The 144,179-nt window shown below is 38.3% G+C and overlaps 1 protein-coding gene across 1 annotated transcript; it reads left to right on the forward strand.

Annotated features, from left to right (window-relative positions):
• The first annotated feature begins 29,270 nt into the window (after positions 1-29,270).
• LOC306762214 (zinc finger matrin-type protein 4) lies at positions 29,271-89,329 on the forward strand. The gene is made up of 7 exons (XM_079248639.1): positions 29,271-29,613; positions 48,364-48,480; positions 53,432-53,524; positions 62,123-62,300; positions 66,198-66,455; positions 74,471-74,567; positions 88,387-89,329. The coding sequence occupies exons 2-7, from the start codon at positions 48,370-48,372 to the stop codon at positions 88,406-88,408; spliced, it is 759 nt and encodes a 252-aa protein (XP_079104765.1). The 5' UTR covers positions 29,271-29,613; positions 48,364-48,369; the 3' UTR covers positions 88,409-89,329.
• The last annotated feature ends 54,850 nt before the right edge of the window (positions 89,330-144,179 follow it).

Below are 144,179 nucleotides of genomic sequence, written 5' to 3' on the forward strand. Positions count from 1 at the left end.
ATAAAATTCAGTCAAGTCTTTAAAACATTCAGCATGGCTCAATGTACATAGGTAAAAAAAAAATCCTTCAGAAATGATCAGTTACACTAACAAGAAACACTGCTTCAAAGTATCTGCACATGGTACATGCCATGTCACCTGCTCTATAAAGATATTTGGACACTCACCATTGCGTTTACCTACTAACTAGAAGGCACAGTCTACATCATGACATAACCAGTTACCAGCTTTTGTTAAGTTTGCTGAATTTTTGCAGGGTAACTGTGAAAATGCTTCTGTAGCTCATCGTACCCAAAACTCATCAAAATGGAAATATATGTTAAACAACAAATGAGCATTTATTTAAAGCAATCACATAGAATAATTAGGGAATAAGATGCTTAAATTGAATTTGTGAGTTATGATTAAATTATTTCCAGTTAGCTATAATAATCTTTTGCAGATGTTGTGCACATATTTTAGCAGAAAGCTGGATTTACTTGTTCTTCTCATCCTATTTAATCTTGTTCCACATTTTTCAAGCAGTATTAACCTCTCTTAAGTCTGCTTTTGCCCTGCTGCTCTTTCAGATATCCACATCCATTCAGTCTCAAGTTGTTTTTCCTTCCATTTTGTTCTTTGTAGCTCATTGCTCTGATAACAAACAATAAAGTTAATGCTGTACTCACTCTCATCTTAACTGCAAACTGATCCTTTTTGTTTGACTGTGCCCTGCAAAATGTTATCTTAGTCAGTAAGATGAGAAAACACATACTTAGATTAGAAGTTCAAAAGTCAGGATGCTTGTCACGTCATACAGATTTCATTAGTAACTATTAACACCCTATGATACAGAGTTTATTACATAAAAACACTGCAAATATTTCTTTTTAAATTGTCAAAACTGTCAAAGATAATCTACATATTTAATGGTGATACAAGATTATTCAGAATGCACTGCAAAATCCCATTTCAAAACTATATTATGAAAAAATATTATCTTTTACTTTATGCAGGGCATCTTGCTTATATAGAACCCCCCCCCCAAAAAAAAAAAAAAAAAAAAAAAAAGATGATTTAAAGCACTTTCAATGACGGTCTTCAAAGCTACTGAAAGGGCTTATTTTTACATGGCAGAACAACTTCAAATATCTTTGTACAAATCTGCAATACAAAAAGTTTACAAATGTCCCTGACTGCTTTTTGTCCTTGGTGTCAATACAGTCTGCACTGGTTTGATCATCTGATTCTTCCACAGGCACATCACTTACCCCCAAATGAGGTCACATTGCTCCTTTCTGCATAAAATAATAACCCCACCAAGTACAACCATTGCAAGCCAGCTTTAAGCAATCACTCTTTGGAGTTTGAAGTGTTTATGGACAATAATAATGCTACATTTCAAAAGAGCAGCACATGTTTGGCATAGTGAAAGGCTTGGACAGGCTAAAGAAGTGTGCTTCAACAGAGTGTTACATCAGAAGAATTATGTTGTTTTATGTTGTGAGATGTGAGGGTTGTGTGGTCTGAATAACCAGCCATGTCAAAATATCAACAGTCAAGCCAAAGGAGGAGTTAATGGAAAGCAGGTTTTGGTCACAAATACATGTTAGAAGCACAGATTCTTCCTCAGGTGGCAGGAATTAATCAGTCAAAATACTCTAAGGGCAAAGTCAGAAAACCATCTTAGTAGTTCTTCAGAGGAGAAGAAATATTTTTTTTTTAAATGGAAAACTGTATGTCTCTAAAAAGCCATAAACTTTTAAATGTTTGTTTTAAATGAAGACTAGATCTGAAATGGATAAGAGGAACACAAAGGGTACAAATGTCAAATTAGCCAGCATTTAATGTGTTTCGAACAAGCAAAGCATGGCATGTCTCTATTTGAGAAAGGTATGACATCAGTGCTTGCATGTAGGATCATTGTAAGATTTAAATTTCATGAAAATGATGCCCTAAGAAAAATGATTTTAAAAAATTAATAAAAAAAAAACAGAAAGAAGGCTGAGTATAGACAGTCCACAGACAATGTTTGGCTTTGTGGCATCCAAATTATACAATATATCACATAAAGCTGAAGCAGAATATGTCAATATAGTATATAATCACATACCCCACCCCACACACACAAATACACACATTACATGTGCTGAAAGCAAATAAAATGAATACTCAGCATGTTCCTGCATTTTCTATGTAGATCCAGTAAAGGAAAACGCAGCTGAAAGCGGTTATGGCATTTTGATGAAGTCATTGTTGTGCAAATTTCTTAAAAGGCTTAAATGACTTAAATCAAAAGCACTGAACTCAGTTTGTTGGGAAAGAGTTGGGTTGTACTGCCTGTCAAGATGAAGAAAAGCTTCTCAAGTCATCAGAGCAACTTTAACATGTTTCAGTCTGCCACAATAAGTCATGGAAATCATCTTGCTGTGCTTTAACTACAAGCCCCATTTATGGGCCTGTTGGTGTAAAACATGTAAAACAGCAATGATTCATTTAATTTTTAGATACACGCACACACACACACACACACACACATATATATATATATATATATATATATATATATATATATATATATATATATATATATATATATATATATATATATATATATACGTGTGTGTGTATATTATTGGAGTTATACTCAAAATTAAAGCGAAAAAACACACTACAGATCCAACTTTGATGTAATGTCCTTTAAATAAGTCAAAATGAGGCTCAGTAGTGTGTGTGGCCTCCACGTGCCTGTATGACCTCCCTACAATGCACGGGCATGCTCCTGATGAGGCGGCAGATGTTCTCCTGGACAGTCTGAGAAGCAACTTGCCGTTGGTGGATGGAGCGAGACATGACGTCCCAGATGTGCTCAATTGGATTCAGGTCTGGGGAACAGGCGGGCCAGTCCATAGCATCAATGCCTTTATGTTGCAGGAACTCCTAACACACTCCAGCCACGTGAGGTCTTTTTGTCATTGTCTTGCATTAGGAGGAACCTAGGGCCAACCACACCAGCATATGGTCTCACAAGGGGTCTGAGGATCTCATCTCGGTACCTAATGGCAGTCAGGCTACCTCTGGCGAGCACATGGAGGGCTGTGCGGCCCTCCAAAGAAATGCCACCCCACACAGTTACTGAACCACTGCCAAAGCGGTCATGCTGGAGGATGTTGGAGGCAGAACATTCTCCACAGTGTCTCCAGATTCTGTCACGTCTGTCACATGTGCTCAGTGTGAACCTGCTTTCATCTGTGAAGAGCACAGGGCACCAGTGGTGAATTTGCCAATCTTGGTGTTCTCTGGCAAATGCCAAACGTCCTGCACAGTGTTGGGCTGTAAGCACACCCCCAACCTGTGGACACCGGGCCCTCATACCACCCTCATGGAGTCTGTTTCTGACTGTTGGTCAGACACATGCACATTTGTGGCCTGCTGGAACTCATTTTGCAGGGCTCTGGAGGTGCTCCACCTGTTCCTCCTTGCACAAAGGAGGTGGTAGCGGTCCTGCTGCTGGGTTGTTGCCCTCCCACGGCCTCCACCACCTCTCCTGATATACTGGCCTGTCTCCTGGTAGCGCCTTCATGCTCTGGACACTACGCTGGCAGACACAGCTTGCATTGATGTGCCATCCTGGATGAGCTGCACTACCTGAGCCACTTGTGTGGGTTGTAGACTCCATCTCACTACCACTAGAATGAAAGCACCTCCAACATTCAAAGGTGACCCAAACATCTGTCAAAAAGCATTGGAACTGAGAAGTGGTCTGTGGTCACCACCTGCAGAACCACTCCTTTATTGGGTGTGTCTTGCCAATTGCCTATAATTTCCCCCTGTTGTCTTTTCCATTTGCACAACAGCATGTGAAACTGATTGTCACACAGCGTTGCTTCCTAAGTGGACAGTTTCATTTCACAGAAGTGTGGTTGACTTGGAGTTGCATTGTGTTGTTTCAGTGTTCCCTTTATATTTTTTTTAGCAGTATATCTCTTGTATGTTTATAGTACCAGTCAGAAGTTTGGACAAGCTTTCCAATTTAATTGGATTTAATGGAAAAGGCTTTGTCAGCCTTGTATAAAGGCATAAAAACTGAACTGCCTTTAAGACATACAAATATCAAGGTACTTCTGATTTTTGTACCATTTGTTAGCAAGAGCCTAGATGTTGTTTTTTTTTTTTTTTTTTTTTATCTACATTTACAACCTGTTTCTACCAAAACAGATCTAGAAAACATGATGGACTCTAATAGTATAACTGTAATATAGATGCCCAGTAAGTGATGATCAATCTCAAATGCCACCTAATAAAAACAAGTCAGCACCTCCTCCGGACAAGGTTTTCCCAGTTGTACACCCTTAAGCTCTATCTGTACAACAGACAGTAAAAACATTACTTCCTCCTATACTTGAATTCTACATGGTAGCTTTAACCTTATCTTGCTTTTAAGTATTTTGATTTAACATATAATCTTTTTTTTTTTTTTTTTTTTACATTTTTTTACATTTTTTTTACATTATACAGTAAAGGAAGACGCTTTGGTCTTACATAGACTAGGTTATTTGTGTTTTTCTAAGGAATTTAAAGGGTGTTATTAGCCAAACTGATCATGAGATCAACATGATCAGAGAGCCTTTTTAAAAGCTGCACAACAAACAATATAATCCTTGGACTTGCATAATATATATGTGCTATATGCAGCTTCTGATTGACTTTTACATGGATTAGCCATAATTCCTCATGTGCACATTTTAAACTGATCCTATGAGAGAAAAAATGTCCAAAACCAGATTTAAATGCAGTGAGTTAGCATTTTATATCTTAAGCAGCAAAAAATACTTTAATCTTTGGGTCCTACATGCTTGCCTAAAGCTGCTTCCTCATTAGGACCTCTGCGTGCATTACTAAACAGTCAGAAGCACAAAAGGTTAAATACATATGTTCTAAAACTGTAAAATCGTTAACCTGGTATTATGTATTTATGAACCATTAGCAAGTCAGTGCTAGAGCTAGTAGAAGGCAGGCATGACCCAGGAAGAAGCAGACAGCACATTGGTAAAGACCTGATGTTTGGAATCCTTGTGTTAGGAGGCATTAGCTCCCTAAGTTTTGAGACACCTCTTGTGTTTATACTTACATTTACTAAACATTCTGTTTATGCTTATGCTTTCAGTAATGTCAATCATGCCTTTTCTGGGATAGCTTTTCTCCATGGGCAGGGCCTGCCTACAATCAGTGCACTGCAGATTGTGAATGGGCGGGTCGTGTTCTTTATTGAATAATAGATTGGAACTGATTAGTGGTATAAAGATAAACACTGAGAAGTGTATAAATGTTAAAATGAACCAGAGTGAATCATCAGCTCATGTGCTGGATTACTGAACATGCCAGGTTTTCAAAAGAATCGTGCTTTGTGAATAATTCTGTTGATTAATTATTTTCAGAAATCTGTGGTGATTGGATTATTGAACTGAGAGGGTGGTGCCTCATAACATATATATATGAGGTGCTGTCTAGTAGACTGGTTTGGTCTGCTCAGGGGAAACTTCATAGTTGTGAAGTGTTCAATGTAAAAATAAATGGATAATTGATTTTCTACCTCCCCATGGCTGAAAAACAATGGTTTTATTTTTCCTTTTTGATATATCATCGTGCCACACCTGGGTAACACAATATAGCTGAAGTAGAGCTGGTGGTACAAACACAGGCTTGGAAAGGGTACTTCAGTCAGGAAACAGAATCATTTTGAAGTAAAGGAAGTTTGCACAAAAAAACCCCCAGAAACATTAATACCCTAAATTGATACATCAACATGAAAATTTGAATGTCTGGCATTGTGCTGTTAGGTAAGGCAATGGTCTGGCGATGAATGGACAAAAAACTGGATCTTATGTAGACCAACTGAGTTGAACAGCAGCAGATGAGTTGAACCTCCCATTCACACCATCAACACCTCACCCAGCATTAAATTCAAACCACAAAGGGAGCAAGAGAAAGAGACATAATTAAATAAAAACCAAATAGAAATAAGATCACTGATACTTAGAACTTTACACATTATTTACTTTCTAGTCACTTCATGTAGATTTTTTTGTAGAATATTCTACTTATATTATTTATTTACCTTATTTTAATATGTTAATTTGAATATATTCAAGGTGTCTGTTCCAATGTCTGCATTTGTTCAGTGCCGAGTAATTTTGTTGCTCTATGTTATGACAATAAAAAGCTTTGAACTTAGTTGAATTTAGAAAGGAAATATATAAGACACTCACCAGTATGTGGGTGGTCACCCTTCATGTTCATGTCTTAAAGCACAGGCCTAGAAGCCTGACGATGCCATTTAATATTTTAACCTTTTCTGGGAATAATGGACAGAATTTTTTGATGTTGCTTCTGGGATTTGTTGCAGCCACTTTCCACATTTGTGATTCACAACCCAGAAATAACTTTGCACATCTTTTTATTTTTATACTAGTACTGTGATTTTGGATTGCCACATCTTTCACTACTGAATTCTTTTTTGGCTTATCAGCCACCACAATGTCTGACTGGTAAATGAAAGTTAGTGAGCACCAGTGTTTTGCAACTCCTTACCAAACACACTGAAAACATATTCCTCAATTATTATTGAGGCATTTATTTATTATTAAATAAGAGGTTGCAAACATTTTTGTTTAAATTCTTAAAATGTATATTTTCCTATAAATACTATATGAAATGTAAGTTGGTATTTTGCTGTTATAGGCCTGTCTAAAAACAAATGAGCGGTCGGTGCAGTCAGCGTGGGTGAGTGATGATGAACCTCTTGATAGTTTTGACCTTCAGTCATCTGCAAAAGCTTCCCTGGCTCCTTCATCACTCTCTACCCAACCTCTGTCTGTATCTGTCAACACCAGCTTATAAAGAAAGAAGGAGCCGTCACAGACGGACAGCGTTCACAAGCACTCATTTACACTCATTTACAGATGCAGACAGTAATAGCTTACAGACTGGAGCATTTAACTGCACTGACATAGCGGACAGTTTAGGTACAGATGAATGCCACCATTTTTCAAGTAGCACACTTGCTGATACACACTGACTGGCAGAAATGTGAGATTCCTGGGCTATGAATGTGTGCTTCAAATAAAAGAAAACCGTGCTGATCAGTTCGTGGTCCAGAACAAACACTGCTGCACACAACCTCATTCCTTCTTGTCCTGTATTGTCCATTAGTCCTTTTATTAGTCCTTTCCTGGAAGCACGCCCCTCCTCATCATCTAGCCCCTTCTATACAGATTAATGCCTTTGTCCAGTAAGCACTGACCGTTTCTGTTTACTCACTATGCAAAGCCTTGAATGAGCCGTTCTTGCTGGATGTGTCATTGGTGCAGCCAGGTGGGGGTAATTCCTGTACTGGAAACATGGCGTCAGATTTTGAACACGGCTAACGCTCACATCCTAAATATTCAATTTCTGTGGCTTGAGTTTGTTGAAATGTTACAAAGTGTTCTTTGTTGATTCTTTTCTTTCTCAGTTTACAGTTGAAGAACATCTATTCTTTTCTACAGTCATTGAGAAGATGCTTTTATCCAAAGCGACTTACATACACACTCATACCCCTGATAGGCACATCAGGGGGTAAGTTTGGGTTCAGTGTCTTGCCCAAGGACACTTTGACACATAGTCAGGGGAAGCCTGGAATGGATCACCCAACTTTCCAGTTGAAAGACAACTGGTTTTCCAGAGGTACAGCTGCCAATCTCATTACTGAACTGGTTTGTTGTCTGAAATGTTACAATGATGGAGAAAAAACTACTTAGAATAAAGTATGTGTTGCTGAAAAAACATTTGGTTGACAAACAAAAATGATGAAACAACAGATAATTGGTTCCCTGGCATTTGTACAAACATTTCCAGCTCTAGCCTCAAGCTTGGGTTTTTGGATGACTGACCATTCAAACTACGTTGTTTTATGTTGTTATCCTACTCTCTAGATTGCTTAAATAAATGATAAATGTGTACTGTGACAATAGGACTACTGCCTCGCTGGAGTCAGTCTTATGCATGCATACTTTAATCCCAGTTTACAGCAAATTATGATCGGTTTAGAAGCTGGATGGTTTTGTAGTACGGTCCAGCTATGACATGCATCGCCTTCTCTTCCCACCATCTCTCTGCCTCTACACTAGAGGGACAGGTCAACAAATCAACAGCTTCATTTGCCAAACAAAGCTCAAACTATACTTCACATACTCATCCACATACATAATGATATCTGCCTGCAGCATAAACACATGTAACCGCTAGCAACTTTACATCTGAAAAACATTTGGTTGTTGTGTTTATATTTCGCAGGTGCTAAAATGACACAGTCACTTACCTCAGAGACAGCAGCTTGGCAAATGCTTGATTTAATTTTTTGAAGGCTAAGAATAAACTTTTAGATCTTTCTCCACTGCTAAAACAAACACTGGCATGTTTTTACACCATTAAATAAAGGTCCCAGAATTAGTTTGATCAAACAGAAATTTCACTCCAGCAGGGGAGCTAACTCAGACTAGCGATGATCTTAAACACAAATATAGTGTAGTTCTGTTCACCACTTTTCTATTCAACAACTAGAATGAGACGGAAAAGATCTGCAGCGGGAGCAACAGCTGTCTGCATCCCTCAACGAAACAAAAATTCTTCCTAATCTGGCATATAGACTGTAAATATCTGTTTTCTTTAGTTTTTGGTTTTCTTCTTTTGTTTAGTTGTATTTTGTTTCTTTTGAGAATCTAAATACTCATTTAAGACTACATGTACAAGAATATTGTTCTTGTGTCTCTAAAAATGAGCTGGTTGAGAAACTAATGTATTGATTAAAGGAAAGAAAGTGGGTCATGTCTTTGTCAAAGTACCTACAGAGGAGCAGAATGTGCATATTAACCCAGAGACAGGGGCATAATGGCTATAATAATTCACTCTGTCTCTCCTGAGAAAGATGGCTTTATTGGCAAACTGTCAACAAACAATGGCTTTGGTAAAGATACCCTATCAGAAAAGGGTATTTTTTGCTCATGTACACGCCTGTGTCTGTGTGTTTCAACTGCTCATGGTCAATGATAAATAGCAATCAATTACGTTGTGTGGTGTTGTTTTTAGATAAAGGATTTTCCTTCAAGTAAAGATTAAAAACGCGAGGCAAACATGGGGTAGGGGTTGTAAAGCTTCAGTGAATAATCTGGTTTCTAAATAAGTAAACAGCTAAAGGATGAAGAGCCTGTCATTCCCCGAGAGTTTGGGCTGAAATCTTATCAAAGATGACCATGAATTGAGGATTAAGCCATAACCTTGAAGAATAGTCTGTGGCTCGTCACCAGTGTATGTGCATGTGTGTGAGAGTAACAGCAGGGCCTCTCAGAGCACTAATGACAGCTGATGATAGGCTGAAAAGACCAACTCTCTGACTGATGAAAGCTGCTGCGATGCAGAGTAAGGGGTCAGAGTATAGGAGGGTGGAACACAGCTCACAAAAGATAACAGTAATGACACAGATTGTTCAACATTTAACACTTACTCAGCCGGCTTGGTGAGAAGAAAAGTTGCAGTTGCACTTATTTGATTTTTGTCCTTGAAAACCTTATATATAAATAAGCTTCTTATAATAACAGAAAGTTTCCTGAAATGAGGAAATTTCAGCTTCATTGATTCTACAGTCATTTGGCAGACAACTTTACCCAAAGCAACTTACTTGTAAGAAGTGATCAATTTAGGATTTAATTTACTATCTATAATGTACATATCTTGTCATTGGGGGAAGCCGGGGTACTCAGAGACCCTACGCACATACACAAGGAGAGCATGCAAACTCCAAACCAGCAACCTTCTTGCTGTGAGGCTGCAGGGCTTAGCACCATACTACCATGCTGATGTGGGTGATATTTATGTATTTTCCATCATGTGTTTTGGGTTCCCGACCGAACTCTGACTTTGTACAACTGTTCAAATCCAAACTCAAAACACACCTGTTCAAACTAACATACTCTCTGTAATATTTCCCACTGTCTCTGATTATCACTGTTTTATGTATCTATTTTTATGTTTGTTTTTTATTGATCTACTCTTGTAAGGTGACCTTGACTGTCCAGAAAGGCGCCCACAAATAAAATGTATTATTATTTTATTCTGAACAGTTTTGGAGAAAGATGCAGTGCATTATAATGCAGCAAGGATTTTAGGTAGCTCTAAATCAAAATGAAGAAGCAGCGTTAGCCCCCGTGTACCTACAGTCCTGATGAAGCATACTTTCTGAGTATTAACTGTCATATAGTTAATTTAGTAAATCCTCTGATGTTTCAATCAGTTTTTATATTTTTCAGAGAAAAATTCCTTTTTTGGAGAAAACAAATAAAGATAGAGAAAATAGGGTATCACAATAATCTATATTTTAAGACCAGGTTTCTGTTGATCCATAGGTAAACACTATGTTGTATTTTGGTTTGAAATAGGACAGGCGCATGTTAGACATAGACAATAAATGCAGAAGCTGGAATCAGTTCTAAAACATGGAATATGGTGGAATTTATATGAAATCTATTTATTTATAGATATTTACATATAATATATGTATTTTATATATATATATGATTTATATATATTATTATGTATTAAATCTAAGAATCTCTTATAACCAGTATAAACAGCAAGACTTTTTTGCATGTACTAGTAGTAATTAAAAAAAAATATTGGAAAACTTAACCTCTAAGCAATGCTTGCAAACTGTACTTGCAATTTTTTTTTTTTTTTTTGTATTTATAGAAGTGAAAAGATAAGAGTATTACACAGGCTGCCTAATTTTGAAAGTTGAAACCCTGATACCAAATTGTCAGAAATTTTTTAGGCTGTTTTAATACATTTTTCTTTATCCAAACTTATATTGTAAAGAATTCAACCATAACCCTCTAGAAATGCAAACAGACTAAAATGTCAGAGTTCAAACTGTTGTTAAGGCTTAAGAGAGGCTAAGCACAGCAAAAATCATAATATTTGTTTGACTTTGTCTATTTGGTGCATAGTTTTAGTTTTTAGCTTGTAGAAATACTTATTTTAGGACTCAGATTAGCTGAATCTACAAGTAAAAACCCCAAAAATGCTTCAAATCGTGAAGCATCCTGCAGGGAATTTGGAGCAAGGCTGTAACCGATGATGGTTGACTTCATCAACAAAGAACTTCAAAGACAAGCTGAGACTCTACTGTATAGCCTCAGGCAGACTACTTAGAAATCTGGAGACAGCAATGAGGTGGTGTTATACATTCAATAGATAACATCATACATCAAACAAACTACTGTGCTCTTTGGCTGCGGCAGAAAGTGATCTGACTTAAGCCCACACAAGGTTTCACGTGGAAAACACACATGTGGAATGTTTCAACGCAAACAGTTTGATGTGTTTCCTTAAATGTAGATACTGACCTTGCATATTGGTTTTAAACTCATATTACAAGAGTATACTGTATGGCAAAGAAAGATTTGCCAGTTGATCCTCTTTACATTAAAGGGTCAAATGTACACCTGGTTCCTGCTCCAAGTAACATTCAGTTCCCTCCTGTCTTGATATTTATCCACCCATTCCTCTGCTAAAAAGTTGGTTAATGCATTAAAATGGTGTAGGAGATGAGGCTGAGAACCTTGGTAGTCATCTTCTTACTCAGTTAGACCAGATAGGAGGTGGATGTGATGTTATAAAAACGTGTTACAGAAGAGCTCAGAAATGTGCGCATTATAACTTTCAGATAGGAGTCGTTGGCTGGAGATGCATAGCTTGTAACCTCTAGCCAAACTTATCTCTCTGCAAACTCATTACCTAGTGACATAAAGACTAGACATTACTGTCCATACAGAGAACACTTTGTACAGTAGGTGACAGCATACAAATGCTCTGTTGATACAGTAAGTACAGACAGCAGACATAGCCTTTCTGTATTACAGAAGAAATGGCACCAGGGTGCCCACACACCATGCACATATCCTTCATCTTTCAGGCTAAGTGCAAAAGAAGCCTCTGTGGTGACATGCTGTAATTGCTGCTTATCTGTCCTGCACAAACACAAACAATTTGGTCATGTCCTCCACAGATAAACACAAAGAAAGAAAGAAAGAAAGAAAGGGAGCAAAGCACATGGGTAAAATGACGTTTTTATATTTACTGATAGGCATTCAATTAATTTGTGTTAATTGATCATTGGGTGAATTAATGATCAATTTTTCAATAATCATTAATATTTTTATATTAAAATTGAGTATTTATAGGCAAAATTAAGATGCATAAAAGTAGAAAAAAAAGGCATTTCCTCTTTTAGATCTTTAATACAAGATCATTTTCATGGTAGTTAAATGGGATTCATTCAATGGTTACACTGGAAAATACACACTCACATACAACTTCAACATCATTCTATAGATGAAGTAGTTTTATCGATTAAAAAAATAACTCCATCAACTAAATTTATAACAACCGATTAATCAATTGTCGATTGATTATGCCTATCCCAAATCTTTATACTACTGTACACCCAACCAGAGAACAGAGATAATGTGATACAGATATGGATCTGTGGTTAAAAAGTTATTACCAATCATTAGTCCATTTGCAAAAAGAGCAACTGACTGAAGCAGAAAACACAGGAATGAAAGCGGGTAAAAAGTGTAGAGAGGTGTGGAAGAAAAGAAGGGGGCAAAGGACCAAACAGAGGAGAAATGGGAGGGAGAAGGGCAACGTCTGAGTGTAGGAGACCTAGGAATGTTAATCCTCTTTGTATGTCTCCCAGCAATGATTAAACTTTTCTAATATCAGGCATGACAAGTAAAAACGGGTCAGAAATGGGTCAACTGCAGAAGACGAGAGAAAAAAAAAATCGGTACTAAAGCCAGTGGTTGTGATCACAGTAGTAAAGCTTAGAAATCACACTGTGCAAAGCCACAAATAAGCCGGGGTTACCACCCCGAAAGCATTCATGTACGGCAACAGATTCCGAGCCTGTTGTTTGTTACCAAACCCAAACTTCACTGGCCTGGTTGAGAATCAACAGGAAAGCGGATGTGCACATTTGCATTGAAACTGAAACCAAGCTTCACTTTATTAATCAGTTCAGAACAACAGCCAGCACCATGTGACAAATTAAATCTATCACGACTGCAGCTACTGTGTGAAAGTTGTCTGAGAAGCCGCTTGGCTGAGTGGCAGAGAGAGAACCACTTAGCAGCTATGCTAGGCTAACCAGAGGTGAGAGGTCAGCACCGAACCATGTGTATTTAACCCCTGCGCTTCCTGGAAAACTGTGCTCTCATGGGGAGGATGAAGCTGCACATTTTCCACAGCCAGGGAATCCCTAAAGCTCCAGGCACAGGGCATTCTGCACTCTCTTTTTTCCCCCCCTTTCTCAGACTCACTTTCTCCTCCTCTCACCACTTTCAGTGAGCTGCATCATTACAAGCAGATTTAAAGGCAGGAGAAATGAGGAGCAGCACGGGGAAAGTGAGGGGCTCTGGGAAGGTTAAGGGGCACATGTATGTGTCTGTTATGCGCTTGTGTCAGCAGGGAGAAAGATTGGAGAAGTATTTCCTCTCCTGTCAGAGGAAAGGCCCTCTCACAGGAGGGCTCAGACATCATAAATCCTCTGTGATTCTTTCCATGCCCCTCTCGCTAGGTCCTTTCTCCCTCTGAGCCCAGGTCCTGATCATAGTGTCGAAAACGGTCTGATTCATAATTTCCCCTGAGTGGCTCTGTGAATTAGCCTTTCACACAGCTTAGCAGGCCTCACTTTCACACGGTCCCTATTCATCAGTGTCTGCGGTTACACAATCTAAACTTGCAATAACCTCCATCCAAAGCTGCCCAGCACACATTGGAGTCACACTGGACAAAGTCCTCTAATACCTCATGAGGTTTGGACGTTACAGTTCATCTCAGTGGTTTATGTATCACCATGTTTAGTAATATGTACTAGAGCTATTTTATTAGAACTTTATGTGAAATAGACACCCACTTAGACTCTTTCACACGCTCTCACTCCACTCTCTATATATATATTCTTCCATCTAAAGGAGTGCAGCCCTAATCATTAACATTCTTAACATTGACTGGCAGTTTTATCGCTCCAGCCTCACAAAGCGGCTGCTCCCTTTGAAGTTGAGTGATGGTTGGCATCAGATGAGCAAAAATAGTTAAATCTTCTTGTCTGACAGAGAGACAGCCACTGTGTATCTGTTGAGTGTGTGACAGGCGGATTTACACCATCACCCCTGGACCAGTTCACTCATCAGGTCATTCACGTTCTTCAAATTCTTTGCAAGACAGGCAAAACCTGCTTCATCAAGCTTTCTTATGAGAGATAAAACATGCAGGAACTGTTCATATACAAAAAGAGGCTGTAAAAAAAAAAACAAACAGAGACACTAGATATTTAAAAAAAAGTTATTTTCAAGAATACGGTCATATTTATGCTGCACATGGCTGCCCTCTTCTGGGGGAATTCTAAACATCTAGGAAAGACACTGATAAATGTAGCTGCAAATGTTTTCCAATCATGATCTATTGTAAATGTTGGTCTGCATTTGTGTTGATGAAGTGTCATGGAGGAAGATGAGCACTCTCTCAGGGTCAGGCATGACACATAAGCAACATAAAACAACGTATGCTATCTCATGGACTGATACATAACTGACGGCAAGAACCAAGTACAGCAACACCAAAAAACACAACAGCTCATATTAATACACACCCAAGTAATTTACCTTTTCACTCTACTCCATGTAACAACGCATAGCTTGTGCCTAATGCTAATGAGGTATCCTTCTTGTACCTGTCTTGTTTCTAAACTTTAAGCCACTAAAAGGGGGTCCTTGTCTTAACCTTCTGCTTTGTCTAGTCCTTTCTCTTCTTTGCCTCCTTCACTAATGTGATGAAGATTTTCTTTTCTCAATTCACCATGGTACACATCCCAAAAGGCCATTGTGTTGATATCCAGCTGCTGACATGTGACATGGTGCTGTAAAGCAAAATAGAGCTTTATTTTGATGGCTCAGCTGTGGTTTTCTCAGCTTTAGGACAGCACAGGGGGTATGGTGACTCCAGGTATGTGGCTAATCATGTGAATGTGGTATCAAAACTAGTTAGATTTTTAAGATTAGAAACCTATATAGTGTTGCTTTACACAGTTAAAAAAGTTAAGTATAAGAAAACACAAATCTTCTACAAGCTAAACATGAAGACATGACCACATAATGTATCTATATGGCTTGTGCTTGTTATGCTTCCTTGTTGGGAAGCGTGGATGGCTGTCTGCAATCAGCGTCCTGAAAAGTCGTCATCACAGGGTGATGTATGGTTAAACAGGGTGGTAATTTGTGTACTGTATATCATACATCACAAGCATTACAGGTTTTCATAAAAGGTCAGATGCTTAGTGAAAATACTGTCAGACTGGGTCTGCTTGTTGTCTTACAATCCAGTCTCCTCCTCAAACCCATATTTGTCTTTTTCCCCTTTCAGGTGCCTACAGAAGTATAGAGGGTCCCATGTGTTTGTTCATCTGTCCCTTGACACACATTCCTTGAAACAAGCACTCTTCAAAACACTACTGGTTGCCATGGCAATGCAACTAGCCAGTAAAATAACTGAGAGGGACTAATGCCTAAAGATGAGTGTTGTGTTGAACGTGTAAAGGGGATGTGTGCATGTGAGTCTGTGTGTGTAAACTGCCCACAAAGGAGATATGCCTTAAAGTCATTACAGGTTTTGCAAACACACCAGTGTCTGAACCTGGAGTTGCGCTTATCACACTGTATGTAAACACATGCATGCTGTACATCTGCACACATTTTATTTGAATGCACCGCAAATGGTCAGTTAGAGAGTGTCAGTGCTCTGCAGATGTTCACTACTGACTGTTGAGGCTGAACCACATCTCCTCATTATGCTAATTGCATATTTCCTCGTGTTTGTTTACAGAATGTCTTCTTGCAGGCATGAAGTAAACCACATTCCCATCTTTGACTTTCAATCGTGTTTAGTCTAACACACACACACATGCAAACACAGGTAAAGCATGTTTAGTCTGGTTTATTATTTTCCCTTTAATTTCCTCTAAATGCCAAGCCACTTTAATTCAACTTCAAATAAAACTTTAAAAGTAGCTTTGACCATCTGTTTGACTGAAACATACAAAAGATCAGCATCACGTTATAATGAATATTTCAAACAATGACATCAGCATGCACACATAGCTTTTATTAGTGTTGCAGAGGCAGAAACTGCAGAGTGTGAACACAAAATTCTCCATATATTCTGGACACACATCTGTGTTTCTCAGGTCCTTTACTAAGGATGCTGAGCAATAATTATCATAGACGGAACCAGCAAAAAAATACCAATAAAGGTAATTCTACCTTTTACATTTACACACACACACACACACACACATAAACACAAATAGAATTAAACAAGAAAAAGTCATGAACAAATAAATGCATTAACAGAAAAGCATATTTTTACTTTCCTACAACCATTCAACCTCTCACCCAATGTTGCACAGGACAGTAATACATCTGATGTCTCATCTGTCATCTGTCCTTATGTCTCTGTTTTACTTGCATTGCTCTCTACAAATACATGAACATCCAAATGAATGCATTTCATATGCAATGCATATAACAGATCTGGAAAAAAAAAAAAACTCCAATCTTTAAAGAATTTAGATAATTTGCAACTTTTTTGGTAATTTAATTTGCCCTCCTTCTCAAAAACGCTTCATATTAGGTCTCTTAATCTCATCAGTTTTAGCTGAATTGAAATACAAAATGTAATAACTTTTTAATTTAATGATGCCAGTTTCTTCAAAGAATGGGGAGAACAATGAGATATTTACAGCTTCCCTGGGTAAAGTCAACAGTCAACAGACTACATTTCTTTCCACATAGGACATACAAATACAACAAAAAAATGTTTCAAAAGTAAATTAATCAGTTCCTACAAGGTACCCTAAAAACAAGCCATCAAACACACTATAGTGCACTTTACAGATACATTAGGCATAGTTGAAACACCCTCTGGACCAAGTTATTTGCTAGGCAGAACTACCCATTGCATCATCAAAAATTAATGACACCCAGGTCTGTCCAAATCATACATATATATGTTTGATGTATGACTGCATCCTTCATACCTTCTGGCCAAATAAAGACCACTGGGCAAGATCTGGTACAGTTAAAATGGCCCTCAAAAGCACAAAGACCACATCTGGAGCTTTCCAGGCTTGACGCAAGCCAGAGGGCAACCCACATGAGTCAGAGAAACAGCTAAATACCTGTATAATGGAGTCAAGAGCTCTTTTTAAATACAGTGCAGTGATGCTTAAGTTTGGAAGATTTAAGCTCCATTCATATTAGCCATAATTCAAATGTCTGTCTGCAGTTAATAAATTAATAGCATGCAAAAAAAAAACATTTTAACCCTGTTGTAGACATAAAGAGCAAATGTAGTCTTTTTAAGCTTAAAACACAAAATGCATTTCTGCATGGGTGGTCATTGTGTGATTGAATTAAACCTATAATTGTATTTTGCATGCATATACCTTGAGATCTTCTTGGCTGTAAGTGTTTAGGATTATTCTTCAAGCTTATTTGAGCAATTGAAACATGAGCAAGGTCTTTGTCAGTCTCAGCACCTCATAAATCTCACCCCCACCCTGTCTCAGGCTAATGGTACATGTCTTTGTCCCATAAGACAGCTTACTCCAAAATGTTCTCATTCCAAATGCCGCATCAGTAAGAAGCTCATTTTCATTAGCAGAACACAACAAACACTAAACAGCATACATGAGACATGTATGCACAGAAGAGTATGCCAATCCGCCCAGTCATGTGTGCATACAAGCCCATAATAGAAGGGATTTTTTTTTTTTTAAGTACAATAGGCAAAATCTGAAAAGTCTTTCAGTAGTCCCAGAATTCAACGAACCTCCAGAGTAGACAGTCAAATGAGATGTTCTGCCAAGTTACATAAAACACAGAGAGCATGGGCAGATGTGAAGCAACAGGACACCCAGGAGCTGCCAAAGAGAGAGCACTCATGTGCTGGTGTGGTCAGCAGTCTGCCTCATGATGAATATCCAAGTGTGATTAAACAAACAGCTTGTTATCAGCAGCTGTGATGGATGTACAGTGCAGTATGGCAAGAAGGCAGGCCTTTCCCCTGGAAACCTTACATCCACACTCACTCGAGACACATTACTGAGATATAACACATTCACAAAAATGGCATTGCTGATTTCTGCATCGTCTGACATTTTCCCCAGGAACTGCATGTCCACCTGAGAGACATAAATCAGCAGCAGTGGGCCAACTGAGCAAGGGCCAAACACACATCCAAGTGAACCACTTTGGCAAAGCTGTCAATCACGTCTTGGCAAAACACACCAGAAGTGGAAGAGAAAAAATGTAGGAAATGATGGAGATTGAATTAAGGGAATAACAGTTTCACACTCACACAAAGTTGCACATACACACAGTGAGGTTAGTGAAGGCCTCACAGGTAATTCTGTTTAATGACTTTTACAAGCAACCACTTCCATTTCTCTGTGGCTCTGTTTAAACACTTTCAGTGTACTATTAAATTGTATGTGTGGTCAGGCCAAACTGCCCATTTGGATAAGTTATAGAAACAAGGTAAGAAGTGTGCACAAGAGATTCCAGTATGCACTGAGGAACTGAGTGGTCCACAGAAGTAAAGAAGGACTGAATGTTTCTAATTAGAATACTTTCTAAAATATATCTGTTTTGTTGTTTGAGCACAGAAGTTTCTTTTTCACACATTCCCTTACAAACATATTCTCATTAGCTGTGCATTGAATCTTTGCATGAGAATGCACAAAGTTGCGATGTATTTCCAGTAACACCAGCTCAGTGCACCTTCACATTCATTCATCTTGTCAGTGAAAGCAAACAATGGATGATATGCATTCATTCAATCAAGGTTATCCAAAGAGAGTTACAGTTTGACGTTAGTTTGACTTCAAGAAAGTTTTACTCTTTAATGACATCATTTTGTGTGTGCGCCTATAAACCCATGACATCATTTTGTGTGTGCGCCTATAAACCCACCACTATTGTTTATCCACCCATTCATTTTCTTCCAGTTATACATGGTTGGGTTGCAGGGGAAACAGCCAAAACAGGAAAGACGAGACTTTCCCCTTTCCAAGCCACTTCTTTCCGCTTGTCTGGGAGGTTCCTGAGGAGCTCCCATGCTGGATTAGAAATGTAGTTGTTCCAGTGTGTCCAGACTGTTCCCCGGACCCTCCTCCCAGTGGGACTTGCCCAGAACACCTCATCGGAGATGAGGTACTTTGCTTTATATAGTTACACTCATTCTAAAGGTTTTTGTGATGTATGTTGTTTCTGCACGTGCTCTTATCATACGATGGTGACATAAGTGTTAGTAAACATTTGAAAAATAGCTTCAGCAAACACTTTAGTTGGAATCTGAAAAAGTTACAGATTAGTGAGCAATGAAAGACTCAAAATAAGTTGAAAATTGTTTAAGCTGGTATTCAAACAAATCTTTTTTGTTGTCTTTATCTCCTTGAAAATCAGTCCACATTGCAAGTTTTTCAAGCTTTATGCTCATATTAACTTTGTGCATGATGAAAACACAACTGATCAGATCACTTTGTCCGGCATCCATGTAAACATGTCAGCCTGAATCTCTGACCCAAGTTATTTCAATAGAATAAATATTTGTCCATGTAAACATAGTTATTTATTAAATAAATGAATTAATTAAAGACTAATGCACTGACCCAAGACATTTAGCTATAACATTAGGAATTATGCCTTCCACATCACAGCTGCCCTGCATAATTAGTGAATGTGTGCATTTATGATTTCTACACACCTGCTCAGTGTCTGTGGTGGGTACAAACTTCACATGGATGCATTATTAATCTGGAAAATCAAGTTCTGCAAAAAGGAAAGAAGAAATAAGACTTGTTTGGTCTCATTTAATGACTGAAGTGTACATTAAAACCTAATCACTGTGACCATCCGGTGACACATGGCATTAATGACTTTGACACCACATCTGAATTATAGGTTTGTGAGTTCCCAGCTGTGACAGCTGCTTTACATTGGAATGATGCAAATGCAAAAGAGTGCAGACTTGTATGTAGTTTTGTCATGACTGGTAGGCTACTGCGTGATTCTTCCTCTTAGCTCCAAAGCCATCTCGAGTTCCTTCAACAGCTACTAAATGCTGGACAAGTGATATGTTTTAATTATTGGTTTCCTTTCATCCCAAAAAATATTCACACAATGGTGAAAAACATCTTTGTGTCTCCTGGCTTCATTTCAATGTCTCCTTGTTGCCACAGTGACCCCAACCATATGTGCGCAATTATACAGACAGACTGTTTGCACATCTTTTTTAAAAGTATTAAATAACTGCACAGTTTCTATGTGCAAACTCGCACTCAGGTTTGACAGATCACGTTATGGGTGCTGAATTAATAACTTTACATTTTCTTCTTCCAGCACAGAATTTCTCCATATTGCACATTTATTCCAATAACCATGCTAATTGGATGGAGACACATTTTCCACCTTTGAAAGATGCAACCCTCAGTGCTCACGGTAAGAAAATCAGTTTGCACTTTTTGTTGCATGTGCAGTGAATTTGCACAAGTTTTGGTACACGCAAACCTTTTGTAAATCTGGACTTTAGTTTTTACATCTATTATAACAGCTTGTGTGAGGTTCATTTGAGAAATTGTGTTTGAGATATTGATTTATATCCACTTTTCAATATTCTCCAAGTTTTATGGATTTAGGCAATGTTAAACTTGATGATGATGATGACAGTGTCACACGGAGTCCTGGTTCCAGACAACTTCCCACTGCTATATTTTTTAGATGAGTGGTCTGGAAACCATAAGATCCAGCTGTGAATCCACTAACATTAAATTGTGAATAATGCTGAACCCTTTTAGAAAAAAGAAAAAAGTTACTGGGATTGAAATCTGTCTGGGTATGTCAGTTCAGTCAGAAATATGTTTTTGTCCCCTTCACAATAATCCAAAATCTACACCAGATGTAAATGGAGTCACCATTCTAAAAGGTATATTTACACCATTTTAAGGAAATAAAAAACATCCAAATTAATGTGGGATCAAAGTGATAAAAAAAAGGATTATTATGCAAACTTGTTTGGAAAAGTAGAGCATATGAGCACTGTATTCTCCTGATGCACCAATGATGTACGCTGAAGCCATTTCGGTTCATATGCTGCTGTTTTTGATTAAGACCGCAAGTAGGTCAGTTGATGGCTTTGTAAAAAGAATTTATTGACTTTTGCACTGTATTGTTCTGATCTTGATTACACAATACCCCCACCAATACTTACACTCAGCAATGTGAATGTGCAAACCGCATCCCATAGTGTCCTAGTTCTAGTTCCCATTTGACCTTATATGTAATCTCATCATCTGTTGAAGGGGGAAATGTTGAGTACAAGTCAAAGGCTAAATGAACATAAAAAACCCTAAAATGCACACACAGACAGCCATCCAGTCACCCACCAAAATGCAGGCATGTGGCTACAAAGAGACTGTCAACGTTTTTGTTATGTTCCAACCACAAGAGCATAAGTTCAGTTCTGCTAGCTGGAAAGCTAAGTCTCTTTTGTTAAGTACAAAAGAATGATGGCTTGTTGGACAGGGTTACTCCACTTTGCTTTCCTGCCTGGCGGTTGTTTGGGATTTCTGGGGATTTAGAATAAAACCACTGACGGATCATGTCATTGCCCTGAGCAGCATGGATACACAGAGAATAGATATTCTCAGAGCTTAGGTGCATTTTTTTTTTCAGAAAGCTTGCAAACAAAGACAAAATGCTAAACAAGTACAGTCAAAAACATTTATCGGCATACCTGTGTACAAAGTTTCACAGTTTTTGTAAATAAAGTCATGGGCATTTTTAGCTCCATCTCAAGGTAATATTGACGGTTGCAGGATTCCTCTTTAAACACCCCACTAAGATCTAGACTAGATCAGCAAAGGCAAAAAGAGAGATGCAGAGTGGAAGGCTGGGATGTGATGAGGTAGAAAATGGGTTTTGAGGGATTAGGATAACCACACCTCTCCATTAAAAGGCTGTAAAAGGATCTTAATCATGAGTCATACGGGCTGTTGGCCAGGGAGTCAGCATGGCTAAAAACATTAGTGACACACTGTAGGAATGTGATCAGGAACCAACATAAACAAGAAGACAAACCACAATGAACACAGATGGTGAATACACATGTGCTGTTTGGTATAATTAAAATCTTCTGGGTGCACACACTTCATGGCACAGGCAGATGCACAGTATGTCAACACAAGTGTTTAAATTCCAGGGAGACATCTGTAATGAGGACCGAGTCATTTGGATGCAATTATAGGCGACCAAGTGGAAAAGATGGAGTAAATCAACTCAAAGTGATTCCAGTAAAGAAAACTCGGTTCCAGCGTGTAAACTCAATTTGCTATAAATTTAATTAATGTTCATTTAAATGGAAGAACTCAGTCATAAAGCATGACTGAAGTTTTGATGTGATACTTGAGGTCTGTCCTCTGCATGCTTCACTGTTTATCTTTCCTCCAGTGGGATGGAGAACAACAGCAGACCTCTGGTGCCATCTTCTGCCTCTTCACTTATTCTACAACAGATGTAGCACTTAGAGTTTAATTGAAAAGAAACATCACTTCTGTACTACATATGATGTAGATATCACGTAGATTGCATTTTAAGATCAGCCATGATGATAATCGGCTAAAGTAGCTCCAATGACATTAATGCACTACCACATACCACATCTATGAAAAGTATGAAAAGTCCTTCTTGTCCCTCACAGTGAATCATCACGCGGGTAAATTGGCAAACGTTTTATGGCTGATGCCCTTCCTGACGCAACCCTCTGCACTTATCCGGGCACGGGACCGGCCCTCGGGGAGCAATCAGGTCTCCCTCAGAGCTGCAGCAGACAATGTCTCAAAGTACTTAGAGATATACAAGCTGATGAAATTAGGGAACTACTGTAAAACATCCATTCAAAGTTGCTTTCGAAAATTATGGTTTTCTAATAACTGTTGTCAGATAATTACAATAAGTCTGAGGTGATTTTTTTGCTCCTCATAAGCAGTAGGATTAGCAAGCCTAGCAGCAATATTCATCCATCCATCCATCCATCCATTCATCCATCCATCCATCCATCCATCCATCCATATATCCATCCATCCATCCATCCATATATACTTATTCCAATGTTGGCTCATGGGGCATCATTCTAACCATCATTCTATCAACCCATCCATCCGTGCATCCATTCATCCATCTATCCATCATCCATCTATCCATCCGTTATTCCATCCATCCATCCATCCATCCATCCATCCATCCATGCATCCATGCATCCATCCATTCATCCATCCATCTGTTTATCCATCCATCCATCCATCCATCCATCCATCCATCCATCCATCCATCCATCCGTTTATCCATTCATCCATCCATCCACTGTTTTGTCCGTACATCCATCCATCCATCTATCCTTCCGTCTGTCTATCCATCCATCCATTCATCAATCCACCCATCTGTCCATCCATCCTTGCTATCATTCTAACCATCATTCTATCAAACCATCCGTCTGTCCAACCATTCATCCATCTATCCATCATCCATCTATCCATCCGTTATTCCGTCCATCCATCCATCCATCCATCCATGCATACATCCATTCATCCATCCATCCATCCATCCATCCATCCATCCATGTATACTTATTCCAATGTTGGCTCATGGGGCATTGGCACCTATTCCAGCTGCTACCAGGCAAAAGGCAAAGTAAATCCTGGAAATGCTGCCAGTTTTAGAAATTATATTTGTATCTGATCTGAAATTGGCAGATGAATTCAATGTTAGAATATTACTTTGTTCATTTGTGGAATTGCTAAGGCTAAATTCAATGATTGTGGTAGTGACTAAAACACTTAGCGAGCCTTCCATTATCTTTTGTTACATCTGCAGCTGCCATAAACTCAGCAGCCTTTTAGCCTGTCTGCATCGGTTACCTGTTAATACAAATAAAGCAAAAGACCTTTAAAGTTTTACATGGGATGTCACATATGCATTCCTCTGCCTTATACTCTGACTCTGACTTTGTTTTGAGACCTTTTAAGTTGCTTAGGTTGGTTCCCTCAGTTATACTTTTGCATCTGCAGCTGAAAAAACTGTTGATCAGCCTCCCACCCTCAATCATACGTGGCCTCTCTATTGCTGTTTTTTCTTCGTCGTTAAAGAAATACTTGTTCATAGCTTTAAACTAAATTCATTTTTTGGGGTATTTAAAAGTTTTTAGTGAAACACTTTGTCATTTTCTTTTAGAGGCATACAATCTGTCTGTCTCAAAAACATTTTATTTTTATAATTATGTTGTGGTATGTGGGTTCATAATAGATTTGATTTCATTTGTAAAGTATTCCAACTGCACTGTGTTTATGTTTCCTCTAGATGGCAATAGCTACCAACAGCAGAGAGGTGGTTCCAATGAATTGAGAAGTAGATTTGCTACACAGAAGGATTCATTTATGAAGGGTGGAGGTCAATATCAGTCATTTCCAAAGCTGCATTTTATTGATTATATACCAATCACAGAATACATTATTAGTCACAATATGTGTCTGCTATCATAGGAGGAAATAGAAAAAAAGCAACTCACCACCACTGGTTGCTGTTTAAGAGGCAGTATTTGCATTATTATTGAAATTTGAGAATAAGACTGCAGTTTTTATTCAGTGGTTTGTTTGAAAGCACATTAATCAAATGACAAAAATCTGATAGGTGTTTTGGTTTCAGTGTTTGTGTACAAATACAGCTCCAGTCATCTGATGACAAGCACCACATTTGTAGAGTGAGGCTAATCTGTCTGTCACTTCACTATAAACCATTTTCACACTGCAGCTGAGCACACAAAATATCTCTCATCAGGTTACGCATTCATCATGATTATCAAATGAAAAGTTTAAATGTTACAGTCTGAGAAATAGATAGAAACGATTACTTCAGAGTGATAGCCTGCAATATAAATACTCAAATTGTAGTTAATAAAGTTAGAAGGCATAAATCACAAAGACTAATTTGCGGTGGTATTGACGCTGTAGGTATCAACTATGCTGCTGCTCTCAGTATTCTTTCCTCATCTGGTGTTCATGGTGGTGACAGGATCATCTCAATTTTGATTTAGCTCCGTCTGTGCAACCTCTGCGTCAGCTGTGCTCTATATATGGCTGATTGTAAGTGAACCGAGCTGTAATGGTAAGAGGTGCTGATGCTGCTGAAATTAAATCTCTCTCTGGATTTCCTCTCACCTGTTACCATTAAATGCTTTATTTGGCGCAAACATCACACCAATATTTTTCAACATCCCTGCAGATCTCTTAACGTACAAATGCAGCATTCAGGCAGTTTCATGGACATCTCCCTGTATTCATGTGTCCCTGACCTCTATTGAACAAACAGGCAGATCAGTTTTGTAAATACACTTGAGACCATGATTTTTTTGGAGCTAATTTTACTTATTTTCCCAACTATAACAGCCAATCTAGGCCGCTGGGCTTGCCATCGACTGCCAGAGCCAGCAGGCTGCCCCCAGACCTTGGAGTTGTTTCAAGCAGACTCGTTCTGTCTATCAGCAGCCAAAAAACCCAACAGATGCGCTACACTGAAGACAGAATCAGAGAATCAGGAGACTGATTTCAAATAATCTCCCCACAGACATGAGGACCTTCTTATTCACATCTAAATTTACACACTTGCTAGCAAGAGAGTTAGTAGATGAGTGGAAATAACATCTGGTGTATCACTTCAATCTCTAGTGATATACCCTTTTATGTATGTAAGTTTCACACGGGTAGACAAACCTGCATTTACAGATAATCCCAGTCTTGACACAGTCTTCCCACACACATGCAACATATTTAAGATGGGTTTTGAAAGCTGTTGCAGTATACTTTCTGTTGCATTAATAATTAAATGTAGCCTTAAGAGCTTTACTGGTTGACATTTGTAAGTCTTGGAGAGTTTTATGCTGTCTTGAGCCTGTCATAAAAATGTGTTTTTGTGCCTTACTATGGTTTTATTGACTACTTAAAGATGATCATATTTAGTGGTCAAACTGTTCCTTAACTGCATAAATTAATCAATGGATTAATTGTACATTTTTAAAGGATTTTATTTTGTATTTTGAATGGATGTCAATGTTCATTTGAGTAAAACAACGGGGTCGTCTACACAACAAGTCCAGGAAGAAATCTAGAGAGAGTGAGTGTGTCCATGACATATACCCCAGGGAGATCAGTTCAGACATGTGTACCTGAATAATGTCTCAGCAGACATGCAGGCAAAGAATGTGTGAATTTGTCCCTATCTACCAATGTGCTGTGCAAAGCTTGTGAAAAGCTCAGAGCGCGTGCCCTAAAAAAAGCTAATTTTGTTGCAGTGGATTTTTCTTTTGGATTCAGACTTTTTTTTAACCATTCTTCTCTTTCTCTGCTCTGCTGCTCTCTGATAGTGGGTTAGTTTGGGTTTTAAAATACAAAAACTCAGGAGTAAACATTGATCCTACAGGATAATGACAGACCTTGGTGTAATTTTCACTCCCTCTGTTTAACATTCTGTCTCTTCACAACAAACTCATGCTCACACTTTTGTTGCTTTACATTAAAGCATCTGACAGTCAAATGAGAGATCATTTTCCATCATGCACCCACACTCAACAGGTGATGGTTTAGAAAAAGAACCAAAAGTCCAGACTGTATCTGAAGACTGGAATTAAGCGTCTAATTAGCCTCGAAAAGAAATAAAAATATATATTTACATCTATAAATACATTTTTTTAAAAAAGGTCACTCAGAGTTAAACACACATGGACAGATCCTGCCCTCTTTCTCCAGACTAATACTGGCACTAAACGTCCTACGGCCTGCTTTGGCTGGTGGTTTGATAAATTGGCCCTTTCATCATGTCAATGTGCATTGTGTCAACGGGCTTATGCGTATTTGAATCTGTGAGTGCTTGCTTGTGTGTATGTGTGTGCGTGTCTGCCTGGGTACATTGTATGAGCTGTGAAGTGTTTGGCTTCCTCACTGAGGGCTGCTGTCACAGCCTCTGAAAGCATGTAATAGGCGCCTATTCTCCCGGAATGAATACACATCCATACACAAGCGAGAAAATATGGTATTTCAAAAAAGACGGGATAATCGAACAGAAAAACTATAACAAAAGACGCATGGCAATGTCATTCTTTTCAGCAAAGCTCTAAATTTTCTGCATGTGATTGCTTTAGGAACAGTCAGCAAGCCACAGAGAATTAATGCACTTTTTGATATATATGGAGTTGTTAATATAGACTGCTCAAACACTGGGTTTTTTTGCGAGATGGTCTGTGATTTACAGTTCTGTAATGTCGTCTTGGTTAAATTGGGATTTTAAATAAAATCCCAATGTTTTATATAGTGTGATTTGTTCACTCAGATCGCACTATAAAACGGTTTTGTCTGAAATATGGGCTCATTTGCAGCAATTACAAGATTATCCTATGAAGAGTCTGCTAGTTTTAACCCAAGCATTTCACTCCAGCAGATTAGTGTTTAGAACTGTATGAATGGCTATGTGAACTGCCTTCAACTATTATCACCTGCCTTTCAGCGCCTCAGTAAGTAGTCAGAGATGATAATGCAAATGAGATTATGAAGTGCATTTATATGAACTGACGTACAATTCTGGACAGTTTTGGAAAACTGTATTTTTCTCTCTTCCCACTAACACATCACCGTTTCCACTGTGTTGTGTTTGCAACTCTTTACTCGGCTAAGGTTTAACTGGTTACGTCTATGAATAGCAACTGAATGTGATCAGGTACTATTAACATTACATAACATAATTAGTCCAATGTTCAAAGAAAATACCATAGCCTAATTAGATGCTCTCTGGATGGTTACCAGAAATCCCTGGTAACCATCCAGGTAGGTCACAGTGGAAAAACTTGCATTATTTCTATTATCCACAAAGTCAAAATGAAAATGCCACATACTCTAGGTGTATCAGATTCTAAAGTGGTTTGGGGCATCCTTGCAAGGTTCTTACTATTCCATTTCCTTTGACTTTATAGAAGATGTCATTATTTTGCCAAGTATATATACCAATCAACCTAACATCAGGACAAGTATGAGAATAAAGTGAACAATATCAGGATAAAGTGAGAATGTTTATTTTGTTATAGTGCAAAAGCTCTGATGAGAAAGCCTTTCTTCTGGGGCCCACATGGATGTTACTTTGGCACATGCCATCTTCCTATCAATTCTCAGTTTGTCCAGTTTGAGCAAGTAGCTTGAAGGTTACACTGCACACCATGCCAAGTCAGCTGTAGAAATCAGTTGTTGGTGCAAAAAATACTATAATAGGCCAGTGAAACTTATTCCTGTTCTTTCTTTCTTTAAGTAACAGACAAACTGCTTGACTAATGAAACTTGTGAATACATTCATTCATAGATCAATGTATATGTAGTTTACCAAACAAACAAACAAAATAAACCTAACTGAAAATTCTCAGGTACAAGAGCCTGAATGAAAATTATGAAGAAATATCTAAAGAAAAACGCTGAAAGACCATGGAAAAGCCAAGGAAACATTGGCCAAGACCACTAAATAAAGTCTGGCTCATAAAGAGAGAGTGTGTGTGTGTATGTGTGTGTGTGTGTGTGTGTGTGTGTGTGTGTATGTGTGTGCGTGCGTGCGTGTGTGTATACATCTCAGCAACAGGTCTGACAGTAAACATGCATAGCAGATGTATCACAAGGAAATTGCAGCCCATTAAAAAGTGGGGCTCAGCGCAAACAGGTGAGTGGAAGAGAGCTGCACTTCCACTTTGCTCAGTAAACACGACATCAGTCAGTATCAAAAGACATTTGGGAACCTCATCCCTCTCTGTCCATTTTATGTAAGATGCAGGGTAATTCATTTGGTTGCGGAGACCCACTCACTCGACCAGTGCTCCCACTCACTGAACAAATCGAGCATTCAGTGAACACCGCCGCACACGGCGTGTATGCTCTGAGCGCTTTCTGTCCTTCATTCATCCCGCTGAAGGAAGGCGGCTGCTCACACTTCCATCCCCTTCCTCTGCGCCTCCATACTGGGATATCTGCGTGACTTTCTTTTCCCTGTGCCTTTTGGTTGGAGTTCAATGGATGGCATCAACAAGGCTAAGTCCTTCCTTTTACCACCTCCATAGTAACGGAGCAGAGAAGTCGCCGGAGGACACGCGCATCACGACGGAGAGCAGCGAGTTTTGGGAGGTTTTGTTCTTCTTGTTGTTTTGTTTTTTCTTATTTATTTATCAATTTTTCTCAGGAGGGGAAGACTCTCTTTAAAGAGGAGAAATAAGCAACATATCTGTTCGGAGCATCACAGACTCCCGTGGAGTTTGGCGGATTTTACGGAACAAGTGCGTTAAGGGATTAAAGACGGACAGCTGGCGGATGGTTGTCGGTTTCCTGGAGAGGAGTCAGTGCCTCTGTGCAAGGTGAGTGATAGACTCGGAACAGAGGTATACAACTCACACTGGAGTTTGTCTGAGAGATTAATTATTGATCTGTATTCACCTTGTTATTTGACTTTAAGACAGTCTATTTTCACGTGGGCTGGGTGAAGTATTGTAGCCGTGGAGTTCAAACTAAACCCCAGTGAAGCTTGTAAAACTTCAGACGTGGTTTAGAAGCACGTTTCTTATGTGTACAATACCCAGCTTCTGTTCTTTACTTTCATATAGTTCTATTAAAAGTAATGCCTCTTAAACATTTGCAATTTTAATAGAATTATTTCAGGAGAAAAGTTGCTGTTTATACCTAAAAGAATGAAAATGACATCAGTTGTTTTTGAGTGAATCTCCGTTCATCTTTACTTTATGAACTAAAAAGACATTTATTGCTCAACATGGCAGTAAATCAGACAAAACCTCTCCTCTTGAAAGTCTGCAAAAGAATAGTTACTGTTAGGTAAACGACTTAAATGGTTATTTAAATGTTGCATTAACTCAAATATTTATAAAACATTTCAGTTCTAGTTCACTTTTCACTGAAAACAGAGAGTTGGAATTCTGCTAGAAGACTTCCTTTACTGCAAACCAAAAGATTTGTCCACTGTCAATAATTACTTTATGTTAAGTGGTGGGGGGGGGGATGAAGAATGTGTCAAATCAAATGAATTGATGATAATTCTGCATCAACTTAATGATGTCTATCCAGCGTACTCAGAGCTCTCTTATTGCTGGTGTCTGTCACTCTGAGAATGACCAGTCAGCCTCCTGCATCTGTGGCAGGATGATGCCAGTTTATGGTATTTTTAAAGCAACGCCCCCCCCCCCCCTCCACCCATGCCTGCCTGTGAGACTGACCCACAGACACACTGTAATAAACTGTCAGCAATTCACACAGTTGAATTTATGAATGTCATCACAGACAGCCATCATTTTATTCAGTTTTAAAGAAGCTATAATTGTATTTCCACCCCAGACTGCACTCTGTGTTTTCTTACCACAAAAAATGCATCTTTTACACACATCTACTTTTCCACATGTGAAAGCATCCAAGAGCTTTCATGCTGCGTTTACATACAGTTATCGATCACAAGTCAGTACAAGGGATCATCAGCGCTGTAATCAATTCTGCACGTGCTGACTTTTACTGTACGTCAGTTCACTGCAGCAGACAGTCCAGCAAGCTCGCAGAGAACAGAAAGTCCCCATGTACAGTAGATCAAGTTGGGTGAAAATGGAGGGAACATTGAAACGAGACATTTGCTCAAGCCGTCGCATTTCCTAACTAAAAAAGCAAGTTATGCTGCAACAAAATATGCTATGCCAGCTGTGACGATCTGATTTTGACCATTTGATTCTGATTTTTTTGGGTGCCGATTTGATTTAAATTGTGATTCCCACAATTCTTTGATATTGCTGATTTTTGTAGACTAAAGACAAAAAAATGTACAAAACTTTTTTTGCTCATCATTTTTCTGAACTTCAGTTAGGAAAAAACATCACTGTAGCCAGACCATCATTCTGCTGTTATAACGCCCAAGAAGACAAGTTAAAAGATTAAAATGACAAAAATTTTAATGCATTATTTGTATTTATTTGAAAAACAAAGATTTTTTAACAAAAACATCGATTTTAAAATTGTGAAGCAAAAAATCCTGATATTTGATTTTTTTTCAATTCAATTTCCCACTGTTGCATATTAGCAATGGGGCTGGTAGGTAATCACACTGATACTAATTGATTTGTAACAGTTTTTATTTCTACCAGTTCCCTATTTCAAATACTGTAAACTAGATGAGAGTTTGTTAATTGGCATATTCATAATGTATGCTCCCATATCTAAACTATCTACGAGTACACAAGCCCATTCTGTCCTCCTTTACTCTGTCTCTGAGGCAGAATCTGATTAACTGACTGGCATAATTTACCAAGTCCTGAAGGAACAGAGAAGCAATGTTGTTCTTGAAAAGTACCCACTTTCCTTCTACATACACAAACACACACTCATACACGTATCTTGAACCAAGAAATAAAGACACAAACAACGAGTTTAGGCTTAATAACTCAAGCTGCAGCGTTCTCGAAAAGTTGCTGTGGCTTCCTTGCTTTCTGTAATAGGACAAGGATTGATTGGGTTTGTGTGTATGGGGTCGTCTTCACAGGCGTGTGATTGCCTCTTTAAGATTGATAGAGCATTGCGAGTAGGTGTGTGTCTTAGTGTGTATGTTCTCCTGGAGAAGCGCACCATAGCAACAGGCAGCATATCTTCTTCAAATATCTTTTTTTTCTCACGCACGGTGTGCTATGACCTTTCTGCTGACAGTGTGCAGCCATTGCATCAGAGCATCCACATCTCTGTCCGTGTGTCTTCTTGTGTGAATGTGTGCATCATGTACATCAGTGTCAGGGCTATTTGACCTTTTGTAGTGTATTTTCATTAATAGCTGCATAATACCAAATGTGGATCCAGCTGCTATGAACAGCTACACAATCAAAATATTGAATTTTTTAAGGCAGTACAATGTCACCCTCATAAATACCTTTAGTGGTTTGTTTCCGTCTCAAACACAGATATGATTGTTAAAGAGTGATAATTATTGTTGGGTTTTTTTGTTCCATAAACAAGTAGTTTATCATTTTTAGACTTTTTCAAGTATCTCCGTCACAACAAGAGCAACATCTTAATACATATCCTGACACAGTTATTATGTTGTGCTACTATCAGTGTTAGCACGATAACCGGTCTGCATATTTCATATCCGGCATATTAGATAGAGCACTTTAGAAATCAATTTTCTTTTGCTCCATCACCCTGGTTAGATACTGGCCTGCTGCCAGATAAGAGGGAATAAGGAAAGATGAGGGGGGGTGTTATGGATATGTTAGTAAATCAGGGAAAAATAGCATGTTTATCAGATAGAAAATATGTTCCTTCCCTCTGAAATTGCTTGAATAAGTTATTCTAATGGTCTATAGACTCAAAAAGTCACTCAGATTAAAGGAATAGTTGCAGTTTAAAGAGACATAGACACATGGACAGTTATATAGGTTACATGCTGCAAGGTCATGTCCTATTTAGATCATGCCTCAATATGTGTGTGTACATGTATGTACTAGTGCTTGTGTTATGCAAGCTCATATATATCAATACCTTGTTTCTGAATGTAAAAAATGTGTTAGTTCATTTTTGCAAAGACCCCAGTACAGTGTAAACTCTCTATACAGGCATGTGATATAGTTGAGGATAAAAGGTGTGTGCATTGCAGATTCCTGACAATGTGTATAAATGCTGTTGGCTTCTTGCTTTTTAAAATATTCATCATAAAGAAGATAAATAACACTGCCTTCTCATCCTCAGCTCTTGTATCAAAGTTAAGCTTATATTCAGGAACTATGTTATATTGTGTGAATGAAAGGAAAAAAAGAACAGAGCTCATGTGGCTGAATCAGACACTAGCTGTGGATGTGGACTTTAGGTAGGCGGGATGTGCTGTTTTCCATTATTTTAGATTTTTGTTGATTATGAGGGTTTTGCCAATAATTTGCTTAAGTTTTTAACATTCACTCACCTTTCAGGAGATTTTCTGAAACTTGTTTTAACAAAATCAAATCTCCTACTCAAAAAATACAATGAGAATACTGTAAACAAAACATTGTATCTTTTTATATATTAAATTTAGCTGTCAGCTCACAATCAAACATTGACCCTCACCACTCTTGACATCCCACACAAGCTTTCTACTCATACAACTCTGCACATAACTGCTGTCTTTAAGTGGGTGCAAATGTGACATAATGCTGGAAAGTAAATATAATTTAATATTTCTTAATTAATGCAAAACCTTTTAAGATACAGTCATTATAATGAGTACAATCAATGTAGAAAAAAAAAACCCCACTAAACTAAACACGAGGAAACCCATCAATGACATTTCTAATGATATACCAAGCACTATCTTGACAAAATCAGACTTGTTAGAGCAGAAAATGTCCAGATGACAGCCAGAACCTATGTCTTATTTGCCACATATTCTCTGTTTTAACTCTTGTTTATGTGTAATATCACTAATACAGCAGCTTTAAAAGGAAGACGATGTCTTTAGCGTTTCACATATAATTTCGACCAATAAGAGCTTTCAGGTCTTGTTACAAATTGTAACTAATAAAAGGATGTGCATACCCCTTTGTTTACATATTGACTTCACTAAACAGAAAAAGAGATCATGAGGTCATGCAGCAAAGGGCACCATGCCAGGATTTGAACTTGCCTTATGAGGTAGCTACTGAACCACTTGTGTGAAAGGTTTTATACAACTAAAGCAAAGCATTAAAACAAAAAAAACAAAAAAAAAAGGTTTTCTTTTCTTTTATGTATATTTCTTTACTGGCTCATGAACATACTCTGGAATCCTCTCTAAAATGAGCTGCAGGATGGCAGCAAACTGTATTCTTATTATAGATCTTGATTTTTAAAATACGACCGACTTGTTTTGAATGGAATTACTGTCAAGTTAATTTATAAGAAGATTTTTTCTCACAATTTGGAGGCTATGGAGCTCAAATGCTTTCTCTGTGTACTTTGGACTCTTTCAAGGCTTATGATGAGTTTCCATGGCAACAGAAGAGTTGTTTACCAGTGGAATCAACTGATGAAGTGCTCCAAAATAACAAAATCATAAAGAAAATAACAAACCAAATCCCATAGGAATTGAGGAGAAAGCCAAGAGGATGCAGGGAAGGAGCAGAGGGAAAAATAATATTCAAATGTTTTTTATCCAGTCATTCTGATGGGTAATGCTATCTTGCTAGTTGACTAAATGGACAAAATCAAAGTGCTGAAAAAGCTTAAAAATGAATACAGGGAATGCAGCATTGCAGTACTTAACCAGAACTCTCATGTGCACTGCTTTAAGTCTGTTTGTGAAGACTGTAAGAAAATCAGAAGAAAGCTAAAGAAAAGTGGAACAGCAGCGTTTTTCTTAACCATTGTTGGTGGTTAAAAAGCCTGACATGGCCATCCTGGACATGTCCCTGTGAAGGAGAAAATCCCCACTAGAGACGTCGAATTGTTAGCTGTGAAATTTTCATCCAAACTCTTAACTCTCAGAGTTTACCTATAGGTAAACGACCAATAATAGCACAGGTGTTATTCTGGTAGCATTTTATGTCACACCAGGTATCGCTGCAGACACAGCCTGTGATGTCATCAGCTCAGTCGTTGCTAGGCTACAAACACCGCAACTGAACGCATCCATTGCAATCTCTGAAGACTCAGTGTCTTCCTCTCTGCAACATTAAAACACTGTCAGGTTTTCAACCAGAGGGAATACGTTTACTGGATTTATTTTAAACAAATGTTAAAAATGGATACAGCTCCTTTACCCTGCCTCCTTTAGGAGCATGAGACCATAAACTGCTTCTTCCCACTTTCACCAACAAAACCCTTGTTCAGCGGCAACCAGTCATTCCAGAGACAACTAAAACTTCAAATCAAGCTGAAGAAAATCTGAAACGGTGCTTTCAGGACAAAGACTGGAATTTCCATTGTGAAACCTGCAGAGGTGAGATCATTGTCATGACTGAGAGGGTGACAGCTTATAGCAACTTTTACATATCATCCCAGTCAGGTGCCATCCCCAGGGTCCCAACAACCTGGTCAGAGCAACTCTACTGGATTCTTAAGCACCATCTCAACAGTTCCTAAGCTCTGGAAAACATCCTGACTTTTTCCTGTGCCTAAAAATATCCCAACCAACTTAACCAAATAACTACAGACCAGGCACATCTTATATCATGAAAGTCATTGAGAGACAAGTGGGCAGCTTTCAGGGCCCATTACTGTTAGCTTGTCATAATAGGCTTGGGGTTGAAGACCCCTGCTTCAGAGTCCATTCTCATCTGGACCAATCAGTCAGCACTTTGAGGATCAAGTTCTTTGATTCATTAAGTGCTTACGTACAATACAACCTACTCTGTTATGTGAGAAGATAAAAAAAAAATGATGAATACCTCCCCAACCACCAAATACATTTCTAGTGCTGCTAAACATTTTTTATTCAGTGCCAGTGTTAGAATTATCACCTAGTAATCTCATGCAAGCAGTCGTGTTTTCCTTGTCTTACTATGTAGTGTATAAAACAGCAATGAAACAGCAACTGAATCTAAAAATAATATTTCACAGAACATTTTAATCAAAGATCTCAGTGGCTCAAATTCAACTCTAGACTTTACCTGTTGAATGCAGTTCAATAGTATAATGAGGACAGCTTTTATGCAATAAAGACCTCAAAGAGTCATTTACATTGTTCAAAGAAAAACACGTTATTTTTCAGGAGAGATAAAATCAAGAATTTATTCTGGAGGCCCAGAATACCGTACATAAGAGTGGTAAGGGCTTGGTAGTTAATAGAACCTAAAGGAAACTTCTTTCTTCAACTAAAATCCCTAAAAAAGATTAATGGAGATTTTTTTTTCTACAATTAAAATCAGAGAAAAAAAAAAAAGCAATCTAGCTCACTTTATTTAATATGAAGAAGAGCAGTGGAAGAAGTATAGCAGTGGAAGAAATGACTGTCCATCTTACAACAATCATTCATTCATGATCCGAACCGCGTCGTCCAATTAAGGGTCACGGCGATGCTGAAGCCTATCCCAGCAGTCTTTGGGGAAGAGACGGGGTACACCCTGGACAGCTCTCTAGTCCATCGCAGGGTTAACACACACAGACATACAACCACTCACTTACACTCACTTCTATGGGCGATTTAGAGTAACCAATTAACCTAACATGCATGCCTTTGTATGGTGGGAGGAAGCCGGAATACCCACGCGCATACACAGGGAGCAGAAATCTAGTTTTTGGTTTGAAAACATTTTTTAATTAGTGATTGATGTAGATTGGCGATACCTTGCAGCAGGTGAACACTCTTCCTGTTTAGTCAGGGAGGCTGCTGTGCTGTGTTAATGGGAGACCAATTGTGGCCTATCATGCTGAAAGTGATCAGATCATGATCTTACATGCATTGATTGGTTCGCTGTTCTTTTACAGCCTTATTGTGGATCTGGCTTGCTTTTATGTGCGATGCAAAGTCAAACTGATAACTGCAAGTTATAATACAATTATTCTGCCTCTACTATTTCTGCAGGTCTGTGGAACTTCATTTATCCAGAGAAGATAATTTAATGTATGATTTACCCGCCCGTTCAAGTGGCAGTAGTCATTCTACACACCGTGGTCACTGTGGGCGAAAAAACAGGAATTCCTGCATATATCTATAGAACACCTTCCTCAAGATGTCAGACACAGCCTCTATTAGATATAAGATATAAGAATATAGATATAAGAATCCTATCCATACCCTTGCCAAACACTTAAACTAAGCCTGCAAGTGCCAAAAACAAACATATTTAAACTGATGTGGGCAATAACATTTTAGATTATGTAATTGTTGTAACTTGTGTAAAGTATTATAGATTACATTGCAGCTGTTTTGTGTCAACTTTGAAGAAAACTCTCTAGCGTGAAGGTTTTACAAAAGTACCCAAAATGTATCATTACTACAGTTACTTTGGGTACAGTACAGCTGATTTGGCCCCAGGAACATAGCCTGGTGGAGTTACACTGTTGGTTATGCAGCTGACTATGCATATACCATAAATCATGGGTTTATATGAAAACTGCACTTACAGAGACACAGAGAAACACATCCGATACAGATATCTCATCTTATCACATGCTGGAACAGCAACTAACATTTACACTGATACTTAAACAGGTATTTAAAAATGTACTGAGCATAACACTCATGCAATAGAGGCCCTGGCTGACCATAATACTTGTTCACATGTCCATCTAGCAACACAATACATAATTAACTTGTGGCTGCTTTGACTATGTAAAACTACTTCTACGCCTGTATTCTAGTAAAACTATCAGATTTCGGACGGTTTTTAACTGAATTACATCCTACTATTTGCGTTGGATTAGCCTTTGTTAGTGCAGAAAAAGCAACTTATTTTGCAAATTAGTGAGAGAAAAGATGTGTCAGAAATAAGCCATTTGCTGTCAAATTGGTTCAGTAATACAAACAAAAAGAGAAAAGCAGGAGTGAAAGTTGTGATTGGAGAAGCATAATTTGGCTTTTATCACATTAGTGTTCCCTCATTTGAATTATATGCCTGATTACTTTTACACTTCTTTTCTTTCTTCTTATCACAGTATATTATTAAATTCATTGTTTAGGTGTCTCACTCAGGCTCAATCTATAATTCTTGCTGTAATGAATTGGATTTTGCCTCATGGAAAGCCTTGCTTTATCACTTCAGCTATTATCTGACAGTATATGTCCTTTAAAAAACATTACAATAGAGCAAAACTGAGATTTTGTTCAGATTTTGGTGAATACAAAACTGACTTTGAAGCTGAGATCAGAGCCCCAGCTGTGAGAATATTAGTCCCACAGTAGGCGTTCTGATTTCAGTTCCACTCACTGCTTACCACAAGAGGTTTTGTGTTTATATAGCTGTGCTTAATCCTGTTTGCTGAAAAAAAACATTTATATTGAGTTTTGTGTGGATCTATTGAGGTTTTGAGTTATACTCAGATTAAGACAATTGGTTTTTCAGGCAACAGCTTGCTTATTTAAAAAATACAACATCAAACCACATTCAGCAGCACTCCATGGTGAAAGACCCCGGGTGCTTAAAAAGCCTGACTGTATAGTCCAGACCTCTTAACCTACTGAACATTATCAAGGGGGAAAACAAAATTAAAGAAACATTCTTAAACTTTAGCATATTTTCTCAATGATGTGTCTCCTAACAACTGCAAATTCAGTTAAAATATCTGAGGTTGACTCTTGTCTCATCTCTTGTTAACATTCTATCACTTTTCTCCTCCACCAGTGTCTTCCTGCATGTCTTTCATGGATGCACCACAGCTTGTGTTCAAAACAGATATCCAGTTGATGGGGTGTGACATTGTGTTCAAAAACAAATCTCAGCTGTAACTTGATGCAACAAAAGCAAAATCTTTTAAATGTGGTTTTTCAGCTCGGAGATGCTGCCGGATAATGACGACTCCATAAATGTCCCTTTGCCTTTAAAACTATAGTGACAATGTATCTTTTTAAGGCCAGAAAGTGAGATAGTGATACTTTGTGAAGTTTACAGCCAAAAAGCAGTGATTGGGTTTTTCTGTAATAAAAGACAATAATGTGCAGGTTTCAACACTGATCATGTCTTTGTGTTGGTAACATTAATTTTTACATATCCTATATTATCATATTTAATAAATTCTATTTCAGCATTTAATTCTGGAAAGGCTATCATTCATCATCAATCCAAAACATCTCAATGAATCTGCAAAACCATCTACAAAACCAAGTTATTTCGTGTTGCGCCGCTTTCAAAGAAAAAGTACAAACAAGGAAAAAAGTCCTTACAAGTCACACAGAACAGGAGAACAGCTGGGTAAATTTAGTCTGGTATAAAAACAGTGCAATTAGTCGCTAATGGAAAAAATAGTCTCCAACAGATTTGCTGCCATCCAGCAAAGCATTCCCCATATGTTACAGTAACATAACAGCCCCCCATGAAAACTTTGGGCTGCCTTTTGTCTCCCACCATTAACTCAGTTTGCCTAGGAGTCTGTTACTGATAGACACACTGAGGCGGAGATGTGCTCAGTTAAACCGGGAGGACCCAACTTTGCCTGGGATAATGGTCTTCTTTCACCCTCTAATAAGTCCATATTGTGACCTAAAGCGGTAGATCTTTTATTAATACCATTAACAACTAATGGTCCGCAGGGAGATGTTTCCAGAGATAAAATTACCAGAGTACCTATATGAATACGGAGGTTTTATAAAGGCAGAGAGGTCATAAAATCTAACTAAATCAGATGAACAGAGGTGACAAGTGATGTTTTGTTTTACAAATTGCTTTGGCCTTACTGCCCACTCACTTAAACAAAACACAAGCAGCACTTAAGTGCTTCTGAAGCATTTTATCAGTTTAATCCAAACAGATCTGTTTTTCTGCCCTGAAAAAAAAGACGCTTTTTGTCTTTCAGCAGCATCAATAAGCTACAAGAAGAGACAAAACATCTTCATTAGACTGACTGACAGCATGGAGTCACTGGACAAAAAGTAATTTTGTTATGCGCTTGGCAGAAAGAAATCAATGTTTTCTCTGCTGAAGCGAATGCTGAGGTGGAAGTACGTTTGATTTTTATATCTGTCAGCGTGATTACACAACAAACACACTGCATTTCATGAAGCTTGATTGTGGGGTGGACATGAGAAACAGAACATTATATTCAATTCTGGAGCTAATACAGATGGTACAAATGGCTCATTATATGTGCATCCTTTGAGTTTTGTTTTTGGTGGATATGTGACTTTTTTTCTTAGAGGTGAAATCACTGGATACCATTTAACATGTTCATCACATATAAACAGATATATGTGAAGTGATCCTAGGTGCACAGTAAAAGAACAGCAGTGTTGCGATGTGATTCTGTGAGAAATTGAATTAAATATTTTATTAATCTCTTCTCTAAGATAAGCAAGCGAACACTGCTGAGTATCTCATGGGCAAACTAATTTATTCACTTACAGACACTTAATGGTCCTTTAGTCTGTAGAAACTCTGTAAAGAATCAAAAGGAAATCAAAAGCCTGTGTTAAGACACGAGTCTTGTTTCATCAATTCCCTGTAAGCAAAGTAAAAATAAAGGTGTTTTAAAAGAAAACAAGATTACATTTCATTGAATCAGGAGTCCACTAGCCTACATGTCTAAGTTGCCTTGGGTGAAACACTGAATCTTCCGTTGCACAAAAGAGTCTGAGGTCTAAAAGCATCTAATGCAACTGTGGCAGATAAAAAAAATAAATAAATAAACACCACAAACACATACACACATATTTTCTTCTTTTGTTTCACCTTAGTTCTGTCCATTTTTTTAAAAAAAAGTGAGAAGAAAAAAGTTAGTTTGCTGGATTGTGTTTATAATTTGCTGAGTGAACTTTAATTGTTGTGAGGCTCAGCGTCAGCCAAGTTTCTGTGGTTGTTCTTCTTCTGTGTTTTTGGAAAGATTGCATTCAGTCAGCCTGTAATCGTAGCTAAACTTAAGTTCTTGCAGCTTCCAGTGACCTTGAATTGGAATAAGCGGTAAAGAAAAATGGACGAATTGTTCATTATTATTTTTATTTCGCTGGTAAGGTGCATAATACTATAGTGAATCTACTCTTCTCTCCCAAGAGTAGATAAGTCTAGTCTACACTCATACTCATGAATAATCCCTGCCCTTAGGGCCACTGAGAGAAAAAGGAGGTAGAAAAGATGGGGAAAGGAAGGCAGTGAGATGAAAAGCACAGTGTGACTATGTGTCACTGGTTTTGACTGTTGATGTCAGGATGCTCCAACTTTTGGGAGAAGAATCGGGGTCAAAAATAGAATTTGGGGCACTGCAAAAAATTATTAAAACAAGTTACAACAATACTGAAAATTATGGGAGGAGTGTATGTCTGACCTAAAATTAAGGGTACAACTTTCTATTTCTTTCTTTTTTTTTTTTCGTTTTACATTCTCATGTAACACCCCTGTGCCTCCCTGGGTGTACTTTAGGTTTTGTATGTATTCACTTTGCATTATTTATCAAGAGTAGTTCACGGAAAGGTCTTGCAGTGCAAACAGAAATATAGAGGATTTGGATTCAGACTCTGGGTCCATCCAGCCACGTTCCAGACTTTGGTCCCATAGTTTTGTACCTGTGATTGCAACTGTCCAAAGAGGAGGGTTATAAATCTTCCAAAGAGTGTCTTGGGGGTCGGTAGATGAAGGGAAGACAGTGTTTAAAAATATTACATTACCAGGAGCCAAACAGAAAAATATGGAAAAGTTATGTGCAACATCAAAGTGACATATCAGAGCGTCTTTGTAACTTGAGGCTCCATGTTATCAACCGTGTAACTGAATCTAGCTATTCTCACAAGTGACTCATTAGACAGGTCATTTGCAGACAGACTGGTATGAATATCAAGTGTATGTAGAAGTTGACAGTTAGATCACAACAGCAATTCATTTCATATGAGTTATAGGGTGTATAAAATATGAGAGCAGAGAGTGAAGAGGGGTTAACAGACAGTTCAGTTCACCAGAACCATCCTTCTGGTGGAGCAGAAATGAAAGGAGGAAAGAAACTTAAAAGACGCCTTGCAACCCCAAACTGCCTGATATCCCCTCAGTCTTTGCCAAACATTCTCTCTATGATTCCTGCTCAGTAAAGTGGGACACATTTTTCATTACTGCTTTTTAAACATACACAAAAGTGTGTTTTCAGGCCATAAAGAACTCACAATAGGTTTGTAAAAGGAGTTGTGTCTCTGAAGTTTCCCACTGGGTTTAATCATCCCACTATGCTTGTGTCAATAACAATGGGACTCTCATTTAGTACAACAGTATCTGGTTGCATGTTATATTACAACATAATTAATATTCTAAGCCCAGGCGACAGAAAAACAGCCTCGGTGGTTGAATTTATAATAAAAGAACAAAAAGCCGCTTCCAATTTTGTACTAGCGATTTATTAAACGGTGGGCCAGAGGCGGAAATATTGAGGGGGAGCTCAGAGTTCACATCTGTGTTAAATTCTTGATGTGGTCTTTAAAGAGAATCCCCTTAAGGTTCATCTCATCTTCAGCTGCTTTAGGCTTTCATGTCTTTGCTACAGCTCAACTTTTTTTTTTTTTTTTCATCGTGTCTTGCTGAAGTTTTTTTCTTCCTTTTTAATTTAAGAAAATGTCTCTGTATACTCATGTCTGTCCTCATTTAAACTGAGATTCTTAAAATATTTTACATAACAATATGCCTTAGATATTGGCAGTCTCCTGTAGATGAGAGCTCTGTTGCATTTTATGGGAATCACCCATATGTCCTCTCTCATTTCGATCCATCTCAGATGACCTTTGTCCACGAAACTCATCTCACTTACTCTCCACATCTACAAATGTTCTTTGCTAATCACACACCACAACTTTTTCATACCATTATATACTTTAAAACAGCAAACTGGCTCACCTGTAAATGCGACATGAAAGTAAGAAAACAAAAAAACACCTACGAAGTCATACCACTGAGTTTTTCGGTCTACCATTATTGAAGAAAACTTTATTACGTCTCTTTTACACATGGCTGCTTCAACTTAATTTACAAGGTTGCAAAAATATCAAAAGTCTGAAGGACCCTGAAGAGTTTCAGTAATTAGATGATGAATTAGTCAAGAAGAAATTTGTCAATTGTTCTCAAACATTTGTGCTTTGTTGAGCATGGCATTGCTACGTTCTTAATGCTAGCAGTCCCACATGGAGGCTTAAACATCTGTAAAATAGGTCTGCACGCTGCTGCGATATTTTGCTGATGCTTCACAAGTACAAAAGATGGTATTTTCACTATGTTTATTATTTTTGTGCCGACAGATATACAGTATAAACATCTATCTTTTAAATGTAAAACAGACTCTCTCCCCTGCCTTCCCTTCCCATCTCATCTCATGTTACCAAAGGAAAGCAGCTTAGATCATGAAAGACTTCACACTCATGTCCTCACCTGTTTGAACTGCTGCCCTCAGGCAGGTGCTGCAGGTTGGCCAAAACAGCAACTCCAGAAGTGGAGTGTCTGAAGTGGAGAATGTATAAAACATTAAACGTATTATCATAGTATTTTATTCATTTATTTTAATTTTTATGGTTATGTTTTTCTGTTTTTCCTTTCTTTTCTCCTACAAAGCTGCAAATAATTTAATTGTACACAGAGCCTCTACTGAGGATAAGGGTATTCAGTCCTGTTGTATTATCTTTGTGGTGGTCTTTGCCACACTAAGTATTTCACACTGATTTAACACATCTTAAACTTATAGCACAACCTCAGAAGAACTATTGAGAAAAGTCCATTTTTTTTATTTCTGAAGTCTCTATTTAGCTCTTTAACAAAATTTGAAAACATTTTTTTTTTTTTGTATTTTTACCATTTATTACCATGTGATAGGTCAAAATCACCAGTATGTAGTTTAACCTGCTTCTTCCTGGTGTCTATTATGGGGCAGGAGATAAGTATCAGATTGTGTACAACATGATTTTGAGCAAAAGATTCAACAGGTCTCAGAAAAGATATTACATATATGTTTGGGTTTCTATGGTTAACCTTATTTTTAGAGTCTACATAGGACTTTACAATGTATTTACCCATTAACCCATACACCAACCTCGATTACCCATTTACACCAACATTACGCGGCATTATTGCTGCAAAGTTAAGTGTTTTGGTCAAGGACATGTCAAAACATGTACACTTGTAGGTGCCAGGAGTTAAATTAGCTTCAGATGATAAATGATAAATAATCCACAACATGAAAGAATGAAGAGTATTAGTTTAGAAAGAACACTGACTTTGCAGTTGTATTGGTTGTGCATCATTTTGCTACACACATATATCCTATGTGTATTTCTATGAGTAATGCATTGAGGCCTGCAACAGTCATTTTAACTTGACAGACAACAGTGTAGGCTTACTGCAGTTCCCACCACCATCCCAACCACCCTTTTTTTAAGTTATATTTTTTTGCTATCATTAAATGATTAATTTTCAGTGATAATGTAGGTTTTGTATGGGGAATAGGTTCTTGTTGGTGACTGTTTTCCAATGTTTTAACCTGCTTTTGCTATGATGCAAATCTTCAATGTCTACATTCTCTTGATTAGAGAATATTACAATGCCGCAATTATAGTACAGAGATTAAAATAATATCTTACATAATGATTATCTGTTTATCAGTTCAATTCAATACACTTCACTTGATTATATGTAGGAGCCAAAAAAAGAAGTAGTCTCAGGACACTTTAAAGAGAACATCAACAGTAGACTACAGTACAGTGCAGTTCAATCCTCAAGACAGTTAATTCATCTATATTCCACTTAAAACCCATAGATTACTGTCCAGTTTGGTCCAGTTTATTGTTATTTCAATCATGTGATACCATTTTATAAAAAGTGGCGAAGCTATACAGCTTGCATTGAACCTTCATTTTGATTCAATTCTTCAACCTGAACATGAATAAGGTGAGGGCAACAATAGAGAGAAAAGCTCCCTTTTAACTCCCGAGTCTGGCTATGACTCTGAGCAGAATTAGATTCCAGCCCGCCCCTTGACTGTTTGTTGGTGAGAGGAGAGATAGGGAGACACCAAAGCCATCTACACATAGCCCATTTTTAAGTACATTCAGTGGGCATCCATGCCGTTTCTGAAACTGGTCGAACATGTGACGTTAAGCAGTTTTTGTAACAAGCACTAACTTTTGGAAACCTAAAACGCTGGTGTTGTATCTCCACATGCAGATGCACAAACGTAGCATTCGGAAATCTTCACTTTGGTTGGAGGTTTATGAAAGAATCGTTTTTAATATCGTAAGTCTGTGCTTTCATGTTGATGACAGGTCAAATTAAAAATATCTTTGTTTTGTGACACACCCTGCTACATGTGGACAAGGCCTAAGAAAAACAGATACACACAGTTCCCTGTGCCAATCACTGATAAGAAGACATAGAATTAGGTCATTTATACTCTACCTTTTTCTTCTGTCATAATCATATTTCATATTCTGTTCATTTTAAAAAGAACTCTACAGCCTTTTATTGTCTGTATGTGTGAAGCTTCTCTAAAAACAAATAAACTATTTTGTGTTATAAAAAGTTTTGCTACAAAAAGTAATTTCCTTTACTGAGTTAAATTAAATGATATAGGAAGAAAATAGTTTATTTATTGTAAAAGAATGTGTCACTTATGTTTTCTAACTTTACAGAAAATGTAATCACATAGTGTTCATAACTCTAGCTTGAGAACATTTTTGAAGTGCATGTCTAATAATAGTAATCTTCCACTTGCGAAAAAATAAAGTCTCTTCATCCAAATACCATTGTGAATGGTTACTTGCTTCCCAATAACCCCTGGATTCCTCCAAATAAAAACAACGTGCACATTTTTACAGTCAAGTCAGAAATAAAGGTGAAATAAAAGTAAAATGTCAATAAAATAAAACTGAGCTCATACCATTTAGCGAATGCCTAGTTATGGTTTAATAAAAGTATCATTAAAACTCACCTCACATGAAAATGTCTTTAGTGCACCTGTTTCATCCTTCTCTCCTCCTCTCCATCCTGCCTTTAATTTTCCCCCTTATCTTCTCCCTTTCATCATATTTCCCTCTATCTATCCCTCCATCTTTCTGGTTCATTGGGCATGCCATCCCATTAATCTCACCAACAGATTGCCTCTATTAATTAGTCTACATCTCCCTTCTTCCATGTAATAATCTGAGGTAATAGAGATATTAGGAAGATATGTATATTTCTGCAGCCGCACTCACATTTAATTAGTCTAAAGATTAAAAGATATATTTGCTCCTCCCTGGCTGATGTCCCTAGAAAAGGCAAGGTCTGTTCTTGCCACGGGACTTTGCTGGCTGTAAATTCTGAGGCAAATTTAATGTGTCAGTTTTCACAATATATCTATTCCATCATGCCTCATAGGACACCTCACACAGTGAAGGTAATAATGTGTGTGGGCCTCTAGACAAACATGTTTTCGGCTTGTCAACTGTGGCGTTTCAGATTTAAAACTGTACCACATAGGCATATATAATTTACTATCCACATGTAAAGTATAAAGGCCCCTTCATGCTCATTTACGTAGTGTGGACGTCATTTCAGATGTTCTCATATGTCAGCGTTCTCTTACTTCCATATGGCTTTTATGTTGCCATAGTTTTTTATAGTCAGTTCATCCACTAGTGGGCAGTGCTGAGCTCAGAGTTCTCTTGTGTGTTTTGAAGCTAGTTGGTGGCTGTGGTAACACTCACACTGTCTCTGTGCAAATGCTCCCGCCATATCTGCAGTATTTAACGTTGGCCTACTCAACTTCTTTTCTTGCATCTTCTTCTTTGAGTACTTTTTGTTCGACAGTTTCTGCATCGTCATCTTCCTGTTCCTTTTCCTCTCTGCCCGGTTTGTACCTTTTTGCCGGTTTTGTGTTAGCTATACAACTCAACACTGCCCCCAGGATTTCCAGTGGTATTACTCCATTTTCTGTATCAAGTGACAAATAGCTAAGCCTCTTCAAAACAGACCAAATTACGTGCTTAACTGACCCATGAGATGGACGAAACTGTCCATTCGTCTGCATATCCATCTTCTGTGTCAAGCATGAATGCATTTCATTTTATTCTAATATATACATGTGTCACAGTAAGTTCAATTAGATAATGAAGGGAGTTTCTACACAGGAAGTCTGTGGCTAATTGAACGGTCTAGGGTGTACTAAGAGCAAGCTGTGTAATTAGCAGTGCTGCATTAAGGTGTGTGTGTGTGTGTGCTTACATGTGTGCATGAAAGAGTCGAGCAAATGCCTCAGCTAAATGTAATTACATACTAAAGCTGAGATAAAGACAAAGAATAACTGTCTCTGCTTTTCTCTGCTGACACGTGGAGGAAGTTTTGTCTGATCTCATCAATAACACCAGATGCAATTCAAAAGGATCCATTTTCTTAATGTTACCGGAGCTGACCTCTGCAGCATGCATGTAGCTTGGGCCATAAAACACTTTGCCCATGTAAACCTTGTACTGCTGTTTCCTTGTAGAATAGACCTCATCCTGTTTAATGCTTGATGCTCTTGAACCATTCCCCAAAGACCAGTTACTCACCTGAACACAGTCAGAGCGCTGCCTACAGGGTATACATAATGAAGAGACCGGAAAATTGAACACCAGACCCCCAGGGCACATCATTAAACTATTTTTTTATTACAGAAACCACTATGAAAGCAAAAGGGAGAAACTGCCAGGTTAAGAATTGAAAGCAGTGGCTCTCAGTGGATTCTTTAGGTCTGTGTTGCTTTATTGGTTAAGGCACTTGTCAGCAGGGAAACCTTTTGCTGGAAACTTTTTTTCTTTTTTTACACTCTGGAGACTCTGGATATATATATATATATATATATATATATATATATATATATATATATATATATATATATATATATATATATATATATATATATATATATATATACATACATATATATATATATATATATATATATATATATATATATACACACATATATATATATATATATATATATATATATACACATATATGTATATATATATATATATATATATATATATATATATATATATATATATATATATATATATATAGATATATAGATATATAGATATATATAGATATATATATATATGTATAGATATAGATATAGATATATATAGTATATATATATATAGTATAAATGTATGCTGTTGTTATCAATAACAACCTAATCTTTGTTTTAAATTTATTTCCAGAGCCGTAATGAAACAATGACAACAGAAAAATTGTTTAATGCATAATGCAGAAACTCAAGCAAGAGCCTTAGGCCATTGTTTCCAAGACTCCAGCCAAAATCACCCATGAGAGGATGTTCTGACAGGAAGGATCAACTTATTTTGGGCTCAGCTGTCATCATGAATCTGTCATTCTGAGGGAGAAAGATTTTTTAAGTTGAGAAATTTGCATACTCATATGCTTCACCCACACTGTAAGGTTCACTGACATTTTATTCTATTTTGCATGTTAATCAGATTCATATTTGCATCTGTTCGGGTTTGTGTGTGTTTGTGTGTGTAGTCTCAGATGAAGATGAAGTCTGCGGGCGTCGTGGAAGGAGGCTTGTTCACAGAGAGCTATTGTAACATCTGCAATGCCCAGCTCATCTCCGAGTCCCAGCGCACCGCTCACTATGAGGTGAGTCTGTCTCTGCTCAGTTTTGGAGGTATTATTTCAGGTCCACAGTTCAACTGAAAAATACACAAAGGTTCATATGCATTTAATAAAATGAAATGTTGCAGTGAAATACAGCTTTCAATGGTGTATTCCTGCAAAGCACTGTACACTTTACAAAAAAACTTATTTGTACCAATTTGTGCTTGTGCTGTTCAAAACATTGCTCATCCATTATACATAGAGTTAATGCAGCATGGTAATGCGAGATACTTGCACACAAACAAACGTTCACACACTCACTTTGTTTTAATGTAGTCTACCTTTCAGCAGACTCTTTAAGAGTATTATAATGGATTGCCATTAAATAGCCAGAGCTTGAATTATTTAATGAGAATCTATATGTGGGTGTATGCATGTGCACAAGCACATGCAGTACCAATGTGTGTTTGCTTAAGTGGACTGCATTGAGGTCGTCCTTGATTACAAGACACAATTTGGATTAACAAGCAGCCTAATGAGGACTATGCCCTTATCTTTGGAGACTTAAGCAAGGACAACAATGTGTGTGTGTTTGCACACATGCACCTACCATTTTCACTTGACAATGATTTATTTTCTGTCTTTTACTCTTAATGTGTGACAAAAACACAGCCTTGACCAGAGCAGACAAATAGACAAGTTACAGTCGCTGGATGTCAGCCGTGTCAGCCGTTACAAGAGGTCTCTGCAGAAGTCAGTAGATCAAGACTACAAGGCAGGAAATTGTCTAAAGTCAGGAGAAGTTTGCTGATTCATTATTTACACATTCAAACTTTGTTGATATTACGATTCCTCCCCAAATTACACTATTTTAGGATACATGTTGGCTGTAGTCAACAGGATTTTTGGCACATCTTGAATTGTGTCTAAAGTTATTACTGCGGAAACACCATCTGGCAAGAGAGCTCATTCATGGGTTGATCAGACCAGGGTTTGTGTCCCACACCTAAGTGATAGACTTTTGTGGTCCTATTGTCTCAGCCAAATCAACTGACTTCTTCCATCAGGCCCATCAGAGGGTGATTTGGTTGGGTTCCAAGAGGTTTTTCCTGATTTTCCTCAGTAATTTAATGGTAGAATGGGCAAGAAATCCTTTTCAAGCAGTTCTCCTCAGACCCTTTCCAGCCTCAGTCCTCTGCCTCTGGTACAAGACTGGAGTATTAGTTCTCTCTATTCTTGCGCTGCTTCTGATGTACTCTTCCAGAAAACTGTCAGCTCAGCAACGTAGACACTCTGATGAGCACAGGACTACAAGACCAAATCTGGCCTCAGGCTTTAATGGCAGCATTCCTGGTATAGATGAGCTTTCAGAATGTAGGCTTGTGTTGGACGTGAGAACTAAACTTTGCTTTTGGCTCCTCTCCATAGTAAAGGTGTAAGCAGTGAATGGTTGCTCAGAACCATTAAGGACATGCCATCAGTAGTTGTCTCCTCCATTTTGGTTTCAGGACATTTCCACCATTGGTGGTGTCTCCAGTTATCTACCTTGTGTCAGTCTGTTGTTGATGCTCAACACATAACCATGAAATGCTTATGTGCTGTAGAACGTCTAATTTTTCTCTCAAGATATAAACTGCTTTTAAGAGAGAAGGTTAAAACATCATAACATAAAATTTAACTGACTCCACAAGTGCCTTTATTTAAGCCTTCTTCTACATGTTTTTCTACCTTGTCCACTGTCCTTACATCAAATGTTTATTAGCTTTTATACATGTGAATGTTTAATCTTGTTTGGATACTGCCATCACTGGTCGACCAGCCAAATATGGCTGATGCAAGTGTTTGAGGGGCTAATTTTGCACTCTGAGCTACCACAGTAGAAGATAAACTTCTGCCTGTGTGGTTGGGACAACAACCACAAAGGGCCATATATCTATCTATATCTATATCTATATCTATATCTATATCTATATCATAGGGCTGGGCACTTAATCAGATTTTAATCTCAATTACGATCTGGGTTTTCAACGATCATGAAAATAAAAGGGTGCGATTAGTTTTCTACAGTTTCCTCTCCTGCTGTCTTCAGCTGGCAGTCGAGCGTCACTGGCATTGCAGCGCTGTGCTGTAAACTCCTCCCACAGTCGCTTTGGTTTCATTCAGCCACTGTTGTCAACTTGGCAACTTTCCAAACCACCTTGGCGACTTATTTTGTTAAAAGTGTCTAGCAATAAATCTAACGATTTCTACAGGAGTTATTGGTGACTTTTCTGGTGTTTTCGTGATTTGAAGGCACATATTGTTCTGCAGTTACTGTAACGAACGAGCAGTCCTAAAGCTGTCCTAAAGCACTCTTCAGCGGCCAGTCTCAGTCGGCTCCGGCTGCAGGTCTATGTAGAATAATTGCAGTGGGCTGTGGAAGTTCACTACACCATAGGCTATACCATGGTCAGTGACAACTGGCTGCATTATTTTTGTATAAATTCACACGTAGTTTGGCAAGTTAAATCACTATAATATCCCTCTGTTACGGAGGGCGTTACCATAGCAACGCATTAATCAGCTGGTTCAGATCAGCTGTCTTTCAACAGGTGAATCAGTGAAACAACCGCTGTAGCCTGACATAGGTTGGCATAAAACTACATCCAGGCCAATATGAAATAGTTCATATAATTTAGTATATTTGGCAAATATTGTAAAAAAGAAACACAAATTTGTGATAAAATGTTCACTGTGGAGGACCATGGCAGAAGCGGATTAAACAACTCGGAGCCATGCATTAGACGGTTTTAATGCCCGATGACGAGTCGAGAACACCACGACACACAGCATTGTTTATTCCTTACTTATATTTATCGATTCAGTTTACATCAGTATTTGCACTTTGTCAAGACAAGGTTTCATGCTATTTGTTTGTTTTTCTAAAATTTGTGGAATCGTAAAGACATTGTTTAAAAGCCACGGTAAATGTTAACTGTATTCATGTTGTTAAAGATAATGGATAATCATGTTAAATAATCGAGACTTCAATTTCAGCCAAAATAATCGTGATTATAATTTTTGCCATAATCGAGCAGCCCTACTATATCATTGTAAATGAGAAGTTGTTCTCAATGGATTTTACCTGGTAAAATAAAGGTAAAAAAAAAGATATATATATATATATATATATATGTATGTATGTATCCATTTCAGACAAAATGTGCAGAAAGATCATCAGTATGATTTTTATTTAAAATCCTAATGCACTGTGTTAAATGGACTTAATTCGAAAGATTACATTAAAAAAATAAAAAAAGAGATTATTCCAAAATGTTTATGATTTGTATTTAATTAATTAATTTCTACAAGACAACACGCTAGCAAAGTCAAAGATGTAGGTGTGCTAAGAGGAAGTGAAATTGTCATTATGAGTGAGCAGTTGGATTTTTTTTTTTTTTTATGGGAGACCTCAAAATGTCACCCTTTCACCTAAGTTATGTGCCTGTAGGTCACAACTCAATATAATTTTGTGGTCTGCATATACACAAACAACATGCAGTGGCATGTATTGTTCCAACTTGATTTAACACCGGGCAAAAAAAAAACAACAACAACAACACACAAACAGAGACAGAGAAGAGACCGAGAGATACACGGATAGTCCATTAGTAGATGGTGAATGGTGAGGGTCAGTGCAGGGGTATCCATGGTGACACAAGGTCCTGCTTTTAGCCCATATCCCAGGGCCATCAAATACATGACCGTTTATACACCTATAAACACAAGCATACACTCAGACACAAGAACACACACACACATACCCACTGACAAAATGCATTAACAGTCGTCTGACAAGTGAGGAGTCATGTGAGGTTGGGGAGGAATTTTTCCCCTGAGGGCAAAGATCCAGCATAAGCAATAGAGCAGCAAGTGCAGTGTCTTGTCAAAGTTTCTCATTCAGTTCCATTGGGCGAAGTGCATGTATAATGTCATCCATGCAGGATCACTTTGATCATGTTCATTTAACCATCCAGACTTCTGCATTTTTCATCTATGGCGCTCGTTTTCACTTTTATTTTGTAACTTGATGCAACAACGTGTTGTTTTACCTGCACAAACAGCATCAAAGATAAAGTTGTAGATGCTGATGTCAGTGCTTGCATTGGATTTCAGAGTAATAATAACAAAACTTACATCATAAGAAGGAGTCAAGGCCATGGCATGCCAATAAAATGATATGTTTGGAACAATGCAGCTGTGTCAACCTTGTGAACACAAACAGGCCACATACACATTTACTTATCTCTCCCCTGCAGTGTGTCCAGTTATTTTCATTGTTCTGCATTAAAGTGACAGTTAACAGCTTCAAGGACAGCTCACTGTCCTTTCATATAAACACTGGTGTGCATTCCTGCCTATTATAGCTTGTAGTTTGTTTAGTCTAAAGCCATGTAGAACAGCATAGAAAAGCAAATTTAGTGAAAGCAGGGGAAAAAATGACAGTATAATTTGATATCCAACTATTTTAGCCAAAAAAAAAGTGTAAAAAAATAATATTTTTAAAAAAAATGTTTGTAAATAATTTGTACAGGAAATGTTTCTTTTTCTTGTTGCAGTTTATATTTTTAACCAAGCTCTCAGTGTTTAAGCTTTAGTGTTATTCACACTACCTAAATTATTTTCTTACTCCCGAAGCACTTTAAAGTGTCATTGTATGCAAATTAAGCAAATATCTCTCAATGCCCGCCCCAGTCCCCACCACCACCTCACCCGACTCAGCACCTTAATCAGGCTCCCAGGAAGCTGAGGCAGGCTAGAGCCATTAGTCACCTAACCCAGGGCAAAGTGTCTGCTAGCATCATCAGCTCAAAGAGAGATAAAAGCAATGAGGGAGTTGCCAAGGTGGAATGGCAGTCATCGATTTTTTTTTTTTTTCTTTCTCTCTAACTTGGCTCCCCTGATCAAACAAAACCCACTTGACTGGCTGCTTTCCTTTCTGTCTCCCTTACAGAGTAAGAAACATGCCAACAAGGTACGGCTATTCTACATGCTTCACCCGGAAGATGGAGGACCGCCTTCCAAAAGACTGAGGCCAGATAACCCAGTATGCTCACACTCACATGCATGTCTGTATGAGCTTGTGTCAAAGAAATGCATGATTGCAGTTTTCCCTGCACCAAATGATTTTATTGACAGCCTAAACTGAAGGTGTGTCTGTTTATTAGTTTTAGGAGCAGAAATACAAATAAATACACATAAAAGGAGTCTGTGTGAATTTGTTCTGTATTGTGCAGACAAAAACCATAGTTGAAAGTTGCAGCCTCATCCTCTGCAAAGCTTGTCCACTCTTAGCCTTGACCCTTTGTTTGGTCTGTTGTGTGTAGCTGCTAACTCGAACTCTGCCAGGAGAGGTTATGCTTTGGCTGTGTGTCTAGCAAGATTTAGTGGAAGCAGATGCCGCCAAGTAGCTCTATATCTTACTATTGCAGGCCATTGCTAAGGAGGTCAGTGCATTAAAATGTCTTGTGTATTTGTCTGTTTGTGTGCTGCCTTTGTGTTTAGGGCAATTTCTAGGCTGTGCAACAATAGCAAATGCTGAGGTGGCAATTGCATTTGCAGTGAATTGGTGGGCTCAAACATGAGGCAAAACAGGTATTTTGCTGCCACTGCTACTGGTGTGTGTCCGTGTGTGTATGTGTGTGTGTGTATGTCTGTGAACGTGCAATAATCCATTGTATACTGTAGAGGGAGATTTACTATTGTACATTGTGAGCCCTATTTATCACTTGTTCCATGTGGCATAAATCACAGATATGCACAGAGAATGCATACGGCACACAGGGACACAGCTGTTCTGCAAAAACAAAGCTTATCAAACTAACTGAGAGAGAAAAGTGGTGGACTGTTCCCAAAAACAGTGCAGAGCTGCAGCCAAGAGCTTGGGCCTCAATGCAAAGCTAGTCACCTTGGAGGGATGAGGGACGTGTTCTCCTCACGATATTCAGAATAAGACCAAAAAATAAAAATGTCTGCAAATGCATCCAATATCAGGGTTTTCAAAATTCCTTTGACAAAATATTAAGCCATGAAAATCCTGTCCAGCAGTGTTTATAGTGGCAAGCAACGAAGAGCTTTATTCATCCCAGAAAGGCAAAAATATAAAGACAAACCTTGCAGACACTGGAGCCAAAACAACAGGCGGTAAAAAAACACACACACACACACACAACAGTGAATAGTTACCGCTTTTTATGTTTTATCAAACTACAAGCACCGGTGCCTTTTTTCTCCCAGATGATTCCCAGATTCATTAACTGAAATTGTTCTCATGTTATTTTCTTCTTTCTAGTGTGCCCAAACCTCTCCATCTTACTGAGACACACTTTGTTATATGTTTAAATACTTCAGATCAGAGTTTACAATAAAATTTATCCTAAACATGATTAACTCAAAGTGATTTCAGATCAGAAATATTACCATTACAGTAAATGTGATCATTTTATTGTACAACATAATGACATGGCCTCAATCATCTGCTCTAACTGCAGCTGATTTGCATGATGTGATGATACTGCTGCAAATGTTGTGGATAGGTCATTAAGAGGAGGATGGGAGGATTCCAAAACATGTGTAGTGGCTGTGATAAGGGTTTTAAACATAATGGGTGGTACGCTTTTAATATGGCTCTATGTATCCATTACATGATCTGTTAGCATAGGTCCACATAGACTTTCCTCTGGCTGCCCCCCTCCCTTGTGTGGCTGAAACCCTGACGCAGTTTCATGCTATGCAGATTCTTGAACTAGCATGGATAAAACATGGGAGAAAATTAAAAGTTGGTTCTGAAAAGTTAAGAAATCTATAAAAGAAAGAAAATAAAATCAGTAGGTGCTTGAGGCAGGTACTTCACAGCGCCTCAGATTTGCAACAGTTATTTTGATGCTGCTGCAACTTCTCTCACTGTCGGCAGCAGCACAGCAGGTGACATGGGTGAGACAAGACAGGTGAGATCAGAGCAACAGGCAGCAATCGCAACCTCAGAGTAGACACCAGCACAGCCTTTAAAGATCAGGCAAAGCGCCTCTCTCCACCTGGTGTCTCAGAGAAGAGAGGTAGCAGATAGGTAAGACATTAGCTTGTTCTGATAAACAAAAAGTAAAGCCTTGTCTGCAACCATCATCTTATCTTTCCTTCAACTTTGCTATTTAAATAGGCTTCAGTATTTTATTGAAATAACCTTTCCTTTCTTTTTTCCTCTATATAAAAAAAATGTCTGCCTTGGCTCCATAATTGTACTGTAAATACTATCACAACTTGTCATTAAAAACGAAAAAAGAAAAGGACTTCAGAAAGCTGAAGAGAACTTCTTATGATTTCACAGGAGATCAATAAATATCTCCTTAACAAAATAGTGAATACCTGTAGAATCAGTGGAGTCTGGTTAGCACATCTGCCCCTCTCTGGAAGGAACCGGTGGTCCACAAAGGTGAAATTATCATTGATAAATCGGATTACCCTCCGTGTAATCACTTCCTTTTAATGCCATCTCGACGATAATATCCCTAAAGCTAATAATGCTTTCTGTTGATTAATTAATAATGAATGTTTCTTTTTCTGATCTGTGTCAAACATGTGCTGAATGTGTTTGGATGTTGCTTTTGGGCTTGTTATTGTTTTTATCCTTTTATCCTTATGTAAAAAAAAATCTGCTTTATTGAATTAAATTAAATTAAATTAAATTAAATTGAATTGAATTGAATTGAATTGAACTGAGTAAATTGAATTGAATTGAATTGAATTACATTGAATTACATTGAAATCTTCTACCAATTTAAAGTGACAACTCCCATTTGCTTTTTTGCCTCCACATACCTGAGGACTGGCTGTGTGACGCTGGCATGAAGGTCGGTTTCAGAGGGTCACTGAAATTTGCAGAGGAAGGGGTTTCCAATGCTGCTTAGCCATCCAAGAAGCAGCTGCAGCAACGAAAATGGGCTGATTGTGTCTCTCAAAAAGAAGAAAAGTAATTCCAACATTTCTGAAGAGTTTTACTGGAAAAATGTGCAAACAACCACAAAAATGATGAAAATAAGATAGATAAACTGGAATAATTTTGTAGCCACACATTTTAAAGGATTTAACTGGATTACTCCATAAGTAATGTCAGGGGGCTTAAGAGTTTATAGATATACTCGCACATAGAATTACACACACCTGCGCCTCCAACTGTCTCCCTAAGTGAATATGACTCACCCCATCCTGGCCTTCACCTCGTATGGGATACTGAATGCACATAAACAGATCATGTTCACACCCATTGACTCCCCTCATCTGCCGGATGAAAACGCAGTGTGAACGCCACAGCTCGCACTTTGTTCTGAACCTTTCACACACAGACATGACACTGATTATCAGACAGAGCTGAAAAACTGGTGTCAGGTGAACGCAGAAGGAACTCACTCCTCGCTGTTTGGAATAAACTTTTCTTCTTTGATGTTTTTTTTTATCTTTCGTTCCTCCCACGGGAATTTTCCCACATCTTTTCCCTGCACTTCATCTCAGTGTTTCTGCCCCCTCTTGTTTTCATACTGATTGACATGGTGCAGTCCGGCGGGAACTGCAGAAAATGTTTTTTTTTCGCAGAGTGAAGGAAATGCGAGAGTAAAATGCCATGCCTTGAGGTTTCTGTGCTTGAGCGTAGGTGAGGGTGTTTGTCACACAACAGAGAGAGAAAGTAGGTCGTAAAGGTGCTCCCAGATGAAAGGGGATGAGACTTGATCAGTTTTGTTCTCTACTCACTCTATCTGTGCAGTTTCCTACATTCTCAAAGGACAAGAGATAAAACACAGCTTTTCTCCACCTTTCGTTGTCCTTTAATATGTTTGCACTACAGCTCCTTTTAGTTTGCACCCTCACAGCTTCTTTTAACTAAAATGAGAGTGTCTGTTTCCCTGCACCGCTCTGTGTGTATATTTAGCAATGTTTCCCACAGCACCTCAACACAGAGCAGTGAGAAAAAAATAAGGAGGTGCAGAGAAAAAGCAAAACAGAAGGAGAGGAAGATAAACACAGCTAATTAGGAGTCTATTGTTGGGTGCATGCGCAGGATGAAGTCACCCAATCCCGAAATATTCAGAGATACAGACGTCACTGTCAGGCAGCAGATAAACAGGCATAGGTGTAGAACAGAGGTGTCCAGCTCCGGTCCTCGAGGGCCAGAATCCTGCAGATTTTCTGTGTATCCCTGCTCAGACACACCTGATTCAAATTAATTAGTAGTAAAGCTTAATCAGTTGTGCACGTCATTGGCTGTTTGATCCATTTAGTGGAAGCTAGATGTGTTGGAACAGGAATACATGGGAAACCTGCAGGACAGCGGCCCTCGAGGACCGACTTTGGACACCCCTGGTGTAGAATGTGCACACATAAACATAAAAACAAACAAAACAATTAGGTCGCATGTAAATCAGTCTCAGCAGATATGTGAGGTGCGACAGCGAGGGAAGGCGGAAATGCAGAAATTCCAAAAGGAAGGCATGGAAAGGTTGATGGCTTTCGGCTGGGATAGACAATGCAGGAAAACCGTGAATCAGAGATGTTTACTGTTTAAAGTGGTTCAGCCAAGTGGCAACTGTAATGAGCTGGCAATTATTCACATGTCAGTCACCCACACACACTTGAGACTGTTTGTAAGTTTCCCCACTCTGTCACTAAATCCCCGGCGTAACGTATGTCAGTGTTTCAAGTAGATCCTCGGTGTTGCAGTCCCATTTATGTCGACTGGCTCTTTTACTTTTCAGTATGTTGTGACAGGTGAGACTCCTGCAAGCCTCCAGAGACTTCAACTTAGGATCTTTGACTTTAGTCCAAAACAAAAACACAACACAACATTAGGGGGAATGAGCCGACTGCAGCTGGTTTTCCTCATCCAGCATTTTCATAAAACAACGAAAAAGCTTTGCTCAATGAGTGGTGAAGAACACAATGTAGGGAAAAAAGAGCAGAGGCATAAATAGAGAAGGAGATAATAGGACATAGAGAACAGATGAAAGTATATGTGATATGACAGAGGAAAAAAACAGAGAGAAGTGTGACTTGTCCTCATGGGCACCACAGTGTGTTATGAAAAAGATCATTGTTTGGCCGCATGAGGTGCTTCATGTGCTAATAAGAAATTCATACCAACTGAGAAAGAAACTCTGTTACTAATGGTGATGGAAGGGGGAGGAGTGGGACAGTTCATAGCAAGCCTTTAACATGATCACAGCGGGGACAGACACAGGGGAGGAGGCGAGGCGAGGCGGGAGAGGGTAAGGAGGGGAGAGGGAGGCGAGGGCCTGCCAATACAGATAAATATTTCATCCCACAACACACAGAGTCAGTGAGACTGGTACCCAGAGGGGGAGGGAGGATGCAGGGAGGGGAAGAGAAAGGAAGAAAAATGCTGAGAGCGAAGGCAAGGCGGAAGACAAAAAGCAAGAGAAGAAGAGAGGGGAGAGCTGGGATACAAGGCTAAGCCTGGAAGGTAAAGGTGTCCTTAAGTCTCACATCCGCTGTCCATGATGTTAACCAGGGCTGACATGAGACACACATGCAAACACGCACGCACATCCTCTGTGACACACAGTATATACCCAACCACCCAGATATGGCGTTTTAGACCGTTTTCTAGTATTGAATTCTGCTGCTGCGATTGAGGTGTCATTCGCAAAACCAGGTTTATAACCTGGACAGAGACAGCACAAAGGAAGGAGGGAGGAGGATAGAAAAAGGAAGAACTCAGAGAAAAGTCACAGACACAATAACATCATAGCCTATTTTTTTAGGGAGTTAAGATGATTTGTTCTAGTATAGATATTTGTTCTAGTATTTGGTTTATTAAGTAGATTGTAATCCATGAGTTTTTTCCCACACTGGCCAAAAGCACACAAATACCTAAATGTGTTTACATCATATATTTCCTCTTTTATACACTTTTACGTTTAACTTTATACATATTTTTTTCCTTCAGGAATTCCTGGAACCACACACGAGACATTTTGTCATCTTTTTTTTCTGATATAAAGACAAATTTTAAAAGGAAGTGTCTAAACTTGGCCAGTCACTTTTATCGCTGCCAAAAATGTTCCTGACATTCAATTTACAGCTTTATTTGTTTCTATGAATAAACAAAAACATCCTCAGAGATTATAAATTACAGCATTTAGCATAAAAAATAGCATATCCAGTATAATATATTTCATTGTGAGCGTCCATATGTGTAATTCTGTACATCTCCATATTGATAATACATCTTTCAACAGCACTCAGACTTTTTTTTTTTTTTTTTTTTTTTTTTGTCTTGTCCAGCATTTAAGCAAGCAGACTGATGTTCTGGATGCTGTGTTCTGCTGAGCAAATTTATTTTGCCAAGGGGAACTTTTGTAGATGTAATGATCCCCTTGTATTTCTTGATTCTTATTTTATTTTTCAATTTGTTTTGGATAATAGCTTGTATTACAGAGTTTATGCTGCTGGACCCGACCGGAAAGGACAGGAAAGGGGCAGAAAGAGAACAGAAAAGAGAACATAAAAAAACAAAAAAAAAACAAAAGAAAGAGATCAATGCATACATGTATATGCACATACATACCCACCTACATATATATGTATATACACTCGCACATACATTATATATATACATATATACATACATACATACATATACACATACATACACATGCATACACACACATGTACACATACATGCATACATAAAGATAGATATACATACATACATATACACATACATACACACACACACATATATATATATATATATATACATATATACACATATACATACTCACATACATACACATACATATACACATACACATACACACACATACACATACATACACATACACTCACACATATGCATACATATATACATATCCATACACATACATACATACACATACACATACACATAAGTACACACACATACCCACCCACACACATAAATATATACACCCACACAAGCCAACTCTAGATTCGTGGAGAACAAAACCGTTGACAATCATGAGGACCAGAAACTAGCAAGTTAAGTCAAAAAGACAGAAAGAGAGCTACCTGCTGTTAGTGAATAAACTTGCTGGATGACTCATGACTGTGACACATGCAGAACATTCATGCAGAACATTCAGAGTGGAACGTGTTTAGAGAAGAGTGATCATGCCAATGTGACCCCGCCCGCCTACAGCTAGAGGAAGGCCAGGAGAACCCAGAGACCCGGGTAACCGACAGTCACCCCCAGGTACAGATCCCAACCCCCCCACTCCAGAGCCAGCCATGCATCTGCCCAGGAGGTGGCGAAGGAGGTGCCCAACCAGAGTCCCCCGCAGTCAGGGGGAACAGGCCCCAGCAGGCCCAGGCCGGCAAGGGCCAATCCCGCCGGGCACCGGCCACCTAGGGCAGACAGAGCGCAGGCCCCAGGGCCCCAAGAGCCCGTGAGCAGCCCCCCGCCCCCGCAGGCAGAGGGCACAGCCCACACTAACGGAGGACCAGGATCCCCAGACCGCCACCCAGCGGCAGCCAGGTCGCACCCCAGCGCACCAGCTGCGCCCCCGGGTACAGGACACCACCCCCCCACCACCAAACCACACACACATATACATGCATACCCCCCCCCCCCCCCCCCAACACGCACTCCCCTCACACATATACATGCATACCCCCCCCCAAACACGCACTCCCCTCCCAACCCCCATCCACACAACCCTCTGCAATCCATGCACATCATCCATCACATATACAACCCCACCCCACCTCTACTCACTCACCCATACCAAGTCACACGAACCCCAATCGCCCCCGCCCCCACACACGCTCACCCCCCCCCCCCCCCCCACACACACACACACACACACACACACGCTCACACCCCGCCACCCCATCCCTCTACTTCTACCCAACCACACATGCCCCACCAAACACCCCTCCACCACCCATAGCCCCCCTCCAAACTTCACCCTCACTCACACATCCCATTCCGCATATACACCCCCCCCTACACACACACACACACACACACACACACATACCCTCACTCCTCCAACACAGGCACACCACAATACAACCCACGCGCCAACATACCCCTCCACACACACATCTACTCATCCTCACACATCCCTATCCCCTACCCACCTATATCCCCAACCCTAATCCCCCCCCAGCCATCCCAACAGCACTCAGACTTAAAGTAAGGGTTAAGATTTAGCCTTAGAAAAGTCTTATTTAGGGTTGTTATTTGAGCAAAGTTTCAAGACATTACTTTGCGAGGAGGTCAAGAGGTGATCCAAACATAAATGTCAGTGATTCCACATTTTTGTCAATGGTTGGTTTTTTTTTTGTTTGCACACCCTCTCTCCTGCAGGGAGTAACTCCTCCTCATCATTAGTAATGAACCAGCAGCGGTGAAAGGGGCAAGCTGCAATCTCAGCCCAGAGAGACGGATGAATATTTGATTACACGTCTCTTGTGTGAAACAAAAAGCCCACTGAGTTCACTGCAAAGTATACATGGTTCCATTTGCCATTCCTGCTACCTGTTCGCTCTTTAACCTCTCTCCTGTCATTATTTTTACATCATTCCACTTTATATCTCCATCATTCTCTTTGCTTTCTAAGATCTTTATCCTTTCCTTCCTCTTCCCACGTAGGACTGTGCAGAGACAGAGGTGGACAGGAACAAGTGCTGCACCTTGTGTAACATGTTCTTCACGTCTGCGATCGTGGCCCAGTCCCATTACCAAGGAAAGACTCATGCTAAGAGAGTCCGCTTGGTGCTGGGGGATCCACCCAACCTACCCACATCCATGGCCAGCCCTACAAATACAGGTATTTTGCAGAGTTTACCTTTTACTACTATCTATATTTGTAATAAGACGAAAGTCATGTATCAAAACTTCTTCCTCTCTGGGGTTCTGTTCTGGGGAAAAAAAAAAACACAGCAGTGTGTTTATATTATATTATATTTTATTATATTATATTATATTATATATATATTGTGTTTCCACAAATATTTAAGTATATTTGGCAGCAGTAGCCTAAAAGTGTTTTGGGACGACCTTGCAGGCTTTGTAACATCTTTTTTTCATTTCTACAACTCAAAGTCAAGGAAGAATCACCCACTGCCATTTTTAGGCCTCTTTTTTCCTTCTACTTTAAATTTCTCTATTTCTTTTTGTTTGTTTTTGTTTTGTCTGTAGGTTATCATTGATGTTTAAACCACTGTTTAGATGTTTTTCACTCAGAACAGCTTGAGTTTTATTTTTCACCCATCTCCTCTTTATCCTAATCCTTGACTCAAAACAGCAAAACATCCCCACAAAATAATGCTGCCTTCACCATGTTTGAATGGGATTGATGAGGTATCGCTAAAACCCGATTCCTTTACAAACCTTTGGGAATGGCAGGCAAGACGTTTATTTTCTCTTTCACATAAGAGGATTTTATTCTCAATTAATCATCTGCCTTTTGGCAAATGAACACCTTCTGTATGTCCACTGCACCATAAAGATCTAGTTGGTGGAATTATGTCTGGGTTTATTTAATTAGGCTTCTCAGTCAGATTTAGAAACTCCAGGCTTCCCATTTTAGAATGGTGGAAAATATTTAGCTGTTTGGCATTTGTAGTGTAACAGTAATTCTCTTTTATCCTTGTCCAGATCTGAGCCTTGCCACAATCCCCTCTAACATGTCTACAGACAACTCTTGCAACCTGATAGTCGGGTGTAAAATATAGCAAATAGACAGACAAGATGGCACCATTTTGATTATGAACAATTAATTGAAAAAGTCTTCATAGAAAACAATGTGTACAGTGATAAGAAAAAAAGACACTAATCTTTTTTACAGGCAAGTCTGATTTCCAAATCCGCAAATATCTTCACGCTTATTGAGCGTGGAAATTGTGAAAAGGTGAGATGACATTCAATCACAAATGTACTTTTCAGAAATCAACTCAAGTAATTTCATGCTGACATCAAATTTCTGAAGCAAATGAGGAAGTTAAAGTTGTGAATGGGTGTCAGTGAGGTTTTTAGGTAGAACAAATACATTGATTAGATCTGCCTCCTTTCAGGTTGGTGTTGAAGGCAGTTTATTGGTCTTCTGACTCCAGATTTCTGCTTTAGTAATCGGTCTTTTCTACTTTGCCAGTTCTGTCGGTCGTCATTTTTTTGTTGTTTCCGATCACAAACCCATTCATTTAATGTCACCATAAAGCTCACTCACAAAGCTTAACACATGTAATCTACAAACCCTCTTTTGGAACATATGACTGAATTCACTTCTGTTTGTAAGTGTATGAGTTTAAGGCTCATCAAAATTTCTAGTTAAAGACTGATGGAAATATCTGTGAAAATGTTTATAGATTGGGCCAAAACTCTGAAGAGAAGCCCAATGCTGGTATTTTAGTCCAGAAAATTGTCCTAAAAGAAAGAAAACTCCTTATCAAATAAAACAATTTACCTATTGACTGTCAGTCATGGTCATAAGTGCTCAACTCCAGTCTGTTTTCAAAGGAACTTTATCCAACCTGATTATGTTTGGATTGAAAGGTAATTTTTTTAACACAGAGAAACTACACAATGGAGTGTTATAATAAAGCCACTGACGGACTTTTGCTAAACTTTGTCCTACTTGAAAAGATGTCGTTTCTGTGCTGCCACTGCGGTGGAGCTCCCGTGGTTTAATGACACTGGGACCTGGAGGAAAAGAAACAAGAGAACAAGCACAAGAAGAGAGGGAGAGTGACCTGAGAGAGAAGAGGAGGATTTCAGGAAAGATTAAAGTCAAAACTACCCTTTGTGAGCACTCTGAGATGGGCGCTCCACAGAAGATGCGCAGTCAAGCTGACAGGCTTGAGCGCACATGGGCACAGAAACACTCTCCCATGTGCACACAAGTTATCAGAAACACACATGAAGAGGGTGACTGATGCATTCACTTGCATCTCAGGATGCATGGACACTAAAATCCACTGTAGGGAGAGAGGAAGGAAAGGCCATGTAAATGTTGGAGAAACCCCTGAGAGGTGGGTTTCTTCCCCTTATACACACTTCAAACTGGCGCCATCTTCACACACATGCACGCACACACACATTTTCTGTGCCCCACTCCATAAAAAACATTTACTTCTGCTTGATTGTACAGAGATCACAGTCAGGAGAAGAGAAATGGTGTGAAAACAAGGGCTGGATAGGAGAAATACATTAGAAGATGTCTCCCTGTTGCTCCTCAGCACTTGCTATCCCACAGAGCTGTCATAGTTTTACAGCGTCACGCACGCACAAACACACACAATCTCATAAAAATCTCAACCAGAGATTTGATGAGTGCCCTGTCTTTGATGTTAATAGAAAAACAAAAGAATAAGTTTTAACAGAGTTCTGGGTTGTATTCTGCAAAGGAGAAGTTGGAGTTATACGGCGAAGACAAGCGAACTGACTGTGAGTGGGTGTGGTTGGTGAGAGGAGCAGAGACACAGCCATAGATACAGTAACTATGTGAACAGAGCTTAAAGACACATTAAGATATGAGCAACCAATCAGCATGCAAGGATCAAGTTAAGTCAATACAGGCCCACATACAAAAGACGTACAAAGCGAGCGCACGTCGCCCCACTCATGGTCAATGATTCCTGCATATTTTCATATGAACCATTTTGACTTAAAAGCACATGTAAACAGGACTTTGTTTGCGATATGAAATGTTCAAGCATGCGGCATTGCGGCTGTATAATCACAGCCGGTATGAATCTGGACTCATTGACACATTGTGGATGGTGAATCTGCACATTTGGACAAGCCATCTGGCATCATAAGCTTTCTCACAGAATCTGGCTGCAGACCTAACCTCCTCCCAGGCTTATTTCTTTTTCTACACGTACTGTACCTTACGCATGCGAGCAGCTTGTTCTGGGACTTCATTCATGCACGCACACACACACAAACACACTTTTTTGTTTTTTTGTTGTTTTTTTTCAAGCGCAGATTATACATTCAGCCTACTGCACAAACACATGCACACACGGACACATTTGCAGCCACTTGCACATACGCCGTCTTCACCGCGAGAGTCACTGCTGTGTCCTGTGGACATGTCAGTGCCCGTAGGCTATTAATGGGCAATCGCCATGGTAACCAGCATCATGTCATGAGTAGCAGGTCACCTGGAAGTCTGCCATTTCCCTTTTTCATTCCCTCGGAGGAGAGAGAAGACGAGGGAGGCTGAAAAAAAGATGAAACGGGAGGGTTCAGCAGTGTAGTAGATGTGAGCAGAAAGCCAGCACTTGCAGACTGGAACCTGGAGTGCAAACGCCCTCTTTCCAACCCTCATCTAATTTCCACAGATATGGCCTACAGTGATCTATTTGCTCACAGTTTTGATTAGTTAAATATAAAACTGGAACTCTTGAATGAAAGTGTGTAAGTGTTACGGGAGTGTGCAAACATCTCGTGCAGATTTCATCCGTGGTGCAGTAAATGAGAGAATGTCCATGAATGCATTACGTTTTCCTGTCAATGTGAATTCATGAAAATATTTTCATTATGTGTCATTTTCGCACTAGACGTCAATTTGAATTTGAATTGATGTTAATATCCTCCCTCACTCCCCCTTCCCCGCTTCTCTGCTCCTGCCTTTGCCTCCTCCTTCTGCATTCCTCCACACTGTGCTCCTCATCTATAACTCCTACCTGTCCTAAACCCTCCCTACCCACTTCCCCTGCAGATTCCTCGCCCTCTACCCCACTACCCACAGACCCCACCGCGTGCCCAGCCCCTCCCCCAGACATACCCTGGCCAACAGCAGTAGTCAGTGGAAATGGTGGCAGAGAAGCCGGGAAGTATTGCTGCCTCTGCAGAGCCTGGTTCAACAACCCGCTGATGGCCCAGCAACACTATGAGGGGAAGAAACACCGCAGGAACGCAGCGAGAGCACGCCTCCTGGAGCAGCTAGCAGACAGTCTGGATGCCACGGAGAGCACAGGTCAGCCTCTTGAGCCAGAGCCCAACAAAGTGACAAATGAAGGGCAGCAAGAGTGTCACTACTTCACAAGAGGAAAGATGATAAGTGGGTGATCACATGTAATATCTATGACAGCGTGGGTGGTAAAATGTTCATAGTGTAAGTGTTTCAATTCGGTTTACATTTCAAAGATCTAATACTGATGTAAGCCACACCAGCGATTCACAGATAAATTTAGTAACAGCAGTAAATGTTCTTGTAAAAAAGAGCATCTACCACATACTTAAACAAAAGTAAGGTTTTTATATAAATGACTACAATGAATTATTACAGAGCATAATTTTTTCCATAAAATAAGTAAAAAAATGATCCCCTTGTTCTTTCTTTTATTGTACTCTTTCTAAGAATTAATGTCCCACAGATGGACTCCATAAAAAACCTTTAAACTGAGATGTAGAACTGTAAAGATTCATTGTTCTGCTTGGAGGGGGACTCTGAAATGACCAGTGTTAGCGGGTAGTTCGTAAATAAATTACAGCCAAATGTAAGAGAAAAAAACTTCAATGGCCACATTACCCCTTTTTTTTTTAAATAACTGTGGTGCAACTCATGTTTCCCATGTGACACAACACATTTTTGTTTCTGAAACAACAGTAGAATCCCTTTTTATCACTTTCTGGTTTCTTTGTTTAACACAGAAACCTGTCAGGCTTGTTAACACGTCTGTCAAACGCATCTATCCTTTTCCTTTTTTTTTTCAGCAGCGTGATACCGACTGCTTGCTATTACCTGATAATATGTTAATAAAGGTGATAAACGCTCATGCACTTACAAGCTCTCAGCAAGCACATTTTGCTCAACAGGCTACTCTGTGCCGTGTTGGTTAGAGCTGGTTACATGGCACATTGCTGTCGGAGAAAACATATTTTTGTAGTCTGTTTGTGTACACCGTTTGTCATCATGAATAGAAATACCTCCAATTATAATTACAAATACATGTCCATGTAAAGATACTGGCACATGGGAGCTTATTTATTCCCACATAAGTACCTGTATAATGAAATCAAATGATCATAAATAGACTTTCCTGAACAAAAAAGTAATTTCTCACTTTAATATTCATCATTGTTGGAAGAGAATGCTCAACAACTAAAAATTTACTCGAGTTGCGTAAGTAGCTCATCGAATGTGTATCTGTAAGCCCATTGTGTGTTACAAACTAGCATGGCATCACAAAGTAGAGATATTCAAAAAGCTGTAACTGAGATTACATCATTACAAAAGTAAATCTGCATGACCTCGGTCATGCTGTAGCTCAGCAGGAAGAGCAGTTGTCTTGCAACTGGAAAGTTGGGAGATCAATTCCAGACTTCCCCTGACTATTTGCTGAAGTGTCCCTGGGCAAGACATTAAAACCCCCAGTTGCCCCCTGATGTGCCTATTGGGATATGAGTGTGTATGTAAGTCGCTTTGGAAAAAAGCATCTGCGAAATGACTGTAGAATATAACCTTAACTCACCTCATGGACGAGAAGGACTGAATCTCATTGACCCTTCGACATGGCGTATTTTATTTGTGAACAATATCTACTGGCCAAGTGACCTTAAACTGTCATCAGTTAATAGCAAATATTGCGCCTATTTTATTAGTTGGTTACCTCAGCAAAACTTTGACACTTCTTTTTAATTTTGTTTGCCACAGTCTTAACTTTCCATTTCAGTTGTCAGGGGTCACAGTCTACTCATATTACAGCACAGTTTTCACACTTGTCAGTTCCAGCATTGCAATGTGTAAAAAGTCACAGGGCCTCTGCTGGCTTGGCTAATCATGCTTAACCATTAATACTCTGCACGGAAAAGGATCAGGCAGCTACACAACAGCACATAAATATGTATGATGAGAGTGAAAGTAAAAAATTCATATAAAATGACACTTAAAAGGATTACACAGGAAGTGTTTTTGTTGATTGGTAGATAGATTAAAAACATTTGTTGAGTTATAGGGTTTACTTCTCGCATCTTTCTTGCCTCCCTTATTTATTCCTGTCTCCCACACAAACACTTTTATGCACAAATGTAGCAGAAAGATGACATGGATTCACATGCTCACACACTCATATTTGCCGGAGGGGTCCACTAATGAAATAATGAATAGCATTTGGCACAAACATTGCATTTTCCTTTTTTTCTGGATCCTACAGTACGAGTGATTTCATCTAACATCGTCCCGCTGCAGCACGCATGTACAAGTTTGACGCACTCTTAGCACACATCACACAGTCTCTGCCAAGCACATGCAAATCCTCTGAGAACCGAAGCCGTGCCGTTCAGTGTGTGCTCCAGGTGCCGTGACACAAACCATCATCTCAAGAAGCCAATCATATTAAAAGCATGAGTCATGTTGCCGCCTACAGTGGCTCAAAGGCTTTAAGTGGTGTCATGTTGGATATCGTCCTCCATCCACACAGTGACCCAGATCCCAGAACCTTGGCTCTCTTTTTTTTTCTGCCTTTTCTCAGTGAGTTTGACAAAAATGTAAATATTTAGAAGACATCCATTCACAAAATGTTATTTTTCTGCATCTTTTAACATTCCCAAACTCATATCTTCAATTTAAGGACAACAAAGCTAGGTTAAGATTTCTTGGTGAACTCACACAATCTGTAATATGTGCAGTCAATCACATGTTTTGTTGTTGCTGTTCTCTTTTTCCAGCACCTTAAGTCAAGCACTTTGTTCATCACAGCACTGCTCTATTGACAGAAGTTGTTTTGTTCTTCATTTCACACACATTTCCAAAGATTCTCACATCTGATTGGCTTTTATCACCACTTCAGGTGTGAAGTCGCAGGTGTGCTGAGTGTAATCTCACAGGGAGGGTAGAAGCCGAGGCGGCTGCTGAGCAGATACAAAAAGGAGAAGGGGGGGTTGAATTTAATCTTAGTCTATCAGATTCGTCTCTGTCCTTTTGTCCCTGTTTTCCCTTCGTGGAATTGTCTTCTTTTTTTTATCTGTTTATCTTTTTCCCAGCCCCTCCCTGCTTCTAGACTATCTCTTGTCACTTTGTTGGTTGCTACCGTATTTGTTTTGTGTGTAAATGTGTGTGCGCACTCCGAGGGGCTCCGAACTGTCGTCATCTCTCTTCTGTCATCGTCATTAGTTCCCCACAAGGTACAGGTGTTTTACTCACACACAGTTTTCTCCTTCCTTCCAACTGTGTCTGCAGAATCTGCCTACTGTATTTCTGCTTGTTTCCCACTGATGGCACTTACCTCTACTCATACATGCATCATTCCGTCTTATGTACCCCCCCCCCCCCCCCCCCCCCCCCAACTTTCTCTCCAAACACATCATAAAATTTGTATGGCATTTATATGGATGCCATTTCTTACTCGTGTATTCTTCTGGTGTAATTGCACACATAAGGCACAGGGGAGAATGTCATGATTTTCCACAGCTAGGTGCCAGATAAAACCTCTTGGAAATGGATTACGGAGGAGGACGGGGAAGTTGCCATGGGGGTGGCTATTGGATGAAGCCCGGCTGACTCGACTGTGTGTTAACATAAATCACAACAGGGTTAGAAACCCCTCAAGACAGGCCTGGCACTTTGTCTCTGCTCCCCAAAGTCTCTGTAGAGAATTAGAAGCAGTGAGATAAGCGTCTAGATGCGGAGTATGTGTGTCTGTGTCTGTGTGTGTGTGAGGACTTGAGAGAGGATGAGGTACTAAAACTGCAAGAAAATCATGTGGAATTGCTTACTGTGCATGAGTCGTGGGCAAGAGATGACCTCCTACCCTAGAAGACAGCTCTGAGACAATCTTAGATCAAATTTATATTCAATACATCCACATTTTCAGCTGCAGGCATTTTTAATTGCAGAGATTAAAGTAAAACACCAATACTTCTTGATTGCAAATCAGAAAGTGTTTTCCCATAAATTACTGAAAAATGTTGTTTTGGATTTCTTCTGTTTAATATTCTTTTACAATTTATTCTAAAAAATATACCAAACTATTGATAAATCCCTAAAATATGTGCCCAAACAACTATTTGTAATGTGTAAAAACAATTACTCACACAGAAACCTGAGACAATTATCGCACAACTCTCCAGTTCCTCTCAGCTTCATGAATCTTCTAAGCATTTTTACTTCCTGTTGTTTTCATTTCTTTAGTCTTGCTGCTCTTATTGTTGCTTCTTGCAGAAGCAGGCAACTCTGTACAACTCAAATAATGTAAAAACTAAAAGTACCTCTGATCAGTAAAGACAACTGCTTCCCAATTAAATTAATGCAGCATATAAGTTGGGAACCATATATTTCCCTCATTAGTTTGTGCAGCAAATGAATAAATAACAATGAATATTAGGTAGTTACTGGTGATGCAACTGTAAGCAATTATATTGTTTGTTGCTACAATTAAAAAGTAGCAACTGTTAGCTTAGCTAATATGTATATTAACTAAAGGCTGGCAGTTAAAGAAGTGTAAAAAAGTGCATATTCTCTATATAGTTTGTTGAAAACCTATTAATGTGTCAAATAAATAAACTGTACAGATTGGAATAAACCACTTATTATTTTGGCTTTAAAAAGTGTGTCTTTTCAAAATCACTTTACAGAAATATTGTAGCTTTAGGGATCTGAAAATGTCCTTAACCAGTTGGCCAAAAAGCCTTCATAGTTAGTTAATCTTAGTTAAATATAAATTAAGTTGATATTTACTATGTGTTGATTTATAAGCTTTACCAACTGTTTAGAGCAAAAAATTAAACATAGGCTCATTGTGCCAAAGGCAGCGGTGCCCAGTCTTGTCCTGGTGCGGAACATTTGGAGACTGGATGGTAAGAAACCTTTTGCCACACTGTCCCAGTTGTACTCTCTTTCATTATTTTTTATCCTATCCAAAAACAACAATATTGTAAATTGAAATATTTCTAACCAAATCAGAGTTAAGCTGTAGTGGAAATCAAGCTGGAAGGGAACTCTTAAATCAGACATAAATACATTCAGGAAAGCATTGGCACTACCCAGCCCAGTCCCCCATGTGGTTTCTATTTCTTTTGTTTGAAACAGATGGTCTTTCCAATTACTTTCAAATTGGCTGCAAAATTAAAAAGACTCTCTATTATTTCTTCAAAGTTTGCTGGTATAATTCCACTTGGATTCAGTTTCACACTCACCCAGTCCTCAAACTCTCTGCTAAGATACGTGTGAAACATTCCTGCGAGAGTCCCCATCAAGCCTTTGCAGTTGGTTTGAATCGCATTTCAATGGGTTTCTTTTGAAATTTACTTTAAGTCTTAAAAAGCACAGGACACATGTACGATGTATGTGCTGTGGATCTAGAGTCATAACCAGAAGAAAAAGAAAAAAGAAATTACAGATTAGTTGAAGTGCAGTTATGTTCTGTTTTTAGATGAAATTAGAGCGTTCCCAACATGTCCGTATATTTCTTCATATTTCTCAGTTGAACATTGTGTTTCAGGCTTATTTCCTCCCACTATGTCTTAAAAGGTCTGGCTTAGTGCTATTTAACCAACTGTAATAAAAACATGATTTCCAAATTTGCCAGTTCTAACTGGTACCTGAAATCCCTCTGAGACTGGCACATGAAAGGAACTGCAGTCAGAGCTTGGCAGCACATATGAACTGAGCACCCACAAATACCATATCCCAAATGGGAGCATTACTGTTGTGGGAGCTGAAGAAAAAATGGAAATTTAAAATATATGACCCTGAAACTGTTCCTTGTTTAATTTCTCTCCAACAATGACATTAAAATAAGCTTATTTCTATCAATTTTGCAAACACAAAATGTAGCCCATTACGTTTTGTCCAAGCATTAAGGCCGCCCTTAACATGGAGTGTCAGCAATGCCAGAAGGCTCCACACATTAATCGGCAGCCACAAACAGCTCCACACCCACAGCCTTAGCTCATCGTACCATCTTTTCCCTCTCCCTGGCTTACCATCTCCTGTAATTAACAAGGCTTAAACACCCTCACAAATATTGCTCAAGCTCACAGAAAACACACACATTCCCAACCCTGAGTCTCATGCTGTCAGCTGCATTGCATGCACAGCTTCCATGCACGTAATTAACATGGATTAGGGCATAGTGCAGTCTATGCCAGAAGTTATGCCAGGACCAAAAACACAATATCTACCCATGTGTGCGTGTTCACACAACTAGCACCAACACAGACCTGCAGCGTATTGTACACCCCTGCTAGCTGGCTTGGCAGTGGGGAGGTGACATCAATCAGGCTAAAAGCAGGGCTCTGTCTGTGTGTGCATACACACATGCTCATACAACGCTTAATCATCTACACAACGTCTTTGTGTAATCTTTGAAGAAGTATGGATTTTCAGAAAATGGGAAGGAATAATAAGAGAACAGCGTCTTATCATTCATATTTTTCCAATGTTTTTTTCTCAAATCAACCTCCTTTTTAATGTAAAGAAAACATTTTGCAGAAGATGCACCATTTTTTTATCTCTCATTCTCATTGATGCACAGACTTGGTTATTAGCTCCTAATAGATGTTAAATATAAACATTTAAGACAAACAATGTTAACTCCAGGCTGCTAATTCAGTCATGTCGCTTTTGTAAATGAACGCTTGTCCTTAATCACCCCTGAAACAGACAGAGTGACTCTTCAGGCAAGATGGAGTAAATATGCCACATTATGCAACTCTACTCAGTCTAAATGACCTCCCAGCACTCCTAACTATATTACAACTTCATCTACAAATTTAGTTCTTTACCAATTACCATCTCAGAAGGTCACAAGGTGATAGCATATACTGGCACCACATAAATCTCATGAACAGTAATGACAGCGGAGAAAAGGCCACTCACAGACAGGAGAGCACAGCCAATTTTACTTGCTGCATACAGCAAGTGTTATGCACACATCCTTTAATAATGACAATAAAACACCAACAAGCATGCACAAGAAATTGGGGGGGGGGCTTTAAGGAATTCATTTTCAACCTTTTTTTATTAGATAAAGCAGGAATGTCAAGGCTGATCATCTCTGATCTGAATAAAATCCTGCCCTGACGGCTCTGCTGTGTGCAAAATGTTAGAAAACAAAAATAGCGCTTCATTGTATCTCTGACCAAGATCACGCAGCCAATTATATGTTGTGTTGTGTTGCTGATCAACCAATCCTCATTTCCTCCTCCTGCTCTGCCTTTGTGAAAGTAAGACATTTTCAAATCAGTGCTGCCACACGAACAACTCATTATCCATCTCCTATTCTTTATGTCCTCATGCTCGTCTCATTTTTTTCTCTGGAAATTTTCTCTTTTCACTCATTCTGCTTAATCCCCACCTCCCGACCTCCAAATCTCGCTTCACTCCCGTCTGTCAGTATCTCTAAACTCATCTATTTCTGGATGTTCATCACGACCACCTGCAAACCCTCTAATTAGTTAACATCTGTGTCTGAGCCGCACTATCTAAAGCATGCAATCACACTAAGAAGTGCATGCATGCGCAGTCGTTCTCAGTAGCAGACTTACACACAGCCAACTGCACTGTTCTTTTGCTATTCTGGGTGTCCTAATTCTTCTCTTGAACCCTGCCAAAGTTCAAGTTACGAAAAGCTGCTCTTTGTCTCTCTCTCTCACACACACACACACACACACACACACACACACACACACACACACACACACACACACACACACACACACACATACTGAACCTAGAAAGAAGACGATGACACTGATCTAAGGATCTAAAATGGTAACTAGTTTCCCGCTAATGATTAGTAATCAACTCTCTTCCCAGATGCACTGTAATTAAGAAAATTGCCCAGCGCTGTTGAGTGTAAAAATAACTTCCTTAGTATGACTTCAGACTTTCATTGTCACTCATGTTGGCCACATTGTGACTTGCCTGTAATCCAGTTTATAATGACGATGATGACTACATCTTTAAGGACTTTTATGAACCCCACATCTCATAGGTGCCTCTGTAATAACCTCTGCACATGTGTGGTTTGTGTGTTTGTTGCTCTCTAGGTCTACGCAGTAGTTACTCATGCAACGTCTGCAGTGTAGTCCTAAACTCTATTGAGCAGTACCATGCACACCTCCAGGGCTCCAAGCACCAGAACAAGTGAGTATAACAACTTAAGGATGTATTCTTGGAGGGTCAGTCAAATGGTGTGTTTAGTGTTTATATGAGAAAGAGAATCCAATCCAATCCAATCCAGTTTATTTATAAAGCACCGTTAAAAACAACAAAGTTGACCAAAGTGCTGTACAGAAGAAACAATAAAACATACATATTTACATCATAATTGGGGCATCAGCACATTGTTAATAGTAAAACAACCCTTTAAATTAGTAAAACGCCAAAGAAGGCTTTTAATTTCCTTCTGTGTCTCTCATTCAATACTTTGGATTGAGAGACACACATTTTAGTTTCAAAACAGGATCTGTCTAGTCACTTCATAGTGGCACAGCTTTTGGTTCATGTCAAAACGACAACATATACCTCATTCTATACTATTTAATTTTATGCACCCCCCCGCCCCATCTGCTAATTTGTGCTTCTTCCATCCCTTCATCAACTTGTCTCCTTGTGTCTCAGTCTCTCCCACCACAAATTCAAGTGGAGGAAGCAAAGAAAAGACACAAAGAGAGATGAGTGGAGGTGACAGGCATTTAATTAAATGAGACACTCTTGTTTCAGTGCCGTCACTTAAACTGCTATCAGTTATATACATTACAGCCTACCGCTGAATTAGTATTTTTGACAGCATATATATTATGCTCAATTCATTTTATAATGTTGCGTGAATGTGTCACAACCTTTCAGATAACACACATCTGCAATTTATACACCAGGATATTTTCCTAGTTCCTCTCTCCACAGGGTGCATTTTAGAAATTTAGATGTGTCCTGACGTGTTTTGTGGAGAGGGATTTCCAGGTAACAGGCAGGCAGATGGAGGAGAGAGGAGATGAGGAGAAACTATTCTAGAGATAAAATGAGCCAGTTGGACTCGATGTCTCAATTCCTACAGTAACGTGTGACTTGTAGAGTAATATATACATCAACCAGCAGCAGTAGAGTGTGACATGGAGCAGTTACATTTCATGCATTTACCATGAGATGGCTGTGAGCATGGCTCCTGGCAGTGTTGTCTGTATGTGTGCCTGGTTGTAGGTTTCTGTAGTCAAAGCAATGCAGTGGAAATCAAGTGTTATGAATGGAGTCTTTCTCAGATAAAAGGCAGCTTGAGGATATGACATTATTGCTTTCTCTTGTTTTCTCTTTTTCGCAGTTTTTTTTTTTTTTTTTTTTTATAGTTTAAGCAACAAACATTTGTGTATTTAACCACCCTGGAGCATAACATGTCTGGGCTGAAAAGACCAAACTTCTGCAAACAAGCAACTCTTTGAGTGGTGGGTGTAGTGAGAAAAACAACGGCGAAAACAAGGTTGTGAAAAGCACAGAGCAAAGAAGGAAGATAAAGTGAAAAGAAGAGCGAAGAACGTAAATAAAGTATGAAAAAAACAATGGTGAAGCTGAGGGTATACTGTAAGTACTTTGCATCGGGCATCATCATAAAAGATTTTCATAAAATGTTTGAAAATCATATGAAGTAAGATTTTATATAAATCTGTCATGATTTGCTACTGCATAGTTATGTGTATGCTTAGGGGACTATTTTTATTTTTTGTTTGTTTGTTTTTAGCAACTTTGTTATTATCATGTAATAAGTTCCAGATTTCATGGTATAGTAAACTGCAAGCAGTGCAATGCAGCTAGAGTGAATTTTATCATCTCAAACTATTATGAAAGGGGTAGTTTTTGTGCTGCAAAGAGTGACTTATCCACTACTACTTTTTATAGCATGGCACTTCGTTTTTGTTTTGTAGATCTGTCCATGAAAATGTGTTATTGGTTGAGAGGGCAATTAACCCCTTTAAGCTCTGGCAATATTCAGTCAATGAATGTACTTTGATTTTACTGGCCAGCAGTACAGCAACAAAAATGTTTGGATTTGTTCTCTACACTTCACAGAAGACTTATAATGAACAAAGCTAACAGTGGCACTGGCTTTGTGAGGAGAAGAAGTCTAGATGTTTTTGTTGTGGTACAGTGGGTGTAGGAACACATGTAGAGGCAACATCACAGATAAATTGAGATTAAAAAGTAGCTAAGGAGGCAAAAAGCGCTTTTTGTGCATACATTATTTCAAGGGCAACCGAAAATATTAAGAAATAAATAGTTCCTCAGACAAACAATCATGCTTTGCATCTAGCAACATTAACGTACCTTACACATTGTGTGCAAAGAAAAGCAATGACATGCACAAGCTTTACTCCCTTTTCTAAATCATTGTTTTGAAGGTTTTCTCCTTCAGTTGACATTTTACCACACTTCCCACATCTGCACCTGTCATCACAAAACTAAACAGAAAACTATATAATAAATAACACAGGGATGGTTGCACAATGTCAAGCAGTGAGCACATTTACTAAAGGATTTATTAAGCTGTTCACCTTCATTTTTTGGACCTGATTTTGGCTTGAATGTGTACAGCTGGACTGGACATGTGTCTTTTGCTTAAAAGTATAGTGTGTTGGTTTGTGCATTTTTGTGGCTTCCTGATTGGCAACAGAAATTGTGAGCGTTCACAAATTAACGTTTTCCATCCTCCTAGAGCCAACAAACAGAATAATATGGAGAAAAGGAGAGTTGGCATCTTAAGGTGTTGAATGTTTAGTTGATGTAGAAATATTTGACACAACTACATATTGGCAGTACAGCAGAGATGGGCTTGCATCCTTCTGTTAGACTGGGAAAGAGCATTCGTTAAAAAATGGCACAATCTTTGGAAAAAAACTATGGACCAGATTTACTAATATCTCATTTTGCGTGTAGTAATTTGGATGTGCAATCCATAATTATTACATGTGGGGGCTGAACAATGGTTTATGGATAGTTTACTAAGAGTGACTTCATAATCCAAAGAACAATACAGTCAAGCTGATTGTCTTTGGAGAGTGGAAGTTCTCAGCTTTAAAAGGAAAAGTTGTGAAGGACTCTTAAAAGCACAAACATGCTTTAAGCACGATAGCCCTGAGCCCTCACAGACTTACTGAAAATGTCTATGAGCAAGAATTCAGGTACTGAAAATAAGTTTGTCTAGCTCCGCTGCACTGCTGTATCAATCCTCTGGGAAACGGAGAACAAGACCGAAGGTTCCACCTCATCATAAAAGTTATTCAGTTATTTTATGGATAGTTTACTAAGAATGACTTCATAATTTGGTGGCAGGTGAAACGTTTCTGAGACTCTATTTAAATTAAGGTTTTGCACGTGACATGGTTGGCAGCATTGCAAGTTTGGGAAGAAAGCATGATCTACAGCAAAGAAATCTGACTGCCATACAAATGTATGAAAAAGTTAATGTCAGTAAAATGATGCTAACAGTGGATGAAGTACAAAGACAGTATAAGGACGTTAGAAGCTGAACACAAAAAAATCAGAAAAACAGAAGAAACATATTTTCCACATGGGTACAATCATTTGTTCCTATTACTTTAAGAAATCCAGCTACTAACAAAATAAACACCTTGTTTGTTCTCAGTTAATGAGTGGAGAGTGCTTGGAAACCCAATAACCGAGACCATTCAGCAACATGTGGCATTTAAGACGCTGAAATGTGACATGCAATATCCGTCTATCATTTGTAAGCATTGCAGGACTCATCTCCAAATCCATCCTGAGTTATTCCAAGAGCTCCCAAATAACATTCCTGGATAAGGAATATGTTTTGATAATTGTTTCCTTGTATATACCGAAGACATTCACACTAGGGTGAAAAACACTTTCTCTGCGTCTGCTTGCTTTTTTTTTTTAAGTCTTCTAATTGTGACAATAACCACAGCCGACTGTTTGCAGTCCTTATAAAACGTGTTAAATATAGACACTGCTTCTATGAGCAAAATTGCTCTCAGATTTGATAGATAACATTATGGGTACTAAATTATTGTTCTTACATTTTCACCTCTCAACACGCGCAAAATAGAGCATAAACGCCCCATATTAAATATTCATTGTGGCAGACGTACAAACTGGACGGAGACGCAATATTTTGCACTTTTGAAAGATGATCCTCCGTACACTGTGTTATTAAAATGTGTTTGTACTGTTTTTTTGCGTGTGCAGTCAGTTTGCACATGTTTAAGCACATGCAAACTTTAAGGCGTGTGTGGACCATTTTTTACTATATTGTTTATCTCTGTCACAACTGTGTGCTGCCAAATAATGAAATGCTCCACCACAGAAGTTTAAAGAAAAAGTCACTTCGGGAACTATATATATATATATATATATATATATATATATATATATATACATATATATATATATATATATATATATATATATATATACATATATATATATATATATATATATATATATATATATATATATATATATATATATATATATATATATATATATATATATAATAGACTGCTTAAACCACAGGTGTCAAACTCCAGTCCTTGAGGGCCGGTATCCTGCAGGTTTTTGTTGTCTCCATCCTCCAACACAACTGACCAACATTCATAAATAGGTTGACGAGAAGCTGCAGGATCCATTTGATTTGAATCAGCTGTGTTAATCGAGAGAAACAACAAAGACCTGCCGGATACCGGCCCTTGAGGACTGAAGTTTGACACCCCTGGCTTAAACAAACAGATAATTTAGACACATTTTCAGACAAAGTGTTTATTTAAGCTTAATAAAGAGGATTTAAGAGATTTAAGGTTATACAGGTTTTTATCAAGTAGCATGGTGAACACCGAATGCAACCCCAAACTTCATACTGATGAGATACATTACCAGTCAAAATTTTGGACACGCGTTTCCATTTAATTCAATGGGAAAGTGTGTCCAAACTTTTGATTGGTACTTTAAATGTAAGCAAAACAACTGAAAAAAAACAATTACTGAGTTGTGTAACATATTAGTCACAGAGATTGCAAATGGTGGAAAAAAATGCAGCATAACTCTCCTCATCTGTCACTTTCAGTATCGTGTGCAGACACACTGAAAGAGTCGTGAGAGAGTAAGCGAGACTTATAGACAGCACGCAGCACAGACACAGATGGGATGAGAGAAGCAGAGAAACAGAAAAACACATCATGTTTGAGACAAAAGGGTTTAGAGATGGCAAAAAGCTGAGACAAGGTTAATAAAGAGACATGCTGATTTGGGGAAAGGTATGAAAGACTGGGGTGCATTAAAGATGAAAGGATACAACAATGTAACAAACAGTAAAATTGCATTCAGACTAAATCTGAAAAAATGAAATGAAACTTGGATCCAAACACAGCAGATCTGAAGTGGACAGTGGGGTGAACCCAGCACTGCTGACTGCAGCAGAGCTTAAGAATGCAGGAGGTGGATTCACTGGCCATCGATGGATAAAAGACACAGGGAGAGGTGCAGGGAGATTTACAGGAAGAGTACTGATAGGTCACTACAAAGACAAGGTGGAAGCCCCTCATGGTCTTTGTCTTCATCAGACAGGCTTACACAATGACCTATAACTTTGAAAGAGTCAACTATGATTTTTGTTTTTATTGCTCTTATATTGATCAGTGTAATAAAAGACACAAGAATGTCAGGAACAAGGAAGCTTAATGTGTTGTTGGGAATAGGAGGCTTTCTTTGGACTGCTGCATTTTTTTATGTTTATGTGTCGTTTTGAAATAATCCAGTAATTTTGTTTGAGCCATTGTTGGATACAAGAACAATATAGTCAAGCTGATTGTCTTTGGGGAGTGGAAGTTCTCAGCTTTAAAAGGAAAAGTTGTGAAGGACTCTTAAAAGCACAAACGTGCTTAAAGCACGACAGCCCTGAGCCCTCGCAGACTTACTGAAAACAAGAATTGAGCAAGAATTCAGGTACTGAAAATAAGTTTGTCTAGCTCCGCTGCACTGCTGTATCAATCCTCTGGGAAACGGAGAACAAGACCGAAGGTTCCACCTCATCACCCTCACCTCCTCTGTCTTCACCCAGTTATTCAGGTGAAACATAATACTGATCCATGGATGCACGTCTGAAACCACCTTGGGCTGAGTCTCATTTTCTCACACTCTCTTAGCAGTTCGCACATCAGTAGGCATCACCTTTTTTTTATTTTTTTTTTTATTTTACAGTGCAGTGCAACACACAAAGCAATACCCCACCCAGATGTGCCAAATGTCGCTTTTCCACACAACAGCCCGTCCATACACTGTTTATACACACAAAGTACAAATTAGATACAAGACAACCTCATTACTAGTTTATCAGAGGACATAAATGGACATGAATTAGGGACTGTTTTTGCTTTGCAGTTCACTTGATTGGCGGGAACATGGCTGGAGTATAAATATTTTTTGATAAGTCTGTTTCCTTTATAACAATCTGCCATGTGATTTGTGTTTTACATTTGTGTGCATCTTCTTTTGTGTTTTACATTTGTGTGCATCTTCTTTTGTGTTTTACATTTGTGTGCGTCTTCTTTTGTGTTTTACATTTGTGTGCATCTTCTTTTGTGTTTTACATTTGTGTGCATCGTCTTTTCAAATTTGTAAATAAATATAGACAGAGACTACAGCAACGTCTCCTTTAATATCCTCTGCACTCTTACAGACAAAACTCTGCCAAGGTCATATAAAATATTCCAGCCTGTGTTTGAGTGTGTGTACTGTATGTGTGGTGTTTCACACTCAGGATGAGCTTTGACTTCCGTAAGGGGCTTTTAGTATGAGACGAAAGCACGACCGACAGTGGCAGAGGATTAGCTCTCACCAAAGAAACATCTACGAAAAAAGTGTGTGTGTGTCTTTTTTTAAAGTTTTTGTGGGTTGTATGTGTGTGATGTATGGCACAGGGAATGTGTCATCAGAAAACCGACAACAGATTTCTTTATTCTTTATGCAGACTTCCTTATCTGTACTGAGCATCTGTCTCATCTGCAGCGGCAGGTCATTTGAAACGGGACACCGCTCAGTCGAACCAGACTGCTGCTATAATTGGACCCGTACAGGAGGAGAACAACAGCGATATAATGAGATAAACTGGCAAAACATGTTCACAGTTTACAGTATGTTGTCTTAAAGCCAATTCCGTTAGCTGGCTTGCAAACAGAGATACCAATGGGCAGCATATAGAACAGAACCAGACAGATGAACACTAAATCCCAGAGTACATCTGTTAACTCAAGCTCTCTTAAAAACTAATTGTAAAGTTTTAAAAAGTGAAAATTATAAAAGGAACAAAAGGCTGTAAGCCAGCAGGGACTGAACTTTTTTTTTCTGGTCTTTTTGTGTGAAAATCTGCTCTACTGCTCACAGCTTGCTCTCACGGAGCAGCTAATATGAGTCATACACAAGTGTTGAAGCAGGAGATGGTTAACTTTTATGCTTGTCCTATTCAAACATTTGGCTGCGGCAAATACTTCATTAACAGATTGTGTTCATTATTTTTTCCTTTTCAGGCCCTTTTTGTATTGATTTTTAAAAGCTGTATTTTTTTCAGAGACAGACTTTAAAATAAAATCTCCTCAAGGTGTTGTTGCAATATCCTGTTCAAAGGAAAACAAGGAAAGTAGGTCACAGTGAGCTTGACTTTTGAATTTTTTCCAGAAAAAATCATATCGGAGTTCATCTTTGAGTTCAGGTAGATGTTTGTGTGAGTGGCTGTGTTCCTCAGAAAAGGACACATTGGTGCGTTGACAACCACTGTGCATATTACCATTATGCTTCTGATGACAGCTGCTGCCAGCATGCAGGCATAGTAAAAATAATATATACTTGCACAAAACTGGATAGGACACTAATTAGCTGTTTGAAGTCCACAAGAGCAAACAAAGCAACTGGTAAAGTGCATTTACATGATGTAAAGTGTCAGCTTGGTTACACACTATGTCTGACCAGGGACATTGCTGGTGCTTTAACTGCCCCTATAATATCACTGATGCTTAGCTCACTCACAAGGATTGCGTGGCTTTTGCTTCTTGGGTGCTTTCTAGTCACATTATTTTTATCTCCAGCCTGCCTTTATGTGTGCTGATGTACTTAGTGTGTACTTGTGTATGGTAATGTTGATGCTGATCTCAACACAGACCTCAGGGATATATATTGTATATACTTACCTGCATAATTACAAACCATTAGAACTCATATACACATAAACTGATACACATTAAAGAGAGGAACACCAACATAGAAAAAGGGCCATAACAGGAGTGTGAGACTTTGTGGCTTAGTGCAAATGTAACTGTGAATGCAAATGTGGAAATACAGACCTGCTAATGGGCCAGGTTTTCTGAGGGCATGTGTTCTGTCATTGCTAAAGTATATGAGTGCGCATGTGCATCCTCACACTGCTTAAGGCAAGGTGAAAGGCAAATCCAGGACTGCTGCTGGTTCGCTCTCCTCTGACGTCTCCTCTGTCAAACTGGGACAGAAACACACACAGGCTTAAGCCTTTGGCTTTCCAAATCTTCCCCAGAGGCACCTGTCCCAGTCCAACCTCTCACCTTTTTTCACAAGAATCACACATACAGATATACACACACACACCCTGTGCTAGCCATAGCTTTGACGTCAGGATGAAGAGTCATGACTCACATTTACTTCTACTTCTTAAGTGTGTTTGGGTTGTTTTTTTTTTGTTTCTGTTTTTTTTTTTTTTTTGTTTGTTTTTTTTTTTTTTTTTTTATGCACAGCACGCATAATATGGTCTAAATAAGATGAATGAAAGATGTATATTATCAGGTTGTTATATATCAAATTGCTGCAAAAAATTATGTCATGCATAATTTACGATAAGAAAAAATGAAGTTTGGGCTGTTGAGAGCACGTCTCTCTAGCTTACGAGATAATGGGATCCTGACGCTGCTGGTTCATAAAGGCTGCAGCAGCTCTTTCTGTATTTTAACAGAAATTACAGTTTGTAAGAGGGAGTGAGAAAAAACTCACAATCTTGATGCAAGTTGAATGATTTCAGAGGTATCAGATTTTGCCCCTTTAAGTCAAAGGGAGGCAAAAACTGTTTCTATTGCACTTTAGGGGTGTTTCTAGTCAGTGTTGGTGCTTTAATCAAGCTCAGTGAGAGAAACTTAAAGTCAACTCAAAAGAGGAACAATTCCTTAGATGGAAACTTCAGTCTGCTGCCAAAATTGATTTAGAATGACAGACTATGTTATAATTCTCAACTTTACAGCATAAATAAATATGTTATCTGGTACACTAAAGGCTGTTTTGGTCTCACTTCTTTTTTTTCATTGTGCCGACAGTGGGGGCAGAAAGGGTTCTTTTTGTTTGTTTCTTTTTGTTATGTTTATTAGTTTATTGTTTGTTTTTTTCCTTTTTAATTTAAAACTTAAAATTATCATGGGCAGGGCTGTTGTAGCTGACAGGTGAGTTACTTATTGGTAATGCATTATATCTTTGGGTTCACGCTCAGAATCATCCTTTTGCAAATGACTTCTGGCTACAAACTCAAATTTGCAATGGCTATTAAACTCAGGGCTTTAAAATAACCCACTCACAAAGCAATAGGTGGCATCACTGGTTCCAACTGTATTTTCTCCTCAGTCTATGGCTGTAATTTGAATGGAGGAAAAAATGTCAAACTTTCTCCTTTTTTTTTTAGAAAGAAAAAAAGTCCTGCCTAATCCTTCCCAATTTATTTTTAATAAAGGGCAATCTTTGAGGTTTCTTCTTACTTGATTAGTTTAGACAGCATGAGTTTACAAAAGGGATGTTGTGTGTATTGAGCTTTGCCTCATCGACTCGGCTCTGGGAGTTCACATCCAAAACACACTGAAATGTTTGTAAAAATACAACTTTACTGCAAAAAAGTCAGACTATAAAACTTCACATAATGACTCAATGAATCATGAAGCCAATGTAGATAAAGCATAAACATAATAACTAGTTTTTGTTGCTTACAAACACTATTTGTCTAGCTGTCCAACAAACCCAGTTCTCACTTTCATTGGAAATGTCAAATCTGAAATGATCTAAGTACAAATGACTGTTTACTTCCTTTCATCTCATTTAGGTAAACTATCTCCAGACTAAATGACACCACTATTAAATAGCATTATTATAAGAAAATTACAACACAATTACAACACAAATGAGCATTAACAACAATACTGATATTTACACACTTGCCTGTATTGTAGTAGTTGCATGTAAGTACCTCTGTAAAGATGAGTTATACTGATTCCACACTGACATACAGGCTAGTATAGACAGCTACACTGATACACTTTATCTGTTTAGGTTGCTTCTACAAACACACACTCACACAGCATGCTAAGGTGACCTTCACAAACACCTCCTGTGGTTAAAGAGCCAAATGCACTTTCATTGCCCTCTCTGTCACACACTCTCCTCCTCATATATCTTACATCCCACATATATGACCCGGGGACAGATTTTTGCATTAGTCTATTAACAGCCCCTGTTCACTGTGAGACCATGACCTTTGTAAACCCCCTACCCTGCTTTACCTTCTATGTTCTCACTGTTTTCCTTGCCTCTGACATCTTTTCTGCAGGTCTTATTTTAAGTTTTTATGTCCTTTAACTTGTTCCTGTTTTTGTCCATTTTAATCAACTGAGAGACTCATTTTTAAGGTTTTTAATTACAGGATCTTCATAGTTTGAAATCTAATTAAATAAACCTAAAGTACTGCATTTGTTGCAGTGTACAGTAAAATATTGAAGTAACAACATTCTCTTGCAAAGCTACTTGAATGTCAACTAAATAAAGCTATATCATTTCTCAATGAAAGCATTTAGAACACAGTGTTTCCTAAACTGAACAATAAAAAAATATTTCACACAAGCCACTGAGCTCAAACTAGAAGCAACAAAATTAGATAAAAAGTTCAGTCATCATCTCTGACATGCTTGTTACAGAACCAGTGATCATACAAGTAAAATTGAGTTTACTCGTATTAACCATTAACCTGTTAGCTTAAAATCCTTCCAGTGGAAGTCTAAATTTCTAAATGCTTAATGTCAAATTTGTTGAAGAAGTTGTCCAAAGAAAAAGTATATATTTACATGTAAACTTATTCCAAGTGAAAAGTTGTTCATTTTTCTCTCTAGTACCTGTAGAAATAAAAACTTAGTTCCATTGTAAAGGAGGTATCTGTAATCATAACAGTCGGTTAACATTAGTTAGAATTTTACAACAAAACTTATTCTTAGTAATATTCGACAAAAAATGCAATACTTTGCATCCATAATACTTTTGTTTACAATTTGACTTTCATTAATAAAAGAATTACCTATTAATAAACTTTCCAGTGAACTTTTAGTAAATAAAAAGTAAGGTGGCTCTTTTTCCCAAGAGCCACCTCCCTGTTTACTACTTTCCTGAGAAAGAGATAATAAAATTTTAAAAATTACCAAACTGTTTAAAAGGTAAATGCTGATTCATACCAAATACTAACATCTATTGGCTATATCGCAGATTTACTAAACAGTGAACCACATTGTTTCCATGGCAACTGATGAGTGAGGGAACATTTTATGAATAGTTTGACAAATAAGAGTGAAAGAAATTAGCTAAATTTAAACGCAAAACAAGTTTTCAAATGACAATCCTTCTATTATCAGTTTGATTCAATTCATTTCAGCTTTACTTGTATAGTGCCACTTCACAACAATGTTATCACAGGGAACTTTACATACACATCATCTCAAGCTAATTCATACATAGCCTATAATAGAAACCAACTGATTGCATTGAATCGTGACTTTGATCCAATCCCCCATCCTGAGCATGCATGAGGCGACAGTGGGAAGGAAAAAAACTCCCTTTAACAGGAAGAAAACCTCCGGCAGAACCCCGTTCAGGGAGGGCAGCCATCTGCCTCGACTGGTTGGGGTGGAGAGGACAGGAAAGACAGAACAACATGTACAACTGCACTTATTCAGGAAGACCTGAAGAAAAAAGGAGAAATAAGTTAGAGATGGCAATATTGGCATATATTTATACATTAATACATTAGAGAAATAGAGCAAGGTACTTCTCAGTGCATCAGGTAACATCCCCATTGCTACATAAGGAATGGTTGGCTAGACTACCCATAACTACAAGAGCAATGACAGTTGGGTCCCGTACATGCAGACTCCAACTCAGGAGATGCTCATATCCTAACTATAAGAATCATGAAAAAGGAAGGTTTTCAGCCTGATTGTTTAGTAGCTGACTGAAAAATATTTTATGAACCCTTTCTTCAGGATCTCCTACCTACCTTTCCTTTAAAGCTGAGGAGAATAAAGGGAGATAAAAGAGATCGACCTTTATGAATATTAGTTGTCAAAATGTTTGATCCAACAATTAAATAACATCAAAGAGAAATCCTGTCTTTTTAAATTCTCTCTAATCAAATGTAAGCAGATTATCAAATTAGCCAAGAAGTATTAGTTTTACATGTTTAAAGTATGGAATATCATTTTGATTCAATCGCAGGGCAAAATATTCATGCTTGAACACCATTTTAATTCCAGTTTCCCACCCCTCCTCGCTTTTACGTGTCCCCTCACAGAAAACATTAAAAGCTACCAAAGTCTTTGCCCTTCCATTCTTTCTAAAGTCCAACTTGCTAGATGAGTCCTGACAGAGCAGACAGGGTGTAGAGGCCACTATTTTAACAGCCATTACCAGGATAGGTGCTGACAGCTAGGTTGCCTGTGTATCCTCCCTTTTTCTCTCACTCTGTTGCAGCATTCACACTATTGCCAGTGTGTGTGTGTGTGTGTGTGTGTGTGTGTGTGTGTGTGTGTGTGTGTGTGTGTGTGTGTGTGTGTGTGTGTGTATAGGAATTTGTTTCTGCATTAGAGCAAAGAATGTGATGAAAACTGTGGAATTTGTTGTGTTGTTTGTGGGATGCATGTTCATGTCAGGCACAAACCAACAAACGTATACGAAGGAAAACATCTTATTTTCAGTTTGCGTGTGTGGATATTGTTTTTCTCTCTCTCTCAGCTAAAAAAAAAAAAAAAAGATGGGACTAAATTCAGATGCAGGCAAAAACAATTGAGAACTACATCATGAAAGTAAGAAAAGCACCTCAAACTGAGAAGAGAACCAATTACACACACAAAAAAGCTTCTGACATGAAAAAGCATTTGAGCCGGGATTTCTATTGTGACATTCGGGAGACTGAATAAGCATCCCTGACTGCTTGTTTAATATTGTCATCTGAGTAATACTTTGCAAAGATCCCTGTGCCAAAATAGGCTTACTCGGTGTGTCGTATGATCTTCAATCCAACTTATCTCTTTGTTTTAATTAAATGTGGCTTCTTTGCTTCTCCGCTTGCTTTGTCTCATGGTGATAAAGCTGAAGAACAAAGCTGCAGCGCCTGTCATCATAAAAAAACAATCAGCAGCTCAAGATAAAAGCCAAATCCACAATAAAACTCCAACTTAAACATGCAAGTTTATGCTTCAATCTATCGCCGATGTTTTAATTTGGGTCACAGCCAGATAAGAGGCACAATAGACCGTTATACTGTATTTATGAGGAGTACTGGCTAACGCTGCCCTTATAGCAGAGCTGTACATCAGGGAAAGGTGAATTCTTTTGAGTACATCAGGTAATGAAAAATAACAACAGTGCAAGGTTACTGAGTATAACTCCACACATTTGTTGTACCAGTGAGGACTTTGTTTATTGTGTTATCTGTTCTGTAATAAAAATGGCATGAGACTTAGACTTACAGGTAAATGGGATTATTTCCCAGGAAGCAGGCATGGTACAAACTGCATATCTTTCTCCCTGGTGGGCTTGATGTTCCCTGTAGGAAGAGAGACATGTCTTGTCAGATCAGCAAAGACAGAACAAGACTAACAAATTCTTTCTTGTGCTTTGTTTTCAGCCTAAAGCAACACCAGCAGTAAGTCTCGGAGACAGACCGCTCTGGAAAGAAGAGGAGACGAAGACAGAGATTATTGGGATAAACAACTTTGAACAAGACTTATTTCAGAGCTGTGCAACAAAACAGTGTGTGCACGTGTGTGCATAGGTGTCTCTGGCATCTATGCATGCATCTAAAGTATGTGTGTGTGCGTGTGTGTGTGTGAGTGTAAAATTGAGCGTGTTGATCTTTGAGAGTGAATCAGCACCTTGTGTTTAATGAGTTTGACACCACAAACATTCAGAAGACTTGCAGCTGAATGTTGCCATGTAACTCCTATGTGAACCACAATCCTGAAATTGAACTGATGTCATTTAAATGCCCTGGAGTGGTAATAGTCATTACAATGATCGTCAGAGAACAGAAGTAATAATTACTCTGTACCTAGCAGTCCCCCCCCGAGTGCTCTGGCAGTGATCCGAGTCTGGACACAGTCGTTTTCTTTCATGTTTTTAATATGCAGTGATGATGATGATGGTGGTGCACACATGGCTCACTTTCAGACCACTTGAGACCTACTCAGGCCCATCCAAAATCCAAGGACAAGTAAGCTCCGGATGACCTTAGTCATTACTGGCTGCCTGAACTTTTACTTCTGGTTTGAATCTAGTGTCGTCTGACAGTGTAGAGAAACGGTCCCTTCTCGAATTTTGTAACCCATCTTCATATATCCCATCTGATCAAAACAAGGAGATGAAAGAATAAAGCAGCAACTAGATTTTTATATTTCTGCTCTGAAGAAGGATCTGTAATTCTGTACATCATCTACAGTTGAAAACATTCCCATAGCACTAAATCCTGATGTCAGATGTCTGGAGAAACTCTCTGAGAAGGGCAACATGTAGATATTTTTTTCTGTTGCTGTGACCACAAAACAACAACAACTCTCCTCTTGAACCATGTAGCAGCCAGTGTAAAATACAACTGGGGTGTGATTCAATGCATGCAAACGTTGCATTCACTTGCCTTTTTGGAGCTCATTTATTGCCCGCTTTGGTAATAGCGCTGCTTTCTAGTGATAGCTTCGTACTGCATTACAGCACATGCTTGTAACTGAAAAAGAGGTGCCCTTTTGAGCTGGCTTATTCTTACAACATATTCATCCAATAAGGGAAAACCATTTTGTTACATAGATATGAGATGTCACTGCAGTGTAAGAGTCTAATATGTGGTCTCTTCAAAATGTCTGTACAGTAAGTTTCGAAGATGGTTTGTAGCACCATAAAATTAGCTGAAAGAAGATATGTGCTGCTTTCCTGTGCTGGTGCTGAGAATGGCCCTGAGCAGCATTTTTCTGTAAAAATGTGGTGAGAAATGGGAAAAACACCCAGTTCTGAGCTCTCCTCTGTTGGTTGTTTTTGATTAAACACATTTCTTTTTCATCTTTTATGCTGTAAACATTCAAATGTCTTTATTTCTGCAGAGTTCATTTCACGGTGAGGAGAAGAAGCTACACACGGCCTGTTTAGAGAACAGCTTTTTCCTTCGGAGACATATAGCTGAGCAATGTTTTTTTTTTTATGCAACCGCACTGTAATACTAACAACCATACAATGTGGGGTTGAAATGAAACAGTTTAACAAAGCAAAAACAAGTAGTTTGTGTAAATATGCAGTAGCTTCAGGCGAGGTTGTGAAAAACAAGTTTTGTATTTATAGTGTTTATCTGCACTGAGCCACAAGTAACATTTTCTTATGAATATTACTTAAAAAAAATAGTAATGAGCTGGCACTGGAATGAAAATTAATTGACTTTTCCTGGGTCATGTTTTTCTATGGACTGAGTTTGGTGAACACAAAGTTATCCTTAAACAGAGAACTAATGATAAAGGACCACAATCCAGCACATGGAACACAGTACATTGTCATGTTTAGTGTCTACTATGCACTAAAAAAAAGGGATTCTGATGTTTTCATGAAGAAAATTACAATCACCAACAAAGACAGTCGCCTCAGCGAAACAACTGGAATGTGAGAGGAACTGCAAACTGCCAAACTAGCGACATAAAAACATAAACTATGTTTTTTGTGTTTGTTTGTTTGTTTGTTTGTTTGTTTTTTAAATGCTGTAACAAAACCACAAATCAATAGGTTTTCGGCGTGTTTGATGTGCATCATGACTGTTGGGATGATATTTACACTGATTTAATTCTCTCCTGTAATAGAGTATTCAGAATAGAAACCATGTCTGTGCGCGTCAATATCGCGAAACGTGAAGAGGGTAACTGTGCCATGAGTCACATATTTTAGCAGATGTTTCATAATATATGACAGAGATGTATCTATGAGTAGAAACTGTGTGATAAGAAGCTTTGGTGGGTGTCTGTGTGTCACGTTCTTCACTGCACTGGCAGTGGGAGACTCTTTGTTAGCTGTGTACTGTGAGCACATTTGTAAACACACCTGATGATGGATACAATGAAAAAGACAACTATATTTTCTCTTGCAAAATTCCCAACTGTGTTTTTTTTTTTTCAATTTTTTGTGCTTGTTTGAACCACCATGATTTTCCAGCATCTATCCTACTTTGATTTTTTCTCATTTAGCTTGTCTCATCGTTTCATTGTGCTGAACCTCAACCAAAGGATATGTTACTGATAGAAAACCAATGAGTTCCATCAGAGGGACTGGTAGGTTTTGATTTAAATCAGATTTGCAGAAGAGGTAGATGAGATACAAATCATATTATAATTATTATTAAAGATTAAAATCGCTCTGTTCCATGTTATACTCTATTTTAACAGGTTAAATACCCTGCTAATTATTTTATTATGCCTGCATGCCTTAGTTGCAATTCGCTGAAAGTCATTTTTGTCCCATGATACTAAAAAGCATTGTCTACCAAGATTTGCGCCTGATAAAGAATCATCTGCCTGGGGGGACCTCAGTTTGTGTCCCTATGGTGACAAAAGTCCCAGTGGGTGTGTGTGAACTGAGGTTAAAGCCCCCACTGGGAGTCACAAACACTCTTATATGTATCCGGCAGACTTTTACCAAAGTGACGACTCATCATTAATTTATACCTAAAAGTAAGAGGCGCATTAAAGGTGAAAAGCTTCGTAGGTGTGATCTGAAAAGTGCGATTGTGCGTGTTGGATGCAACCGTGCGCTGCACAAAAAGGAGCAGGTGAAAGGAAAATAAACACAAACACAGCTTCAAAGCTCTATGTGCCCATAGTTTCTGATGTAACAAAGCTGCTTTCTTTTATAACCCTAATTTAAATAAATGAGCACAATAATCTTCAATATGAGTGCAGCTAAAGTGAGATGAGAGAACTTTCTGCAACAAAGAAAACATGTTTATCATCTTTCTTGTAATTTCCTTGATTGGAAACCAAACTTGTTATTCACAAATAACAGCTCAACAATTGCATGGAAAAACAAGTGCAAGTCTGTGAGGAAAGAAAGCAGCAGGAGGGAGTGGGAATCAGTGCAAACAGGAGGTGCTGTGCACTCTTAATGGCTTATTGTAGTCAACAGGAGATGAGCTGAATAAAACATTAAAGCTGGTATTATGTCATTTCCACTGCACCACCCAACCTCCGTGTACCCACAGTTAGTGGGTGTGAGAATACAAGGCCGCCACCCCACTTAGCCTACACTACGGCATGCTATCTTGGCTCATCCATATTCATGACTATTTCACAGAAACCTCGTGCTCTGCCGGGACATGTTCCTGAAAAGGTAATCTCTTCACTGTAGGTGTACTTTACAGCTCAGATTCCTAAACTCCTCAATTTGAAACATGACCAACCTCACAGTAGATTTTTACAAGAAATTAGCGTTGCCTAATTGCAGATGTGCAATCATCTCATCAGTGAGTCAGAGTGAGGATGCCATGTTACACTGTGTGACCTTGTGCCGCTGCATTGTTATGAGAAGCTTTTGCTGAAAATGTCAGGACAAAGATATGTCTTCAGCTGACATTTTAAAGTACAAATTAAGCACAGGGTCATAGAAAGCCAAGTCTCTGAGAGTTAGCAGAGTGATGGTTTAATTACTGCACAGCAAAGCGAGTCACTCCTCATCCCAGTTCCTAAACGAACATGCAAGTAGAGCGTCCGTGGAATTATCGTAGTTAAAACTTCTGAACTTCTCTTTGGTTTAGCTGCACTTAACACCTTGCTGGTGAAGGTTATTCTCTATTTAAATACGGTGACTTTTAATCATTGAAACCTTTTAATAATAACCAAAGAGAAAGGACAGACTGCACAGAATGGATTTTTTTTTTTTCCTTTTTATCTTGTTACAACAAAACAACAGCAAAACACTGCAGTCTGCACATTTCAGTACACGAGCCCTTAATCAATGATAGATTGAAAACATTCCCCCTCTTCCACATGTCACTTGGTGTATCTGCATTCCCCAGTCTTGCTGTCAGCGGTGGTGATGTGACCCCGCGCAACCCAGTAGGATTTCCACTCTGCTGCTCTGCTCCATGCACCAAGCTGTTCATTGTTAGAGGCTGTCAGAGCTTCCTGTCAAAAATCATTGTTGTCGTCACAATATTGACCCCAAAGGCTTTTCTGGCATCTAAGACAGTGGATCACAGCCTGGCAGGCAGCATAAGCAGCCAGACATATATGTAACAAGCAACACTGAATGCATCTGCATAAACAATGTACTGCTAATGATACTGGGATAATTTCTGAGGACAGACGGGGCGTTATAATGCTGAAATCCAGCATATCTGTAGAGATTTAAGGTGTATTGAGACTGATATAATCCCGCAGAACACAGGCTGCCCTTAAAGCTGCTACTTATAACCATCATTTTAAAGGTCACAGCAGCTGGACTGGATAAGAATAGCAAATAATGACCGGACAGATAGGTTAAGAAAAATGTGCAGTTATGAGTAGACATGTTCAATATTTTACAACTTCTACCAGCCTGACAAACCGTGTCAGGAAAGTAAAGTAAAGAGTTTATTGTAGCTAAACCAAACATTACAGGAAGAAAAAAGCAAACATGAAGAAAATATTTTTTTTTACCACTGATGAATGCTTAACCATCTCTATTAAACACAGTATACAAGGAAACATTTATGCCTTGGAGGACATGTCTTGCCAGCTGATGGGGAAGAAGAACATCTGCTACATTTACTGGTAACGGACATATTACAGAAAATAAATCAGAAGAAAATCCATCATTTTTACTATTTTCCCTGACACATGTGTAACACACCCTTGTTCATTTATTTCATCCAATTAAAGATGTAAAAAAAAAAAAAAGTAATCTAAGCATTCAAAGTGTGGCATAAATCCTGTTAGTTTGGAGGCTTGCTGGCTAGAATGCAAATGAGTTTTAGCCAGTCTAGATATCTGGCCTATCTTTATCACATGATCACATTACACATTCACACATTCATGCCCACAAAACTGCTTCTCTCTCCGTCTGCTTCCTGCTAAATGTTGCTGACGTTTGTGCATCGGCATGCTTCTCTGCTTGTATGCTTGATAACTGTGTTTGCACATCATTATTATTCTACTTAATGTATCCTGTAGTACTGTGGTACTTTATATTGTTTTTGTAAATACTCTGATTTTGGCAGCTTTGACTTTTTTTTTTCTCTTCACATTTTCATTCTGTCTTTCTTTCCCCTCCTGGTCTTTTTCTTTTCTTGCTTTCTTTGTTCCCATGTCAAGTTCAGTATTATCCTATTAGGACTGGAGATTACAATAAAATTAATAATAGAAATATTCAGAAAATCAAGGGCAGTTATATACATGACGTGTTTCCCTTGGTGGAGCAAATCTGTTGGCAAAATATGGCACACACACTGCCGTTCTGTGTGTTATGGTGCTGGACAGGACAGAGTGGAAAAAAATGCAAATGTGTTCTAGTTTTCTTCCAGTTGCAAGAGAAAAGGGCAGTTTACTCACTGAGACACCCAAGTTATAAGTCATCTTATATGCCTAATCTAAGTAGTTAGAAGAGCCTGATGCCTCCCCAACATTATCTCATTGTGACACTGAGCGATTCTTTGCCCAAGTAGTTTGTTAGGTTTTTGTTTTGTTTGTTTGTTTATTTTGTCAAACCACAATCTCTGCCTTGCCCCTAATTATTGATCTTAAACAATAAACAAAGAAAAATAGATGCAATGAGAACGGATGTATCAATTAGACCGTTGTAGCCCATTATTTACTGGCAAAATGGTGGGAGGTTATAAAATGAGGTCATAGTGTGTCATCAATTTCCAAATTCCTGACTCATCCAAAAATTCCTGAAGACAAGATTATGGCAGTTTAGTACATCAAAGTGGCCACATGTTGACCGATGTAATGTCTAATGCTGGATTTGCATTAGTGCCCCTGTTGTGCCTCATCCTCTTTTGTGACCAAAGCCAGTTGATAATCAAATTATATTGAGGGTAATCCTGAAAAAAAATTTCCTGCAGTGTTTTTAAACAGGTTTTAAGATAAACTAACATGGCTCTGACTCCAGTCATGCATTGTTTTGGCTTATGTTGTTATCCAAATCAGTCTCTGTCTGATTTTTAAAGCTTGGAAGCTTTGCCAAGTGTCTAACAACCCATCAGTAAAAGCTTTTTGCTGTTCCTGCTCTGCAGCTGGCCAGACGCATCAACTAAACCTCTGAACTGATTGGTTCACTGCTTCAAAAAACTGCACCAGCTTACAATAAAGGCCTTGTTTTTATGTGAACCTAAGCATACACTAGCATCCCAAGCACATGTCTCTGTAACCGTGAAGAGCAAAAATGTTTTTTTTTCTTTTATTTGCATATTTATGTGTGTGTAAGCGTGTTTCTGTGGCAGATTTATGTGAGTGTTTTGGCTAATAGCATATGCTGAGTGCAATCTCCCTTAAAAATTCATTACAAGATGCCCGCTCTCCGTCAAATCCTTTTTTCCCCTCTCAGGAGGCTTGTATGACAAATCACTTCTGTTTCTTCAAAGGAATGTGAAGTAATAATAATGTGAAATAAAACTGGACTACTTTCTATAGAGGATGACAACTAATATGTCAGTGGGTCTACAAAGCGCCAGACAGTGCATCTTTAAATATAGATACATGTGGGGGTAGATCAGTTTATTTACAATTTATCAGTATAGATATTGTTTAATCGACAAATTTGACCTAATAAGAAGCATATTCTTTTGGTTGACAGGTATCCAATATCCGATGGCAGGAAAGCAGAGTGAAGCACGACCACGGTTTTTAGCTAGCTAACAGTCTACCTTAACTGTAGCCCGCCTACCTCCACTATTTGTTAGCTCTCATTAGCTCCAGGTTAGATCGATTAGCTTGGAGTTGATAGGTGTCAATTATTCACCCTCACCCTCAAAGCCCACCTCTTATTTTTACAAAGTGATGACATGTATGACGCTGCTAAGATGGCAATAATGGAAAATCCACCGAGTTTGAGTTCAGTTCTGCAATGGGTGAAGTCATCTTTTTATATACAGTCTATGATTTTTTATTTCTATTAATCACATTTTAATTGCATAACAAAATCCCCCGACACTTTTTAAAAAATATTTTTAGTTGTTCATTTTTACTTTACGTAGATTTCAACAAATGACTGAATCAGATAACACACACAGACAATAATGATGTAAACTCAAGCTCTATATTTTTGGAAAAGAGCATTTTATTGAGTTTCAGTTCAAAGCAGTATATGGAGAAAATATCCCTCGTCAAAACTGAACCGACCTTAAAATGGCATTTTAACAAACAGTTCTAACTGTTCCCTAATTAGGGGTCTACAACATGTCTCAGGACTTTTAACTTTTTAAATTTTTATCTCCACACTCTTCATTAATATGCATTAATATCTGACTGTAAGCCAGAGCAGGATCAGCCACTGGCAACATTGCACTTTTCATTTTTAGTCCGTTCATGGAGCTGTGAATGCAGCTGGGAGCTGGGTACTGCTGCTGTATGAGGACCGAGGCACTACTCAGCATTTTGATGGGGAAGAAGTGGAAACTACATGTTCTTTTAGGTATGTCTCCTAACACCAGAAAAAGTCACTAGACTTTTTGGTAGTTGCTTTTTGCCTCTAACAAGGAAGTTATGTTGTTTTCTCACAATTATCTGACTGTTTGTTGGCAACTTTATACAAAAACTACTGGGTATATTTTGTGATTACCTTACTGAGAAGGCGGCTTGGTCTAACGTGGATTCCATTCAATTCTCAGAGTGGTCTGGAAGGAATTCTAGACACACATTTTTGTAAGTATTCTTGCAATTTGGGTGGAAATTAACTACTTGGCAGAGGTCTGAGCTCAAATGCTTTTTTAGTTTGAAATGAATTGGTGTTGGTGGGTTCTAATATCTTGTTAAATAAAGTTTAAAATAATTGTTAGCCGAGCTCTGATGTGTGCGTCAGTGTAATCAGTGTATCGGGAAATTGAAAGTGCCACATATTTTAAAACTCAATCGGTGATTAAATGCATTAATTTTTAAGTTTCCACCCCAATACATATATATATATATATATATATATTTATGTGTGTGTGTGTGTACGTTTGTGTGTATGTGTACGTCTGCAAGTGTAAGTGTAAGTGTGTTCTGTGTGTGTATCTTTGATCTTCATTTAACATCATGTTGTTTATACGAAACCCCAAAGAAAGGTAAAAATGTTCAAGGGATATCCCACAATACAGACAGGCTTCTGCAAAAAGTCTGTCATAAGTACTGAACTGGGCCAGTGAGACAGCGTTTGGCCTAATACTATATGTATCTGGACCTTGACTCAGGAGGGGGACAGACAGTATTATAAGTCTGTCTGTCAGCTGACGGCTACATCTGATGGTTACCCCCGTGTGACTGCTGTCATCGCTACATTCTTCTCCCAGCCTGCAGAGCTCATCCCAACCAGGGATCTAAATCAGTTACCAGCGTGCAGACACACTTGTATATATATATATATATATATATATATATATATATATATATATATATATATATATATATATATATATTCGCACACCCACACACACAGCCAGCTTGTCTGCAGCTAAAAATTGGGTTGTCAAGGCTAGCAGGCAGCTAGTCAGATTTCTTTGTGTCCTTGTCAAGCTCCCATCCTCTTGCGCCTATTTGTAATAAAGAAGAATTGATCACTGCGTGCGGTGGCATTTGCGCTTTGACAGACAGGTGATTGTTTACCTGCATCTGTCAGTAAGACGCGCCAATAAACAAATGACAACAGGACGTGCACTGAATCCACATGACCTCTGTGTCACTTTCTTCAAGTTGCTACACTTTCCTAAGGTCTTAATGACATGTGTGTGACATGTGATGGTGAAAATACAGCAGAGGGTCATTTTAAGTCCCTCTTTTGAAACTAGGATTTTCCAGTACTTTTACATGCAACCCCCATCTACAGTAAAATATGTGCATATTGTGTAAACTTTGTGTCATTAAAAAAGCAAAAACTATCCCGATAATTTCCAATATTGCATTTTAATGTCGATATCGGCTGATAATATCACTATGCCAATAATATTGGACATCTCTTGTTGTGGGGTAGGCACCTTGACTCAGCTACCACTCTCTCTTGGTGTATCTTAACTCCTAAACCGTCTTTGTTTATTTTTTTAATATAGAATCTTGTACAATCTGTTCGACATTTCATGCTGTCCGTCATGCACCTGCTAATGTGCACCGGCTGTGAGAGACCTCTCTTCTGGGACCTTAAAACCTCAAAAAAAAAAAAAAAACCATGTCTCTGCACAAGACTGTTTCATCAGCGTTGTAAAGACTCCCGGGGGTGGGCCCCTTCTGGTTTAGGGGTTAACTGAAATCAGTCCTAGCTTCGAGTAACAAAGCAAAAATAAACTGGAAAGGAAAAACTATCAATAACTACTGACCTAACCTGAAAAGGAAACACTGGCCCTAACTGACAGAAAAATAATTGACTTGCAATTTACTCAAAAACATACATTTGTCAGCCCTGCAATTCTGCCACAAGTATTTGCTTCTCATCATTTTCAACAACTCATCAGTTTCTGTGTGAGTTATACATTGAATTAAATTGAATCAAACTAAGTTGTTAAAACACAACACCACACATAAAAAGGTTAAACTAGACAGGCATCTGTCTGTACTGACCTCAGACAAGTAAATGTGTGCTTGCAAGTTCAAAAAATGGTTGTTTGTTGTTTGTTTGTTTTCTTTTTTGTTTGCTTTTTGTCAAATGTACTCTTTTAGCCCACTTTATGCGAAGAACTAGTATATTTAACTCAGAGTGCTCATATATGCACAGGAATTCTTAGGAAAAATTATGCATGGTTATTCATATATATCCTATGTAATCTGATCAGGTCAAGAGTAAATCAATATCTTTATCATAATTTCCGGTACATTGTTGAAGTTTCTTTCTCTAATGTATTTTTGTGTGTGTGTGTGTGTGTGTGTGTGTTTTAGTGTTTTAGTTTTTTTCATCATGACTTTTGGTTTGTTTCATTGACATGATTGTTAAGATAAGTTTATTTTCCTTTTGTTAATTCACCACTAATGCTGCTCGTAAGAAATAAAGTATGATGCTGAATTACAAAGAGCTCGCTTTAATGGGATTCTGATTCAAATGTTTTCTCTCAATTAAATCAACATTAGGGTGCTTATCAGCCCATTCATTTGGAACAATGTCTGCTTCTCATTGTCAATGGACCTTGAACTAATTAGATGATTCAAAAAGTCTTTTTTTTTTTTATTCTGATTTTCTCGGTTCTTGTGAGATCATTGCTTATATGGTTGCTACGGTCACTGGTATATGCATGGCACATTCCAATCCTATCTTGTGCTGTTTGCCATTATTGGGCTGCATTCCATTTCAAATTACCATCAGCCAGAGGAGTTGGGAGTTTCATAGGGCTTTGGTTATCGCTATTTTCAGTATATTTCTGGAATATACAGGAGATTTTTTATTCATTCCTTTTCCGTTATTACAGTTTGTGAAGACATCCAATAAAGCACTTCAAGCAGATGTATATTTCCATCTGTGAGATCTTTCTGACTAACACATGATGAATGAATGTGTAGGAACACTGATCTGTTATGTTGCTGGAAATATGTAGCAAATGTACAAAATGTTAAGTATAATGTTGTATTCATATGATATTCTTTGAACAGGTAATGTGTATTATTTGATTTTACCAAATTTATTCAAATTAAATCAAATGAAACTTTATTCATGAAGCACTTTTCATACAATAAATCATAACACAAAGTGCTTTACACATTTTAAAAGCACTACAAAGAATAACCCATCACTCGCACCAACAAACTCAAACATACATACACACAAAGCGAACACCCATGTCCAAGACCAGTCTCAGTCATCACATATACACAATAGTAATATGTTGCCGAGTATATAGATATACTGTAATAAGACATGAGCAAATAAATGGATACGCTAGCAAACAGTTCAACTATGACATCATCATGTTTTGAACAGCCTTTCCCAGCTTATAGAAAAACCAAAGAAAGAACTCTTTGTCTGACAACATATACCTCAAAGCTCTGTTGGGCTGTTGTAGCATTCTGTGCACTTCATCTTAATCTTTTAACTGCCAGAAGCTACTTCAGTGCTAGTTTTAATTGCATTTTGAGAGTAAATGTTGTCAATCAACAACACATTCAGAAGCTGTTAAAAATGCACTATGTACTGTATGCTGACAGTTTTCAAGTGCATACAGAAAATTATTATACCAGCTGCAATTTGTACAATGAAATTCGGACATAACCATTAAAATGGTTTATATTTGCATATGTTAATCCAGTTTATAAGTTATTTATATTCAACTGATAAAAAAAATTATATCAAGGTGCACCAGTCTCAATGGGTCCCCTTGACTTGACTTGAATGACTTGTATACAGTGTCACACAAATCATAGAACAACTGTTTCTTAAGAAAAACACAGAGAAACCCACAACTTCAATTAAGAGTTTCAGCAAAGCAGAAAATTACCTTGCAGTGCTGAACGCATGTCAGGTCAAAGGCATGTGCATTTGCAGAAACAGAACAAGGCATCAGCCTTTTTAATGTATCAGCACTATGCAAGTGATGAAAAAGAAGAGAGAAAATGGAGGTAGGCCATAAAGAAAGAAAAGTCTTGTTGTCGGAGTGTTAAACACTTTTTTTTCAAAAGCCCTCAAGTGCAGAACAGCTCAGTCAGTAATTTGTAAAACAGTGACACATTATTTGAAATTGGGGGAAGAACGACAAAGGTAAAGTGCTGACTTCCAGCTTGGATAGATGAGTGCTGACATTGCTTGTGGGTGAACAAATGCAGTGTTTTACGTTTTCATTGTGATGTTTAAGTTTATCTAAAATAAAAGTGGCATTGTCTTTCACCCATCCATCCATCCATCCATCTATCATCCATCCATCCATCATCCATCCATCCATCCATCCATCCATCCATCCATCCATCCATCATCCAAACTGCTTAGTTTGCTTAGTTTGCACTGACAGTGAATTCCTTAAAATTACTTCACTTTAAAGGAATGAACAGTCAATTTTTTTTCCAGTTGAACTAAAGCAAAATTTAGAGTTTGGAATCAATTCAATAAAATTTTTACATGCTCTTCCTATTACAATAATTTCTACAGTCAGATGGCAGATGGTTTTATTCAAAGGCACTTACATCTCAGAAGTGAGCAATTGACCTACTGTTTTAGCTGAGGTTACAGATACTTTCTACGATTACTACTGGCAGCTTTTTCAGATTAAACAACCAATCCAAACTGCAAATGAAGATGTCAGGGGATGGCGACTTTAGGGTGATCAGTTACATCTGTATGGCAGATGTCACTGCACAGCAGTTAACATTAACTTGCATTTTGGCAAGTAAATGACAGCTTTGCTGGATTTAAACAGTACCTTTAATCCCAACCAAAACAGGGAGATTGAGGTTAGGGATTTAGATTAGGTGAGCTATTAGCTATAAACTATAAACTATAAGCTTTGATTTTGGACAATAAAAACCTAATTACATAAATAGTCATCTCAGCACTCTGTAAGGATAACATGTGTTGAGTCTCAGTCTTGACCCAACTTTCTTACTGCTCCTTAGATCCAGTAAGACTTATCTGTTCAGTCCTCTTCCACAATGGGAGCTCTCGAAATATTTTGTCATTAATATATGTATTCTGGTGTGATGGCCAAAACTGTTGCCACGTTGTTGTCATGTTTGTTTATGCTGAGGAACAGGCTGTCTGCTCTGTCAGTTGAAAAATGTAAAATGTCTAATGCTTCTCATTGTGATTGACATGAATTTAATTTGAAACTAACTTTTAGATAGTTTTATGTCCCTTTCCTTGTTGCTTGTCAACAGTAATCGCTCCATGATCCGAATGCTAACATGTTCACAATGAAGTACATTTCTACTGTGACTCACTGATGCCTTTTATTGTACATTTCATGTGTTTAAGTTCTTAAAATGTGCATGAAATGAATAATTGAACAATGAAATGGATGAACCACTATGAACCTCTAACATACCATGCCCTTATCCCCTGTTAAGTAGAATATCTGTGAGTCTTAGCCTTAATCAAGCAGTGTTGTATAAATGAACCAGATGAGACAGTAAAATGTAAAGCCATTAGAACACCGAAACTCACTTCGCCTTCATTAGAGGAAAAAGTGGGATGTGACTACATAGTGAGTAGACTCATCTTTTGTGCTGGTAAATGTAAAAAGCATGAGCATTAACTAGCATGAGCTCTTCATGAGGAGAAATATGTAATATTCTGAGGCAGCTTGCAGTTTGCTTACGTCCATCACAAGTGTCACTTCTTCACAATAAATCCAGTGAGTCGATTCTGTTCTGCTACTAATGTTTTCTCAAATTATTGTGACTTTAATGAGCTTGACTGCCATGAAACATCAGCAAAAAATGTTCTTAAAAAGAATGACCACTAAAATGAAACCTGCAGAGAGACAAACAGGATTGTTGCGCAATGGCATTCACTACATTCTCATCAGAAAAATGAGAGTACACATTCACTCCATGACAGGTGTCATATTTCTGCATAAAAAAATCCTCTAGATTTAGAGATGACTAAATCTGAACATGCCAGCTTACAGGCTTTATGGTTAGCCAACCACACAAAGATGGAACAAGGTTATTTTGACCTTGAACGACAGCTGCAGTATCATCAGAGTATAACTGAATTATTTGAGTGGCTGACTTTAAATTTGTTTATCAGACTGTACCGTCCCAATTTTTCACTGTAGTCATGACAGCAATTGTGAAACAGCTCATCAAGGACAGCATTTCCGTGATTGTGCTCCCTTCTCAACACATAAGCAGCTCACTGCAAACATCTTTTGCCAATCAGTCGATTCATTTATGGTAGCTGTGTGCCAACAAGCAGTAAACAGATGCATTCATCTGGGAGCGAAACGAGGGGCTTGTTGCCTTGACTTCACAAATGCCGCTCCCTCCAAAGATTTGCAAAGAACAACTCTGTCACAGGCGTAGCCTTCAATCAACTTTTCTATAGCCGCTTACTTAAAATTCTTCTCACATAGTTGTAGAAAATTGCACCATTATGGAATATGTGAGAGGCGACTGAATGGCACAAAACATACATGGAGGCAAGTGGAAGGACCGGGGACAGCAGAGCCACCATTAGTGCCTGGACATTTTAGCCTGTTGGTACAAATGGCAGCGTGAGATGGGAAATGAACGCATGTTCTCATATTTGAGTCTCAGCCACACACAGGTTTTCTATTAGATGACAGATGACACGCTTCACACCCTGCACACTGCAGATATCACTCAGCACTCGCCACACCTCCCCCTTCTCCTCCTCCACCTCTCACTCACCTCTCCATCTGGCTACTGACTCGTCCTAATTTTACCGCCTCCCCCCCTTTCACATACATCCATGCATTGTCTATTTCTCTGTCAGCATGCCTTCCTTTCCAGCAATAAGGCTCTAGCCAGGTATGTTAATGAAGTTAATCGGATTGTCGCCCAAGGGGAAGCAGCAAAACTTTACAAAGTTCTCATTTAATTTCACCTTAAGTCAATCACAAGCTTCCCACACTCCTGTATTCTGTGTATATGTATGTGTATATGTATGTGTGTGTGTGTGTGTGTGTGTGTGTGTGTGTGTGTGTGTGTGTGTGTGTGCACAGATACACCAGGCAGGGTTTGTGAACGTTTGGGTTGGTGCATTTGGACACTATTTTGTTGTTTCTGCCGAAACACATTACCAGCAGTTTGGCAGAAATGAACTATAATCATATTAGCCGCTGTTCTTCCTCATCTGCCATGAGCAGAAATGTGGGACAGAATCAGCAGCAAGTTTTTCCTTCTGGCTATCTCAGAGTCGTGAGACAAGCTCCCAAAATGGACAGTAGCTAAAGTTTTGACAGACTCTTCTGAATGGCTGCGTATGTGCAGACAGAGATGCTGTGTTTGATGTAGGGGTTAATTCCAAAGAACAACGACTCAAGACAGCTGAAATTTCAAACAGGATGACCTTGTCCAGGTGTCAGAGGTTTGTGGCATGGCAGAGGTATTAACTACACCATGCTGGCATACTTTGCTAAGAGGGGACTCCCTGAGGATCATACAGAAACAAGGCACAGAAACATTGACACTGCATACCATTGTCTCGCTGTGGCCTTTCATCCTTCGGCCTTGATGTTCACTGTACGTGTGTGAAAGTGTGTGTATGTGTGTATGTGTGTGTTTGTGGATATGAGTGAGCAGTTCCTTATGTGCCACAGATTTTACACACGCCAGTAGTTCTCTCCTTGTCTGTGTTCCCCTGACAATGACCTTACTGTTCTCCTTGCTGTCTCATCCTCGTAAGTCTGAATGCCAGTGCTGTCAATCAAACTAACCTCCTCGTGTCCCCCCGGTGCCACTGTAGGGACTCTTCTAATGAGGTGCACACAGGAATTATGGGAGAAAAGGCTGCCTGTGAGACTGTCTCATATGAGAACAGCAGTTAACACACTGTGGGATAAAAACAAAAGGAAGTTTAACTCAGCTGTTTGGTAAATAAGGAACACATTTTTCTTTTCATGTAAGAGGATAATACTTCGAAAAGTGGGTATTTAACGTGTAAAATATTGAATATCCACCATATAATAGCTTTGCGAACTTGAATTGTTTAAAATTGTTTGTAACCATGGTCAGCATCTGTAATTTTTACTCTTTTCTGATGTTGATACAGTAAGTTCCTGTATAACAAACATTCACTGCGACGACAAGATGGCGCCAGTGGTCACAGCCTGCCATCAGCTCTTACCTGTCATGTTTGCTGTTGTCCTGCTTACATCTGGATTCCTGTAAAATGCCAATTCTTTGCTGTTTTACGATCGCAGTCTTATGAAAGATTAGATCTTCTATTGAGCAGTTCGGTTCAATACTTACCACAGCTTTGTAAGACTCTGTGTTTCACTGTTGTTTGCTCCATATTGTGCCATTTTTACCAGTAATGGTAAAATCCAATGTCATGTCCGGGGACAATTAAATGCAAAAAACAGTGTTTTTATTACCCTTTTGTAATAAACTTATATATACATATATATATATATATATATATACATATATATATATATATATATATATATATATACATATATATATATATATATATATATATACATATATATATATATATATATATATATACATATATATATATATATATATATATATATATATATATATATATATATATATATATATATACTATAAACATCTGAAAAAACCAAGTCATGAGGGCGTAAAAACGTTTAATATTTGACAGGTTTTTCCAAGATGTGGGTTTTTCCATTACCAGGTTTTTATTGCAATATTTAAATTATGTGCAGATCTGGGGTAATATTTTGTGATTTTTTCCAGCCAAGGAATGGCAGAATTGTGAAATTAGGATGCCTTTTTGTCAAAATATTAATACTGGTGATACCCAGATTATTTAATAAAGTGCGCTCACCTTTATTAAGACCAAAAACCTTTGCCAGGAGCGTTGAATGTTTTGTAATGTTGAAGGCAAGTCTAGAAAGAACAATGACCAATATCTGTACCCTTCGTAGGTGGTAGCTTGAATGGTAATGTTATGGGCATATTTCAAACATTATCAGGTGTTTTTACCAACCACTGTACACTACAGGTAATTTATTTCAACATCAGTCTATTTTAACTTCATTTAATTTGTCCCTTTTGAGGCTGCCAGAAGATGCTTGGGAGGATTTGGCATTAGAGTGGGTTTGTTGGTCTGCAGCAAGAAACATCTTGACAGAGGTGCCAACTGTGTGCTTTCCAGGCACACTGAAGAACAAGGTTTCTGAGAATTACCGGCCATTGTGGTATTCTCATACACACACACACACACACACACACACTGAAACAGACAATCAAAGAGGATTTACTTCTGCATTGGCAAACCTGGTTGTTATTTTCTTTTCTTTCCTGATCCTCTTACACACAAAAGTGCAAACAGACAGACACATGGCTGTCATGCATGCTCACACACACCTATCATAAACTGCATCTTAAGGTGGTCGATCAGACATTTAATTTTCCTCCAGTGCTGACAGAGGCCCCTCACCAGTGAACAGAAACGAGCCGTTTTATCAACTACCTTCCAGAGGGCCTCGGCAGCTATAATAGTGGCAATAAGTGACTAGCCCAGTCAATATACTTTCTATTAGTGTACTGCTCCCTTAGCTCCACAGAAAGCACACACAGTGAGCTCAGGAGAGAAAAAAAAAAGAGAGAGAGAGAAGGGAAGAGAGACTTGCGAAGTCTTAGAAGGTCAGGGAGGAGTAGCAAATCCCTGCGAGAAAAGCATTATGCAGAGAGAAGACCAGGAATTGATCAATAAGAGGAATAAATAGGCACTGACACCAGGCTCAGATTTCAGACATGATGCAAGCCACTGCTAAATAGACTGACAAGTCATGTAAAACACACAATTTACAACACTATTAAGACTCATTAACCCACAGTTATTTTGTAAGACTCAAATACTGTAGCATATATTACTGTAACATACTGTAAAACACACACACACACACATATATATATATATATATATTTATATATATAGTGCATATAGTGCATATAGTACATGTATATATATACATATATATATATATATATATATATATATATATATATATATATATATATATATATATATATATATATATATATATATATATATATATATATATATATATGTAAGTGTGTGTGTGTGTGTGTGTGTGTGTGTGTGTGTGTGTGTGTGTGTGTGTACTTTACTGTACGATGTCTACACTGTTCTGCCCAGTATGTGAATGTGATGGTTCGACTTTTGTAACTTCAGTGACCTTGGTCCTGCCTAAGGCAAATTTAGAGAGATCCTAGATCCAAGTAAGCTGTGAGGTACTCTTGTTGCTTCGCTCTAGCAGAGAGAGTAATAGCCAAGACAAACACCCTCATTCATCTCTGAGCATTTCACATAAAACCACCTATCATTAAATTAATAATGCTAAACTGCTTAAAGAGACAAAGATTAATCTGACAGCTTAGGAGAAACAACTCAAACAGAAAAACAGCTATGAGTGCTTCGGACCTTGACTGAAGCTCCTTGGAGGTGTGTTTAAAAAAAATTTAGTCCCTATGAGGACATATCTAATAGCTTTACCACGAAACTATATAAAAATCACTAAGGCTCAGTAGATGAAGTATATGTACACATTTTAAGACAGTTGCGGAAAGGTAAATTAAAATACTGGGAAAAAAGTCATTTCAATGATTTGATGTTCATCTATGTCCCAATGTCTCCTTTGAGGGGCAAAGCAGTGTTCTTCATGTCATGAATCACTAGTTCTCTGCATCCAAGATTGAGAATAAAAATCAGATCCAGAGATTTGAGATAAAGCTGAGAAAATGATAAAAGCTGGGGCTATTTACAATAAAACAAAGAAAAGTGTTGAGGATATGTGTACTTTGTGTTGGACCAATTGCAATAAAAAAGTTTGACAAAGCTGAATGCCCAGAGGAATGAATGCAGCATGAAGAAAAATATTTTTAAAATATTTTCAGATAATAGCCTGAAACAAATTCGATATTTCCTCATTAGAAAGAAATGTAATCCTTGTTTCTAATTGCAGCGGCCTTCTCTGTTTTCTTTTCACATCAGCAATCACTAAATAAAATAACAGGGTAAGAACTGGATTTATTATATAAAGCCTTTTCCATCCATCCATCCATCCATCCAGTGGTGGATTTAAGAGATTTGGGGCCCCAGACAAAGGCAGGGATGGAGCCCGATGGTAAATATTGCATTTTCTACTCCACCACGGTATATCATTTGCATTGCTAACAAACAGCCAGTGTAAAAGTCTCTTTGCTGACTGAGAGGACGGTGTATAATGACAGGGAAGGGTTGCTTCACTTGATGGTACGAGCTGATCATTTATTGCGACGAGTCATTCTTTAAGTTATAGATCAACTCACTGACCGCATCAAACACACACACAAGCACACAAAGATCACATTAGGTATTACTGCGCTGCCCTATATACCTGAAGGGGGGGCCCCGAGACAAACATAATATAATAATCATTCTGCTGACAGTTTAGCAAATGCATTTTAATCAAAAACATAATTTTTTGTTAGTAATAAGTAAGTAATAAATAATCAAAAGTGTATGACAAGTTTTATGGGGCCCTAAAGAACTGGGGAACCTAGATAACCGCCTAGTTTTGCCTAATGGTAAGTCCGCCCCTGCATCCATCCATCCATCCATCCATCCATCCATCCATCCTTCTCTCTTCTATATCTGCTCAGTCCAATGCATGATTGCATCTGTTTCCAAAAAAAAAAAAAAAAAAAAAAAAGAACTATAAATATTGCATTTAATTTGGGATCATTCGTTCACTAAAACTGTGAAAAGTAGTATTTGTATCAATGGAAAGAGTTTTTTTTTTCATTTTCAATAATACAGCATGTTTAAATACCTTTCAGACTTTATTCCACTGTTTCAGTGTATTAACAAACAGCACAGTACGAAAATATAATAAGTTTCCCACAGAACCAGAAGATGGAAAGTTGCTGTGAAAGTTCCCTCAAACAGCATTTCCACAGACTCAAAAGAAATAACTCAACATAGATGACAAAGCCCAACAAAAGCAAGGGATACAAATAAATGTTAGCATTTGGAGAAGCAGTGATGGGCTGAATCATTATGAAGCTGCTGTGTCTCTACGACCTCTTGATTTCAAACTGTTGAAGACAGATGACCAAAGTGTGAGCAACACTTTCAGTCAGTATCAAGAGCGCTACAGACTCCTCTTTATCTGATGTAATGGTTCTCCATGCGCAAGCAATGATGACATTCAGATGTGTCTCTAAAAACAAAAACCCAGTTAAATATTTATTTTTTAGTTTTCATATACAAAAGTTGCTTCTCATATGCTGTGTTTACTCTATGCCTGTATAGGTAAGAAACACAGCACTCTTGTTCTTGATATAATTACATTTAATACACATATTCCTTCAGAAGCCACGTATGTTCTTTTTACACATAATCTGAATGGGCAGCAGCACAGCTGAGCACAAACAAAAAAAACACGAGCAAAATTATGAAAGATATTAGAGAGAAAGCTTTCACTTCTGCTTGAATTTGTTGCGACAGTCACCAAGAGTTCATATGCTGTGTATGAAGTGTTGCAAATGACTTGAAGAAAAGGAAGAAGCTATTAAAGAAATAAAGAGCAGATCTCTGTTTTCCATCTTGTCCCCCAATGTTAAACTAAAAGCCCTCTGAAAACCACTAAGTAATGCTCAGAAGCATAACATGAATGAACCGTCTCATTTGCTAATATAAGGCAACACATTATGAAGTACAAGAAGTTCAAGTTGAAGGGTTCGTTTGAACATTTCTTTTCCCACTGGAAAAACAAAAGAAAAAAAGGCTGATATGAAACTTAAGAAAACAGAAAAGCAAAGATGCCCCATTTCACATTTTATCTTTCTAACAGAGGCATTGAATTTTAGCTTTTGTTCAGTGCTTTGGGCTCTGAGTTTTGACAAAATACAAAATGGATTTATATGACTACTGTTAGCTGTTGAACATATACACAACTTAAAGTGGAACTATTATGTGCATTTCAGGCTAATTTATTTTTATTTCTGAGCCCAGAAGGGCTGGGATTGATCGAGTTATTGTCACAAATCGCTTTATTTACTTCAGACCGACCCTCTCCGTAGGCTGTCAGATCAGCCTGTGGGCAAAACGAGTGGATTGAGACTCTTCTGCATTAATTTTCTACCACGCTGTCAGAGAAGTACTTTTGTTATTGCAGCTGGACTGTGTGAGATATTACCTGCTGAATCTCTAACAGATGAGATAGGAGACTTTTTCTTGTTTGTTTTGGCAGAATCATGTTTTATACCGCCAAGTTTAATGGAATCTTGCATTACAGTATTCTTCTCTCCTTACAGCATCCATTTCTCCTGAGTCTATTGTACCTAAACAATGAAAACAGCATGGTTAGACCTACTGGTTTGATGCCCCCAAATGGTACATTTCAGAGTGGAGAACGTTTCTATCAGGGAAAACATTTGTCTCAGAGAATGCATGCTTTGCAGTACATGTGGATGTGTATGCCTGTGTGAATATATGGAGTGTGTGTGATCTTATTTAATATAGTGTTGCTTTATAATCATCTGGTAAGTTTTTTAATCATGCACCTTAAAGAACTGCCCCCTTCAACTTTGTCAGGCAATGACAAATGATTCTCTCTCAGATTCTTTGGGTTGGGAATCACCAAACACATATTTCACAACTTCTCCAAAACAAGTGTTCAAATGCTTATTCTTATATTTTCTTAAACTCAAGAGCACTCTGTTTTTTGTTTTTTGTTTTTTTTTACTTTTTTGCTCTTGCTTGCTCACAGTAGCTTTTTATGTGTGTGTATTTCCCCACAGGCAACCGCATTAGCAGCGTCATTCTGACAACTTAATCATGCATTCAGAAAAGCAACAAACTCAGATTAGACGGACAACTCGGAAACTCTGATTTCACGAGACTTTTCAACATGTCACTTCCTAATACTTCAGACACACACACTTAACATGCACTTGGAGTCCGACATGTAACATGTGTCTTATCATTTATGTTTAAAGAGAATCCTCACATCTTAAGAAGGGATTAATGTGGTGGAGGGGTTTATTAGGCAGTAAATGGCTTTGGCAAAGTGACATTTCATGTGGCATGACTAATGGGATGAATCCTAAAACAAACACATGGGGAGAAAAAGCAAAACCTGTCAATACAGATGAGAGAATTAGGAATGGGAATTTTTTTGTCATGGGCTCAGCAGCAACAAACTTCTAATGCTTCATGAGTACAACTTGTCACTGCACATTTTATCACTTTCTTCTTTAACTTGAAGCTCGGTGTAGGACAGTGTTTTTTTTCATTTTCCAAGTATTGCAAGTCATCATTCCTGGTATGATGACAGCTTGTAGAGTAAGTAAAATAGTCAGGCATATTGCCATTAACATATTTTTTCATTTTTCTAAATGACAACAAGTAAGTGCTATAACTTGAACATACTTTCTCTGACTGAGATAATATGATGACAAAAACAAGCAACAGCACAGGATTAGCAACTAAATTATGTAGAAATTTTTGCATTCTTGTGCTGTTTGAACAAGTTATTAGGAATATTATGGTGACAGCTATTATTCAGAGGCAACTCTTCCTCCCAAAAATGTCCTGAGACTCACATTAAAAGCCAAAACTAATTTTACTTTCATCTAATTTGCATGACACTGGGCAGCATGAGTGTCCACACAAAGAGAGATGAATAAATAGCAAATACTTTAACATATTGTATATGCGCTGTCTTCTTCTACATGTCTTTTAAGACATAATTTATCCCAAATGATGCTGTTGCATCTTTCAAGCAAAGCAAGTGTCGCAGTTTTAAAGGTGGAGTATGTAAGATTTTCAATATTTTCAAAGTAAATTAACTAATAAAACAACTATAATTATAATTAGATAGTTTTTTAGACATGTAGGTTCCATTCTGTCCATAGTTAATGTGTTATTAAATTACAAAGTTTAATGACAAAGACCCTTCTTAAATGTTTGCCTACCAGTAAAAAAAAAAGTGTTCTTTTCGTCATTTGTCATTAATTAAACTTGGACAAACTTGGTTCAAATCTGGACAGATTGGAACCTACATCTAATTATGATTATAGTTGTTTTAATAGTTAATTTATTTTGAAAATATTGAAAATCTTGCATACTTCACCTTTAAAGCTAAGAGGGCTTTAAAGCTAGAAACCAATAGAAACCATAGTTTTTCATATTTTACATTGTTTCTATCATTGATATTTGATTTTGTCACACATTGCAACTTCGAGGTAACACAGACAGACAAAATGCATCTGCAGTTGATAATTAATGATGAACAGTGATGCAATTTAAAGAGAAACACCACTGAAACAGATAAAAGAAAAAATAAATTTATTACTGTATTTGCTTCAGAGAAATCTTTACATTTTCAGGAAAGTAGTTGTCTGAAATTTAAAAAGAAAGGACATTAGGGGTCAAGTTAGGCTCACAAGCAGTGGTCTTAAACATCGATATGACAATGATCCTGATGTGGAATTTGTTGCTGATTAATAAAAGAAGAATGTGTGCATGTCATTGTTGGGTATGCTGTCAAATAGTCACACAGTGTTCCTTCTGTAATAATGTTTTCATATTTCACTGTGCCAAGAAAACGGGGGACACACTGCAGATGGCAAAAACCTAAACAGATAACATTTACTATGCTGACTGGGTAGTTGGTCACACTGGGAGAAGATATTATCCTTACCTGAGAAGTTAAACTATTTTAAATCCTAAATGAGATTTTACAGGCTGAACTGTGGTCAGTCTCACCTCACCACTTTTGCAAAGTCAAAAATGGTAGCGCTTGAAAAATGCACACAAAGCAACACAGCTGCGTGTGGCTAATGAGACACCTGAGCCCACCCACTGCTTGATCTGCTGGATCAAATACAATAACAATAGCATGATCTTAAATTGTAAGAGACAACCAAAGCCCGAGGGCCGTGGAGGGAATAAATGTGAAGGATAATAGTTTTTACAAGAACACATAGATAGAAGAGAACATTTTTATGACCTGACCTGAGAAAGACCCATTCTTGAGCTGAGAAGTGACCTAACTCAGGCAGTGGTTGCCTGGGCTGATAAGACAGGCAGATCCACACATCACACACATATGGGGCAACTGGTGTGGGTGTGAGGGTAATGTTTGTGTGTTTTGGCCAGTTTCCAAAACCCAAACTGGCTTGCCAAAGAGGCAAAGACACTCAAGATAAAAAGAAATTGTGCAAGATTTGGTAAGTGAGGGTAAGAGAAAGAGAGAGGAGGGGGAAGAGGACAAAGACCTGGAAGATGGATGAAGCATAGGCTGTAAAAAAAAAAAAAAAAAGGTAGAATAATGGAAGGATGAGGCATGAACCAGATGGAGAGGGGGGGAAAAGAAGAAAGAAAGATATGAACAGGAAGTGAATGTCAGTGCATGTGAAATGTGTGCATCTGTGCTCACTTGCCTGCTCTTGTGTGTGTGCAGCAGACTGGGTAAGCCTCCCTTTATTTGCTCTGAGGATTAAGCAAACGGCTCCAACACATGCACATTCTCGAGCTTAACACAGTGCCAGACTCTGAGGCACACTCCCAAAGGAAGCACATGAAAAAACTGTGAATGCTAGTGCACGGCTGCAGAAATGATGAGCACATTCAACAACTCTTGTTGAAGGCTTCACCATAAGATCGAATATGAAGATGACGACAGTTTATTATGCGGCAAGGGAAATTTTGATGCCACACTGTTGACACTTCGAGAGAGCTGTTATGTGATTAGAATTGGTGCCCTGCAGATATTTCATATCTCTAAATTTGAAACTGGGAAAAAAAAAAAATCAAGTTTCTTCTATAATGTCTGGGTATTTTTGTTTCCCTTAGGCAGAGCTGTGCACTGCTGGTGTAGGATGAAGCTTAGCACAATGTGGTCATGGAGGTCACATACTATCATAGCAGTTCGCTAAGTTTGCGTAAGCTGCTAATCTCAGAGAGCTCCGAAGTGGATCATCCAATTAAAAATTCTTGACCCCTTCAAATGATCCAATCAGCACCAGAGACATGCATGCAACTGCCACTACCAGAAATAAAAGGACCAAGATTTGCCAATCGGCTGTCAGACAGGAGTTTCACTGATAGATTTCTGCGCCATGTTTAAGATTAAAGCAACACTACATTAATTCCCATCCTTAAAACAGCTTCTGACTTGTTTTGATAGTAAGATGACATTTATTCACTTCAGAACTTCTCTTTCTAGTCTGGGGCATCATGTCACAACTGTGCTTATTCTGTTTATAATTTTTGCTCATTTTATTTGTACAGTTTTTTAATTCCTTCTTGTGATCTTTTGCCTATAAGTAGACAGAATCAGACATGTCCTCGTTCAATGATTTGATCAGTTAAAAATGTTGTCATTTCATTAATCAAAAGCCAATTTCAGATGCTTCTAAAATACTCATGGCTGGGCTGCTGCAGGCCTTTACTAAGCACTGGTGTTTGTTTACTCTGCTCACTTCAGAGTCTAAGAAATGCACTTCATGAAACCCTAGCAGTCACACACACACACACACACACACACATTATCTACCAAAACACATATTCATGCCCCTGACCTATATTTGAGTAATTTGGCAATGCAGCAACTCTCACTTAAGATTCCAGAGTCTGCCTCTTTTCTGTCTTCTTGAGCAACAATGCTCCTGTTTGTAAAGCACTGTGTGATGCTGTCATCAAAATATTCATTCAGAAACACACGAGACAACTCAAGACAGTCTTCATCTTTCACAGCTGACACTGGTTCAAAGTCACCTCAAAAGTTCCATTTTCTATATGCTCAGTCTATAAACAGCTCATTAAGACGACATTGTGTGCATGTAGATTTTAAAAATATTTACCTACACGTTCATCGGACAGATTATAAATATTATGAAATATATTATAGAATATATATAAATAGTCTGTGTAAAGATGACCATGTAGTGTGTTTTCTATACAATATCTTTTTTCTATCATGGTGCAACAAAAACAGCCATGCAATATGCAGAAAAACATGTGATTTCATATTTAATTTAAGGGGGCTGACTTGCTTTGGAGTGGACTGAAAGATTTCTGAGTGACATACTTCTTTTCATCTCATGCAATCATTGCATAATAAAATAGCTTAAGCTAAGTCAGAAACCGTAACTTCAGTCTGAGTCTCCTCTTAGAGTCCAATGTAAAAGGATAAATATATATGCAAAGCACGACTCAAGGTGTGAGAATGAGCAGGATAAAGGTTTGGAATAGTGTTTACTGAAAGTGCTGAAAGCAGGATGCCATCACAACTGCGAAGTTCCCTTTAAACCAGAGTAACTTGCTGCATTCTTGTGCCACAGCTCTGAGCTCATGCAGAGAGACTAGCTGCAACAAAGACAGGAAAAAAAGGAAAACTGGAGGCAATACTTTGCTCTTGATGGATAGCTTCACCTCCTGCTGTCAGTATAGCCAATTCTAGGAACAGACAATACAAATGTAGCTCTGCCCTACGCTCAAGGTTACTGTAACTATATTCCTGTGATTGATTTGAAGATAAAGATTCTCACACTCGTCATCAGAAAGGTTTTTGAAGAACAGCTCACACACAAGATATAAAACTGATAAAAACTATTCCGTATTTAAAACATAAAACAGAATATTTGAAAAGACTGAGGATGAAAACCTCTGCAAAGCCCTTTTCAAGGTTCCTTGTGCTCCTTTGATTTTTAACCTTTATGATGGGAGGGTATTGTGTTGAACAAAGCTTGCCAATTGCTTTCAACCTCTCGTACAATAAAAAAAATAAAAAAATAAAAAAAACTGGTGGAAGTCTTCTTTTTTGCAACTCTTCAGACTTTCTCTGAAGGTCACATGGCTGCACATGAAATTCATCCACCTCACAAAGCACCTGCAGATCAAGATGTAAGATATGCAGGTTTCTCTACATATGGGGTCACTAATTTTATGAAAATGGGGTTTTTGAGTTTGAAAGAAAATGAGGCAATAGCGGGATAGGAACAAAAGAGGAGAACAAGTGAATAGAGGAAATTAATAATTTAATTTGGTGAGTAGAAATGCCATCTCAGTTAGATTACTGGATGGGCTCAAACTCATGCATGCACAAATATACACATGCAGCTAGTGATGTTGGGGGAAAATGCATGAAACTTCAGTCAGATAAAGGGATTAAAATATGAATAGGGAATCAACAGACATCTGCCTCTTGCATTGGTGCAGTTAAAGCCACAGACAGGCTCCAAGAGAGCAAGCATTACGTCAGGATAAAATGAACCAAGTACAATCATCACTCTCAACTGAGCTTCCTGTCCAGATCAGACATGCACACATGTACACCAGCACAAGCATGTCCAGCCTTCCAGTAATAAGCTTCTATTTGACAGCTAAAAAACCACATTTACATCATCACTACTTCTCTCCACATCTCTCAAGCTTTCAGAGCTCAGCAGAGTATATATTTAGTTGGAGCGATGAGAAAAGCAGCAGAGAATGAATCCTCTCATTAATGCAACTCTCATCCCTTCTCTAATCCCAAACTCGAGCACCTGTCAAAACAGGAGCTTTGACTTGCACTTGTGAAAACCTCCACTTAAATCAAATATCGGAGGCGCATGAAGGCCACGCCATCCAACACGTGGGAACTGCGCATATAAGACATAGGTCTAAGATTAAAGGCCTTACAGTGCTGTCCAAGACAACATGAAACCACATTTTATAGCTGCAGTTTAAGCCAACTAATCAAGCTGTTTTCACTGACCTCTCCAACTTGTGGCAGTTCTTGTATTAGTCTACAACATTTAATACATTCCCTCTTTATCAGTAAATATTGACACATTTATTTTCAGCAGTCCATATCTTGTGAGCATTAGGGAGAGCAGAACACTGGGTAAGCGTGGGGTAAATCCCAGGCTGTGGTGCAGATTAGTGGCAGGTTACTTTGGCACCTGGGTGTAAAAGCACCGTAAATCTGAAGCATTCTCAACTCAGCTGGCACATGTTTATAAGTTATATCAGGCACAGCCTAGCACAAGATTTACTCTGTCAGCCCCAAATAAATCATGGGCTGACATCGCTAAAGCAACAGTGACTGGTAATACTGGGCTTTGCTGTTCTTCATGAAAACAAGAATTTGGGTGGCATTTGTAATTATTTGTAACTGAATTCATTTTTTCAGCCGAAGAATGTGGAATGAGCATCATTCACTCGGGTGCAATATCAAGTCTACGTTGTATTGGGCTGCATACACTCAAACAGAAAAATCTGTTTTTATGCAAATTCTGCCTCCTAACTGTGAAGAATTAAGGCTGAATATCAGTCATGTTTGCAAAAGACATTATACAATATCACCCAAAGAATCTGGCCAACATCAGGAAAAAATGAGCCAGCGACTAAAGATAAGACGTCACTTTAAAAGACCATGACTCACCATGAAGAGCTCCAACAGAGATGAATGCCATGTTAAACACATCTCTTAAAGGTGTTCTGGGAGATTTATGGGACCATGTGTAAGAGGTAAAATTCTCATTTTTTTCCCTTCTCTTTTTAAAGTAATGTCTCTCTGGAGTGATAAACAGTTAAAGCCCAATAAGTCAAGGCTGAATAGATAAGTCTGGGATAATCGTACAAAATAAAATGCAGAAAATCAACAAATAATAATAATAAAAAAAAATTTATAAAAACCATATAAAACCATCTTAATGTTTTATACATTGAAAATAAATTTATAGGTTTTAGAAAGTCCTTCATGAAATGACAATACTTTTGCTGGAAAGAACTGCTTTTAAAAAGTGGCTGAATAAGTTATCTGCATGACATGTTGAAACACAGCTCAAATCTCCTATATATATGTGTAACAAAACCGAGTTCAAGTCCTGATAGTGTACACATCTCATCTCTGTCATCAGCTGTCATCTCATCGCCATAACTGCTCTCACTTTTCCTGACCACCACCGCTGTATAATATTAAATAAACCTAAAAAGGAGAACCATTTAAAAACACAGTTATCTAAATAATTTAGCTAACATGCCTCTGACATTGATTTTCTCTTGATCTTGGCTAAAGTGAAATTTTTCCAAATGAGCCGGATTCCACAATTCTGAGTTGTTTTTTTTATTTCCTGTGAGTCAAAATGCTGAAATGACACACAAGCAGGTATCAGTCTCAAGAGGTGTCTTACTTCAAAAAAAAAAAAAAAATTAAGTAACTAACTACATTAAGCCGACAGACAGTCGTAAAAATGCAGCAGCTCTTATTAGTTAGCTAGTTTACTGAGTTTTAGTGAAAATGTCATTAATTTTTTTTTTTTTTTTTTTTAAGAAAAAAAAAAAAAAAAAATTACATGAAAGCCTGAAATGAAGGCTTTAAGTCTGCCAAACTGACATGTTATACTGACAGGAAAATAAAGAGATGGCAAAGTAGAATATCCAAGCGTTATTTTCCATTTATCTTTTCCCAGCTGTTGTGTTTCCTGTGCGGATGTTGAGACATGTGTGAGGTGTTTCTCAGGGACAGGATTGAAGAATAGGGAGCAGTTGATTCCAGGACTTAAACAAGCCCGGAGGCCACTCCAGATGCCTCATCTAAATAAATGAGTCTTTTAATCAATAAGTCATCCACCCTCTGTCAAGTGTACTGAGGCTATAAAGTCATCCAACATAAATACACGCATATTCATGTAGTGTATATTCTTGCATTTGAGCACATTCAGGAAAGACTTAGAAATGTGGACGCCCTGAGATCATTTAAAAAAACCTCCAGCAAACCTCCAGGAAGCAAACTTCCTTTCAAAATGTTGCAAACCTCCAAATGTGCCTTTTCTCTAAGTGAAACCATTTTCTTTAGATAATTTCATCATAAAATGCTTGAGGTAGCTGAACAATATACTTAATCTGTTGTAACCAATATTTGTTCTTTCCAAAAGTCTTTTTTTAGTTTGAAATAAATTATACTAAAAAAAATTCTCTGACAGTCACAATAGATTAGTTTGAGGAACATACTGAACATTTAGTGGTGAATATCAAGCATCAAGGTTTTCTTTTCCAGCTAGCAGATATCTTGATGATGAAAAAGGATGTCCATGTTAAAGTACACAGAAAAACCAGAACAGTTAAAGGAGAAAATCAAGAAAGTAAATATTCATCAGACAATAATTTATAGTTTCAATAATTTTTTATATTTCACTCATATCCTTAAGTTTGTTTTTTGCTGATAACATGCTCATTGTTTTGCTGTGGACATGGTTGTGGGAGACAGCTGAAAAAAAAATTTATTTGCAATCAAGAAAAATTTCACAATGCGTTGCATGAGGTGGAACTGAGACTGGCACATTTTCCCTAGATTCTATTAATTTGGTCAGACAAGGGCACCATTGAAATTACTGGAGTAAAACGTAATTGCCTCGCCACACAACCTTTCATGTTGGGTAAAAATAAGCCATAAGGCTGGGATGCCCTTTGCTCTACATATTCACTTCATTATCCCTCTTTGCTACATTTAGTGTGCCATACAGATAAACTTCAGCTCTGTCCCCCATGTCCACTTGTCCTTTAGGCCACCTATAACAGCTTTGGTGTGTGGAGCAATGGCGTTATTAGGCCTGCAACGCAAAGCTCCGTAGGGGGGGCGATGAAAGCAAGGTGACTCCACATCTGTCAGAGGAGGCATGTGGTGGTCTTTCTGGCAATGTCCCTGTGGATACAAAGAAACACAAATGAACATAGAAAGAAGTGGGATCAGAAAGAATGTTCAAGAGCAGATAGCTTTAAATATGGCAACAAAATACATGTAGAGATACTCTGTTTTCAGCCATGTGCATATCTTGAATTTCCTTGTGGATTTGGTCTAATGATGCCATATTTTCCCTTCTTATCTGCTTTTAGGTGGGATATGGAGTCTTCTGTTTTTGTACTGTTTTTATAGTTTATTGTAGTGAATGTTGTAGTCCAGCCTTGTCAGTGCCAAAGGCAGAATTTAAACACCCACTGCACTCAGTTGTTGGCAGGCTGGCTTCACACCAGCTTTGTGGAATGTGCATCGCATGTGTGAAACGTCGTGATTTTCATTCAGTTCCCATGTTCACAGATTAGAGCATGCACATTTGTTTCGTGATTCACACGTCTCATCTGCAGCTTGAATCATGCCGTAGCTGCTGGCAATTAAGACTTTCAACTGCTTATGTACTTTTTCAGATGTGAGGTGAGGGTCAGGGAAGCAGTTCTCATCAGAAAATAAAACAGTTTTAAACATTTGTTGGTCAACATATTGAGTTTCATACTGAGAAAACACTTTTCTGCAGGGCAATGTCACAACTTTTATTCACTTTATTAATATTAGCAAATAGAAATTGCAGAAAACTGTGTATTTCTGGTCATTGCAAAACATTTTACTTGTGGTAAAAGAGATTTCCAAACTTTAGTTAGGTGTGATGTAATTTTTTTAGCTATACCTTCTGTCTTCATTTCCAAGATTATTTGGGTGCTGATGTAACCTGCCTGAAAATGGGCTACATAATAACTTGTATTCATGTCTGATCACTATTACTTTTCATTTTATTTTCATAAGTACTGTTGCTTTTATTTAGGAAAAAACTTAACTTCATTTAATGTGAAACTGGAAAAAGCATGCTAAAATATTTGCTGTAGTTTAACAAGGCTGATGCACAACTGAGCGTCAGTGTTGCCAGATTAGGTGGTTTTGATTCTAAATTTTGCAGGTAAAATTTTTTTGGGGTGGGTGGATGTAATTTGGGAAAGTTTGGTCAGTTTGGTGGTTTTAAATTGATAGTGATCCACTGACCTCTCTGCATTACTGATTGCCTTTTGTCATCTGCCAGGGCATTGGCTAGTAGTCTGAACGATGACACCCTAATGTTGCAAGTTTTAGCAGCAAGTGTAACTGCCGTGGTAGACCTAGCAGGAAAATGTTGATGTGGGTAAAATATAAAAAGAGTTGCAGAAAGAGGTGGGAAAGTGACAATGACCTTATTTTTCAGCAGACTGCACCATCTGATGGCAGCAAATTGTAGTAGCTCTGACTTGCTATCTTGATTTTTTAAAAGTACAGACTCTTCTCACATAGATTAGGTCTTTTTTTCTGAGGATTTCATGCCAGTTCTGAGGGTGTGCTGCAAGGAAGATTTTTCTGCATATTTTTGGCTCTTTCCAGACTTGTCATGATGAGTCTCCATAGCAACGAAAGACTTGTTTACAATCATCAACTGATTAAACTCTCCCAAATCAGGATTATCAGCGAAACAACACATCAAATCCTGATGGAGTTGAAAAGAAAGAGAAGAGGATGCAGAGCTGGAGTGAGACAACGGGGAAAGAGATGGAGCGATTTAAACCATTTCTCCCAACCATCCTCATGGGTAATGTGAGATCGCTAGCTAACAAAACGGACGCGCTCAAGATGCTAACAAGGTCTCAGAAAGAATACAGAGAGTGCAGTATTATGTGCTTCACCGAGACATGGTTGCTTTAAAACGGTTAGTGCAGACCGCAGTAGACAACACAGCGGAAAGCTAAAGGGTGGTGAAATTGTAGTGCTGGTTAATCAGCATTGGTGTCATCCTGGACATTTTACTGTCAAGGAGAAGATATGCACAAGGGACATCGAACTGTTAGCTGTGAGCTTCCGTCCATATTATTTACCCAGAAAGTTTACCTGTGTTATTCTGGTAGGGGTTTATATAATACCTGGTACCGCACCAGACACAGCCTGTGACGTCATCAGCTCCATCATTGCCCGGCTACAAACACAGCATCCAAACTCATTCATGGCGATCTCCGGAGACTTCAACAACGTCTCCATCTTTGCAACTCTACCAACATTCCAACAGTTTGTCAGCTGGTCCCCAGAGAAAATAATATGTTGGACTTATTTTATGCAAATATGAATAATGGATACAGTTGTTATGCCCCGCATCCTTTAGGAAGATCTGGCCACCTACAAGCCCATCATTCAGCAGCAACCAGTCATCACAAAGACTATCAAAATCTGGTCTGCTGAAGCTGAAGATGCTCTTAGAGGAGGCTTTGAGGCTACAGAATGGAATGTCTTCTGTGAACCTCATGGAGACGACATCAATGCCATGACTGAGTGTGTGACAGATTACATAAACTTCTGTGTGGACAGCATCGTCCCAACAAGAACAGTGAGGTGCTTCCCCAAAAACAAACCCTGGATCACCAGTGACCTGAAAAAGCTGCTGAACCTCAAAAAGAAAGCCTTCAGAAATTGAGACAGGGAGTTATTGAGGGCAACACAAAAAACACTTAAACACAAACTAAGAAGTGCAAGGAGGACTACAGGAGGAAGTTAGAAAGTCAGCTCCAGCAGAATAAACATTCAACACTAGTCTGAGACAAAATAGAGTCCCAGTGCTGGGGAAAACCTCCTGCCTTGTTCCAGTGCCTAAAAAAAACACAACCAGCTGAACCAAGTGACTACAGACCAGTTGCCCTGACATCTCACATCATGAAAGTGGAGAAACTCTTACTGCCTCACCTCAACAAGCAAATAAATACCTTTCAGGACCCATTACAGTTTGCATATCATAATGGACTTGGGGTTGAAGATGCCATCATATACCTGCTCCAGAGAGCACACTCTCATCTGGACCATTCAGGCAGCACTCTGATGGTCATGTTTTTTGATTTCTCAAGTGCTTTTAATACCATTCAGCCTGCTTTGTTCTGTGAGAAGCTCCATAAATTCCAGGTGGATACCTCCACAACCACCTGGATCTGTGACTACCGCACAAACAGACCACAGTTTGTGAGACCGAAAGGTTGTGTGTCTAAGATGGAGGTCAGCAGCGCTGGTGCACCAAAAGGAACTGTACTCTCGCCATTCCTCTTCACACTTTACACCTCAGACTTCCAGTCCAACTCTGAGTCCTGTCATCTGCAGAAATACTCTCATGAGTCTGCAGTTGTGGGGTGTATCAGTGATGGACAAGAAGCAGAGTACAGAGAACTGGTCAGTCAGTTTGTTAAATGGTGTGGTGACAATCATCTTATATTAAATACTAGCAAAAAAACAGAAGAAAATTTGGCTAATTGGTTGGTAAGGAACAAAAATGCTTTATTCAATTAAACAATTCGGCAATTATCAATTTATGAAGTCATGTTTCTAAATATACTTTGGAGTTCAAACCTAGAGTGGTTTTCCTCAGAATCTGCCTAGTGTGACCAGCAGGAGCAACAAGTTATCCACCACATGGTGCTATGACACTTCCAGCATCACTTCCTCTCTTTGGTGCACAGAATAGTCCATTTGCTTTTACAGTGCAAGCAAACTGCACCAGGGTTCACTTGCAAGTGACCCCCACTTTTCACAGGGTACAAGATGTTTACCTGTGACAGTATCCTGTTTCTGTTGTAGTGTATCTAAAAGAATCTCTCTCAAATCCAGAGTTAGAACGTGTACAATTTTTAAAATATGGACAAAAACCAGGATATGTATCTGTTAATATTTATGTTGCATCTAAAGGCTTTTTACTGGGCTGGAACAGATTTATTTAGTTTTGCTGGATCATCATTTCCGATCTCAATGATAAGCATGACATTTTTTCAAATGATTTTTCTACAGAGCCAGCTGTGTATCCCTCAGCACACTCCTGCCCTTGTTGGCAGTGGCACACCTCCAAGCAGGTTGCTAACCACCAAGATAGTCTGAAATAAGGGGGAAAAAACAACAATAGTCATTGAGGTTTTCTGAAGACACCCAAAAAAAGGGGTGACACCCAAATATCATCCTTCCAAAATTGTCAAAGTATTTGACAAAGCCAGTCCTGATATGTTAGTAATTTGAAACTAGTTTGGATTTAGTAAAAAAAATTCTGTATGAAAAACAATGTTGTTGCTGTTGGCAGGTGAATACCAAAGCAGGAAACATTTGCTTAATCACCTGGAATGATGTCACCACATCAGCTACACAAAAAGCATGAAATTGTGGACCAACACAACTCAGAGCATCAGTTCTTTTAGTGCAGGCGTCAAATAGAAAAGTGCATGAAAAGTATTCCAGTCTACCCAAAGAGTATAGCCTTTTTTCATCTGGGGAGATGAAAAGTTTCAGATTTCTTAGAAAAAGACATGATGTTCCTTGTAGTCATTATTATACATTTGAAAGTGACATCATTAACAAACTGTAGTATTTAAGAGTAAGATCAGTCAGTAAAAGAAGACTTACTGCAAAGAAAAGCTTATGTTTTTTGTGGGGTAAAATAATGCAGAGACAAGCTGAAAGGGAAACAACAACAGCATCTTGTCTTATGTTAGTGTTTCCCAGTCCAGGTCCTCAGGACTCTGTGCCCTGCATGTTTTATAGGTAACCCTACTTTAACACACCTGAATAAAATAAAAGACTCATTAACAGGCTTTAAAGAACTTGACTTGAAAGTTTGGTAATAGGACTCAGAAGTTTTGGAGGCGGAACATGTCTAAAACATGCAGGCCAGGGGGCCCTGAGGACCTGGATTGGGAAACATTGTCATATGTAAAGAATCAGTGTTAGAAATAATTAAATCAAATATTTCCATAGCCTGAAACTAATATATGTTTTTTAGGGAATCATATATGTTTTGTTTTTTTACCTCTGTGCATTTTGAACAGTAACACGTTTTCAGAGTATAGTTTTAATAAGAATAACAGCAGTAACATCAAGATCCTGTTCAGATGATACACTGATCAATACTTTTGCTTCCAGAATTATTTGTATGTAAAATAATTACAAAGAACTATGAAAGAAAAAACTTATTCACATTTTCATTAGATTAGAAAAAAAGTCCTCTTGTAGTTAATTAAAGTTTTCCCAATGGTCTGAAATCTTTTAAGTTGTGATTGGTCTTTGAAACTGCACACAGTCAGTTCACTGGTGGAAGTACTCCCAGCTCTCCATGTAGCCTAAGCCCCACAATGCAGCAGATATGCGACTTCAAAGTTGCATTTTCCCTTTTAGTTTGTCAGCTGGGATGAAGGCAGGTTTTCTGCTGTCATTGAGATATCGCCAACAGAGGCCATAGATGCTGGAGGAACAGATAGACAAAAAGAAAGGAAAGAAGGAAAGATGCAAAAGAGATATTTTAAAAGGCTCATTTAAAATGACCTGTTTTATCTTTTTATGTTTTAGGTTCAAGGACACAGTTTGGCTACAGTGAAAAAACAAAAAGTTGAGTGAATTTTTAAAGTAAAGCACTCAGTTACATATCGTATTTGAGTAAACTCAACTAAGAGGTTTTGGTGTTGTGTGGACTGGACATGCCACCAGTGTATTGTGGTTCAACACAGACACACAAGCAATTATTGACGCTCACACATGCAACACGCAGACTCAACATAGCAAGGTTGACACTTGAACTAGCAACCATGATTCCACGCGATGGTTAAGATTATACAACCCGCTGGAAGCCTATTTGAGAAAATTAAAGGACTTCAAAGCATATATAGTGTGAACCAACTAAAAATATGACTTCTTCAATGCAAAACTGCTGCACTGTGTGTGGTGTGGTGGTTAATGGTTCAACTCTTGCCACTTTCTGTGTGTCATTTTTTTCTCCTCTCTGTCCTGTTAGCCTTGTGATGGACTGGTGACCTGTTCAGGGTGTATCCTGCTGCTCACCAAGCAGCTGCTGGGATAGGCTCCAGCTTTCTTAGGCTGCAGAAAAAGAAGAAGAAAAAAAGGATGGAATAAACTTTCCAACTAAAAAAAGAGTTGTTGAGACACTTGAAAAAGTCAGGCAACCAGTGGCAAAGTCTTTTTGAGAAAACAATAGAAAAAAATGTGTTGTCTCAATCTAAATAAATTAATATCAAAATATTAGAGTGAATATACTTCATACTTCTATTTGAATTTTCTCGCACAATTAATTTGAGGTATTTTCTGAGTATATGTTGCGTTTATTTTAAAGATACTTTTAACATAATTTGTTTCAGCTCAAAGACATAAATAGATGTGAATATTTACCCTTATTTTGTTCAATTTTAGATTCTAGTTTAAGTACTAGTTTAAGATTTGTTGTAACACAATTCCAAACCCCTAAGTTCTGTTTACTCAAATAAGTTTTGCAGCTGGTTGTCTCACTTTATAAAATGTTTTCAACTTTTTGACGACTTTTTTTCTAGAGTGTAAAGACATATTTAAGAGAAAAAACAACTGTTCTGCTCCCCACCCTCATTTCTTTCTGACTCTCGTTTGCTCAGAGATAGCTCTCTGTAGTCATGAATATTTCATTTTCATACTTCTGAAAAGATGTGCACTGTTTGTACTTTGACTGCTCTGCATACTAATGAGAAGCTTTTCCCCTTTTTTTAAAAAAAAAAAAAAAAAAAAAAAAAAAAAAGAGAAAAGACTCATTGTAAAGTCAATAGATATAATGAGGAGTGAGGATGAGGGATGAAGTCAGGAAGAGATGACAGGGAAGCCTCATCAGCAAAATCAGATTTGCATTCTGATCCACGATTTAACAACTCGAGATTGAATAACATCTCTTCATTATTGCAGTGGCCTCCAAGTAAATGCCTTCACTTATTAGCGGGGTTTCTGAGTTTTTAAAGCAAATTACCTCCTTTCAAATTTCTGTGGCTCTAAAGAGTCTGTTATATGGCTTTGATTTGGGTCACATTTGAGTCATGCTCAAGAACATAGAGTTATCTCTGGTGTTTCTAAATTCAGTGTTTCCCCAAAGTCTTAGCAAAACAAGATTCTTCACCAGGCAAAAAGAAATGCTTTTGTACTGACAAAATAAAGAAATATCATGTGGTGTTTCCTAATAAATAGAAAAGGTAAAGTCAGCCATGATTTATTTTTAAACAAACGTAAGGAAAAGGAAATTAATCTGTTTGTTCTTGTCACATGCATCATATAAAATACTGAAAATTTAAGGAGTAATCAGTAATGTCACCACATTTTCTGAAAGGTTTTTGACTGTCAGCATTTCTGAAAACCAAGAAAATTATAGATAGATAGATAGATAGATAGATAGATAGATAGATAGATAGATAGATAGATAGATGGATAGATGGATGGATGGATGGATGGATGGATGGATGGATGGATGGATAGATAGATAGATAGATAGATAGATAGATAGATAGATAGATAGATAGATAGATAGATAGATAGATAGATAATGGAAAAAATTACATTATAGGGAAGGTGTATATTACATAACTTAGTAAACATTGTGACTGATGTGACTGACTTGAGTTTAATGTTCTGACCGATGATTGCACAAATGCTTTTTGTTGTTGTTGTTGTTGTTTTATTTTTTAACTTCTGAGCAGCTGGTCTTCAAGATATTAGTAGTTATCATGCTCCTGAGAGGCATTCAGAGGTAGCATTTTCATCTCACAAAGGTAGAGGATAGCTGATTGGTTTTTCAGCTGTGCTGCTTTTTATTGTGGACCATCTTTCAGTCACTTTACTACATAGTGATGGAGCATACCAGCACACTCTTGATGGTGGCTCTCTGGAAGGATAACTCAAGCCTGCTTTTTTTTTGTCTACTCTCAAGAAGTGGAATCTCAGTTGATTTCTGATGACTGTTAGAAAATTGTATTTGTGGTTTGAAGTAAAAACTTGGAGCACAACAAAGATTTTTTTTTTTTCAATTGCCTCAGTTCACATCAGAGAAAAGGGGTTGACAGGCTGTGCTGGACCAGTGGTCATCAGATGTCCACCAGCATCCTTGTTTTAGGAGCAGATGTGAAGATGCAGCTCAAAAGGCAACACAAAGACAACACAAGCAGACTCCTCTGATGCAGTACCTTCAATCATCTTCTGGAGACAGAAAGTAAAAATGGTACTAAATTTGCATGTTATGTCAAATAGTTTTTTTTCCTTTGTCAGTTCACCTTAAGTTGATGTGGAGATGGATATCTGGGCTGACTGAGAGAACCCTAAAGATACTTTAGATCTCACTGCAGTCACATTCTCAGTCACAAGCCATAAAGAAAGTGATGTAAAGATTTTTTTTCGTGCCAAAATGATTTGTTGTAGATTTAAAGCACTGTCACTGATGCACTGATGCAGCGAAAACTGCTGCAGTTTTATGGAAGTTTTGACAACTCATAGGTTATTGTGCATTGGGGAGAGAGTGTGTATAACAGAAGAACATAGAGAGAAAGAATTACTGACTTATAACACTACTTTATGAGCTTCAAAAAGGGTACATTTCTTTGGAAGAGGCAACAGAAATTAAGCTATATACATGATTTAAATGCTGCCGAGAACATTACAGAATTTTTTCAACAGTGCGGAAATTACAAGGAAAAGCAGGATAAAAGAGGAAGTGATGGAAATGTGATGTTTTTTTGTCTTTGTAATGTTTAATTACTTTTTAAATATTTACCTAAAAAATATGCTTATCCACTATTCGAATGCATGACTGAAAGAATGGGTTTAGCAGCTGTAGCCTACACTCCCTGCTCCACACTTTTACCTCCAATTTACACATTTTTCATATTTACTGCATGCAAAAACAGCTATAATAAAAGAAAATGAAAAAAAGAAAAAGAAAAAGAAAAAGGATTAGAAAAATACAAACACGTCTTTAACTGGAGACAATATAGCTTAATTTTTATTCCATCCAATTTGGTTTATTTTTTCCCACATGCCAGGTCTCCACCTGCAGCTAAGATAAATAAATTGGCTTACAGTTTATCACAACTGACGGGTCTGTTCTACCCTCAACTCTCCTCATTATGTTTTCTTAAGCCCCCATGTCTCAACAGTCTATATTTAAAGCTCACTGAACGCTGGAGATTGCAGTTCATATCTTGCATTGTCCTCTGTTATTCTTAAAGACCAGTAACACAATAAATTTTGCCTTTTTTCCCTTGCTTTTATGCTTCTTTTTATCTGAGATCTTCCCCTTTTTATCTCCACGTGCCTTCATTGCAAAGTGCCCTTTTTTTTTAGAGGTTTGTGTTTGATTCATAAAACATCCAAGGACATTCTGTGTGTGTCCAAGGAGAAGACCAGCATGGTGCTGCTGAGGCCTAAATCTGTCTCTAACTCTTAATTAAACCATGGACTCCAGTGGCCTTAACTTATTAAAGACCCAGAGTATGCAAAACCACCTCACCCACACATGCAAACACACATAGATGCACACGCAGATGAGCTGATGTACTCCCACACTCCCTCTAAGCTCGCAGCATCCCATCCTTAAGCTACCAATGACTTAATGCATCTCAATATTTCACCTTCCACAGCTGCTTAGTGACCCACTTGCAGAGAAATAAATTATTTCCTGGGTTCTTTTAGCATTTGCCGGAAACTACCGAAGGAGATTCTGCAGGATGGCTACCAAGCGAAGATTAAAGTTTTAAAAATACCTTTATAGATTTATGCTTTATTTATTGACACAGTGCATGCATGCAGGAATGCAGCAGAGATATCTAAACTCAAACTGTGTTTAAAATGTATATGAGGTGAATACATTTTATATCTAAAGCACATTTAAGCAGTGTCATAAGAGAACATACACAAAAAAAAACACCCACAATCATCCGTAGACCACAGGGGACAGAGTTTGAAATTATGGACACGACATCCCTTAAAGTTTCATTGGCAAAAATAAATAAATAAAAATGGAATAGAAGTATATATTATGCATGAGCTGTTTAACAGAGACAGAAGAAGTACTTCTAAAACCTAATGGAAACTAGTTCCACAGTTATGGAGAAAATCCATATCTAACAGAACTGGAAGCAGCATACCAGCGAATAATATGTCAAACAAATATTCCCATTTCTACTCTACTTTTCCCTTAATATACTACTAACAAATGTAGCTAACATTTGCTGACACCAATCTAAAATCATTTAGCCAAGGAAGGGGGAACATTATCACATTGGTTGAAGAATAAATACACAGTCATGATACTGGCATGACACTGTGTCAAAACAAATTAGCAGTTACAAAGGCTACAAAAGGACACTTATTTTTACAATAAGAGCTTTAATCCAACAGTGTGAACAGCTGGATTATAGCTACTATAATAGAGCTATTATGGTAGCTGTCATACTGCATGAAAGTTTTTCTCCTTTATGGCTCAATGGAACTTACAAAAGTTTTGTTTTTAGTGACTGATCATCTCATGTATTGTCCCACATTTTGAAGCACTGTTTCTGTATATCACTTCAGTAATGCACATCTTGTACATTTATGCAACATATGTGGACAAGTTTCTTATCCAATCAAACCTTTCTCTGCTTCCATTATACAATTCAGGTAATTAATGTATTCTTCACATGCAAATGCTAAAAATTACTTGGATAATCAGCACATATGTTGGTTAACAGGAACATTGAATCATCACATTACCCAAACTACAGAAATTTAAAAGGAGAAAAAGGAAGATCTTAGGTGAGAACACTATCTGTTGACTCTTCCTTTTATTTGCATCAAGAGACAACATGGATTTTCTGCAGCTCTGCTCAGGTCCGTCATGATTTAAAATTTTATCTAATAGTTTTGAGCATGCATGAAGCTACAGTGAAAAGGGAAAAAAACACCCTTTTAAGAGGAAGGAAAAACCTCCATCACAACCCGGCTCATGGAGCCTCGACCTTGTTGGGGTGGAAAGGACAAAAAAAAAAAGAGACCAACATGCACTGCAACCTTTTTGCAGGAAGACCCACAGAAAGACTGAAAAACCCAAGAGCAATAATACTGACTACATCAGATTAAAAATTTGCATAACAAGTTTTTTATACAGATTCATTCAACCCCACACTTGGGATAGTTTCTTTACACAGAAATCTCTCTATTTATCATCATGCACCAGGGCTTCCTCAATGTATACCAGTGACCCACAACTCTGCTTTTTTCCAACTGTTTTGGCATGTGATTTACTATCATTATGTTCCTTGTTATGTTTAAGAACTGTGACAAATTCATGCTGATTGTTAAGTTTGCAGTGTAATCCCCAAATACTGAGGAACATGATGATAAGAAATAAAATGCAGAAAAAAAACAGAGAAATGTAGATTATTTTTAAAAAGTAAGTCTATAAATACAGCAGAGGCAAGAATTTAAAACAAATAAATTAATCCATAATAACATTAATAGCTCGTTTCTCCTTATTTGGTTTTAGTTAGACTGCCATCTGACATGACGTGCTTTGGTTGCAGCAGTGCAGCAAACGGTGTGGAGAAATAACTGCAGACACCCTGTCAGGTAGAAAATATAGATAGGCCTTAATGGCTGAATTCCTGCCAAAGAAACTAACTAATTTGGACATTTGAATAGAAAAAAGAATATATTTAAACATGTATGACTCTCAAACCTCTTTTTAAAAGAAGGCATAGTCTGTATTAAAAAAAAAGAACCCAAAAAGCTGTTTAAATGCTGGGAAAGAAATAATAAACACTGTTTCATCACCTACGTACTCAGAAAGTCCAATATCACATCTGATGGTTTGAAATATGTGAAGCCATTTAGTCCAGTTTTATTTCTGACACACATCTATTTACCTTTTTCACAGAGGACAACATGACATTCACAGTGTGTACATAGCTATCATGGCAACCTCCAGAGAACTAATATAAATCAAGGCTGTGTCTGTTCATCTCCCTGGTAGTCTTCCTGCTTCATCACAGCCAAGTTTTTTATTTTTTATTTTTGTTCATTCTTGTCTATTTATAACAATTTAAAAGATCTACAGTGAAAATGATCTGTTACTAAATATAGTTGTTGTTTTTTTTCAAGAAATAAGCGCATTATGTTTCACAATAACGGTGTGAAATTGTATTAAAGCACTCATTATCTGCATTGAGGCCATTTAATCAATTTCATTTCACAATCAACTATGACAGCATTCAAAAAGCATATGACTCAGCTTTAGTACTAACACATAAAAGCAGTTCAAAACACACTCCTGACACTGACCCTCTTCTGGGTGCCTCTCCATTAGATTGATTGGGGATGCCAGTACCGTAGCTGCTACCCAGAAGCTAACTGGTTTCACAGTCTCCTGTTTCACAGTCTCCTGTAGGTGATTTGCTGATGCTGTGCACAGTGTGTAGACATAATCATTTCTGCAGCTCAGCCTTGCTGGTATCATACTTGTACAGTTTAAACAAATCAGTAATAGGAAATGATGCACCACATGGCCAATCCTTGAAAGAAAAAGTATGGGAGGAAATAGACTTTGTCTAAAGACAATATGTATCACATGAATCACATTCATCAACAGAAAATATTGTTTCAGAGCCAAGAAAACAAACACAGTTTGATGCTATGGGGTCATGAGGACAAATAATTTTATAAAAGCCAAGCACTGCTGTCCATCCCAGGTATGGCACTTTTGACAAATGCCACATTTACCAATATGATGTCACTTATTTAAAATCAGAGACCCTGGAGAGAGAAGATAGAAGACCAAAGAGTGCCAAAGGTTTTACAAGAGTCAGATAGACAAATGAGTCCACAATGGAATTTGGCAGGGACCCAAAGATGAATCATACTTGTACTGAGAAAGAGATGGCTGTTTAACTTGATGTGTGTGCTGAATTAAGAGGTCGTTTGTGTGTCTTAATGTTTGTTTGTGTCATGCCAGCGCTAGGAGAGACAGTAGCATTTGCCCTGTGACAAGGCAGTGCAGATTGTTGTGAACTGAGAAGCCAGCTCAGATTCTGGGAAGCAGCATTGTGCATGTCACAGCGGATCTGATAACAGGGAGTTAAAGGGCCACTGCATAGAGCAGCTTCTCTGTTCTCTGCTGAAGACGAAGTAAGGACTGGTCTAACCATACAGCAGCTCTGTCCACTGAGATGAATGTAGCAATGTACTTTGAAAGTCAAAATCACAGAGCGGAAAAGACTCGAGTAAATTAAAAGCCATCACAAAAATTTGCATAATTAGACTGAAACAACTTTAAAAAATGCAACATGATGGTTCAAGCTTCACTCATAAGTTATTATCTAATAATTAAACTAGATAGATAACTTTTACTTAAAAACCAACCGATAATCACTATCTGTCTGTTAATTATCTGTAAAGTAATCACACCTCCATAGTCTTCATAAGTACTAAATCATAAAACAAAATAAATACTTGGACAACAGCTCCTCATTACCTCATTGTCATTAAAAAGCAATCCAAACATTTTCTTGTGAACCTTATGATTCTCATACTTTCACTCAATTAACCATTTTTTACCACATAAAGACATTAAACCTCTAACTTCTCACAAGCTACAGGACACGGTTGCGAAATAAACAGTCTCTATGATAAATTACAGTTTTGAGTATTAAATAAATCAGTAACTGTGGTACAACTCATATGAATAACATATTCTTATGAAAAGGTCAGCAACAGCCCTTACCTTGTGGACATCAAGTTTTGCTTCCTATTACACAGCATAAAATTTCTGGGCTATGATGATGATGATGTAGCTAATGTACAGATTTGTATGGATTTTTCTAGCTAATGGTCATTTTGCACTTCATGCACATACCCTCATAATTGATAGCACACAAATGATGCAGCCATGGAGTTAAAGGAGATCAATGTGGCTGTTGAAGAAGGAAATAAAGCTGTTTCATACTCAATGAAGTTCTGGCTTATATTAAGGTGTGCTCTTTAACCCAGAAATTGTAGTTATTGCTCTGTTACTTCTTTGATATTTACATGAATTAGAGAAAATGCATTTACTGCACGCAAACCTTTATCAACTTGTGCATAATGTGTAGGAAGTCATATTAGCTTTGGCCTGTTGCCACTTAGCTTCAAATGAGCCACATTTAGCTTCTACTAAACAGAAAAATAAAGAGACAGACGTTTACTAGAACCTTTTGCAGATCATCAGGAAATTGCTGCTATTTTTTTAAAAACACAGGCTGAAAGATGTGAAAATAATACATCACAATTTGATGTGTTTGCATACCAGGTAAAAAGCTAGCTTTCCAGTCCAATAATACTGAGGCAAACGGGGAGTGGGTTTTGCACATAGACTGTATAAAAAGAGATGGACAGAGCCTCTGCAACGTCACCCATAGGTTTCTGAAGAGCTGAATTGACGCTCGGTGGGCGGTTCCTACCGTCGCCATGTTGGCAGCATCATGTGCGTCGTCTCGCCCGGAATATACAAATATGGGCAAAGAGGTGGAGCTGAGAGGGCAGCCATGAGCGTCATGATGGATGATTGACATTGAGCGAACTCCGAGCTTTCTGTTGCTAAAAGCTAACCGAGCTAACCCCGAGATAACGTGAGCTACCCAGTTCACGGAGGTAAGCGGGCTAAAGCTAAGTCACGTTGTTAACCTGCTAAAAACCGCGGTTGTTTTACGTTCTTCTTACTTGAAGCCGGAGATTGGTACCTGTCAATCAAAAGGACACGCCCCTAAATATGCTGAACTTCGAGATTACTTTTAAACGGGCGAGTTAGAAAAAAATTCACTCCCCCCACAGTTGTCATGAAGGTAAACCTGACCTATAAACCAAAAATGGATTTTTTTAACCAGGCTGTAAACATGTTTATTTCTGCCATGAAGTTGGTCTTTTTAACATGTGAGTCTATGGGGATTTGCTCTGTTCTGGAGCCAACCCCTACCGGATGAAGGGGGAACTGCAGTTTTATGCACTTCCGCATAGGCTTCACTTTTTACCGCCAGAGGTTGCCGCTTGGTTTTGCATCCACACTATTCTTTCATCAGACTTTGCCAGGGTTAACTTCTATCTTTTCTCTGCAGCAATCCCTTTCCAGCTTTCTCATTCTGGGCTCCTCATACACCATTTCAACCATCCAACTTTGTTCAGCGGGCTGCACGGTGGCGCAGTGGTTAGCACTGTGGCCTCACAGCAAGAAGGTCACTGGTTCGATCCTTGGCTGGTTTGGTCAGTGGCCTTTCTGTGTGGAGTTTGCATGTTCTCCCTGTGTATGCGTGGGTTCTCTCCGGGTACTCCGGCTTCCTCCCACCATCCAAAGACATGCATGATAGGTTAATTGGTCACTCTAAATTGCCCCTAGGAGTGAGTGTGAGCATGAGTGTGGTTGTTCGTCTCTCTGTGTGGCCCTGCGATGGACTGGCAAGCTGCCTGTCGCCCAAAGCCGGCTGGGATAGGCTCCAGCTTCCCCGCGACCCTGAATTGGAATAAGCGGTTCAGAAAATGAATGAATGAACTTTGTTCAGCATTGAAAAACTTTGTTCAAAGAGTAGGAAAAAGTAGCTCAAAGCAGTGCCCTCTGTGTTTATAAAGGGTAACCGTAAAGGAAAGTGCTCCAGGTCACATGCAAAATCATAATGTCTGGTTTCTGAAGAAGGAAGCCCCTTCAGAGCACTGACATGGGTCAAGCACTTTATATTGGCCCCAGAAATGATCTATTATTACGCACATGAGGCTAATGCTTTAATAGACTTTATTTGGTTGAACTGGCTCTCTCCATCCATTTGTTTTCTCCTCTACTACTACTCCTCTGGATGATCTAAATTTGAATTATTAGTTCTCCAACAAAGCCTCTGATTGTTTCTAACTTGCTGTTCTCCTTCAATATAAAAATAACTTATCTCAGTTTTTTAAATCATAGTTCTGTATAGACTGCTGCTTCATTTTGTATGGTTTGATGTATAAATTTATGTAGACAAAAACACTGACACTCTATCAGTGAATCCTGGCATTACAAAGTGAATACTAATTACAAGCAGCAAGAATATTTCAGTTTTGATCTTGCAGATGACACAAACTTTTCCTTGTTACCTCAGTACATAATTAATGAGCACTAGTTCATAGCAGGGTGTTATGTTTCTGGATTGGATTAATTTATATTTTGTCTTCACGTAGTTTTGTGGGGCTTAAATAAATGGTCGTCTGAGCCTTTAGAGTAGAGATTCGCCTTACAGTTTTGGAAACAGGTATGAGCAGTTTTCTCTAACAATGGTATATTCCTAAATACATTCAGTAATTTCTACTGAAATATCCAGCCTATTTTAAAAATTACTGCTTCAGACCTCAACAGACCTTGGCTAGCACACAGAGACCTCTCTGAATTTGGTCTTTTAATTCTTTGTGCCACAGATGATGAAATCCTGACATTTTTAGCAAACTCACATTGAGACACTTTGACATTATTTGTCCACACAATTTCCACACACCAGTAATTCTAATCTTCTGAAAGTCTTTGAAATATCATGTTATTCACCGGTTCCCAGCTAATAACAAAAACAAAACATTTTCCAGTTTTTCCACCATCTTTTTTTAAAGGGGTCCTATTATGGTATTTAGAGTTTTCTGAGCTTTCTACAGTGCTACAGTGTTGAATCCTCATCAGACATGTGAACGGCACCGTTTTATCACCTAAACGCATGTTTGAGTTTCAGCCCTCTCTCCGTTCGGTTTCCATGCTGACGAAAAACGCGTCGTTTTAGAGAGTTTTTTCTACTTGGAAATCCTTCTGACGTCCTGGAGGATAAGGTTAGGTGATTGATTACCTTTTACTGGTTAACAAGGGCATGTACAAATACATCAGGTGGGTGGAAAACGTCGGATAAAGTTATTTCCAACGATGGCTGGTGAGTTTACCAAAGAGAGACATCCTGCTGCATTCGTTACTGTTTTCCACTTCGTTTTCAGGGTCTGATTCAGGTTCCAACATGCAGGGCTGTATGCTATGTGTTGACATTGTATTTTGCTTTTTTAATTGAGTTCATATTAGCCTAATCCTTTTGTTTATGAGATGTTACAATGACGGCGAAAGCAGTTGCGGTGCACGCTCCCGATGTAGTGCAGTGGCGGGAGGCGAGGCTTTATGCGGAAGAGTCTCAATCCACACGTTTTGCCCACAGGCTGATCTGACAGCCTACGAAGAGGGTCGGTCTGAAGTAAATAAAGCGATTTGTGACAATAACTCGATCAATCCCAGCCCTTCTGGGCTCAGAAATGAAAATAAATTAGCCTGAAATGCAAATAATAGTTCCACTTTAAAGTATAACATTAATTCTTCCAAATTCCAATATAAACAAATCACATGCTCTCTGCATGTGATTATCTCTTTACCATGTAAATGTTCATTTAAATTTCTAATCAAAATAAAATTTTAAAAAAGCATTCAATTTAAAGAAATGTGAAATAAAACTATTTTCCCTGACAGATTATGCATCTAACATAATGACATTATTCTACAGCAGGATGTATGGATTCCTGAAGTACTTGGGTTCTGCAGTCAAAAGTGTGAGGCAGGAAAATTATGATGCAATTAAGTGAAACCTCAGAGCTGTCAATCATTCCTCTGACAGAGAGAAGCACCAACTGGGCTGGAGTTAGAGACAAACACAAGAAGATGGAGAGGAACTGATCAAAGCTGCACAGTGGAGAAGGATACCGAGTGGAGGGAGGAGAGCGCATCACTTGTTGTGCTGACTATTCAAATATGTTGAATGGGAAGTAAGAGAATCTGATGGCATGAAATGAGGCAATAGGCCCTGATGTAATGCAATCACATGACAGTGAAAAGACTCTGCCGACTCGGTTCTGTTGGCGTCAGTTTTATTAAAACTTTGTAGTACACAAACACTCACTGACAGACACAGTGTAATTATGCCATCTCCATGATGACATAATCCATAATCTTTGATTTGTATCTGTCCACTTCAATTAAATCATTGTGGTCCATCTCTATTCCTCTGCTTTTAAGTTTGTCACAATTCTCTTATTTTATTAAAGCACACAACAAGATGTAATTGGATAACACAAGCCCCTTGTCCTTCTTTTGATGGCAGCAGATTCTCTATCAAGATTTGGAGTACAATGAGAGTTTTAACTGTGCAGGAAGCATCCTGAAAACTCTAAAGACTTGATTGGTCATCATTCCGGCTGGTTTGCTCCATACTGTCCCTGCAGTATCATTTCACTCCCCTCCTGAAGCAAAGTTCAATGTGGAAAACCTTCCTGCGAGGGTGAGGGTGACACACGGGGTGTGCTTGTGTCGAAAAGAACTTGCCTGGGAAAATGCATGAGCAAACGGGCGGTATCACCAGCATCACCAGCATTGTCAGCATAGGCCATGAATGTGAAAGAGTCATGTAAACTAACATCAGGCTGGGATCCAGTTCAAGAACACAAGGACTTTGTGTTCTCACAACAGGAGAGAAACTAAATCTGGCTATATAAATAGCTGCTGCCATCTGAGTGCTATGTTTAATCACAATGCTGCCATGCTTTTAGGGGTACCATGCATGTTTCCTCTGAGGACAGATGGAAAGAGCAAGAAGTAAGAAGGAAATAAATCTGAACTCCATATGAAACTCCACCACAATTACAGTTCTCCATCTCCTTTTCAAAGCAGCTTTCTCACTGCTTCCTGAAATGGAATAAAGCATGTACAATAAGCCGACAGTTTCTTACCTGCAACTGTGTCTCCAGCCTCCTTCATTGTTTTGTCTTCAGCTTGGAACTAGACTGAATAATTGAACACTGAACAGAAAATTTATGAAAAGATTGGCTGCTGGAGTACTCCAGGGGCCCAGCTCTAAAGCTCAAACCTCCAGAAACTCTGTTGAACAGTTTTGTTTTTGGCAGCAATTTTAGTTTTAGTTTAAGCCTTTTGGATGAAAATGCTTATTAGTTTAAGTCACATTTAGTCAATCCTGTTTGTGTGATAATTTCAATTAATGAAACAATTAATGTTAACCGGCCTGCGATGGACTGGCAAGCTGTCCAGGATGTACCCTGCCTTTCGCCCAAAGATGGCTGGGATAGCCTCCAGCTTCCATGTAAACCTTCATTGGATTAAGCAGTTAGGATAATGAATGAATCAATGAATCAATGAATCAATGAAAACAGTTAACCTTATTGTTTTTGTTAGTTGTATGATCATAAATGTCACTGTGCGATCAAACAAGTCCAGAATGCGGTATTTTAAGGTCAGAAAGTTACGTGGATCATCTTTAACATATCGCAACTGCTGACAAAACATAAACACACAAAGAGAAAGTCATGCCATCACTGAATGTAAACATGACTATGCTGCTAACATTACAGAATCCAAGTATCCGGTTTGATCAACACATCAACAGGTCTTAAATGTTATATTTCCAACCATGTTTCATACTGTTACTCAAAATTTCATCAATTGCTGCGCAGCAAAAAATAAAAACTGTATCTTACAAATAACACTGACATTCACATAAGCTAATGAATTGACCATAGACTGTATATAGAGATGTACGTAGTCTCCGTGACATCATCCATAGGTTTCTGAAGAGCTGAATTGAAGCTCGGTGGGCGGTTCCTACCGTCGCCATCTTGGCAGAGGCATGCGCGTCGTCTCACCCGGAAAATACAAATATGGGCAAAGAGGTGGAGCTGAGAGGGGGGCTGTGAGCGTCATGGTGGATGATTGACATTGAGCGAACTCCGAGCTTTCTGTAGCTAAAAGCTAACCGAGCTAACCCCGAGATAACGTGAGCTACCCTGCTCACGGAGGTAAGCGGGCTAAAGCTAAGTCATGTTGTTAACCGGCTAAAAACCGCGGTTGTTCTACGTTCGTCTGACTTGAAGCGTGAGGTCCGGTACCTGTCAATCAAAAAGACACGCCCCTAAATTTGCCGAACTTCGAGATTAAATTACTTTTAAACGGGCGAGTTAAAAAAAAATTCACTCCCCCCCCCACAGTTGTCATGAAGGTAAACCTGACCTATTAAACCCAAAATGGATTTTTGAACCAGGCTGTAAACATGTTTATTTCTGCCATGAAGTTGGTCTTTTTAACATGGGAGTCTATGGGGATTTGCTCTGTTTTGGAGCCAACCCCTAGCGAATGAAGGGGTAACTGCAGTTTTATGCACTTCCGCAAAGGCTTCACTTTTTACCGCCGGAGGCTCCGTCCATCTTTCCTATATGGTCTATGGAATTGACATTAGCACAACCAAGCTAACTTTAGCCAGAAGTTAGCAGCCTGTGCCTGGAGCCACGAGGGAAACTTTACTTATCAAACTTTCCTTTGTTAAACTTGTTAAATTGATCACAAGCCAATTATCAAATAACATTGCATGTATATAATATGTTAATAGGAATTTTTGTAAGAATATCATGGCAGGGACTGGTAAGCTGCTTAAAATTGATGGGATTCTTTCTAGCTAGTTTATGGCCATATACCACCACCTCCCCCTACAAAGAATTCTGTTTTTATTTCTGATTAATAATGTTGAAATTTTATTAATAGATTATTTCAGTGTTTCTGATCACCATGGTCCATCAGCAAATAAATAATCTTAGTTGCTTGTCTGTATGTGTAACAAGTGACCCCAGGTGTATTGTGCGGAATGATTGCTGTATACAAGGTGAGACCCAACAAGGGGAAGCAGCAATATTTCTGAAACTTTTTAGCTTTTGGCAAACACATTTCATGCACAACAGGCAGTAATGTCATGCATTTTTGAATGTCTGACAGAATACCCACTAGCATTTTCATCCAGTCTTGTCTTGTGAAAGAAAACTCACACTTGACTCATCATGTTTTAGTCACAAGAGTCATTTTTAGCACGACTTGTGGCGTTACTGACATGAAAAAAGGGGTGCCAAGAAAACAATTTTATCATCGTTATCTTTGACAAAAGAAAGCAACAAACTAATTGACATGTACCATTTCATTACATCGGTGTACACCCTAGCAGAGAGAAGGCATCAGGCTTTGATTACTTTGTAAATATATAAATAAGAAAATAAAGCTTGTCTTGGAGCTCTGCAGTAAAATTTGCAATTGTAGACTATAACAACTCACTTGAGTGTAACAGCGATATCAAGGCAAAGCAAGATGATTTGATAAAAACTAAATAGAAGACATTTATAGTGTCAGTTTTTTTGTCAATTACATTTTCTACTTTTGTCAAGACTGACTTTGTTGTCAGTTCAGTAAAATGACGTTCTTAGCCTAAATGAAGAAGACATATTAAGTGTTAAATGCTGAAAATCAAGTTGTGTAAACTTCAGCAAATTAAGTTGGGACACATTTTTATTCACATTGTCTAAAATCATAAAGTACATTATTTCCTTAAGGAAATTTAGAACCAATAACATACCACATCTTTAAACTTCCACTGCACATGTATACTTTGGACTTTGCAGACCTGTGAATTTGCCTTGCTGGCCTCCTTAAGGACTCATGTATTGGGCTCTGCTTATTATGTCTCTGCACCAACTTCTTTCGATGAAAATGTACATTTTTAAGGATGTTTCAATTCCTACCAATCTCGATGGATGACGAGAAGGACAAAGACTCAATGTTTACGTGATAGATTACAATATAAAGCATTAGGTTGTGATGGAGCAATGTAAAAATTATGTGGATGTGTCACAAGATATTTTTAATTGAGAGCTGAAGCCTTTCTATTCAGTCTCCTTTTGCCTTCTTTTCCATTGCTCAACTTTTAAGCAGGAAAACATGATTAATTTGCAAAAAGTTGTGACACAACAGCACTGAATGGATGCTCAGCTGTCAATACATGACAAGAATTTTTTTCATCATCATTTCTGTTAATATTTTGGGGTTTTTTGTTTTTTTGTTTTTTGTTTTGTTTTTTACCGTTGCTGGGTTACATTCAGTAAATACACCTATGTTGCTTCCTTGCTTTAGCTAGGCAACATTTCCAGATTAAAAATCGATGGTTATAAAAAGAACTATCATAGCTGAGGCAGGAATCCATTAAACACTCATGTGACTATTGAGCTCATTAAGTAACACTGGATATAAACATATTTCAGTACACAACCATGAATTATTTATTAACAAGATAATTAAGCTGTGACCATCCATTAGTAATAGTGACAAACCTAATATCTGCCTGTTGTTTTAGTTGCCTTCAGTCCCCCAAATTAAGTGCTTCTCACTAAATATGACCCTGCTCTTATTTCCAAGAGATGCCAGTATTTAATTGTAACAGACTTTTTCATTATTTGATGTGAGTAAGATGTATATCCAGAGTTATCATAGAGTAAGAAGACTGTTTCCCATTTTTGTGGGATTTATTTTAGTATTTAGGATACAATAAATTGAAAAGTCTATCTGGTCTCCTGTTTCTTTTTTTCTTTTTTGCTTGTTTGTTTGTTTTTTACAGTACACTATTAAGTAACACAAATCTGTTAGGATCAATTGTATTACTATAATACATTACATCACTCTTGAGATTTGAACATCTAAATTAGATTAAATTTGTACTTTTCCATATTACATGCTATTGCTACAAATTCCCATGCATAACTAATGCATAGCCGCAAGGTAATTATCTCATTTCTCAATCTGTGAGATTTGTCCATGCATGGCCACTGATTTATATAGTATCTATCAATGTCACCAGACAGGCCCGTGTATGACTACTAGGGGCTGCATATATTCTGAATGTCACTGTGGGTTGTTTGTATCAAACACATGCACAGCATTTTCAAACAAGAGACTCTTGCACTCCTATTTGAGATATGTCAGTGTTTTTCTTCTTTTGTTTGTTTGATTTTTTGCTGTTGTTTGTTTTGTTTTGCTTATATTCAGGTCATATTCAGGAAGTTAAGCACTAACATGTTACTAAAACACTTGTGTCAGGTCCTGTTTGAGCAAAGCAATAACATCAGGTGTTTGTATGGTTATTTGTAGTTCAGCTGAAGACAAACAAGTCAATTAAATCATTAAAAAATTAACTAGATGACATTTTTTAAAATGTTTTTGTTAAACTTTTTAACTGCTTCATTGCACATAAAGTTACAACTGCTGACCTTTGGCTGGACAAGGGACACGATTAAAGAACACTCAAAGCATAGCACATAAGTTAATGTTGGTTGTTATTAGAAGTCTGAGAGGTTTGAATTGAGAGATATCTTACAAACATGTTAAAAACCAAGCAATAAGAATAAAAAGAGAAGATATTAAATGTAAAGAGAGAGGCAAATATCTTGTCATGCATTTGCTGATGTATTTGTCGACTCTATTCTCCTCCTCTAGTCTCACTTTCTCCTCCCTTCCTTCTACACAACACTGCTCTGCACACAACCCCATGATCAAAGTTCGACCCCCTGAGTCTAATCCACAGCCACACAACCCCGCAATCAGCCACACCATACACAAACGCACACATTGTGGAAAGCAGATCAACACACCGAGCTTCAGCTGCTGTCTTCTGAAGATTCACAGGGTTTAATGAAGCGCACACACTCACAGCGACAACATAACACATGCCGCACACATGTACAGCTGGATGTTTCAATGTAATTAGAGCTGATGTGGTGAGGAGCCATTATAATAGGAAGGTGTCATGAAAGAGATTTAATTGAAGGAGGGATACGCAGACAAGGAGAAAGGTGGGAGTGGTGACACAGTTATTTGATAAATTGGCTTTGAATCTGGAAGTGTTAAGCCACCCACATGAAGTCACTACTGCTTAGAAACCAGCCCACTACCGAAGCTTAGAGATTTAACAAAAGCACACAAAACATCAGCACTTCCAATTGTCTTAACATAAGAAAAGAATAATCAAGGACAACAATAAAGCTATGAGGTTAAATTGAACAACCTCTGTCTTTAAGGAAGAGATATTTGTGAAAGTTTCAGTATAAAGTAACATTTCCCTGCACGTATGTTTCCTGTTCGCCACCAAAACTAATACAAGATCAAATAAGCACAGCAAATGCTTAGCCAGAGGTATTAAGTACCCTTTTCTGTGAATATACCATGCTTGGCAACCTTTGAAAAATGCTGATTGTTTAGATAAAGTAAGGTCTAAGAAAACTACAGGCACCTAATGCAGCAAAAATGGTCTTTATATTGATGAGGTCTACAAGATTTATTCTGTCTCTGCTTTTTAAATTCAACTTTAGTTTTTATTGACAGACCCAACCCTCCCCAGCAATGGTCAAGTGTCACTCCACTTAGTGTTTGCTAAAAAAAAAAAAAAAAAAAAGCTGCTGTTACATAATTCTGCCATGTTTAACTCATACAAGCAGTTCACAGTTTTCAGTTTTTTTTTTCTTTTGTAAAATCACTAACATGCTGGGATTTTTCTCCTGCTATTTTTCTCTTAGTCAGGAGCCATCTCAGCCAATGTTTTGGTACGTTGCCTAGCTCATATTGCAATAGGAATCATGTCTGCAATGCTTTTTGCCCTAATGCAGCTTCACATCATCACACTTCACTTCTTGGCAGCACAATCAGCATTTGCTTTTATCGTAATAATCTCTGTCAGGTTTACAACAAACATGTTGGACCATATCTGAGACCACGTTGCTCTCTTCAGACAAAGTAATGCACTCTTAATTATCACTAGCATTCTTTACTATTGTGTTTCTTTTCTCAAAGTTTACACAGTGCAGTTTGGTGCCAATGAGCAAGCATGCTCTTGTTTGTTTGTTTGTTTGTTTGTAAGTCAGGCTGCCCTTTGGTTCCACCTACAGAAATTTTGCAGTGTGTTCTTACTCTGGCTTGAAGTGTCAAAAGAACTCTGATTTACACTGATGATCCTGAGTCAAGACCATAGACTGTATATAAAGAGATGGACGGAGTCTCCGTGACGTCACCCATAGGTTTCTGAAGAGCTGAATTGAAGTGGTGGGTGGTTCCTACCGTCACCATGTTGGCAGCGTCATGCGCGTCGTCTTGCCCGGAAAATACAAATATGGGGGTGGAGAGAGGTGGAGCT

This window comes from Telmatherina bonti (genome assembly GCF_933228915.1).
Source record: "Telmatherina bonti genome assembly, chromosome: 11".
Taxonomy (NCBI): Eukaryota; Metazoa; Chordata; class Actinopteri; order Atheriniformes; family Telmatherinidae; genus Telmatherina; species Telmatherina bonti.

What these genes read in the sequence shown, in the direction of transcription:
- LOC306762214 (XM_079248639.1), top strand. Translation starts at nt 48,370, where the DNA reads ATGAAGATGAAGTCTGCGGGCGTCGTGGAAGGAGGCTTGTTCACAGAG. An exon ending in GGATGCCACGGAGAGCACAG is followed by an intron (nt 66,456 to 74,470) that starts GTCAGCCTCTTG and finishes GTTGCTCTCTAG; the next exon opens with GTCTACGCAGTAGTTACTCA. An exon ending in GGCTCCAAGCACCAGAACAA is followed by an intron (nt 74,568 to 88,386) that starts GTGAGTATAACA and finishes CTTTGTTTTCAG; the next exon opens with CCTAAAGCAACACCAGCAGT.